The 144,179-nt window shown below is 39.8% G+C and overlaps 1 protein-coding gene and 1 non-coding gene across 3 annotated transcripts; both read right to left on the bottom strand.

The window, feature by feature from the left end:
• Nucleotides 1-36,144: 36,144 nt before the first annotated feature.
• On the bottom strand, nucleotides 36,145-63,390 carry gypc (glycophorin C (Gerbich blood group)). Of its 2 annotated transcripts, XM_055230567.1 has the most exons (5): nucleotides 63,133-63,376; nucleotides 62,864-63,019; nucleotides 59,811-59,902; nucleotides 41,209-41,253; nucleotides 36,892-37,507 (listed from the first exon to the last, which is right to left on the bottom strand). In XM_055230567.1, exons 3-5 carry the CDS (start codon nucleotides 59,875-59,877, stop codon nucleotides 37,311-37,313), a joined length of 309 nt encoding a protein of 102 aa, XP_055086542.1. In that variant the 5' UTR covers nucleotides 59,878-59,902; nucleotides 62,864-63,019; nucleotides 63,133-63,376; the 3' UTR covers nucleotides 36,892-37,310. The 2 variants fall into 2 exon arrangements, with proteins under 2 accessions (XP_033843277.1, XP_055086542.1); XM_033987386.2 differs by lacking the exon at nucleotides 62,864-63,019 and having other exon boundaries at nucleotides 36,145-37,507; nucleotides 63,133-63,390.
• A 17,354-nt stretch (nucleotides 63,391-80,744) lies between these two features.
• On the bottom strand, nucleotides 80,745-80,848 carry LOC117389895 (U6 spliceosomal RNA). The gene has a single exon (XR_004542914.1). It is a non-coding gene; the product is annotated as a U6 spliceosomal RNA (small nuclear RNA).
• Between the last annotated feature and the right edge of the window lie 63,331 nt (nucleotides 80,849-144,179).

The raw sequence follows: 144,179 nt of genomic DNA on the forward strand, positions 1-144,179 counted from the left end.
GTTCAAAAACTAGGAACTTACTTCGGTGATAAAGTGCAACATAAAACACACTGAATAAATACAAATACAGATAAGGGCATGCACAAAGTAAAAAAAAAAAAAAAGTGCTTAAAAAAATAAAATACTTATAGGTAGAAAATATATACAACAGCAGCATCAGAACAACAGTGACTTAGTGACCGGTATTATAAAGTGTCCAGTTTTGTGCAAATATTATAAAGTGTTCATGAGACAAACGGCAGAGGGGAAGAAACTGTTCTTATGATGAGAGGTTCTGGTCCCAATGGACCGTAGCCTCCTGCCAGAGGGAAGTGGCTCAAATAGTCAATGTCCAGGGTGATCTCTCTGCATCTTTTCAGTGGGTGTGGTTTGTAATGTCCTTTTGAATGTCTTTGCATGTTTCATTCATCTTGCATGTGTCTGACACTTCTATGGAGGTTGAGCACATCAACAGTTGCTTCTAACTGTGCTTTTTCCACTTTGATGCTCAGTTCTTTCTCAGCATAAGCTAGCCTGGCTTTGGCAGCTGGAACTTCTGCTTGTGCATGTGCTGCAGCCATACTGACTTGGCTTGCCACTGATGACCTTAAAGATGCTTCGGCTGATGAGCGAAGGATTCTGTTGAGGACTTTGATGAGTGTGCCTTTGGTGAGTGCGAGGAGCGGGACTTTTGACTTTTAATTTCTTCTTTCTCCATGATCTTCTTTCTCCTGATTTCATAAACAGTACAAACTTAATCTGTGCCATTTAACCCTGATAAAATTTCTTCAAGTCTTGAGTGTGCTCCAATCCATACTTTTACTGAAAAAAGAATGGCTAGAGTCAAGTATGATTATACAAAATATAAACCTATCTGCAAATCCTCTTCAGTTCCATAATCAGTGCTCTGCATTTGACCCAAACCCACAGCTGATTGGGGGTAACTCCACCTTCAGACTTTAAAAGATGATTGTCCTACAAGTCTCCACAAGTATGTTCTTCTGACAATGCATCCAAGTTGCAGTATTCACTCCAATGTTTCTTGGGCATCAACAACTGTGCATGGACCCTTTAATGTGTTCCCACTGTGCTCAGCCTGCAGGTAACCCTTTACAATTCTATATCCTGCCTTGGGTAGTCAACTTTTATTGACAAGATAGCATTGTCAAGTTCTCTGTCTAATAAGTTGCAGTAGGTTGCTTGTGTTGACAACCTGAATATGGTTGATTCACTGACTACAAGCAAATGTGCAAATGAGATTTCTTGATGAAGAGCTGCATGAATGTTTCTGTGAATGCTCATAAGGGACTCTAAAATATCAGAAAGCTTGTACCAGACTACCCATCAACTGTATCCTGAAAAAAAAATTAAAAATACAATAAAAATCTTGGTTGGTTACTCTCCATACACAAGATCAATTTAACGAAAATGTTTAGCAGTATAGGAGTTGTGAATTGATGGTTGGATGATGAAGATGAATTGTAGACTAAATGATTCACTAAATGTTTTGTACAGCACACGATACTGCCAGTAGGTAGCACTGTCAAGAACTTATGGGGAAGGCTATGGATTCTGCTTCTAGTTATTCTATCCCTCTATTAAAATAACTGGATAGGGTATTGCTTGAGTTGGATTAGTGGCCATTCAGTGGTACTACAACAAAAAAAGCCCCCCTGCCCAGAACACATTTTTCTCATTGAGCACAATGTAATCACAAACTGGTCTTGTTTGGCTATGGCTTTCCCAAAGGTCGAATTTTGTGGTGATTTTGACCCATTTTCAGATCATAAACTTTTTACCGGCTCAAAATCCGTCTGTTGTCTTAACACTTTTTCATCATTAGCTACAGCTATGCTGTATGTCTGCTCTAGCTAAGCTCAAGCGTTGATTGGTTATAGCGGTCACATGGTACAACATGAAAAAGGATGTGAGTGATGCGAACAAGCGAACTGTCATGAATGAGACGTAGGTTTAGAACATGGTTCAGAAAAACATGAACAATAACCCCCCAAAAAGACTTATAGGAACCATTTAGCAACAAGCCATGATACTAGTCCATGTGTTCTTAGTAAATGCAGTTTGAGTGCAGAAAGTCCAGTGCTAATTTCAGATCTTGAAAACTGTGTGGAAGACATCCACGTTTCAAAATACCACTCCAAGTATATGTTTGATGATGGAATAATGCTGAAAGGCAAAATATTTTGTCCTGTAAATCTCCAGATCACTACTGTGAAGAGGCAGGGTCAGCAGCATGGTCCAAGAGTGAGTTTTAAGGCTACATATGCATGGATATGTATGGAAGCTTCTGTCTGTCCTGTGTTGTTCTGTCCATAATTTGGTACCTCTCCTCAGAACATGTGGAACAGCAACGGAAATGTACATGTACTAACCTCAACAGTGGATGCTAAACTTTTTTAAAAAGTGACTAGAACAAGCTTCAAAACAAATGTGTGAATGAGAAAAAACTTGTATGTGTCCTCTATTTGCAGACACTGGTTCAGCTGTTTTGAATCAGCAAGAGTACAGATTACATATGTTAAGTTTCAAAGGTTTGGGGAAATCTGCACTTTGTCTGATATGTTGTGACTTTGTGGCATTATTGTAGAGACTTGTGGTGCTCTCACACTAGGCCTTTTGAATCGTGCCATACTCAAGTACAATTGCAGAGCATTCTATCATCAGACAGAGCTGTTACATGTTTACATGTCGTGCAGCAGTGCTATCACTTTGGCGGAGAAAATAAGTCCAGGTTCATGAAATATCTATTAAATAATGAGGCAGTTATGTATCCTGCTGTGATACGATCCTCTGTGAGTTTATGGATGTAATAACGGCTCGGGAGAGTGCTGACAGCTGGAGGTGAGAGGCTGCAAAACTTGTGTCTCTGTCCCCAACCCTTATTGAAGATAAGCAAAAATTCACTGTGTGTTATGAAACAGAGTTTATTCACCATTTTCCTTGTCTGAGTAACATCTGACATACCACGCTTTAGTGCTTGGGCACGGTTCGCTTGGGCTAGTGTGACTTCACCCTTAAACTTAACAATAACTTCTTGATTGTTCAGCCTCAGGGAATGCTTGTTTGTGCATAGTCGGTTCACACTTGTACCACAACAATAGAGATCCTCCAATGGCGCAACCACCGTCCCCCAGGAGACAAATTATAAGTGTGAAAGGTAAATGCTCATAGGTAATGTGAACTTTGAAAATAGTTTAATTCAGGTGCAACAGCAACAATAATAATGTACTGCTTTGGTTGGACCAGTGCAAGGGGAAGAATAAAGATATAACCAATTAACTGGAATGAAATTATAAATTAATCAAAGAAAACAAAAACAAAAAACTCCACTGGTTCTCAGCAATCATGCAGGCAGAGTTCCAAACTATTTGCTTTTGTATTTAGTGTTAAGATCCAGCTCGACCCAGCACTGAGCCTGACCTACACCTACAGTCATGGAACTAGGGCTGTGTTTTTTTTCATTCTGTGTGGAATTTTAATGGCAGAACATTGATACGGCTTTTTTTTCTTAGCTCTTCCTGCGTGTGTCTCATCAAAAATGAGCACTAAAATCTGGAAGGTAAACTCAAGATTCCGTTGTGTTGTTTTCAAAGGCCTGTGCTCATTGGCATATGATCCCAAAAAATAATTTTCTTCCCCAATATGAGCTAGCACTGCTCACCATGTGATGTCAGAAATAGAGTGATACTTACTAGAGCAGAGCTATCGCGGGCTCAGAGCAGGGCTAAGATAAATCTTACCAAGCTAACTTTAAGTCGCTTTGAGAATTTAAAAGCTGGGGTTGTTTCTCAAATGCAAAGTATTTTGCCTTGCCTCTGAAGTCAGATCCACCAAAGTCAGTTCCTTCCAATCCACAATCCATGTACTGCCTCAACAGAAACAGAGGCTTATATAACAGATTTCAGAGAGAACAAGCAGCACATCCAAAGGCTCAAAGAAGTTAAGTTTGCATGCATCTTGGGAGGCATATGAGGGTGGACCCCAGAATATATTTTCTAAGGAGGGGGACATAGTTATGGAAATATTATGTATTCCTTATTTTAATAAATTAATCTGTCAGTCATCCGGGTCTGATCCATAGCAAAAGAAAAATATCAAATCTGTCAACTGGACAAAACATTGTACGACTGAAGATGTTTCATTGCTCATCAAGCCACTTCTTCAGTTCTGGTCAGATTACTGGTGGACACTGCCTTATATCTATCTGAAGGGTGGCGCAAGCTACACTGTGCCCTATGCCTGAGTCCTACTTAGCATAGTCATTCAAGCCCTTAAATAGTGACTGCAAACACCAATCCATCCATTTTCTTCTGCTTATCCGGAGCCTAGTTGTGGAGGCAGAGTCTAAGCAGGGACTCCCAGACTTCCCTCACCCCAGACATATCCTTCAGCTCCTCTGGTGGGATCCCAAGGCGTTCCCAGGCCAGCCGAGAGACATAGTCCCTCCAACATGTCCTGGATCTTTCCCGGGGTCTCCTCCCGGTGGGACATGCCCGGAACACCTCCCTTGGGAGGCGTCCATGAGGCATCCTGAGCAGCAGATGTCTGAGTCATCTCAGCTGGCTCCTCGCAACATGTAAGAGCAGCGCCTCTACTCCGAGCTCCTCCCATGTGACTGGGCTCCTCACCCTATATCTAAAGGTGCACCCAGCCACCCTCTGGAGGAAACCCATTTCGACCGCTTGTATCCGTGATCTTGTCCTTTCGGTCATTACCCAGAGCTCATGACCATAGGTGATGGTAGGAACGTAGATTGACTGGTACATTGAGAGCTTCGCCTTTCGACTCAGCTCCTTCTTTACCACAACGGACCGATACAGTGACCGCATCACTGCAGATGCTGCACCAATCCGCCTGTCAATCTCACGCTCCATCTGTCCCTCACTTGTGAACAAGACCCCGAGATACTTGAACTCACCACCCACCTGGAGAGGGCAAACCACCTTTTTCCGGTCGAGCACCATGGCCTCGGATTTGGAGGAGCTGATTCTCATCCCAGCCGCTTCACACTCGCCTCAGTGCCTACTGCAGGTCCTGGCTCGAAGAAGCCACCAGGACAACATCATCTGCAAACAGCAGAGATGAAATCCTGTGGGTCCCAAACCAGACCCCGCTGACTAGATTGCAAGCACATGAGCTAAAAAAACAGAACAACAGAGAATCTGAACCCAGAAGGAAAGGTGTAATCATTCCTTATACAGCTGGTGTCTGTGTCTGAAAAGCTTCAGAGAAATATGACAGTATGAAATTTCAGGCTATTTCAGACCTACAAACACTTTAAGAAAGGAACTGGTTCATCCAAAGGACAAATCCCCAAGCCACGAACAAAGCAATGTGGTTAACTCCATTCAATGTAGTGAAGAGTACAGTGAGCGTTACATTGGAGAAACTAAACAGCCACTCCATAAGACCCCAGGGCGCCGTACATCTCCATCTTAAAACCCCTAACCACTCATTTGAAGATAGTGGGGTACAGATCTTAGCCAAAGAAAAGAAATGGTTTGAGAGGGGAGTTAAAGAAGCGATTTTTGTTAGGAAAGGCAATCCTTCCTTGAACAGGAATGGGGGCCTTAGATATCATCTATTCTACAGTATGTATGACTCCATCCTCAGACACAAACGAAGAAAACAACGGGGCTAGCCAGTATGCTAATAGGTGTGAAATCACTAATTAGGGGCTTGAATGACTAAGTAGGACTCAGGCACAGGGTACGCTTAGGTTAGCACAATCGATCTAGCCTACATACAGAAATTGCAAACAATAGGTGTTTTTAGTTTCAGTGTAGCTAGCACCTCCCTTCAAATAGATATAAGGCAGTGTTCACCAGAAATCTGACCAGAACTGAAGAAGTGACTTGGATGAGCAGGGAAAAGTCTTTACTCCTACAACGTTTTGTCCAGTTGGCAGATGTACCTGCAGAGGACATGACGATTTCAACATGACTTGGGCAGTGAGTGATGACCTGGGTATCTTACCATGCCCAGATCAGACCAAAATGCCTTATTTTTATAAGACAGCATCATATGATGAAAAACATCTTATACATTTTTTCAAGCATTTATGAACGTAAATGTAGACGTTTTTATTGATGCCTCTCAAATGCGCGATATTTTCCTATTCATCTTCAGGGTCTCGCCTTAAAGAGCAGGTATTTTACTTTTATGGAGTATTTACTGCTAAAAATATGATGTTTAGATCACCATGTCACACCTTCTTATTCTTTTTTTCCCCCTTTGTTTACTAGTGCTGCATTTGAGAAACATACAGAAGATATATGGAATCATGCAGCGAAGAAAAACAGATTTCCAAATTCTTTCTAACAGACCAGTGTGTTGTTTACACATACCTTGACATGTTATGTATTGGATACCTTTGGCGCAATTCTTCTAACTGCATTGGTAGGGGAATAGCACCGTCTGCAGTCCGACTGCTCCAGGACAGTATCCCAGGTCCTTGAAAGTTGATAGGCCCCCTCAGCCCTGTTTACTGTGGGCTCAAATTGCTCAAAGTAGACACCCTTTCCTTTGTTGACAGCGCTGCAAGCCCTTGGCCTTCTCTCAATGTGCCTCATTATGAAGTCACCCCGAATGGTATTCACTTCACGGGTGTGCTATGTCAGGATCAAGGCATGCCAAGAGTTTGCAAAAGCAGCTCAAAGCAAAGGGTGGCTATTTAAAAAAAAAAAAAAATCTACAGTAAGTTTTGAATAAAATTTTTGTTTATTACATTCTACATGGATTTATTCATAGCATACATTTTATGCTTTCAGGGAGAATCTACAATGTAAATACTAACAATAAAGAAAAAAAAAAAAGAAAAGAAAGTGTGTCCAAACTTTTGATTGGTAGTGCATGTATTTCTATAATGTCAAAGGCAAAACTTTCCAAACTCCTCTCCTTTGAACTTGTTTGCTAATGTTGCGTAAGGTGTTAGCTTGTTAGTGTTCACACTTGGATCACCTCTCTGGTAACCGCAGTGACCATGTGTCCCCAATGCTGCAGCTGTGAATGTGCTGAATAGTGCCTCTTCATCATGGGACAAATTACAGGTGAGATGTGAGAACTCTTAATGAGAAACTCTGGGACTGGGAGTGCAAGTTTAGTTTTCACTAGTTAACTTCTTTCTTAAAGGAGACATGATCATACAAAATTTGAACTTTTAATCATGTTTTAGTTGTTTGCCCTTTTCATTAAAACATTGAAAGTTGTATTTAGAGTGATTCATGCCTGTTTGAGCAATCTTTATTCTCCTGTATTCAAGATGCCATTCTTTTATTCAGTCGTTTCAGCTCAATATTGCAATTTAAAATGTCCAAAATATAACATAATAATGATAATGAATAGGTGGCACGGATTATAACTATATATCAGACAAATGTACAGTCTTCTTTAACACTAAACATTAGGTACCACTGCGAACAGTCTTATCTTTAGGCCTACATGTCATGAGTAACTAGGGATTGACGTATTGTTGTTACACATTAAATAGAATTTTACTGGAGAAAATACCAAAGCTATGTCGCAAAACCTCATACCAATCACTTATTTTCTTCTTTAAGTTAAAAAGTCTATTATTGAAAGAGCAGTCCTTTTTGAAATGCTCATAAAATATGAGCATTATATTATTTAAAAGGTGAGAAAATGAAGCTTCTGGCTATATTTATGATAACAGTGAGAAGAACCCAGTCAAGGTTTGCAGAATTTTCATGTTCTCCCTGTGTCTGCATGGGTTTCTTCTGGGTACTCTAATTTCTCCATCAATCCAAAACATTTAAATTTATGGTTGAATTAAAATGGCCCTTCAAAAATATAGTTTGTAGTAAATACTTCAAATTCACACAGTTATAGCATACAAACACCATACATTTTCAGAGTTCTGGGTCCAACTATGTTGAACTGGTGCATATAATATTACACATTTTTCATTAGTCTTTTGCATATGCAGGACAGGGACACAAACATTTTAAACTCAGAAGAGAGTTTCAATTTTCCCCTGATAGTTAGCTAGTGGAAAAGGAACCCTCAAGTCCCCTGTTCAAATTTGAAGTTCATCACTGACTTAATCTGAACATCTCTTTGGCCAATGTCTGTTCATAACAAACATGTCTCTTTTGATATAGTGCCTCTGAATTGCCTGGGATTTAGAATACATTTCTGCAATACTTTATGAAGATGTGAATCTCGTCACAGGTGGCTCTTCCCAAGTTAAGATGGGCGTGATTGACAGGTGGACTAGCCAATTGGGGACACACATGGTCTGTCTGTATCAAAACAAGTATGACTGCTTTGGAGAAAAAAAGGAAAACATATCAGAGAGGACTGAAAAACATCACAAATTTCTGCAGAATCAATGAGCAAAGCTCCAAACTCAGTTAATCTGAGTTCTGAGAAATTTGATTTTACTCAAAATGATGAGTGACCAATAATTTTCTTTGTTTTAAATGAGTCACTGAAATAAACAACTGACTGAACAGCCATATTTGAGTCTGGCTCAAGGCACAATGGAGGAAGTGGTGACAGTTGATATCCCTCTGTAACTGCCGACAAAACAGTTATGTTTAACTTTTGACTGACATTTTGATAATTATTTGAATTCTTAATATTGTATGAAATGGGTTGAACTAGAAATATAATCAAAGTTTAAAAGCTAAAATATATATAAAAAATATTGTAATATTTCATTGTAAGATGGTCATTTTTACCAAAGTGAGTCACATGAGTTAGAGTGATATCTATTGCATTACTGATAGAAAGCACATGCATGACAAAGAGTGACATGTCCCCAAAAGCATGGTATTCTGCACATTTTGCCTCTTCATTTGTAATGATATTGCAATTACTGTATTAGACAGGAAAAGTTTTATTGTTTTAGTTTCACAGTATCGAGGAGTTGAAGGAGAAAGTGTTTAATGGCAGAGAAAAATAAAGATTTCTCTTTATTGGCAAAATATTGAAAAATTAGAGTCAGGTTTGTAGAGATGCACGATGTATGTTTTTCAGTGCAAACACCCCCCCCCCCCCCCCAAAAAAAAAGACATTTGTTTTTATTATTGTGTGGATTGATATACACATATAAGTGTATGTAATCCACATTGTGCCATAAGATTCTATCTGACTTCTGGTGAGTTCTGAGGTTATTTCATTCAGCACAATAGAACAGGCCAATGGGCTTTTGTTAAAAAAAAAAAAAAAAACAATCACACGGAACCCCAATTTGTTGTTTCAAAACAACATTATTCTTTTGCTTTTCTCAAATTATATTTTATTTCATCTTTAAAATGTAGTATTGGAAATGGAGATTCGAATGCTTTTGTATGCTGTATTTTTAATGGACTAAAATACAAATTTTACTAAAAAAAACAAAAAAAAAACCCAAACATATATATGACTGATGACTGACTTGAACATTAACATATTTCTTACTTTTTAATGGTGTATCGTATGGCTTCAAACAGCCATATGGCCCATGTCTGCTGCAGTTCCTGAATGTGTGCACACAGAGGCGCTGTTGTGCTTTGAATGAATTTCACAGATTGAATAGACACAAGCACAAGCTTGATGCAAGTGAGTGCATGATAGATGAAATAACAGACACAGACAAGCTCCAATTACTTTAGGTTGGCGATATTAGACCAAATAATATTTAATGTATAGTTTACTAAATATTTCTCAAGAAAAATGTGTAGGCTTATGTGTTTCTTTTTATTTATGTATACTTTAGCTTGCTAGAAAGGTTGTCAAAAATATCAGAAATCAGATATTAATTGACACTAAAATTAGTATCAAAACAAGATATCCTGAATAGCTTTGGAATTATCTTGAGCTGTATCAGAAGAAGTATGAGACCACATAGACTAGTATACACCCATGGACCACTATGGAACCTGCCTGGACGACTGAGGGATTACGTCGATAAAAGCCTGCATGATAATATCAAAGAAAATAATGTTATTTAATGTAGAAAGTGTTTTTACTCTATTGCGTATCAAGTCTATTGTTTAGTATTAAAATTGAGTTAATTTTTGTATTGTGACAATTCTATTTGCTAGTACCCAGGCTTTTTTATAGTGAAATTTCAATCTTAACAAAATGAAATTCCTAAAAGTAAGATAATCAAACATATATTTGTCTTACAAAGAATTTCAAAGTTGCAACATCAAAGAAGAACAGCATTAAATCAAAAAGTATGAATGTAAATGTAAGATAGAGATTGTATCTTTGTGCGCTGACGTTACAATGGGTGTGTAGTCATAATAGTCCATAATATTGTGTCTAGTCTCTGTTTTCGTCTATGTTCATGTTTTCTGTACATGTAGTTTTGAGTAAATTGCATTTTGGTGCTCCCCTGGGGATTAATAAAGCACTTTCTGGAGGTGGAAAGACACCTGCATGATTCCATGTAAATAGTAAGTTCAAACCATAGTTTGGAACATTCTTCATGAAGATAGATAAGTTTTATGCCATACTGTGGAAGATTATAGACAGGAACAACATTTCTATGGACAGGACCCTCCTCCTAGCCAAGTAAGTCAGGATTGCGGAGTTGACTAAAGACACATGTTGACTACATTATACTGTGCAATAAAAAAAACATCCATAATGAAAAAAAAAAAAAAAAAAAAAAAAAAAGCTTTTATTTTAGTCTATTTGGCAAAAAAGTTACATATTATGGCTTTAAGTATTAAATTGAGGAGAAAAAGCATGTTGGCATTTCAATTGGATAAATGGATAACTCATCACATTGCGTTGTGCAAAAAAAATAAAAATAAAAAAAATCAACAAACACAACTCCCCCAATGAGCCAATCTTCTTTTTCTTCATTATTATTATTATTTTTTTTACTAGAAAAGGATTAATTCGTGCATAATATAGTCCCATTATAATTGGTGAGATACAGTAGTGGACAATGACACGGTCCACTAGAGACTGGGGGATAATGAACGTACTTGATGCAGACAGAGCGCATGGCCTGACCTTCCATATCATTATGAGGAGATAATAGGACAGGCAGAGTCATAGGGAGTCTCTGAGGGCCAGCACAAAGTACAACTCCTGCATATTCCAATCCTGTACCTGTTTCATTAGTCAGGCACCACTGTTGTTCTTAGAAGAAATAGTCATGATGAGAGTTATGATGGAAATGTTTCTTCAGCTTTGAATATTGTGACATAATACAAGGTAAAAGTGCATATCACAGGTTAGACTTTCCTGGCAAATCCAGAAGGATATTGCTCAGTATTTTTGAATACAGATGGATATCACTCTGATCCATACACCCTCTGTCACACCTTGAGTCCAACCAAATATCAAACAAAATTACATTTCTCTCACCTCAAACCACCTGCAGAAATCCGCAATGTTTTCAGTCCCTTATGATTTTTTCCCTCCTTTCCTTTTTCCTTGTAAGCAGCCATATTTGTTTTGATACAGACAGACCATGACACACCTGACTGGCTAATCCACCTGTCAATCACACCCATCTGAAAATGGGGATATTCACCGGTGATCAGACTCACATCTTTGCACATTGAAGAAGTGTGTATTCTGGGTCCCAGACAAAGGTTAGACAACTAATTTCTCAAAAACAGCTACATTTAAGATTTTACTAAAAATGTTGCAATTGTTTTTGTTTAGTTTTTTATTATTATTATTATTTGTTTATTTGATTGGGACAGTGCATGTTAATGAACATACATGACAAAAGCACGAATGTAAACATGCCGGATTGTAGCCATATGGCTAATTTCCATCCGTAGTCCCACGGGTCAGGGTCACAGGGATCAAAAATACAACAATAATAAAATTTACATTAAACAATGATCAGGCCTTAAATACAATTTTCAACCATACAATCTTACAATCTTAGTCACTTTGCACAAAACTCCGTCAACATTCACTCAGCCCATCATCCAGACCCACATGCAGCATACAATACTAAAACGGTCCATAAAGGATATATAATAAACAGCCTGGCACCTAGTGTGTGCAAGTTTGGTTTGCCCAGAGCCAGTTTTTCAGTTGAGCCTTAAATGAATTATATGTTGGGCACTCCCTCAGAGTTAAAGGGAGGCTATTCCACAGGTTCCCACCTCGGACAGACAGGACCATCTGACCAAAGGTGGTACGTCTGTGGGGTATGACCATATCTCCTCTGGCGGAGGCTTGTGTGGTTCTTTGTGTGTTTTCTTTACTCTTGATAAATTCTTTTATTGGTGGAGGAACGAGAGAGTGCAGAACTTTATAGATCAAACATGCTGATTTTAGATTGATCATGTTTTGAAAATGCAGTAATTTATAGTTGTACAGAATATGGCAGTGATGTGACAATGGTTTTTTGTCCAGTGTTTTTAAAGCTTTTTTGTAGAGGCTCTCTATGATTTTCAGAGATGTGGGGCATGCGAGTGACCATGTAGTGAGACAGTAATCAATATGTGAGATGATCATGGAGTAAAAATACATTTTAGCTGCTTGCAGTGTTAAGTTATTTCGAATATGGCGGAAATTTTGGAGATTAAATTTGACTACCTGTGCTACTTTTTTTATATGACTTGGATCCAGAACTACTCCAAGGTATTTAAACTCTGAAACAAGGTTGAGCTCCTCTCCATTCAGAAAAACATTTGACCTGGTTGATTCTATGCAACGTTTTGAGAAATATATACAAACTGTTTTTTTTTGTGTTCAGCATAAGACACGAGTCCCTGAGCCAGTCCTGCACTGTCATGATCCCTGTTCTGCTCTGTCACGATTCCTGTTCTGCTCTCCCTGCGCCCTCGTCTCCCCCCTCCCTCACCTGTCTGTCTCCGGAGCTGGGCGGAATCCGGACTCCTCCCGTGCGCACCTGCTCCCCATCAGCGCAATCAACGCCACCTGCCGCGGATAAGAGGGGTCTGGACGAGTCACTCGGGGCGGGAACGTCCGCGTACTCACGTGAATATGCTCTTGGCTTTACACCGCTTTGGATTTCTGTCTGCTCTGGCTTATCGGAACCTTGTCCCTTTTTCCTCCAGGAATCCGCCGGGAACCAGCTCCGGACCTCCCCCGCTCGAACACCTCGACCCTGGTAGGATCCTGTCTCGCTCTGCTCCCCGTACACCTCGGTCCCTCCACGTCCACGGCTTCGCACCCACGCTCCCCAGCTCCCATGGTTTTTTGGACTCTTGCCTTGTTTTATGATCACAAACTATACTACGGACTATTACCTTTGTGCTCACGATTACTGTGAATAAAGACATTGTTAAACCTTACGAGTCTGCAACTTTGGTCCCTACGTCACGCTGGTTACGACATGCACTGAGGATAGCGCAGCTGTGAGGTCTGTGGCAGCTTGTTGTATGTTTTTACCGTGAGTGTAGATGACTGCATCATCCGCATACATTTGCGAGAGGATGTTTGGGCATGCATTAGGTAGGTTATTGATAAAGAGAGAGAACAAGACCGGACCAAGGACAGACCCCTGAGGAACACCAGTGTCAGAGTCTAGCCAGGCTGATTTAACACCATCTACTACCACATACCGTTTCCTGTTGGACAGGTAAGATTTAAACCATAAAAGTGCCTGATCAGAGATGTTAAACTGAGTTAGCCTGGATAACAGTATCTGATGGTTTACACAGTCGAAAGCTTTCTTCAGATCTAAAAAAACAGCTTCGACACAGGGATGCTTATCAAGCAAACTCTTAATGTTTTCTGTTAACACACACAGGGCACTGTCTGTGGAGTGATGTGTTCGAAAACCAAATTGTAGTGGGTGTAATGTGGGCTGGGTATTTTCTAAATGGGCAGTCAGACGTTTCACTACCTATTTTTCTGCTATTTTAGATACAATGGGGAGTATGCTTATGGGTCGGTAGTTGGACATGTGTGTTTTAGTACCTGATTTAAAAATTGGTGTCACTGCGACCACTTTCCAATCTGTTGGGACTATGGAACTTTTAAAAGACAGATTAAGAAGATGAGTGATTGGACGTACAAGAGAGTCTTCGTGTTCTTTTAAAAAAAATTTGTTAAGGCCAAATGCATCCAGGGCTCTTGAAGTTTTCAATTCAGTGATGATTTTTCTTTCTATTTTTTTTTTCTATGGTCATGAGATCTGGGTAATGACCGAAAGGACAAGATCGCGGATACAAGCGGCTGAAATGGGCTTCCTCCGCAGAGTGGCCGGGCGCACCCTTAGGGATAGGGTGAGGAGCTCGGTCACACGGGAGGAGCTCGGAGTAGAGCCGCTGCTCCTACACGTTGAGAGGAACCAGTTGAGGTGGCTCGGGCATCTGCTCAGGATGCCTCCTGGACGCCTCCCTAGGGAGGTGTTCTGGGCATGTCCCACCGGGAGGAGGCCCCGGGGAAGACCCAGGACACGCTGGAGGGACTATGTCTCTCGGCTGGCCTGGGAACACCTTGGGGTCCCACCGGAGGAGCTGGAGGACGTGTCCGGGGTGAGGGAAGTCTGGGAGTCCCTGCTTAGACTGCTGCCCCCGCGACCCGGCTCCGGATAAGCGGAAGAAAATGGATGGATGGATGGATGGATTTTTCCCACTTCATAATCTGAAATTTCAATGATCCTGAAGGTAGACTGATCAGGATGACAGAGATTGTCGGAACAGACAGGTGGAATAAAATGCTGAATAATCTCTTTTACAGAGTTTATAAAAAAACAATTCGGGTTAGTGGCGATGGAAAGAGGATCTTTGATAATTGAGTTACTTATTTGAAGCTCCAAATTCTTGCTATTATTATTTGACTGTTTTCTGAGTAGTTTGTTTAGGTTTTGCCATATTAATTTCCCATTCCCATTGGCATTCTCTATAACCTTAATGAAGAAGTTAGCTTTAGCCCGTCTCAGAGTCTATATTACCTTATTTCTCATGTGTGTGAACTTCTGATGGTCTGTTGTTAAGCCTGTTTTCAGAGATTGTTTTAATAACTGATCCCTGACTGACATCAGATTTTTACATTCTTTATTCAGCCATGGCAAATGGCATATTTTCTTACGTTTAAATCTACCTCTCTTGGAATAGCTTGATATGACATCTTTCACAGTTTGGATGAGTTGTCTGCTGCAGTCTTCAGGATCGTCACTAGACAGGATTATGTCCCAGTCCAGTGCTGACAAGGCTGTGGCCACATTTTGTCGTTGGTTGCAAGGGATAATTTCATATCGAGACCTGTTTTCTGTTGCATTACAAATGTTGTTGTTTACCCTGGATTTATAAAGTTTCCTAGAGAAGAGTATTATATTATACCAGTATATATATATATATATATATATATATATATATATATATATATATATATATATATATATATATATATATATATATATATATATATATATATACCAGTCAGGAAATTATAGGTTTTTGTGATTCTGTCAGGCCTATTACTAAAGATGAGATCAATTCGAGTTTCTGAATGTTTAGTAATCCTTGTGGGTTGCTCTACAAATTGAGAGAAATTAAAATTATCCATAGTGCCTTTCAGTGTCTTCCTATCTTTCTTGCAGTCCCAATTCACATTAAAATCTCCAATAACAATTATTTCTTTAGACTTATTGTGTGTTGTGTGATGCTTGAGTAGTAACTGCAGTTGTTCATAGAAATCTGTTTTGGCTGATGGAGGATGATAGAGGCAAACCAGTGTAAAACTCATCTCTGTAGAGAGGGATATTTTCACTGAAATACTCTCAATTTGAACCTCATTGGGTGCATCAAGTTGTGAGCACTCCTGAGTATTTTTCACATAAAGGAGCACCCCTCCACCTCTTCCTTTATCCCTGTCCCTTCTGAAAACCTTGTAATTTGGGAAAACAACACCTGATTCAGGGGATGATCTTGTTAGCCAGGTTTCTGATAGTCCTAATATATCGATATTTGAATTATTTAAAATAGGGAGCATGCATCCTATATTTATGTGGGCGCAAAGTAGCCCTTTTGGTTTATTTTTTTTGTCCCAAAACAGTTTAGTCTGGTTCAGCGTCTTAAAGATTTTTGTCTCGTGATATATTTTTATCACAGGATTTCTGATCTTTTTAGAACCTTGATAACAGGCTAGTGCAGGCTGTGTTTGTGTTGCGTACCCCATTTGGATCTTAGACGCTGACGTAATCACAGTGACAGCCAATGACCCGTGTCCACCAGTGCACCCTGTTGTTGTTGATGTTTTTAGCTGTTTCCGTGCTAAGCTAGCAGCCACCGCATCAGGTCCGCTAAGGTCCGCTGTTATTGAGGACTGGCAATTCACCCGCTGTGATCACGGCTCCACCACAGCTCGGGGGTGTTCTGGGTATTAAGCGATCAGCGCCCATGGCTATTCCATCCATTTCGCCGACATCGGACTGCTCCGCTACTGCTGCTTCACCATCCACCCGGACAGTCCAGACAGACAACTCGGCCCTACAGCGCACAGTCTGCTGAGCGGCACGACCGAGCGAGCGGAGATTTCCTCGCACACAGCCCCGCTGTTGGATCCTCACCGGCCGGCGACACGGAAGCAAACACCCGGCGTCAGGGAAAGCTGGCTGGAGCCAGCAATAGCAATACTCCAAAGAGTGACGCAGGTCAAACTTTTTACAATCCGTGTTTATTCCATTCAGAGAACAGCCAGAATAATCCATACACGAGGAAGCCAGGTAAGCCTTGAGTTTCACCAGCACCCCTCCTCTTTTTCCGCATCTCCTGTGCCACTTGTTGTGAGGCAACGCACAGACAGGACGTCGTAGGTAGACTGGCATTTTTATTGAGGAAAATTGGCAGAAGAGAATGAAGGAAATAACTATGAACTATATAGATTGTGTTCACTTATTGGCCATAGGAAAGTCTCTTCCTGATCTGTGACTGTCGTAAAGCTGGCTAATCGGACCAAGAGACGCAAGACTCGGGGAAAATTTACAGTGTTTATTTACAAGTTGTGAAATAACAAACAATAACGTGGGTTGAGCTGGTGGGGGAAAGGGCGGGTGGTGTGGCAGAGCCGACAGTGCCGGAGCGGGAAGCAGGATGCGAGCCGGGGTCCGGGAACGTGGGGCAAAGGGACAGAGACAGGTCGACCAGAGCCAGAGAGAGGAGCAGGGTGCAGAGCGGGGTCCAGAGGCGTAGTGTGCAATGAACAAAGCGAGACAGGACTGTACCAAGTCTGGGAAGCCGGGGTGGAGCAGAGCCAGGAGCATGGGAGCTGGGGTGGTCCAGAAGACAGGATCTGGAGAGGAGCATGAAAAATCTGAATGAGCAGGATACAATGAGCAAAATACAAATGCAAAAACAAGCTAGATATTCACATTGACACACGGACGATCTGGCACCGAGTGTTTGGTCCTGGCTCCTCTTATCCACGGCAGGTGGAGATGATTGCGCTGATGAGCTGCAGGTGTGCGCGGGAGGAGCCAGCAACTCAGCCCAGCTCCGGTAGGTGGGGGAGGGAAGGAACAGGGCAGGAGACAACACAAGGACTGGAATAGTGTGGATCATGACAGTGACAGACATTCCGTCTAAAATAAGTGTTGTTGTTTTTTTTTTTGTTTTTTTTATCATCATGGTGTCGAAATGGGTGTTGAGTATTGAGCCAGTTAGAGTTTGAAATTTTAGTATTGTGACAACCCTAAAACATGAGAAAGTGAGCACAGGGTGGTCTAATCATGCGTTGAGGCAGAGTCTGAACAAGCAGTTTTAATTTAAACATTTTGTTCGCAAAAGACTGAAAGATCAAAGAGGAGCCTGAAACTGAACATGAAAGTTTGAACTTCATACATTTGTTAGCTGGACACCTCTTAGCCTCTTCAGCACACAGTCCCATAAAAATCACCAGTGAAAATGCATAAAGAATAAGGTGTTTTTTATTTATTTTTTTGTCTATCATTATTATCTCAAGTTGTTGTTGCTCAGAGGTCAGACTTGCGGAGGTCAGGGTGACCATACAACATTCAGTTCTACCACAGTGGCATAAACTGAGACCTGTGTGATGCAATGTATCGGTGTCCTCATTTTTGGGATCAGGTAGAAGATGAATAAAATGATTAAAGCCGCAAGTGGCATTGAATGGCCTTCGTGGGGTGCACGTCACACTCTGCTGACCACTTGCACTTGCCAGGGATGGTGCATCACTTGTCTCTGTGTTATTGCAGCTTTGGGTTGTACCTGACACTAAACAGACAAAGTCAACACATATTAGAAGCACGGATGCACTAGCATGGAATAACATGGGTGTTTTAAGGCATTGCTATGGCAACACTGTGCCTCCTCCTGGACTTTTTTTTTGATGGGGATGACCTGAAGAGTCACTGTGCCAAATTTCACATTCTTCAGTGATACTAATCTGTTGTTGTACTAATGTAAATTTTAGGACATTTTTTGAAATTTTCCCATAAGAATAACATGCACTTTTGCGCATTGCCATTGCAACAATGTTCAAGGTACGACATGGGTCCCGTGACCCATTTTTTGATCAGGATGAAGAGTCATTGTGTCTAATTTCACATGTGTCAAGATCCCAGTCTGTCCCTGTGTTTCTGTGCTGTCTTCCCCCCTCTCTTCTGTGTAAATGTTGGGAGCTGGGTGGAGACTCTGGCACCACCCACTACACACCTGCTGCTTGGCTCAGTCTGGTTTTCATGATTATGGTCATAGTACTCAGCAGTTTTTTCTCATTTTTTGCCAGATCCCGCTTCTTGGAACTACCCTCCACCTCCGCCTCCGACCCAGCTCTCCACAACCGATACGAACACCTCAGCCTCTGACCCAGCTCTCTGTTACCTGCTCCGTCAACAAACATTCACATTTCCCTGTTTGTAAAAAAACTCAAACTTTTGCCCTGAGTCAGAACGTCAGTTTGATCCCCCCGAGATGTTACGACACCTAATATTTTTCTCATTAATGGGAAATTTTGCGATCACTTCCATTAGGATAACATTTGCATGTTTAGGCATCACCATGGCAACATCGTAAAAAATACAACATGGTTTGCATTGACCTTTATGATTAGGATGAGCAGGTAAAATTTAATAACATTTCGTGAAACTTTGATTTCAGCCTTCCATACAAATGCATTTGTTATTCTGTAGAGGGCGCTATTGCACCAATTTAGTTTCTTTCACAATGAGTAGGTTTAGGCAAGAAAGTGAAAAGAATTGAAGTGATTCAAATTTGAGCCCAGTCAGACTTTGCATGCGCAAACTGGAGTAAAAAAGTGAAAATATGAACAATGATACATAATCAAAATTACTTTTGATGCCCCACTTCAGTAGATGATTCAGCCCTGTCAGTGAAACACTGTCAGGGGTGATAACTAAAATGTAACATCAGCTAACTTGGAATTTTCAATCCAAGATGGCCTACTTACGGTTTGTCAGTTGATGTGGCCATAATAATATTAATAATACTGATAAAATTTAGATTTTTGCAGGTTCAGGCCTAAAAAGAGAAGAGTATGACATGTTTTTCAAAATAAAGTCACTAGTGGTGGAGTTGCCAGTCGCACCAGGGACTCATTTATCAAACCTCTGTACGCAAAGCCAAGGCCAGAGCAGGCAGATGTCAACGTTATGGAAGGAAAAAAAAACAAAAAAACTGAATCATTACACACCTCTATGCAAAAAGATGGCTGAGAGGTAAGGAGAGCAGTGTGAGCAGTGAGCATTTATTCACGAGTGTGTGAAACATAAACATTGGTTTCTGTATGTTGGAGCTATGATCATTAGTGTGACTTGTGCAGTTCATGATGTTTGCTGAGTTGTTTACACATTAAACAAAATCACACAGCAGCAGGGGGCACCATTTGGATGAATATGAAGGGATGTCCAAGAATCACCAACAATGACCTCTCGAAGAAGCCCAAGAGAGGAGACATGAGGTGGATCCAGAAGGACACTCTCCTCTTTTTTCCTTGGATGGACACAAAAAGCAATGTGGGCAGCACTATTCATGAGGCACATAGTGGACATACTGCTGCAGGAGGGTAAAGCAAATGGAAAATGGCTGCTGTGGATATTCCTGATGCTTGCAAGGCATACAATACCAATGTGGGGATTATGCATTAATACAAAGTCATTCCATTGACATTGCTCTTGTAAATAGCTACATCTTGTACAAAACGATGTGCTCAGACCCCAATGTCTCACAAACCTTTTAGAACCTTTTAGAATACAGCAAGTGGTTGAGCAAGCCTCTTCAAAACATGCATGCCCTTGTACAGAGGCAAAACTGGTGTTTTCTGTGCTTCCATGTTAACGATGAAGGTCTTGCAGATTCCAGGCTATAAGGTGAAGAACATGAAAACACCCACTTACTGCTCTAAATGAAATGGTTCCCTTTGTTTGAGAGAAACTGTGGCTCTGGTAAGCCCTTTTGAAACTACAGAATTCTGCCTCTTCTGTTCAGGTTTACATGTTTACAGTTTATGAATGCAGCTGATTGCCCTCTATGTGACTGAATGCCATTTTATTGGAGCGGGGGTCGTCTGGATTATACTGCATTTTATGTTGTACTTTGTTTTGCTAAAGGTATGGCCTTTAGCATCAAAGTTTGTATTGGTTAATTTTTCTTGTGAAACTGCAATTTATATATCTGTCTATAGTAAAAGAAAAATTCTAATCTGTCAATTGGACAAAAAGTCTAGTGGACACTGCCTTATATCTATCTAAAGGGACGATAGACATAAAGCAGTGTCTGACCAGAACTGAAGAAGCCGCCTAGATGAGCAGTGAATCGTCTTCACTCAAAAACTTTTTGTCCAGTTGACAGAATTGAAATTTTCTTTTACTCTGGGTGTATTTGTCTATAGTTTTCCTCATCAGCAATAATTTACATCAATATGAATATTGGAATTGTATTTTTTCAATGAACAATTTCTCACAAAGAGCTATAGCTTTTTTGTAATGTTTTTTTTTTTTTTTTTTGTAATGAACATTGTTTGATCTTGAGCTGGTGAGACTACTCGCGGTTATGTGCATCTGGATTGCATATTGCATTGCTAAAACTACACAAACTTTTTCTGCTGGAATCTATGAACTTTTCTCAGCAAGTTGAGATTTTTGTCAAATGAAAAGCGGTTTAGATTTCAGACATAAAGTACTGCGTTATGAGATTCAACCTTCTTGCAAAGGCAGTAATGTAGGCTACAGGGCAGTGTGTTCACCAGCTGTGTCAGAGTTGAAATTCTGGACATTTTGGGGTAATTTATACATTTCTGCCAGGTTTTTGTGTGTGTGTGTGTGTGTGTGTGTCCACAAGGAGGCCATGAGTCCAAGAGGATGCCTGGTTATCCTACATTATTCTAGCAGACATTCTTGGTACATTTGTGCATATGAAGTTTGAGAATCACTATTTTTTTTTTATTTTATTTATTTATTTATTTATTTATTTATTTGTTTCAGACATTTCTGTCTTGAGTCCACAAAAGCAAATCAAAGTACACAAAGTCTGAAAAAGGAATAGGCAGAAGCCTAAGCTTATGACGCCTACACCTTTTGTACTAAACATAAAGAGCTGCTATGTTCAACAGTACTATGCCACTACAGTTTGAACACTTATAAGGCATCTACACAGGATACAGAAATGGTTGTATAAACTGCTGGAAACATTAGCGTTAAAGGAAATGACTTAAGGGAATCTCTCGAAATCCAGATTTGCACCATGGTTCAAATGATGCCTACAGCTTTCATAAATCAGCATTTCATTAGGATTCATAGGGAAAGGCCTTTAAATATTCATGTGTTCCAGCATCTCTGATTAGATTTTAATTACAAAGCTTTGTCTAAAATAAACGTAGGGTGGTGATGGTATGGTGGGCTTGTATGCGTAGATAATTGAAGTTCATGATTGGAGGTATAGCCTATATTTCGCTGAACTTGTCCTTTAAAGTAGGGATGATACTGAAATCTGGTGTCACGATTATCATGACCAAAATAATTGCAATTAACGATTACATCATAAACTGTCAGAAATTTGAATTATTAATTAAAATTGCTGACAGTTTTTAAAAATTATGGATATGTATAATTATAATTTTAATATCATAAATAGGTTCCATATTTAAACTGTTACAGTGTTGCACCTCATTATAAGTGTAAACAGGGATCTAGAAGAAAACATCATGGATAAGCAGCTTTTTTGTGCACATTCTGGTGATATAATGGAGATGATCTTTCTTGGCGGTAATCAAATTATATAAAAAGTCTCACAAATGATTATTGTTGGCCCTTTTTATCACGATTGTGACAAAGTGTCCCTTTGTCCCATTAACCCACATTCATTTTATTTAATTTCACACATTTGTTTGTCTCATTTTCTATAACTTTTCAGTATTCAACTCAACTACTACCCATAACTAAAAGAGGGCGTGTCCAATGTCGGACATTTTTAAAGACTCAGAGTTAATGTCTTTTTGTATTTTGGTTTCAGCATTTCAGTGTTTATAGTTTTATAGTTATTTTAAACACTTTTTAGTTAAAGGGACTTAAACCCTGATAATTCAGCAGTTAGACTGGAATACTGCTAAGATTTAAATCTAACGGCACCTGTGGAATAAGAAGTACTTACCTGAGGAAAGTCCCTCCTGCAGGGAGTGTATAAAAGGAGTCAAAGTTAGTCCATCGGGGGACTTCACTGTAGTTGTATGCACGTGGTTGAGATGCAGATTTAATTTAAGTTGCTTATTTTCTGTTTAGTTGTATGAACAGTTTGTTGTTTTCTTGAGTTATCTTGCCATCAACCCAGAGTCATCTTTTAAATAAATTCCATCTGGTAAAAGACATTTATTTTTATGCAAGCTTGCATAAAAAAAATGGCCCCAGTGTGGTCCCACTTTGATCACACTGGGGCCAGCTTTCCCATTGTAACTTTGTGGAAGTGGCACTCCATCTGCATGATTCCTTGGAAATGTAAAAGTAAAACTTTTCTAGCTCATGCCCCTTTGATATGTATAGCACTCTGGATTGAATTCTACACATTTATCGCTCTGTAACAGCTCTCACTGAAAGCGAAATATAACAAATATTTGAATCTGACTGGTCAAAGCTTCTCAACAGTGAAATAAGCTGAATAGTCAAACTTTTGTTACATCCAGCTGAGAGAAAAGCACAGACAGCTTTCAAACCTTCTGCATGTTTTTTCACACACAAAATAGTCTTAATATTTTAACTAAAATAGGCTGAAGTTCATCTGTCGGCATCGCCATGTTAGTTTTGATTTGTTTGGACACTTTGCCTTTGGCTTTCACCCAAACCTCAATGCTGCCCTGTCATTCACCAACCAGCAGCCAGGCCCTATCACACTAGCAGACAGTAATGTTAAGAATAGTTTGAATAAGTTTTTAGTTAGAGAATACCTGTATTAAAAAAGTATTCTGTTACATGGTCCAATCACAGTACTCTATTCTGAATACCGTAAACATTTACTTCAAATTTTGTATTCTGAATATGAATTCTTGGCACATGTATTCAGTTACTTCCCGACACTGCCAACAGGAGCATGCCAAGATGGATTCTCATGAGTTTCTGAGCTCACAAATAATGCAAAAATGCATCTTGGTTAAATTAAAAAACATACTTCGGGTATAGATGAGTTTTCTGCCATACCGTGAAATATTATTGCCAAAGGAACAACATTTCCACAGAAACAAGCAGGAGGAGCCCCTTAAGTCAGTTTCTTTTCTTAGGCTAATATCTGTACCTGTCTTCAAAGGAGTGGTTAGTGGCTTTGAGGTGGAGATGTACAGCGGACTGGGGTCCAGATATTAGCCAAAGAAAAGAAATGGTTTGAGAGGGGAGTTAAGGAAGCAATTTTTGTTAGGAAATACAATCCTTTCTTGAACAGGAATGGGGGCCTGAGAGATCATTTATCTCCTATTTATAACTCCATCCTCAGACCCAAAGCAAACAAAGGAAACAAAGAAAGCAATAGAGCTCGCCAGTAGGCTCATTTAGGCTGAATGATTATGCTAAGTAGGTCTTAGGCTCAGTTCACACTTAGTGTAGCTCATTAGACCTAGCCTACATACAGAATCTGTAAACAACTGTAGCTGTTTACAGTTTCAGTGTAGTTAGCTCCTCTCTTCAGATAGATGGCAGTCTGACCAGAACTGAAGAAGCAGCTTGGATGAGCATCAAAATATGATCACTCTTACAACTTTAAGGTCCAGTTGACAGATTAACTTTGATTTTTACTACTGACCTTAAAATTTTAACCCGCTCTACATGATCCTGGCATTTTCATTTCGCCATACGTCTATAAATCAAGATATGAAAATTAGTAACAGCCCGAGCAGGTGCCTTGTATCCACAAGGTCTCTCTCACTATCGTTAGAAACAGGTTGGATTGACAGTGTTGTTAAGTGAAAGGCTGCCAAAAACATTATTATGAAGGCCATCCATCCATCCATCCATTTTCTTCCGCTTATCCGGGGCCGGGTCGCGGGGGCAGCAGTCTAAGCAGGGACTCCCAGACTTCCCTCACCCCGGACACGTCCTCCAGCTCCTCCGGTGGGACCCCAAGGCGTTCCCAGGCCAGCCGAGAGACATAGTCCCTCCAGCGTGTCCTGGGTCTTCCCCGGGGCCTCCTCCCGGTGGGACATGCCCAGAACACCTCCCTAGGGAGGCGTCCAGGAGGCATCCTGAGCAGATGCCCGAGCCACCTCAGCTGGTTCCTCTCAACGTGTAGGAGCAGCGGCTCTACTCCGAGCTCCTCCCGTGTGACCGAGCTCCTCACCCTATCCCTAAGGGTGCGCCCGGCCACTCTGCGGAGGAAGCCCATTTCAGCCGCTTGTATCCGCGATCTTGTCCTTTCGGTCATTACCCAAAGCTCATGACCATAGGTGAGGGTAGGAACGTAGATTGACCGGTAAATCGAGAGCTTCGCCTTCCGGCTCAGCTCCTTCTTTACCACAACGGACCGATACAGCGACCGCATCACTGCAGACGCTGCACCGATCCGCCTGTCAATCTCACGCTCCATCCTTCCCTCACTCGTGAACAAGACCCCGAGATACTTGAACTCCTCCACTTGGGGCAGAGACTCACCACCCACCCGGAGAGAGCAAACCACCTTTTTCCGGTCGAGAACCATGGCCTCGGATTTGGAGGAGCTGATTCTCATCCCAGCCGCTTCACACTCGGCTGCAAACCGCCCCAGTGCCTGCTGCAGGTCCTGGCTCGAAGAAGCCATCAGGACAACATCATCTGCAAACAGCAGAGATGAAATCCTGTGGTTCCCAAACCAGGTCCCCTCCGGCCCCTGGCTGCGCCTAGAAATTCTGTCCATAAATATAATGAACAGAACCGGTGACAAAGGGCAGCCCTGGCGGAGTCCAACATGCACTGGGAACAGGTCTGACTTACTGCCGGCAATGCGAACACAGCTCCTGCTCCGGTCATACAGGGACCGGACAGCCCTTAGCAAAGAGCCCCGGACCCCATACTCCCAGAGCACCCCCCAAAGGACACCACGAGGGACACGGTCGAATGCCTTCTCCAGATCCACAAAACACATGTGGACTGGTTGGGCATACTCCCATGAGCCCTCGAGGACCCGATGGAGAGTATAGAGCTGGTCCAGTGTTCCACGACCAGGACGAAAACCACACTGCTCCTCCTGAATCCGAGGTTCAACTATCGGTCGGATTCTCCTCTCCAGCACCCTGGAATAGACCTTACCGGGAAGGCTGAGGAGTGTGATTCCCATGTAATTGGAACACACCCTCCGGTCCCCCTTCTTATACAGAGGGACCACCACCCCGGTCTGCCATTCCACAGGTACTGTCCCCGACCGCCACGCGATGTTGCAGAGACGTGTCAGCCAAGACAGTCCCACAACATCCAGAGACTTGAGGTACTCAGGACGGATCTCATCCACCCCCGGAGCCTTGCCACCGAGGAGCTTGCCAACCACCTCAGTGACTTCAGCCAGGGTGATGAACGAGTCCGCCTTTGGGTCCCCAGTTTCTGCTTCCTCCTCGGAAGACGTGACAGTGGGATTGAGGAGATCCTCAAAGTATTCCTTCCACCGCCCGACAACATCCCCAGTCGAGGTCAGCAGCTCTCCACCCGCACTGTAAACAGTGTTGGTGAAGCACTGCTTTCCCCTCCTGAGGCGTCGGACGGTTTGCCAGAATCTCTTTGAGGCCGTCTGATAGTCCTCCTCCATGGCCTCCCCGAACTCCTCCCAACCCCGAGTTTTTGCCTCTGTGACTGCCCGAGCCGCGGCACGCTTGGCCTGCCGGTACTCATCAGCTGCCTCAGGAGTCCCACGAGCCAACAAGGCTCGATAGGACTCCTTCTTCAGCTTGACGGCATCCCTTACTTCCGGTGTCCACCACCGGGTTCGGGGATTGCCGCCGCGACAAGCACCACAGACCTTACGACCACAGCTACGAGCAGCCGCATCAACAATAGAGGTGGAGAACATGGCCCACTCGGAGTCCATGTCTCCAACCTCCCCCGGGATCAGGGAGAAGCTCTCCCGGAGGTGGGAGTTGAAGACCCCCCTGACAGAGGGCTCCACCAGACGTTCCCAGCAGACCCTCACAATACGCTTGGGCCTGCCAGGTCTGTCCGGCTTCCTCCTCCGCCAGCGGATCCAACTCACCACCAGGTGGTGATCAGTTGACAGCTCAGCCCCTCTCTTCACCCGAGTGTCCAAGACACGCGGTCGGAGGTCAGATGACACGACAACAAAGTCGATCATCGACCTCCGACCTAGCGTGTCCTGGTGCCATGTGCACCGATGGACACCCTTGTGCTCGAACATGGTGTTTGTTATGGACAAGCTGTGACTAGCACAGAAGTCCAATAACAAAACACCGCTCGGGTTCAGATCGGGGAGGCCGTTCCTCCCAATCACGCCCCTCCAAGTGTCACTGTCGTTACCCACATGGGCGTTGAAGTCCCCCAGGAGAACAACGGAGTCCCCGGTTGGTGCACTGTCTAGTACCCCTCCCAGGGACTCCAAGAAGGCCGGGTACTCTGCACTGCTGTTTGGCCCGTAGGCCGACACAACAGTGAGAGACCTGTCCCCGACCCGAAGGCGCAGGGACGCGACCCTCTCGTTCACCGGAGTGAACCCCAACACGCAGCGGCTGAGCTGTGGGGCAATGAGCAAGCCCACACCAGCTCGCCGCCACTCCCCGCGGGCAACGCCAGAGAAATGGAGAGTCCAACCCCTCTCAAGAAGATGGGTTCCAGAGCCCAAGCTGTGCGTGGAGGTGAGGCCGACTATATCTAGCCGGTAACGCTCAACCTCCCGCACAAGCTCAGGCTCCTTCCCCCCCAGCGAGGTGACATTCCATGTCCCCAGAGCTAGTCTCCATGTCCGGAGATCCGGTCGTCGAGGTCCCCGCCTTCGACTGCTACCCGGATCTCTCCGCACCCGCCCCTCATGGCTCCTCCCGCAGGTGGTGGGTCCACGGGAGGACGGCCCCACGTCGTTTCTTCGGGCTGGGCCCGACCGGGCCCCGTGGGGAAAGGCCCGGCCACCAGGCGCTCGCTGCCGAGCACCCACCCCAGGCCTGGCTCCAGGGTGGGGCCCCGGTAACGCCAGTCCGGGCGACGTAACTGGCCTTGATCTTTTACTTTCCATGATGGGCTTCTGAACCGCTCTTAGTCAGACCCGTCTCCCAGGACCTGTTTGCCATGGGTGACCCTACCAGGGGCATGAAGCCCCCAACAACATAGCTCCCAGGATCATTCGGGTGCTCAAACCCCTCCACCACGTTAAGGTGGCGGTTCGGGGAGGGGTATTATGAAGGCATTATAGATTAATATAGTGGTTCATAATTAACCAAAAGATGAATTATGTGTCATAGATTTTCATACACGCATATATACATAAAAAACATAACACTAACTTTTAACTAAATGCGGTTTAGTGTTTGCGCTTCAACAGTCTCTCTTACAACCATACAGAATGTCTAAGAAGCATAAAGTGGTGGCTGAATAGACAAAAACTGCTGGTGGTAGAGTGTTTAGATGCTAGTGCATTCTAGAGTTCTTTCAGTGCTTGATGTTAACGTCTCTGTGAGTGGTGGAGTTCTGTGCAGACACATGCTCATACATCACAGTGGAAGTGTGTGGAGCCAGGGGGAAGGACGGAGTAATGATCCCTGCTAATGATCTGAGGGATAGCCGGCTGCTTGTGCTATGTAAGCAGCAGGAGGTCCCGGGCCACACGGACATGTGCCTCTGCCATCACTGTAATATTTGTTAAAGTTAAAGCTACGTATTTGCAGATGTAGCAGTAATGTTTTAAAAAAAGACTCTGGTACAATGTCCCACTCTTTGTTCACATTTATTAGTACAATGTTTTGGTCCCTCTGACCTACCTCAGGGGCCAAAAGGTTGTACTAATAAAAGTGAACCAAGACTGAGACAGTGTAAGGGAGTTTTCATTTCAGCTAAGTGCCTCTCCTCCAGCGCACCTGTCGCTCAGTCAGGTGTGCAGAGTCTGTGTATATGCACCTTGGACAAAAAGTTACTATGCATTGAATTTACGCAAACGCAACTTGTGAATGGTTGATCCAAAAAAATCTAAATCAAAAATCAAAACAACTTGGAATAGCTACAGTTTGTCACACAAATGTCTGCATACGAGCTCAATGCCATTGTTTATTGCCTAGTAAATGCAAATTAAATGGTTTGGATTCCCACAATGCACCTGGACTGGAAGGATGTGACTTCAGGTCTGCATCAGTACAGGAGTTTTCATCTGCACAGAGCTTGATGCTGGACTATAAACCAGCCTTTATGGTTGAACAATGAGCTGCTAATAGTACTCTGAAAATGCGTCAGAAAACAAGTGAATCAAAACAAACATGACAGACTACACTGGCAGATGCACTAGCAGAAATACAGACTATTTTGTTCTTGAAAAATGTCCAGAGGGAAACACTTGTCCATCCTTTTCTCTCCTCTGGATCTCCTCTGGATTTTCCATCCTGTTCCACTGCTATGGTGCTTTGACCAATCAGGTTAAATGTCCCAGACACTTTCAATGAGAGCTAACCTGGCTAAAGGTTGCATGACCAGCCATTCCCTTCATTCAGTTAGACAACAGAAGGGTCTCGAATCGGACCATAGATCATGGAATACCTACGTCCTAACTTGGGACAGTCCAACTCTTAAAAATTCTCATAAGGTTCAGAACCAAATATATAATTTCTTTTACCTGAGATAAATAAGAGTTTACTGCTTTGGTATTTGCTTTTTTAGAAATTTGCATTGTTTCTCATTCCCCTGTGTTGTTTTTGCAATTTATTTATTTTTTTTATATGTAAGACACCATGTTAGTTTTGACATGAATGGAGCATGTGTCTCTCTGATTGGTTAATCCACCTGTCAATCATACCCTCTTGTATCATACCCTCTTGTATTGACGGATATTTGAACCAACTATGAGTCACAACAGCAAAACCAGAGTCAAATCCAGGTGAGAGAAAAGCAGACATCTGTCCCATCCACAAAAGTGCGTACCTTCTATAAACTAGTCTGTATATTTGCCAAAATAAGCAAAGTCCTTCTGTGTCGCTATGTTTGTTTTGGGACGTTTGGGCTCTTTGCCTTCCACCTAAAACACAAGCCTGGGACTGGTCTTAACTACTAGTGAACCGAGCAATTGCAACAGCGGGAGCCGGGGCAGACGGATTCTTTTATGGACGTTTGTGGACTCATAAATATTCCAAGAATTCACCTTGCTAACCAGGTGAAGCAAGAACCATCCCAGATTGATGATGTATAGAACTTAATTCAGAGTGCTACACATATCAATCAGGCAGTATCCAGGTTAAGGATGCCTATTATTTATCAATATTTCCACCAAGCAAACTTTGTGTGAACTCCACTTGTGTCAAAATAATGCCAAGCCTTTATTAGCTGCATGACTGAACACATAAAAAAATGACTGCTTTCTGTTTGCCAAAATAAGCAAAGTCCTTCCTAATACCATGACTTGAGAGGTCATGGTATTAGGAAAAATCGCATCACAATGGAAGCTTAACCAAATTACCCAGAAAGCAAGTTGAAATTGATGTGCTGTTTACGTGATGAGGCTTCCATAATGACTAAGGCCTTAAACTTTTAGATGGCTTTTTGTGGAGCGGATATGTGTGGAGGGTAAATGACAGAACGCCGGTCTCTTCTTGCTGATAATTGTGTCTGCAGGGGATTTGTGGGCTGCACATAATTGGGAGCCTCAAACGCACTGATTAGGGGCCGGATCACAGGCCGACTCAGCACTTTCTGTTCATCTGAGCCACCATAACGCTAACGCTAAGCTCGGACCAGACTAAAGGAAGGACAAGGAAATGTGTTAAACAGTGGGGAAATTGTATAGAATAATGCAGAATTTAATGAGGCGTGATAGTACAAAAAAAGATTGGACGTCACTGCAGAATTACCGTATAAAGCCTTTTGGAAATAAAAAGGCCAATATGACCGTTGTTAAGGCATTAAAAAAAATAACTTTGTAGTGAAGGCAATTTCAGCAATGGCATGATCACGATACTTAATTGATGGAGATACAATATTAAAAAGCTACTTAAATTGACTCACTTTAAAATGTTTTTCTTTCATCTTTTTGCCTGGGGTCCAGAATACACACTTGTTCAGTACTTTTCAAAAAGGTGAGTCCGGTCACTGGTGAATTGTGTTTGGTTCTGGCTCGAGGGGTGACAGAGGGAGTAGGGACCAGACTCGTATCCCTCTGTATAAAAAACAAAAAAGCAAAAACAGAGATATTCTCAATTTACCTGGCAACTCATCTTTAGCTATCTCAAAGGTGCATTTCTGATGGATTCATTCTTGTGTGTAACCTTACGTTGTCCTGCATTTGAAGGTTGAGTGCTTCTTTTTGCTTGTATTTCAGATCCCTGCTCATAACCCCACTTACTGCTGCAAAATGTATGTTTCCAGATCATTCATGCAGGGCACAACGTCATGTACATATACAGTATAGGAAAATCTGCTGGTGGTAAAATGCAGGTGGTGGTCCCTCGTTTATCGTGGGGGTTACGTTCTAAAAATAATCCACGAAGTAGTTGGCTTTATTTTCTTTTTAATTATTATATATGTTTTAAGGCCGTAAAACCCCATTCTGTGCTGTACAGGAGACACGGCAGGGAGGAGACCGATTGACAATGGTCTATGGTCCCTTAGCCAATCAGGACGCAGAACACAATGCATGCTCATACGCTGTTAAAAAAGCACGCAAAATTGCACTGAAACAATCCACGAAACAGCAAGACCACAAAAGGTGAACCGCGTTAGAGTAGGGCGTCACCTGCTTGTTTTAATGGCGATCGGTAAAGCCATACTGTGGAAAAAACATCCCAGGCCAAGCAGTAACATTTCCACTGGGAGAAGCAGATTGCCTGACAAATCCAGAATGACATCTCTATGCATTTTTTAATACAGATTGATATCAGTTTGGTCCTGATACCCTCTGTTGTATCTCAAGACCAGCCAATGGTGATCGTGCAGTCAGATTTATTTCAGTGACACGTGTGAAACAAAGCAGCTCATTGGTCACTTATGATTTACAAATAAAATAAAATAATCCCACCTCAGATTAAGAGTTTAGTGCTTCGCTCATAGATTCTGCAAAAATCTACAATGTTTTTCAGGCCTCTGTGATACTTTTTACTTTATTTTTTTCCGATACGGCGGACCACACGTGTTCCCAATTGGTTAATCGACCTGTCAATCACGCCCATTTGAAAACTGGGAGATTGAACAGTGGCTAGACTCACATCTTTGTAAAGTATTGAAGTGTGTATTCTGGTTCCGAGGCAAACAAGCAGATAGCATTGCCTTCAGAAAATAACTTCAGAGTGCCTTTAAGAGACTGGCAGTTTTTAATTAATTTAAATTAATACTGTTGTGTAGGCAAGGCAAGGCAAGTTTATTTGTATAGCACAGTTTGTACACGCCATAATTCAACAACATTCATTTAACATTTTAACAGGTTTATTACTCATGGTTAAACCACATGTAAAACTAGCAGAATGTGAAAATATTTGAGCTGAAAAGAGAATGAAGAAAAATATTTGGGAGCACTTTTTGGGTTAGGAAACAAGTTCAAATCAGACATTTCAAGCAGAGCAAAAAGGAATTCTAATTTGAATTGGTGTAAATCCAACAAAACAGGTTTGACTTTTTGATTTGAAAATATTTTTGCAGATTTTTGAATAAGCAAAATCTTACTTTGTCCAGCCTTTTCAGCGAGACTTTGACATTATGTTCCATTTGTGCTGTGGCTCGGTCACAGGTGAAGAATCCAGCTGTAGATGGACTCTAGAAGCATCCTTTTATTTATTCATACATTTCTACATTTCATCTCCAACTGAAAATGGCGGTTGTTGGACGAGAAATCACTTTTATTTGCTTTTAGTTGAATTTTTACTCCACCGGTGATAAATAAAACATGGAAGCATCAAAATAATACTGGTTGATACATTATTCATTGGGTTCACTTGTTTAGAGTTGATTTTTTTCCCTCTTGCACTTTTAGATTGGATTTAAAAACATATAGTGCTATAGCGAAATAAAGCCGCAGCTTTCCACGTGTGTTTACCTCCAGAAGCCTGAGTGGTAAAGTGAGACAGATTATTGATGACTTTACCATCTATTCTTTATGAAATAGCTACTACAAACTTTGGAACCAACTTCTAACACTTGACATAACACAAACAAAACACAGCTTAAAGACTGAGAGTTGAACTTCAAAAATACTCCAAGAACCTTTAAGCCACAGTTTTTGTTTTTTTTTTGTTTTTTTTTTACTTTTTAGTCAATAAACAGACTAAGATAAAAGCTTTTTTTTGTCATGCAAGTACATACCTAAAGATGGAGTATTACACTTCTATGGGGTATTTAGATCACCATGGCTGTGTCTGAATGTCCATCCTAGTCCCCAACCCCCCATTCACTTCATCGTCCTCTTTAGCAGACTTTATAGTGCACTCTTTCACAGAGTGATTTGGACACGTATCTCACTGCTTTCGAGTCACGTGACTCTGGCGTCTGGGTGAAAAACAGACTGTTATACTCCCATAAAAGTTGATTTTTGTCATAAATAATTATCAAATTGGACTGGCACACATGTATTTATGAACTAATAATAACTGTTTTTAATAAAAGTTTTTGCCAAGCTGGATTTCATGTAAACAGACAACATTTTATTTATTTTTTGTCTGAGATGTGGAAATAATCACAATAAATAACACTAGCAACTTTATTCATCATCAGCAGTCAAAAGTCAATCTGCTTTCATTCTGTCGTGTTGTGTCTAGTTAAAGACCTGTCACTGTCCGTTCCTGTTTTTCCAACTCTTACAATGCATTGTGATCTATATTGACCTTCTAGTGACCACTGATGCCCACTACTTTTCAAGGTGCATTGTGGGAAATTTTGAGTGTAATACTTTTTCACTGCTTGGTCATTTGGACAACACTAAAAAATGGCATGACCCTTAAATAGTGCTCTAAGTTGGATTTTGGTAATGAAACTAGAGCACATCGCATCAGGTTTGTGAAGTTGTGGTACATGGTTTTATATCACGCTTTTTTTGTATTTATGGAAAATTACCCTGTAGAAGCATGGGTGATTTGGGATTGTGGGCTGAGCTTTGGACGGGATCGTACTGCTGACCTTAAGAAGGATTTGAATAGTGCCAGAGAGAGATTGTTAAATTACTACACATGCATGGATGACATCTAAGACATTTTCAGGCATGTTTTTGATGAGAGAACAACATTATAACATGGTAGAAAGCTCCAAAAAGTTGATTTTACATAACACCCCCTTTTTAAACTATACAAGCGGGTTAATCCTCCAATTTGGTAGTCCAGACCAACTCAAAGTCTGGTTGCCCACTATTCCAGACAATTTGTCCCTGTGTCATTGAAGACTGGGTCAGACACAGTTGACACATCTGCCTATCCAAGGATTTGAGAAAGGGGAAATATAAGGACTTTATCTCTTGAAAAAAGCCCTCAAATTGTTGCGTATAACAAGAACCTGATACCCATGTATGACAATTAAATGAACCTTATCTTACCTTAAGGAATTTTGCTTTGTGTTAGTCAAGTAGTTCAGTTCTTAAGGTTGTTGCTGCGATCCCCTCTTCACCCCCACACTCCAGAGGCCTCATTGTAATTAATCCTATGGGTCAAAATGATTTAGAAACAAAAAATGACATTATATAAATTTTAAGTATACAGAGTGTGAACTGAAGATCTAACCTTGAAACTCAAATACCTGGAATAAAATATATATATTGTACTGACCTGTTCTTTAGTCACATGTTACATAATGCCAATAACTGCACTAAACCTTTTAAAACTTGCATTTTAATACAACATAAAAAGCAAATTCAACAAAACACACCCCAGGCTGTTTAGAAATCCAGAGAAGCAAGTGGATAAGAGTGTTTTGCATAATAGCACTTTTCTTATTACAAACCAGTGGACTGAATTGGTGTTTTGAATGTTTACAAGAAGCTAAAAAGGTGTAATTTCACAATAATCCTTGTCAATAGACGCTTAACACTCTTAAAGGTACATACACTACATTTTAATCATGACAAAATCCTCCGAAACCCAATTAATCGCCTGGGTACACAGTTCTGGTCTTCACCTCACCAATTTTGCACCGGCGGCATGTTGGGGATGACAATGTTTTGACACTAATCCTGTTGACTGGGTTTTGTGTCGACACTGTATAAATATGTAAAAGGTACTTGTCTTGTGTGTCAGTTTTCTGACTTTTTTTCTGTGAATTCATTTCTGCAACAGTAGAAAAACATTCTTGAGGTTTTACTGTTTGAGAAGTAATGAAGCTCACAGTAAAAGAGTTGGAGGCGGCAAGGTTAGTGAGTACACAGGTCTGAATGGGAATTAGAGTCAGTTCAGGGTAGAGCTGAGTCTGAATTTGTTTTAGACTCTTCGAATCACTTAAAATCTGTTTTCACTGGCACGATTCACTTGGGCCACTCTGGAGCAGGTCTGTTTAGTGCATCTCTCCAAATGAGTTGTGTTTCACAGCTCCAGGTCTAGGGGCAGGGACCTGCTACGTGAGCAACTGACGTCAGTCAAGCATAACTAATATTTTACTTATATTTACTTCTACCTGAAAGCATACTCTTCTGGCCTATCTCAGTGAATCATAAAACTACTTACAGTTTATCGTCACCTTTTTTGTATTTATTTTATTTCTCTAAACATCTATGCCACGTTTTAGCATCTCTTTATGTAATGCATTGGGGTTTGCTTGTGATACTTGCATTATACCCTGCAAATGTAATATTTCTGATCTTGCGAGTGGTGTTAATCAATAAACAGGAAATAGATCAAGTCAGCGTCTGGCGAGAAATTATTGTTTCATGTTTGTATGTTTTTGCTCTCTTAATGATGATTGTTTGATCTGAGAAATGTCACGAGCGCCGCTACTGATCCTCCAATGAATGGAGGGCTGTCTAGTCCCGCCCCTGTGAGCTGGTTCCAGATCCTAACTGCGCCAGAACCTCTTGGTAATACCTCCAGTGGGCCGCTTGGGCCCCCTTAAACTGGGCCCTTACATACTTAATTTAATCTTTTACATTTTTAACTTTTAGTTAAGAACTACAACATGTAACTATAACATGTATTTATACTTATTATTCTACTGAAACTGGTTTTCATTTCTGGCACAGCTCTGAACTGGTGCTGAGTCAGAACCAGTTCTCAGCACCAGGAGCAACAATTTTTGAGTGAAAAACCATTCAAAATTTGCCACAACCACAACTGGGTCTGAAATGGGCAGCAGCCCTGAACCGGCACCACCTTAGTGGAAAAAGGGGTAACAGAGAGGTTCCACACTATCCACTGATAAAGCCTAAATTTCTTTTTGTGAGTTTATACAAAACAGCATATTTTTAAGCTGTTAACATAAACAACAAAAAAACAAAGTACATGTTTTGTTGGTAGACAAACTTTTTTTTTTTTTTTTTTTTTTAATCAAAAGCAAGAAATTTACATGAAAGGCACCAATAATTCTTATTATATTTATGAAAGTTCTTTGGTTTGCCAGCTGGGTTAAAAATATAGAATTATTGTGAACATGAAAGGCTATAATGTAGCCTAACCTTTTCCTGATGATTGCACACAAAATATAATTTACTCGACATGGCGTCTCAATCAGTAAGCCACCAGAAAACATGCTTTTTACTGATTTTTTAAAAACTTTTTACTTACATAAAACAGTTGCTCAGCATATAGTAATATTCAACACTGTGTAACATCTTTAAAAGTTGTAATATTTCACAGAAGAAAAATACAAAAACAAAAATGTGTACCATATGGGGTGCTTACTGGCAGGAACCTTCTATTTTAAGAGGCACCAAGATCCTGGCTTATCAGGCTATGGAGCTAGTGTACAGTTTCTGCAGTATTGTGGGTTGTTGGCTGAATTTTGTCTGTCTCAGGGGAAACAGGGTCCAGAAAGGCACAATCTGTTGACAAACACTCAGGCAGGAAAAATCTGTCATCCAAAATGAAAGTTCTCCCTAAACCGCAGGATAGAAATGTATGCTACCTACTTCCTAAGTAGTAGGTAGTAAAGTAATAGGTAATTTTATGTGGTTTATATATTCGTATGATACCTTTCCCCTCCATTCATATCTATGTACATTTGGCTCAAAATACAGAAATATATTGAAACAACAATGCAAGCTGTTAACCAGTGGAGTATTTGATTTAAAACTTAAAAACAAATTAAAATCAGGTACAGGCCCTTTATCAAGATAAATGCACTTTATATGATATTTTACATGTCATACAGGATATTCTCAGATTATAACTAATACAGAAGCTACTGACAATCCCACAATTTTGTCCAATCAGGTGTATTGTTACTAAGACTCATGGGAAACTAACTGCTTGGCGCTATTCCAGACACTTGATTCTATGTCACGGTGCGTTTTCAAGAGTGACAAAAAGCAAATAGTAGGTAGAGATTGGAGAGCTATGAGAAAACAATTGCATGACACAATCCCAGACAATTGTTTCTGTCATGGTGCAATATCACAGTGGCAGAAAGGACTGAGTGGGCAGGGCTAAAGGTTCAAACTAAAACATGTTCCTGACTCATGGTTTGAAATCAGTTACAGGCCCTTCAATTTTTTGCATAATAAATAAACAAACATAAAACGCAATAAAACAGTAGATGTCCATTTGTTACATATGAACCAAAAACATGTTGCTCAGAACTATAAAGTACAACAGTGCAAAATTGACAATATTTTGAATTATGTGTCTTTGGACCAATGTAGTTTGTATGTAAAGCTTATATAAAAACCAGTCCAAGCTCATATGAAGTACTCCTTTCTGCTCTGATCCATGGCGTCTTTTAGCACCGGGTCACTCCTCAGTGCTGCGTCGGCTGTCTGCGCGTACTCCGTTCCCTTGGCCTCGTTGGTCACGTAGGAGCCTTTGTGCCGGAACATGTATCGGATCACGACCAGCACCACCACCAGGAGAACAACGACCACGGTGGCGATGACGGCTGCGAGAGAGAGAAAGAGAGAAACAACAGGGCTCAGAACTGCACAGGCACAGATGGACGAGCACTTGGAGAGACAGAGGACTTCAATCATTGAGACACATGATAATGACATCGCTGGGACTGTCAGGAGAGATTTACAGAGGGGGGTATTCTGCAAACACCTGCCACTGAAGGATAGTTATACAGACAGTGGGTACAACATGGTCAAGTCACATCTGATTGTAGGCGTGTGTTTACATGCACATGAAACAGAATATTTAAAAAACAAACCAAAAAAAAAAGTGTCAGTTATTAATGGATTTCAAGAGTAACGGTGGAAGATAAAATGAAGGGTCAGAGTGTTACACATATCAGTCTGACATGAGCCTAATGTAAATATCCATTAAATGAGGGGTTTTTTTTTTTTTTGGTTTTTTTTTACATTGCCTTTTTGGGTGTGTATATGTACTGACTCACAGCAGGTTGACATGTGTAGCCCTCTGAACTGAGTTCAGCACATTTATCAGTATGGAACGGCTCTCGATGACAATGATCAGGAATGAGCGGAATGTCATGACAAACATTTGAATCGGATTATTTGAGCACAGCAGTGGAATAAGCTGAAAAATCAAACTTTTGTTACATCCAGTTGAGAGAAAAACACAGACATCGTCCCTGTCCACAAATGCTCAATGTGCTCCCTCTGCAGATTTTTCACAAACAAAATAGTCAGTATTTTCACCAAAAAATTGGGCAATTTGCCATTGGCTTCCACACAGACCTCAGTGCTGCTCTGCCATTGGTCAATTCGCTGCTGGGCGAATTTGAACCTTACAGCAGCTGCGGGAGTATCTCAAGATGAATTCTCCTAAGTTTGTGAACTCACAAACATCGAGAGAATCCACCATAGTAAGGTTAGTGTATATGGCTCTATGTTCTCACAGCTCTGTTTTCTCACATTTAAAAGATCATTTTGGAAAGTAAATCCATAACCCCTACCCTCACCCAGGCCCTAACCTCAAACCTTTACCCTACAACCAGAGGTGGTGCAACCATTAGGCAAGGCCCCTGAACCCGGAGGGGCCCCCAACCAATTGCACTTCAGAGCCACCTTTGATATTCTCTCAGTATTACATTAAATAAAAGTAGTTTACTTTTAAACATGAAACCACCATCAAAATATTATCTGATTGTTAAATCCATTTTATCTGTCAAAGCATTCCTCCTTTTCACGTTCGAATGGCCTAGACCAAGAGTGCACACTAACTGTTGTTACTGTGATAGTTTCAGGATGCCTGTGTGCTGAGGTAGGCTTGACTGTAATTTTCTAGTTTTATTTTCACCTAAGACACAGCTACTCATCTGTTCACAAAATCAATGTTCTGGTCCACTTTTAGATAAACAGCAGTGAGCAAGCAGTGAATGCATTGAATGCATATTAATTACACACATAAATGACCCGTGGTCCTTGTATGTAGGCGTTTGTGCATATTCATTGTTTGTACCTATATAATAACTGGATCAGGAGGCAGAAAAATGACAAGCTGCAGAATCTTACACACAGAAAAGTACTCCCACTGAAAAAAGTCTAGACTAAAATTATCACTTAAGCCACTTACTACAATTTATTACAGGTTCAGGCTGTGTACTTTCTGATATTTAATCTGCCCTACCCAGACTTTCAGTCCTCACATTGACAGTCACAGACTTGAGCTCATTCATTTGAATCTGTCTCACTCCTCTCTCTCGCTCTCTCTCTTTGTGCATCTTTACTTGCAGCAGCAGTGCCGTGACCAGCGCGGGGCAGAGGTGTACACACTCTCTCCTCAAACTCTGTGTTTAGCACAAGTGAGACTGAAGGGGAAATGGACGGAGCAAATGCCCAAGCACATTTAAAAAGTTTAGCACAAATTCAAAGAGTTTTCGTTCATGTTGATATGCAAATTAGCCATGTGTGTCTGTAACAAGATGTGGTTTGTGCACAGAGGATGAAAACTGCAGGGTGAAAACCTAAGAGGCACTGAGTTTTATTTCATATTGGAGGAGAGTCCTTAAATGTAGCTTAAGTGTTTCTTGTTTTATCTCAAAGCTAGTTCAAAGTCCACGTTCTTTATTAAGTGTAAATTGTCTGCATCAAATTGATGCTTTTGCTATCAGAATTTAGATCTCTGTGACTGCCTTTAAACTAGGCATATATTGACTTTTTCACATAGTTTTAAACATGATCTAAACATATTTGACAAGGCAGGGCTGAGCCCTTTGTTGATAGGGCCGCCATCAGACTACAAAATGAAACTTATGCGTAGAAGAGTAGCTGTTTACTTTGCTCACAACAGCCTCAATGTTAAAATGCCTGCTGAAAAGAGGAGAAAAAACAGCCTGGCCCTGATTTGAACATGGCTGATAATTATTAGGCTTTTAATTTTACCAAAACCAACTGATTTCTGTTAGTAGGCCAGTTACTGCAAGCTGCAATGGATGAAAACAAAAATGTAATTTTACCCACAAAAAATAAAACTACTTTTAGTCCTGGTGATGTAGTACCTAATTATTCAAAGAAGATGCTAGAAATTAAAGTTTCCAGTCCACCCTAATTCAAATAAAAAACATCTGCGTGTCTCAAGAACAGTGGGAAAAAAGCAAGCAATACATATTTTTTTATGAAAAAAAAAGTATATTATAGAGAGGTCCGCTTGGTGGAGTTAAGTCACGTGAGGGTCATCCTGGTGGAGGTCTACATGTTGAGTCCTGTGGGTGGGGGCCTGCAGCCAGATTAACTACTGTTTACAAATGTATTGTCATAATGCCGATTGGTGAAGGGTACTGTAGTGTAGTTAGACAGTCAATGTACTTGCATGATAAATACCAAGCTGAATAAGCCGAATGCACAAGTCTCCACAATTTTTATCATCACAAACAAATCATATCTAAATTGAGCACCTTACTAGAAGATTATAATATCAACAACTCACAATAAGGCTCTCTAGGTTTCCAGGTCTGTGTCACTGCTGTAATGCCTTTTCTCACTCTCTCTGCTCTGACTCCTTTTTTGTTTGTTTCTATCTTCCTTTTTGAGGCAAAGATGGAGCAAACCTACTCCACAGGATTACTTAAACACATGTGAATGAAGCTAAATACAATTCCAAGTATGGTTTGATGAGAGAATGGTGTTATAAGATGGTTAAAAGCTCAAAAAGTCAATGTTGCATACATGTGACTTGCATATTTAGTTCAGTTGGTATAAAACGATCACATTGTCACTCATTTGTCTGTTTAAATTGCTGCCTCATAAAACCATCCATACTAGTCCATCCTACGCCATTATCCCTCACAACATGGTACTTTATTTAATCTTTATGTGGATATAAAATCATCTAGAGCCAGAAGCTTTTAGCGAGCAGCTTCTGTAATGTTTACTGCTCAGTGAAGCGCTCAGTCTTCACACGAGATAAAATGCAGACATAACTGACATGTAGACAGCCCGGTGTTGATGAATACAGTTGTTATTGCTATAGGAGATGCTTTGAAGGCCAAATAAAAGAACGTTCCTAGCAGCAGGTGGAAGTGAGCTAAAAGCTTCTGTTCTGGGACATTTGGCAGATGCAGATGCTTGCCTCCTGCCCCTCGGCTCTGTTTCATCGAGGAGAAATGAGGTGCGGAGAAGCAGGGAGGGAGATATCTGGTGACGAAGAGGAGAGATTGAAGAGGAAACGTGAACTCACCTCCCACGACGGCCTCCATCCATCCATCATCCATGTTGTATCCCGCTGTGGAGAAACAAACGGAGCATTAGACGCGCGGGAATGGGATTTTATCAATGATGTATGTGTTTCTATAGGTGAAATGGCTGGAGGATGTGGACATTTTAATATAGTCCATTGAAAAAAAATGTTGATTTAATGCTAGACAAGACTATATTTACTATACTTAAAATGTATAGTTGTGAACTGGCTCCTGCCTCCATAAGTTCCAATAGGTATGATTGACACATGGCTTAACCAACTTGAGAAAAACGTAATTTGTTGGTGTCAAAACAAACATGGCGGCTTATGTTGTGAGAAAAAAAACCCAAAAAAACCCCACAGAGGATTGACAAACAACAGACTTTGAACCGAGAGATGAAGCATTGCACTGTCAGAGGAGTCTTCCGCATTTTAGAGACGTACAATACAAATAAGCAGCTGTGACTGTATCGTCCAAAGTGTTGACAGTGCTGTTTTCTGATTAGCTGTGCGTCTGGTCCCAGACCCTTCTGCATTGAGGCTCACCAGGCAATCAAAACTACTGACATTATCATAGAGGGTGCATCAAGTCTAATCATTAATAAGTTTTATTATTATTAAAGATTATGGCTAAGGAACATTATGTAACCAAGTAACCATTGAAATAAGGTATTGTCAACTGGCATTTTTCACTCATCAATAGGAGGGTGGCCGAATAGATTTGCAGCACTGTAAGACAATGCATGATTAACCAGGCTCTATAACCAGTGATCCTATACCATGATTATTCATTTTCTTCTATTGCTTTTGCACAGTAACATTTACAAAAAATATCAACATTTACTAGGGATGGAACAATCACCACAAGAATGTGCAGATGAGACAAAAAAAAAAGTCTTGTGATAAGCATTGGATGTCTTGAAAGGCGCTATATAAATCCAATTATTAATTAATTAAAATAATGTTTGAATAAGTATCCTCATCCCCATCCTCATCCCTGATTTTGGGATATGTTCTTCCAAAAGAACCTTTTCTGTCAAGAAAAGACTTGGAATGCCATAAATTACAGTCATTATTGGTTGACAACTGTTGCTGTGAAATGTGTTCACTTTGACCTGTTTCAGCTGCTGGCTGTGAGCTATTCCCTAGTACCATCCTGATAAGATTAAAGGTACCAAAGTAATGCCATGAAATCTTCGTAAGAAGGACTTAAAGCCCTCACCTCCAGAAAGTTCCATACTATCAGTTGAACTGCAACTCCATTATATTGCATAATTCTGCCTAGAAGAGCGAGGCAACCAGTGTATTGACACCATGTGTAAACATGTTACATCTGCTGCATGTTGTCCATATGAAAAGTGCATGACTTCATCACATTGAGTCAGCTCGACCCCTCCTCTCATCTGTTCACTTGTAAATGTTTAATCAGAGTTTGTTGCGGCCTGCTGTGCTCTGCCACATCTCTGACACCGACACTCTCCGTACACAAAGTAATTAAAGAGTCCTGAATTATTGCTCAGGAAATAACCGCTGGCTCCTGTCAATGAAGATCCAAGCCCTACTCCTCTTCAAATGTTTTCTGGGGGCAGAAATTTCACCCTTTTCCGACTGTATCTCATCACAGATGTCTATCTACCAAGGTGCACACATTCGATAAACTATACATCAAATCTCACACGTCTCAGGCTTAGATTCTATGTTAGTTGGAACGTAGCATGTCAAAACAGACCCTCCTATTGTCTTTTCACTAAATGTTTGATCAGCTGCCTGCTGTGCACTGCCAGAACTGTGACACCAACACATTTTGTGGACAAAATTATTAAAGCAGACCTATTATGCAAAATTGACTTTTCAGAGCTTTTAACCATTTACTCATCTAAAGTTTTATTTGGAGTGATTTGTGCATGTTTGAGGAATATTTAATTGCTGATTTTCAAGATGCCATATTGTTGATCAATCCCTATTTTCACCACCACAGGCATATGCCTACTGCTCTTGACTTACTTCATTCTCCAATTGTATTTTCTTAATAAAATTGGTACGCAGTGTCATTTTGGTACCAAAGAAAACTCCCCTACTCACTACCGTGATCTGCAGCTATCCATCAGAGATGCGACTCTTTGATCTGATTACGTTTGTGCTGACATCAGCTCCCATTGGGCACTGCCTTTTTCTAACTCGGAAGTCAGCGGACAAATTTGCAAATTATAATATAATGATCCACAGGTGTAATTGTTCTTTTTTTTTTTTTTTTTTTATTTGATCAATATTTATGCAGGGAGAACCCAATGAGAATATTCAGACTCTCTTTTTCATAAGCGCCATGTTACATTACAGTACAATAAAAAAAAAAAATAACAACTGCATAGGTCCATTTAAAACATTAAAAACAGGAGCAGGTGTGATATAAATGTTTATCACCAGATTATTAAAGTTTTGCATGACCATTCACACAGACAGTGGCTTCCTCTTTTCTGCATCACTCGAGGAAAAACAAAAACTAAAACACAACTCTGCCCACACCAGCTCTATTCCATTTTTTGGGATGCAAAATAACCATTTCATTTCTATTTCAGTTATAGCTGTATGGCATAGATTATAGCTATATAGCAGATACAAGAACAAACAAACATGTAATTAAGTAACATTTGTGTTTGCCCATGTAGATATATTGAAAAAGCAGCTCTTGATGTTGCTCAGAGAAAGTGTTAGCATGCTAATTGGTGTTAGCATCACTGTGACGCAAAATCTCAGTTTTGGACTCTGAAAATTGTGAGAAGCACTTAGCGGTATAAACACATCGCAATGAATAATTTGCATGTCTCAAATTATTGATCACTTTCCTAACGCATTCCTAGAGTCTAAATTATTCACCGCAAGAAGTTTATAAGCGCTTCACAAATTTCACAGCAATGACGGTAATGGTAACAACATCTAGCATACTAACCACACACTTCCTGGTTCTCAAACGACAAAACACACACACAGGTCTCATTTTGACCCTAAGCGCTGCTTTTATGTAGTTGGGCAAAACCAATTCTGCTCAACTACCTACTACTACAACAAAAATCAGACACAGCCACATAAAAGACCCGATACCCAATTTTTTTCCATGTTTTTGAGCAAAATGTGTTGTGCCCCAGTATAGATATATTGTATAAGCAGCTATTGAGGTCAAAATGAGTTTGCTGTGTACTGTCTGTATCTAATTCTAAAGCGTTTTATTGTCTTATAATCAGGAAGTGCACTGTTAGCAGCCCGTTGTTATCATGAGCATTATCGAGACAGCAAAACTCCACTCTGGCCTCTGAAAGTTGTAAAAAGCACTTATAAACTCATCGTGGTGAATAATTATAATGCATAGCGTGCGTGAGGAATACTTTAAACCACTGCAAATCATTACAAATGAACTTGCTGTTTTTCTTGCTTTTAAACAGTAAAAATTAGGTACCGAGCTTTTAAGGAAGTCCAACCAGACATTGGCCAAAGGTTTGCACACCCCACTCAGAAAAGTTAATAGCACCATTCACAAAGTTTGAACACATCACACCACCCCTCCCCTCCCTAATTCACTTGTAAATGTTTGATTAGAGTTTGCTGTGGCCTGCTGTGCTCTGCCAGATCCGCGTCACCAACACGTTCCCTACACAAAGTCATTAAAGTCTGTTGAATTATTGCTCAGGAAACACCCGTCGCCTCCGCCCAACTTGCTTCTGAAGGACGATCCGCGCTCTGGCTTGTGTATTTTGTATCCCACGGTGCCACTGCTTCGTTATGAATGCGCTGCCTGACGCGCGCAATTAGCAGCTGGGATCATTAATGGCTAATCACCTGAAACGCTGAGGAGTGCCCACTCGTTAAATCGTCATTGCGAAGCACTGTTTACAATGAGGACGCTGCAATTAAAGGCGAATTGCAGGACTTTATCATCTGGGACACGCCGCGGAGGGATTTAAACTTGGGAAAATAAACGCTTTTGTATTCAGAGGAAAGGACAAAAGCGCTTAACAGGCCAGTCCAGGACTCACGGTTTTCAAAATGAGCTCCCCTGCGGGGTTTTAATAGGTGTATCAAACTGAGTTCTCTAACTTTTTGTAAAGGTGAAGAGATTAAAAAAGTGATGCATCAGTTGTGAAACAATACTCAAATATGGTCAGAAATATCTCTTAAAGGTCTTATAATTCATGGTATTTCATTTTTAACTTACGGTAATTTTATGATCATTATTTATGTTTTATTTGTTTGTATCGTGATTTTAATGTCTTTCTAATTGCACTATAAAACAAAACTTGCTTTGTCTTGCCTAATCACTACAAGTTAACGTAGGCCTACAGTTTAGTTGATTTCGTAACAGATAAGAGTAGCCTAATTTATTTATTTATTTACCCATAAATACATAAAAGGTTAGGGTTACAATAAGGACAGTACACAGCTTACATTGGCCTTCAAAATCTTCAAAGCCAAAAAGCTGCTCTGTACCAGAATAAATGATTTTCCTTGGGCAGGTTGAGACAGAAGACATCAAATACTCGACTTACACAAAAGCACCTCTTAATTATACACTATATCAATCAACATTTCAGCTCAGCAATTAAAAATGACTAAAAACACAGCATTAATCCTATATTAATGCTGTGAGGGATATCAGTCTTGTCCCCACGCCCTCCGTCACTTCTCAGACCAAAACCAAACAATCAGATTCCTTTTTAGTGATGCTCAATTGTCACCTGTCATTTGAAACTAAATCGCATTTCCCTCACCTCAAATAGTTTAGTTCTTCGTTCATTGATTCTACAGAAATTCGGGATGATTTTCAGCCTGTTGTGATTTTTTTTTTTTTCCTTTTGTTTGTTCCTCCTTAGACGCCATATTTATTTTGATACAGCCAGACCATGAGTGTCCGATTGGCTAGTCCACCTGTCAAACATGCCCATCTGAACAAAGATGTGAGTCCGATTTACTGTTGACCAGACTCACATATTTATAAAGTATTGAAGAATTGTGAGCTATGGATCCCAGGTAATCAATCCTGACCTTGAACAGAAAAGTTACATAGTGCTCCTTTAAAGAGTTTACCGAAAACATTTCTATAATGCCATGAACAGGCTAATTCCTTCAGCAACAGTGAGTTTTGTTTTGAGATTTTCTCATTATATGCCCTACTGTTATTTAAACCTAGTTTTACATAGTGGCAATGTGTTAAAAGGTGTGATTTAAAGGTGCCCTATGTAACTTTTCTGGTGGAGGCATGTCTCATTTGAGATAATATTGCTTTGTGTTCCACTGTATGCTAATAAACTTATTCATCTCCATGGAGACAGGTGAAACCACTAAGCCAGCTTGGCAAATACCATACTGTAGAACATGCCAGAAAAAAAAAAAAAAAAAAAATCTCCATGATGATGAGTAAATTGCAAATTGCAGTTTGTCGCTTCCTATACAGACGAACTCTGGTGATTGGATCCACACAGTCATACATAGCAAGAATATGGTCTTCCTCCTCTGCTTGAGCAGATTTTGGAAAAGATTTAAATGGCTGGGTTGAAAGTGGCAGCCCAGCACTAGATAAACTTGGCTTTTCTAAACTGCAAAGAGGAAACAGCATGGGGTGGAGATAAAGCCAGTCTGAAGCCAGGGCCTTTGGAGGGAACTCAAATATTCCCTCATAGAATTCCACTAGGACTTTTAAATTCACTCTCCATCATCTACTGCTGGAATTGGGTTGGTGATGCAAGTTCTGGTGCTTTGCTATAAACAGAAAAAACTGCATAAGATGTTCCCAAACAATGAAGTATCCACATTGTCTAGCAGCATATATCATCTGTTTGTTGACATTGAAAGTTCGGTATGCATAAATACAATGTTTAGCCATGCACAAAATGCCTCTGAGTGATGGATGGAATAATCAAAACGTGTACTTTAAAGTAATACGTAAAGAGTATAGAGTATAGATTCATATAATTACTCAAGAGTATTTAGAGACATCTGAGTAACAGTTTGAATATGAAATGTATCTATATATTTTGAAATTTCCAAAGAATAGATACAAAAATTACAAAAACAATCAACACCAAATATACCACTATGATCAGAATGAGTGTAGTGAAGGTAAATGAACTTTAAAAACACAGATGAGCATTTTGGATTATGATTAGATAATGCCAAGTGCTTAGGGCAAGTCTTTTTACTCTTTTTCTTAAGCAAACAAGATTTAACTGGATCAGACTATATATATTCCTTTAAAAATATATGTAGAAATGCCAGCATTTTCCTGATAACAACATGTAGGCTATACATATCAGTCTGGTTTTCTCCGATCCTCCAGAACTCCAGCTCTCCCTTGGTCCCTCGTGAGCCTCTGTCACAGAGTCTGCTTGGGCTGATAACATAAGTTCCATTTAATGCAGCCTCTTCATGTATGTGTTTACCATCTGCCAAAGGGTGACACTCTTTTCCACTGGGCGCCCTCAGACCCTCGCCTCATTCTTCTCCCCGTATTCACCAGGGCTCCAAGAAAGATTAGCAGCACTTCTGGGAATGTGATGAAAGTTGTAAAGAAGTGACCTTGGGGGAGTGAGATAGTGGGCCAGCCAGGGACACTTGAGGGTGTAGGGGATGTTGGTTAGCACTGGACTGCCAGCTGATAATGCCAGATTCAGATGGGAAATGTTATTCTGCCAATGTTAATTACCGCAAAGCAGAGGATGCTTAACTAATAGAACCAGTAGTACTGTACTGGCATAGGCAGAATGTTCAAATGCATAGGGCACCACCAATGTCCATTGCTTTGCACTACATTAGCACAATATATTATATTAAATCAAATGTGATTAAGAGCAATGGGTAAATACTTTTCTTAATGGCGGTTACAAATGTATATTTAACTAGCCCTACTTATTACTAAGTAGGGCTAGTTACTACTAATTAATAAATAAAGAAGAATGCAAGATGTCCAATTAATTATACAGTGGTTTATCGTGGGGGTTACATTCTAAAAATAACCCACAATAGGTGAAATCTGCGAAGTAGTCAGCTTTATTTTTTACAATTATAATATATGTTTTAAGGCTGTAAAACCCCTCACCACACACTTTATACACTTTTCTAAGACAGGCATTCATATTTTCTCACATTTCTCTCTTCTTTAAACACAGTGCAGTATTATAGAATGAAACCAAAGATCAAGACCTGTTTTCAGGCCCAAACATTTGTTTGAGATTTGTTTAAAAAGTTTTCCTGTACTGTAAATAAAAATTATAGCTTTAAGAAATACTGTAACAAATAAAATTTTAATGATCAACCTATGAGATTGGACAAAGTGTCTCACATGTATTTCACAATTCCTCTGACAGTGCCTTTTCGTTCTGGCTCCGCTGTAGTGTTGATCAAACATGTAAATTTGTCAAGCTGAACACATTCTATACTGTACAAGAGACACGGCATGGAGGAGATTGATTGACAATGGTCTATAGTCCCTTAGCCAATCAGGACGCAGAACACAATGCATGTTTATACACTGTAAAAAAGCATGCAAAACTGTACAAAAAGAATCCACAAAACAGCGAGAATGCGAAAGGTGAACGGTGATATAGTGAGGGACAACTGTAATACACAAATTAGTGGTTCTACATGATGTATTATTTCTCTAACTTTAAACATCGTACACTTTCAGCAAACTAAGAATCATAACAGCTTGGTCACAGCTGATAAAATATATATATATATATATATTGTTAAATCCAGATGAGCACAAACATCTTTCCTTCCATAAATGCACAAAGCGCTGCACATTTTTTCACAAAAAAGTCTGTATTTCTGCTAAAACAGGCTGAAGTATGTCTGTCAGCATCGTCATGTTTGTTTTGGTTTGTTTGGATGCTTCGCCTTTGGCTTAAGCCCAAACCCCAATGCTGCCCTGTGATTGGCCCAATCTCCGACCATTGGTGGCCAGGGCCCAATCGCACCAGTGGAGACAGCTATTGCAAGACAATTTATCTTGATGCACAAGGTTACAGGGCCCTCACAAAGAAAAAGTCCCTGAGCAGCAATGTCTCCAGCCTTTTTCTTTAGTTAGATAATGTTTTCTGAGGGAACACAACTGTTAAATAGTCTAAAAACAATAGATTCTAGTTATAAGGAGGCACTTCTAAAGGAGCGCAATGCCTCCTAAAATCAGCTTATAATTATTCTCAATGAAACAAAACACAACTTGAGAGAACAATTTGATTAAATAGGTATAAGCTCAAAAACAATAGTATACGATTCCTTAAAAGATCCTTTGAGTAGGCCACGGTTCATTGTTTCTAGGTGATTCCCACTGATGCCATCCCACCCTCTCAAAGTAGCCTCTCAAAGTAGCCTCTCCACGTGCCGTTGCACCATCAGGCAATTAAAGCAGAAAATAGTTAGTCCAAAGCCACTCTCTCAAACCTCGTGGGGAATGCTCTTTTTAACTTTGCATCTGTCTCGTGTGAATTCACTAATATTTCCTGGTAACGGATGAGGACGGCGGGCGCGCAGAGGTCAGGGGAGGATGTAGAGCTGTTGTCAGTGCGGTGTCATTGCCACGCTTGGTTGGCCCTGTGCTGCTGTAAAGATCCATATCTGAGTAGGTATAAATGTATACGGGGCCCAGGAGGAGGGGAGAAGTTATGATCTGCTCAGTGTACTCCACATATACATTTATCCACACTGAAATATTACAGACAAGACTTTCAAAGTCCCGCATTAAGCAAATGTTGTAATGTTGTTGAATCTTCATCTGAACATATCTGGAGTTGTGTTTTGTTTCATTATATCTGTGAATGTTGTTTGAAACCAAGTTTGTCAGCTTAACAGTGACTTAATTGGCATGCAGACAAACATGTCATTGTACTTAGATTTCTGGACTGGTAAGATTATTTAAATGACATGCAAACCACTAATTCTGATGTAAATACACAGTGGCACCATTACGAGAAAGAAACAAGATGGTTTTGCGATAAATATAGTATTTTAACTCAAAAACCCCCCCAACAGATACTCAGATTTTGAGTGTGCATGTAATTGCAAACAGTGTAAATGATCCAATATCCAATTAGTAAAAGAAACGTTCAAATCTGCCAACTGCTCATCCAAGCAGCTACTTCATTTCTGGTTAGATTTCTGGTGGACACTGTTTTATATGGAGATGTATAACAGACTGGGGCCCTGAGCTGCTCTCACGTTGATGTTGGTACATTCTCTTAAGGAGGGGCTGTTTAGTTTCACCAATGTAATGCCAAACAGCAGTCTCCACTTCACTGGATGGCGTAGACCACATTGCTTTGTTTGTGGCTCAGGGATTTTGTCTTTTGATTGATCCAGTTTCTCTTAAATTGTCTGTAGGTTTGAAATACAGTGGAATTTCATGCTATCTGAAAATTCTCTGAACCTTTTCAAATAACCAATTGTTCATTTACAAGTCTTTTATCTGTAAAACCCCGACCTACATCAGCTCACTACTAAACATCCACAGCTCCAGCCACACGCTCTGCTCCAACAGCTATGTTAACCTGGTCATTCCTAAAACCCGCACAGCTTTAGGAAAGACCGCTCCTCATTTCAATTCTCTGCAGCAAGTGACTGGAACTACCTACAGCAGACTAAAACGTAATTTGTTTTTACCTCTGTCGACTTTTAAAAACTCAATCCAGACTATTTTACAGCATCAGTGCATGTGCTTTTAACACTTTTATACCTTTAATCTACAAATGTGTCACTGTCTCATGTTATGATTCACCGTTTCACATTAAAACTGAAGTGGAAGTGTTTGCGAGTGCATTCAGCTTGAGCTGTATTATACTTCCTCTTGGCCAGGTCATCGTCGCAAATGAGAAGGTGTTCACAATTGATTTAGCAAAACTTTGAATAAATAAATAAAATAAATTCTCTGTCCAGTTCTATTTGTTATTTGTGCAACTCTTGACTAAATGGTACACCACAATCAAATACATGGGTGGTGTCAGCTTGCTGTTATATGTGACATTTTAATGATTTTTTCACAGTTCAACAGATATAATATTTGGTTTTAAATTGTCAAGTTCATCTTTCATCATTCTGGACATTGACAGCTATAGGCACATTGGACACTGAATCAAATAGAACAACAATTCTTGGCATAGCTCTTTGCATTAGTTGTAGTTGCTTGTAACAATTAGCTGATCTGCTTATATAAGACAGTTCCTTTAGCAAAGATCAGCAATTGGCACTTTCCTTTCTACACATGACTTGGCGTTTTGTCAGCTTCTCCGCTGTACAGTTTGACTTCACTCGCCTGAATCTTCACATCTCATATTGTTTACGAACAGCCTAAAAGTCAATAAAGCCTTTGATTAAAACGTGGCGCCATTTCTATATATATGAATAACTATCGGGTGCGAGATCGATTGGGGAGCGCGACACAGAGGCAGCAGAGAGTGGAGGTGAGTCGGTGAAATTGGATGTGACCTGCCAGCCGCCCGGCCACACTCGCCTTTAATGAACCGAGAATATTACTCTGGAGACAGACAGAAAAACAATCATATTGGAAAAATAAACTTGGGGAGTGTCCCAGGGCGGATTTTACAGCTGGTATCAGCGCCAGGCTCGCAAACACAGAGTACGGATCGTATCAAGTTTTTCTTTTTTTATGGTGGACAGGCCAAGGTCAAGTTGAAGGGTCTAACTGGACATACACATGGCTGATGGAAAACTCTTCATCTATCGCAAAAAATACTGCACATTTGAGATTCAAGATAGGGTTGAAAAGGTCCACTCAAAAGCAAAGTAGGCTACAGTAGTCTGTTAGCTCTGTGTCTGGGAGTCATTTGAACTTGAATTGGAGATATATTTTGCTGCACACAGGCTTTTGAAGTACTACTGGAAAAAGGATTTATTTTTAAACTTGAAATAATGTACATGTGCAGGCGAAAGGGCACAACTCAAAAGTAGAAAAAAAGTCAATATTGAGGGCCATTTAGTGAAAGCCCGGAGAATGTACTTTATAAACACAGAGGAGCACTTCCTAGAAAAAAGGGCTCAGTAACCAGCTATTAAGTCCTTAGTGTTTTGTGTTTTTTACCTTCTTCATTTGAACACTCAAAGAGACATTGCATTATATTGATTCACTCTACATCTGGTCATAAGCTACTGACAATAGGCCCATCCAACTGAACCATGTAGCTATAAAATGTTAATAAATGACTTTCAGGGTTGTTTTTTTTTTTTTTTTTTTTTTTTTTTTTACATTTTTTGAAAGATTTTGAATCTGTGACCTGGAGGAGTTGGTCTCTGCAGCCAATGGCATCGCTTGCATCATGCACAGACCACCATATTCATACATAAGCAAAGTGGGTGAGGTGTCTTGCCCAAAGCACATGGGCAGTATGTACTGGTTGAGGTGAGAATAGTTGCAGATTTTTGGATTATTGGACAAGAATTGAAGCACTTAAAATTGCTTTCAGTACAAAACTTCTGTATGAGAACATGGATTGACAATTTAACTTGTTTTTTTCAAATCCATATTCGCTATTCCTTATTTATACATAACATACTCAATGTTGGAATAAATCAACTACAGTATATGGATTTTGTTCATACTAAAATATAAAAAAATTAATACTCCACAGCTGCTGAGTCACTGCAGAGAGAAGCACTGAACCACACCAGTGCTTATAGTTGCATTTCACACATTCAAACAGCGGCTGTGTTGCCTTCAGGACACTGGGAAAAACAAAGACTTGCGCAAACACCAGGAACAGAAAGAGGTGCCAGCCAAGGCCACCGGCAGGAAAAGATGAAGACCAAACAAAATCATCTCCAAGTGAACGGAGAATATTAAAGTTGCCCTTGAGTAGTGCTTCAGAAATGGCTATGGCTAAAAGAAAAAAAGAAAAAAAAGTTGACTTATTATTATTTTGTGCCAATTTTTTCTGTTAAATTATTTTATGTTGATTAAAAGCATATAACTTAGACCTGAAGGTACTATATATTCATAAAATATACAAAGATAAAAATATGGTGCACCCTACAACTTTTCACATTCCACAGAGATGTTAATACTTTGTCTATCTATTTCCACAGAGACAAGCATGTGACCACCAGACATCAAGTTACAGTTTAGATCTGTGGAGAGATGACCCTGCTGTTTTTAGCGCTTTTACAGTTCAGTGGTTTATGGTCTAGCTCTATAGTGTCTAGCTGCACAGTTTTATTTGTTTTTAAGAATTATGGATGTCACAGTACAAGACAGGAACATGAGGTATTTAGGCTTTAGGTTCTGTGTGGTAAAGTCACCGTAGTTGTACAGGTTAGCTAAGGCTAGCACTATAGTAATGAAAATTCATTTGAGAGATATGGTCCCATTCACATCTGAGCTCTCCTCCTGCTTACTGTTGGTCATGTTCGACTTATTGTGTACGCAGTAAGACGATGGCTCACTCTGCGACCAGGATTTCCAAATATCACATTCTTGATATTGTGGCTCATCTTTGGTTGTACAATGGGTCTAAGTTTAATCTGTCTCTGTCTCACTATAAGACCAAGAATCCACAATTTCAAACTATGATACAATATTTTCCTCATAATCAGTAATCTATCATTGCAGCCGGACAAAATTGTGTAGTGGACACTCGGTTTTAGGTTCAGTACCAGTGGAAACCCTCTCAGACACAGGGAGAATGTGCAAAGTCTATAGGGAGCTCAGGAATCAAACCAGATTTGTATTAAAATCGGCTAAATAACTGTGCCACTGACTCTCCGAGGCAAGGACAATTTTTGGTGATTTCAGGCTGAACTTTTGCCTAGAGGGTCAATGCGGAAATGTTCTGACTCACACTTATGAAACTCTAATATGGTCGGAAATCAGTCTCAGTTAGATGTGGACGGGCATTTCTAAAATATGAAATCTCAGAGAGCCTGAGGCAGAATACATTTTGTTTACTTTTTACTTGATATCGCACTAGAGTTTAACTAAACAGAGTCAATATTTATAATTCTTTAAAATGATTACTAATCCTTATACTAACCCTAACACTATAAATATTAAATTAAAGATTTTTGTGTAATGCTTCAGTCGTCCAGGTACGATCCATAGCAACAGAAAAATTCAAATCTGTCAACTGGACAAAAAGTTGTTGGAGTGAACAAGTTGTTGTGGCTGCTCATCTAAGCCGCTTCTTCAGTTCTGGTCAGATTACTGGTGGACACTGCCTTAGCCAGTAATATGAGAGGCATGAGAGCACCCATTAGGGGCCTGAATGATTATACTGTATGACTCAGACACAGTTCACACTTAGTTTTTCATTCCTACAACCTTTTGTCCAGTTGAGAAATTATCTTTTTTTTTTTACTATTAAATTTAAGAGTTAAATTCTCCAAATTGTCGCCTAAAAGAGTTGCGCTGGCTCTGGTGCCACCCCTAGGCTCATTGTAGTAAAAAAAAAAATTGGACAAAGCACTGGATATGGCAGAAAAATCGAAATGAATAGTGTTGTAATTGTTGTTTTGGACATAATGCAAAATTCGAGTATTTAGTAGTAGTGTTTAGTAGTAATATAAACTTTGGTTTTTGATGGCTAGGAAGTCCAGGATCAGTTGCTTAGTGAGCTGTTCAGCACATGGTCACACAGTTTCAGCAGGTGAGTTTGGCAGAATGATGTTAAAGGCCGATCTACATTCACTTGTGCAATACATTTTCTTCAACCACGACATTGACAAGCAGATTTCTGATGAACTGCCAAAACATTGTCTAAAACTGAGATGTTTAGATGTTCATTTTTGTCAATATTGCCTAACCCCAATACTTCCCGCTTCAAGACACATGTGCCAACTAGTGAATTCAACTTTCTCCAATCCAAGATAACCTTATTAGAATGGAAAACCTGCCTATAACTCATCTCTGCAGTGACTGGATGACATGCGCTTTCTTTTATTTAGTGTGAGAATGACTGAATTCTGACTTCACTCAACAGCTGCAGACAGTCCCTAATGATGCGCTGTCTGTCCCTGTCTGCTTGGTGAACTGGTGTGAGACAGGACAGGTCAACACGGAGGAGACAGGAGCGGTTACCACAGCGACAGTCACCATTCAGACCGACAGTAAAGAAAAGGGAGACATGCTAAGTGACATATTTGTGAGTTTGTATAGAATTTATTGGATTTTTTTCTCTGTAGCCTGGTCTGGTGGCATCATCTGCTTCTCTCTGTGGAGCTAGATATGTTTAATGCCATACTGTGGAAGATTGTAGGCAAAACATCTCCACTAGAAAAGCTACAATTTATATGGAGATCACATGTTAAACGCCCTGTATAGAGATTAGGACAGTGACATCACACCTTACAGAATTTAATATAAATGTTAAAACTATGGAGATTTTAAGTTTTTTTTTTAGAGTTTTACATGTATTTACTAAGAGTGATCTTACATCTAGGAGAGATTTACACTACTACTGAACCACAAACAACAGATTTCCATGGTAACAACCGTTTTTTGACATTTCTTCCCGAACATAAACATTGCTAAAAACCTAAACATAGTGCACCTTAAAGTTTCACCATGTGGTTTTCTGGAAGTGGCACCTATGGAGTTGGGTAAGTTATATGCCAGAAGTTGGAATATTATATTCAAAGAAACAACTAAACAATATACAAACAAATACAACAGGTCCAGGACAGCAACAAAAGAAATGGCCTGATGTATACCTCACAACAAAGCTGGCTGTAACTCTAAATGAACAATATCAGTAAATGAAAAAAAAAAAAAAAAGTTGCACAGTGGGCCTTTTAATCTGTAAAAATGCAAACTGATTGAGAAAAATGTGTGCCATCAGAAATAAACATCACTCAACTTACAAGGAATATTTTAAGAAATCAGTATTTTTTTTATTTTTATTAAAATCATGTGTAAAACAGTGAAGTGCCCCTAAACCCATCTCCTCCCCCTCCTCCTCTAACTCCTCTTCCTCTGAGTCTACAGCCTGCAGCACCGAGCTCCACTCATCTTTATCCAAGTCCAAACCTCCAGACTGCCATTCGCTTCGCACACATTTTCACAGCAAACACCCACAAACCATGCTGCGATTACATTTGGAGCTGAGCGGCCGCGGTGAGGAATACTAATAAATATGGAACCGAAAATATACCTTTGAAAATATATACAACTAAATGACTTTATGCCGTGTGTGGGGAAGTGGTTCAGGGAGTTGAGAATTTGCCACCGACAGACGAGTGGCTGACTGAAATGTTGGAGATGCTGGGCGGCCTAGGGGTTGAGTAACAGTGAACACGCGAGATAACATGTCTCAGTGTCTCTTCAGATTCAAAAATGTATTGTTATTGTCAAAAGTAACAAAGGCAGCACATCCGACAAGTGTTTCTCCAAGTACCACCTAAGATAGTGTTTGGTTTTCAGATCTAAACCTACAAGGGCTGAATTAGGGCAGTCAAAAATAAAAGTAAATCATAGATAAGTGACAATGCAGGCACCTCTTGCAGACAGGCCTTAGGGAATGTGCAATCATAAGTGCACGTGGGTCAAGAGAATGTGCAATCATAAGTGCACATATGTTATGGGGATGTGCACTCAAAACTGCACATAGGTTACAGGAATGTGCAATCATAACTGCACATAGGTTACGGGAATGTGCAATCATAGCTGCACATAGGTTAAGAGAATGTGCAATTGTAACTGTACATAGGTTACAGGAATGTGCAATCATAGCTGCACATAGGGTAAGAGAATGTGCAATTGTAACTGCACATAGGTTAAAGGAATGTGCAATCGTCACTGCATATAGGTTACGGGAATGTGCAATCATAACTGCACATAGGTTAAAGGGAGTGTGCAATCATAACAGCACATAGGCCAAGAGAATGTGCAATAAAAACTGCACATAGGTTAAGGAAATGTGCAATCATAACTGCACATAGCTCAAGAGAATGTGCAGTCAAAACTGCACATGGCTTAAGGGAATGTGCAATCAAAGCTGCACATAAGTCAAGAGAGTGTGGAATCATAACTGCACCTAGGTTAAAGGAATGTGCAATCGTAACTGCAAATGGGTTAAGGGAATACAATCAAATTTGCACATCATTTATCATCTTACTTACTTACTTAAGTGGTAACACAATGTTTTTGATTTGAGATTGCTGTACACTGAAATAGAAGTGTACCTTTGCCTTGTTGACTTTGCCAAGTTCAAATTAAACCGTATTGCTCTGAAATATTTCCTGTCCTTCTGTGGCCTGACCCTGTCCATATGTTCTATATCGCTCCCATATTTAAAACTCTCTCTAAAATCCATCTGTCGGGGCTATGCTCTGAACTGTCAATGCCACTTATTCTACATTCGCCTGTATATCTGAAGCCATTTTCGTAATAATTTCTAAAACTCACTTCGTCTCTCTCAGAAACATCTGTCTTCAAAAACTCCACTTTGTCTCCCAAAAATCACCCAGAGCTAAGGTGGTGGTGGGGGTGCATTGTGCGATGTTGTGCGGAGACGCAGATCGGGCTGACAGAGACCACCTGGAGCGACAGGTGAAAGGATGGCAGCTCTTTTCAGCTCCAATCCACTTCCAGGTGACTCAAACAGCAGCAGGAAGGAGCCCAGAGCAGATGTGCTTTCAATGTGAAGATTCTGGTTCTTTTAGGACTTTTAAATGGCCTACGTTATGCAAAAATGACTAGTCTGAACTTTAAAGGTGCACTATGTAATATTAGTGGTGGAGGGTATAACAGATGTTATTGCTATGCCTGGAATATTTAATTTAACCTATTTATCTTATATTTATTAGATCTGAGGCGTTTTTAATGCTCAAACCTCAACCTTGAAAAAAAACAAACATGCATTCTCAGTGTGACCTGTACATCCTTATTTGTCACTTGGCTTGGGGGTATCTCCATGGAAATAGAAAAGAAGTTAAATTATGTATCAAAACAAATATGACTCATCAATTGTTTAAAAATAATACTCCTAAAAACTTCTAAGATTTAAAAAAAGGATTTGAATTGTGAATATGTCACTGTATCACTATGTTGATTAACCAAAAACGTTGATCAATGGCGGCTTCAGAATTAGAGAATATGCAATTAAATTTGAAATCTTTGAAGGGGGTTATTTCTAAAGTCTATAAATTCCTCGCTAAACAAGAAGAGTCATTTCTCACTTCTCTAAGACGTATAGGGCAAAAAGTCTTGAGTTTTGAATTTAAAGATGAGCAGTGGATTAAATAGTATCTTTTATTTTTTTTAATGTCAAGGAATAGAATATTAGAACAAAATTGTAAACTTCTGCATAGCATGTACCTGACCCCACTCAGGATGAGTAAAATGTATTCTAACATGTCTCCCAAATGCAGCAGATGTAAATCTCATATATGATCCTATTTTCACATGTTTTGGGAATATAGTCAATTAAGAGAGTTCTGGAGTTTAATACATGACTGTACTGTCAAAATCACCAAAAGGTCCCTTAAGATATCTCCTATAAGAAGCCTTTTTGGCATTGAACGAGATATAGAAATTAAACCGTATTACCGAAACAACTGTATCATATCATACTTATCTAAAAAATGCATTTTACTTAATTTGAATAAAGTCAATCCTCCAACATTTGGTATGTTTAAACAACTACTACAAGATATTTCTCATTTAGACCATCAAACCTGTGCATTAAAACATATTATGTTTTTTTTTAAATTATTATTATGTTTATTTACAAAAAAAAAGTTATGCTTTTAGTCTGACTTTTCCCATTGTCACCTCAGCAACAAACAGATAAATACATAAAAATAGTGGGTAAAACTACCCTTTCATATTTAAAACTACCCTTTCATATTTAAGTAAAACACATTTTTACACAGTTACTGACAGTTAACTTCACTTTGAGGCGAACACTGTCCATTTTTTGACACCATAACATACAAAAACAATGTCTCTAAATGATGTGATAATAACTGAGAGAGGGACACCATTATGGAGCCTGGAGGAGCCTCTAATGAGCATGCTCAGTGAGCTGTGGAGAATTCACTGCAGTCAGGTTCAAATGAGCAGAGCACCCTTTCAGAGGAGTGTAGTGCATCAAAAAGCTCAAGTTTGTAAAAATAAAAGTAGTAAAATATCACAAAGGGTCTGCCACCTGCTTGTCTCCATGGAGATGCTATTGCTATACTGGAATATTCCCCAGTATGGCATTAAGTGCATCTATTTACAATTATTTTATTACAAGTTTTTGTATTGTTCATAAATAACATTAATTCTTACTGTGAGTAGACTCGTCTTTCCACAGATCTGACCTGTAACTTGGCCCGATTGCCTCACCTACTTGTCTCCATGGGGATAAATACATTTAATGCCATGCTGTATAACATTATAAATAAAGCAAGGACATCTCCATGAGACGTGCACCTAAAAAGCTGCTCCATTTAACTATAACTTGGAAGAAGTCGACAAAAAGCTTAGTTCAATCTCACATACATAAGCAATTGGTAAAAGGAAGCGCTCGTGTGTGATTTTACAGTCCTCATGTTTAAACTGTGGTTACATTATATTTTAAAATGCTCTGTGCGCTTTGAACTGCAGCCTTTGCTTTAGTTGGTGGTACCTGTTGGTAGTGAGACTGTGGCTGCTTCTGTCTGCAGAGAGGGTGTTGTCATCACTCCTTTGTCCATCACAGGCCAAAGTGCTTTGTCTGATCTAAAAGCAAAACAAGAGCAAGCATTCACTCTACCATGTCAACAGCTCAATACTATGTTAGGGACATTTTATGAGGACCTGAGACTTCTAGTGGGAGATGCATAGAAACATGCCTATTAGTGTAACTGTTGTTTTGGAGATAGGCAAAATAAGCTATTTTCAATATACCAAAACCATCAAAGGGTCCAGATGACAACTTTTAAAACTTTTTCAATCCTTTTACTCTAAACCACTCCTGGATGAATGAGAGATTACAATGACTGATTTTCAGTAATAAAAACAACTCTCAAAAGGGGTGTGTCAGTTCATAATGTGGTCAAACATGACTTGAGTAATTATAATGTTGACGATATGTGGCAGCTGTTGGAGAAAGTGGAGGAAACCCACCCAGACGCATGCTGCACATACCACAGTGACCAGGGCTTGCAGGCTGTAAGGGCGGACAGGCTAACTAGGTCATGAGACAATAGTGCACTGCTAAGAATAGAGTTACATTCTAAACCCATCATTCACTTTTAAAGGAGGCATATGAAGATTTTTTGTTTAGCTTGAAATGATAATAAACGTACTGTACATCATTAGTACATACTGTGTTTTTGTAAACACTGACATTGGTCTTAAACAGTTTAATAGAAACAGATCTGAGAAATGGCAGCAGATTTGATGAGTCTGACTTTTTTTTTTAAATAATTGCGAGTAATAAGGTACATTGGGCGAGGATGGGGGTGGGTGAAAACAGGATTTTTCTTAGCATTCATGCCTTAAATGGAGGACAATACAGGGTTACTTAAACAATCAATCGAAATACAACTTTTGACCCTGATGATGAGGGAACACCTAGTATAACATGGTTCGATTTTTCAAGTAGGTATCGGGAAGTGCACTGTTAGCATTCTAGCTGTTGCTCTATCATTACTGTGTCGGCAAAACTCTGCTCTAGTCTCTGAAAGTTGTGAAAAACTCTTATAAACTCAATGAGGTGAAAATTAGGATGCTCTGAATGTGCAAGTGAAGAATAACTTTGGACCACGGCAAACTGTTTAAAATGAGCTCGTTCTGTTTTTCACATTTTGAAGAAAGTAAAATTCAGTTTAAATTAATACACGTTTCTAACAAATCTGGTGTACTGCTGCCATGTTTTTGTCTAATGATTTGACACACTCCATGCATGTACAGCAGTGTGCATGGGGTAATTAGTACAGTGTGTTTTAGCATATATTGTTTAGCTACATAAGTTAATCAAAGAGTTGATTGAATTGGTAATAACATGATAATGTGTTCACATGGCTACAACTGAAGCAGTGTAATTGGAGGGTCTTGTCAAGTCCAATTAAAGCGAGGGTATTATGCAAAATCGAGTTTTTTTTTTTAGCTTTCTACCATGTTATAATGCTGCATCCTCATCAAAACATGCCTGAAGAGGTTTTACATGTCATCCATGCATGAATAGGGCCCCTCTCGGGCTCTATTCGAACCCTCTTTACAGTTAGCTGTGAGATTCTGTGCAATACTCAGCCCACAAGCCAATGTCACCCATGATCTCACACAACCATTATTCATAAATGTATAAAAACATGATACAAAACTGTACACAACAACTTGACAAACCTGATGCGATGCACACTAGTTTCACTAGTGGGATGCACGCTGATGTTGATGTTGTGATAGCGCTATGAAGGGGGAGGGACTTTGCATGGACAGCAAAGGAAGGAGGGACTCAGAGTGTCAAAAACAAAAGTGAAACTTATACAACATGTTAATATGTTGTTTTCAGCGAATACAGCATTTTCAAAGCAATAAAAGGTAACATGGTGATCTAAATATGTTATGTGTTAGCGGTTAATACCCCATAGAAGTAAAAACCTCTTTAAGTAATGATCATTGGATTACACAGTGAACATGAATCTATAGGCATACACAAATTTATCAACAGTGCAGTCTATTAATGAGAATATGTATCCTGCAGCTTGTGGTTGGCAAACGATGGTACCGGTACATATGGTTGTGATGCATGTAAAACACACATAGATAAAATACTACTTTTTGGTTAAAGTTACCCAAATTGCATGGTTAACCACTAGTGATATGCACACACCATATAGACTCATGTTGCCAGCAAATTTATGACTAACTGTGGGCTGTTACAAGTTTACAAACTACCTTCCTTTCAGGATTCTGTCATCACAACACACAGAATTTTCAATTAACCTAAAGTTAAAGGTGCACTATGTAACTTTGGGACCGCCACATGCTTGTTGTCACTAAAATGATTCTTTGTCTGGAATAAAAAAGTTCCATAGTGCACTTTTATAAAGAAGTATTACACTTCAATGGAGTATTAATTGTTATTGTTGTTAGCATGTGGCATGTGTAGATAACAATAAAAGGTATTTAGATGGCCTTTTTTATTTTGAAAATACTGTATAACGTGTAATTAGTTTCATTTGACGCTCTGAGCTCCTCCTCCACTTGCTCCCTGCGCTAAGCTACTCCTCCTTCACAACACAATCAGTGTGCATCCCGCTAATGAAACTACTGCACATCGTATCAGGTTTGTGAAGTTGTAGTAACATGCTTTTGAATATTTATAAAAAAAATTACAGTGTGGGAGCATGGGTAATGTAGGCTTATGGGCTGAGCCTTAGACAGATTCACACAGCTAACCACAAAGAGGGTTCGAATAAGGCCCGGGAGAGATTCCAAGATCACCCAATCATGCATGGATGACTTCTTCCTCTTCAGGCATGTTTTTGATGAGGAAACATTATAGCATAGTACAACACTCCAAAAACTCGATTTTGCATAATACCCCCTCTTTAAGTTACCCCAGACCTTATCAGGCTAGTCATTTAGAATCAACATATTTGGTCTTAGTAACCAAGATATTGCACTACACTACACCACTTCTTACAAGCATATTAAAATAACTTATCTTTTCTGTTTTTGTCAGTAAAACTTTACCAATATTTGCCCAAACTTCCACTCCTTGCACTAAGTTGCCGTGACAACCCCACTCTCCGGCCTCTCTCTACTTGTGCTGAACACGTCGTTTCTCTCCGCGTGCACGTCCTCTCCGCCGGGAGGGGAACATTTTCCTCCCACAATGCCTCGCTGCCTCTTCGGTTTATAAAAAGACTTGTCTCACAATTTTTAAAGTGACAAGCGTGTTCCTAATTACAACATTCTGCATGCAACGTCCAAAAGTATAAAAAACTGCAAGCTTCACTCACCCTTCTCCCGGTCTCCAAAACTATCACGTGAAAATAGATCTCCGTACGCTTCTCGATGCAGTCATCATGTGAATGCAGTTAGAACGTGTAGGGTTTTTTTTTTTTTTGGCAGTTGGCTATAGGCCCCTGTGTTATTGCGGAGCCGGTTGGACCCCTCCTTTTCCTCGCCCGTGGTGGAAATAGCCCTCAGCTGTTGTGGGGTAGGTGGAGGAGGAGGGAGAAAGGGGATTCGGAGCGTCCCACATGAGCTGAGAGTCGTATCTATCAGTGATCCACAGCTGTCCAGACTATGATAGGCCCACAGAAAACAGGAAGCGGGCCGGCCCTCTGCGATGACAGGAATGAGAGCTGCAGGGAGAGAGGAGGAAATTGAATTAAGCAAAGCAGGGACAATTTTTTTTTTTTTTTTTTACATTATTCAAGCTTTTAAGAATTTGAAACTAAAATGAAGTTGGAGGCTACTCAGACTTTACTCAGGATAATCATTTTGGCTATCTCACTATTAAAAAACCCTTCTAAAGCGGAGCTACAAAAACGCCTAGAGGCCATTTTGTGTCCTCTATTTTAGATGGCCAAAAATCATTCATAATCTTTCCATTGTAAAGTAACCGTATATAAGATTTTGATCTTAAATTTAGTAAACATGACCTAATTGCATCCCCAGATAGGTTATAGAGTAAAGATCTTCAAATCAAAAATAACTTTACTTAAATAATTGTAATGCTGATTTATTCTTAATTACAGAAAACATTGGACATGATGGCCAAGTTGTTATTACAATTTGAGGTTTTTGCTTGATTATCCAATCAGAAAGCAGAATGAGCCTCACATTAGTCTCCCATTGGGGTTGCCACTTTCATTGCTGAAATACAGTTGGTTTGAACCTAAAATAACTCTCTCTAATCTGAATGCTCACTACCTATACCCCAGCACCTGTAGGGTACACAGTTTCTTTAAAGGGCCTGTACCTGATTTTTGCCCCATTTATGTTGTATAAACGGTTCTTGAGGTTAGAATAAGTCTGATGTGTACTGAATATTCCAATGAAGTATGGATTAGCATTCTAGATAGTGTTTGCTTTACTGTCACATTAAAACTCCTCTCTGAGGGTTGTGAGAAGTGCTTATAAATTTATTGCGGTGAATAATTATGGACAACTATTTAAATCGTTTAAAATTAGTTTTGTTTTTCATGTTTTTAAGATCTAAGAGAGCAGAGAAACCAACTGTAAACCAACTGTCCCAACAGTTCAGGATGTTCTGTGTGGTGCAGGGCTGGTCCTAGCCTTTAGGGGGCCCTAAGCTGAGTTTGCCCTCGGGGGCCCTGGCCACTTCAGTCATATTTGACAACATCATCACAACCACTTATAAAAAGACTGCAAATTCTAGAGGTTCACAATAGCAATAACCACAAGTATAACAGTATAAAAAGATGTAAGGAAGGGGAGTCTCACAAAAAAATGTAAAATTCTGGACTTTTTTTTTTGGTATCTGGTGCATTTTAATGTTCCAGTTGACTAAAGTGGGCCTACATTTATCAATTACCTATGTCATAAAATGCAGAATTGGATAGAGTAGCCAAACAATGTTCTTAAGCAAGAGTACACATACTTCAAAATCATATCACTCAAGAAGTACAAAGCAGTGATCCAAGTTAAGAGATACATAAGAGAAACGGCCTGGACATAACATCAGATTTATAATGAAACTGAACATTAAAAAAGAGAGGATTTTAGGATCACATTATTTTTATGTTTATTGTCAGGCTTTGGATGCTGTGATTTCACGTAAATGTGCATATGAATGAGTAGAGATGCACAGATACCGATACCAGTATCGGGTGCCAGTACACGTACTCGTCAATGGGCTGCCGATACCAAGAGCCGATACCAGTGTAGCTGTGCTGCCTCTTGTTTCATGCTCACAGCTCATCTCTCAGCTGAGCAGTGAGCTCTGAGCAGAGCACTGCACACATGATAATTGACAAACAATATAGTGACTGAATAGAGCGTGTTCAGAGCTTTTAAAAGAGGTATAGCATGTCCATATAGGACAAAGTGTGGCCCTGGAAAAAGTAACACAACAGTCACTGTTATGCTAACAGTGGCTCTTTAGCAGTTAGCATGTTAGCAGTTAGCTCAGAGCGCAGTCTGCAAAGAGAAAGTGGTAAATATTAAAGCCAGGTGCATATCTAAATAAATTACCACAAAAGGACAAGCCACAATCACAAACAGCCAGTGTAATAATCAAACTCACTTGCTGTCCTCTGTCCCTCTGAGGTGTGTCCTGTCTGTCCTCTGTCCCTCTGAGGTGTGTTTTGTCTGCACAATTATACACATCCAGCTTCACTGTTTTATCCTGCAGTTCCACTGATGTAAAATGGTGACGTATTTCGAGTTCTCTGAAAAGTTCCTCTTTTCCCAAAACGATCTCCCTCTGGGGCTTTTCATACATTGTCCCATACTTTAGATAAACTGAACTTTAGTAACGTTTAGTCTTTTAGTTTGTAAAACACCCATTCAAATGTCCCTCTGCTGCCTCAGTCCGCCTGAGGGGAGGGGTCCTTCACACCAGTGTAAACACGTAGCTGTCCACACCACTGCCTGACTCAAAAAATGTAGACAGCACATATCTAGTTACTGGAAATAAAACACATGTAATCGTTCAAGAGGGATATTTAGAGTAGTATAAACACCCGAGCTGTTTAGTTTTCAGAAAAAATCCTTCCAAACATTATTTTCAAAATGAACGTATGGGCTCTTGGGGGCCCTCTAGTGGCCTCAGGGCCCTAAGCAGCTGCTTAGTCTGCTTATTGGCAGGGCTGGCCCTGGTGCAGTGTAGTCAATGGATACACCACATATCTTTGAAGCTGAGGGTTGCTGGTTCAAATCCACACTGGTACTTTGAAATGATCACTGTGCACATTCTGTGTCTAGTCATGTTTTTTGTTTTTAGTTTTGTGGATTCTTTTAACTGAAAATTGCCAAACCCTCTTTAGTTCTAATTCACACTTTCAGATAGCATACTTTTAACTTTGCACATTTACTAGACATCTCATAAAGGCCAACTCCTAACGTTAGCACTCTCTAAATCTTGCCTTGGGGTTCTCCTGTCCTGCTAAAGACGATACATTTTTACTTTGCGCTTATAATTCAAGTCTCATTGAATTGTGATAATTACGCGGCCAGCGTTGGATCTGGCCTTTCGCGGAGCCGAGTGGAGCGTCTGTTCGGTCGATATGGCTCTTTGCTTGGGGCCACTTTTTTCGCACCAGTGGTAAATATGGTTAAGTTCAGCGCTCCTGTGAATATTCTCTCAAAATGAAAAATGGAAAGTAAAAATAAGAATTTCGAAAACACAAACATAGCATTTTGAAAGAGCCTCCTGTTTGTTTGATTCATTTGATGGCATTATATTGGTGCACTTGGCCTTTATGGGTAGTCCGTCAGAGGTAGAACTCTCTCCGCTGACTGCTGTCCACTCCACGCTGATGGAGTTGGAGAAAAGGTCACAGACTTTTAACTAGAGGCACACAGCGATGATAAGAGCAAGAATTTCTCTAGGCCAGGCTTTTGTGATTCTTTTTAACCTTAAAGTCCAGATTTTATGTTTTTATCCAACTTACTTCTGGACACTTTAATAGTGGAATTTCACATTTTAAAACTATTCAACTTTTCAGACTTTAAGGCACTATACCTGATTTAAAAACATGAAAAACAGAACTAGTTCATTTTAAACTGTTTTCAGTTATTCCTCACTTAACTTATGCATTTCGAGCATTGTAATTGTATTCACCATGATGAGCTTAGATGTGTGTTTCAAAACTTTCAGAGATCAAAAGTTCAGCTTTGCTATGACAGTAAGGTTAACAACAACTAGCAAGCTATTCATCACTTCCTGATTATCAGACAATAAAATACTTTGCAATTAGATGCAGACAGTAAACAGCTGAATTATTTTGAGCTACATAGACTATATATCTGTACTGGGTCAAGACACATTTGGCTCATATAGGCTAGTTCCATAACAATCAAACTGCACATATTCATTAAAATAAAATAAAACAAAACAAAACAACAAAATAATATAAAAAATATGCCAGTATGGGCAGTGTTCATGATGTCGTCCTTTAGTTTCAGAGTGCGACTGAACAAGACATGAAGTAATGTCTGTACATCTGTCTCCTGCTTCATTTCAAAAATACATAATAAATCAATAATGTCCCACAATGCCTTTTTGGATATGTGAAATCATTGTATGTCTGTAAATTGTATGTCTGTAAACACTTAAAAGAAAGAAATATGGGTTTTTTGGGGGTTTTTTTGGAGCTTTTAACCCTGTTATAACATTGTCACCTCATCAAAAACATACCTTGCTTCATTCCCACTTGTTTCAGTAATCCTCTGTAAAAAAAAAACAAACAAAACAAACAAAAAAACAAAAAAACAAAACGTCCTTTGCCTCTGTTGCCTCTGAAGGGCCACCAAATACACAATTTGAATTCTCCCAGAAATGTTGCATCACAGGTAAAAGCCCTGTGCAGTTTTTAAGTCCACAAATCAACGCTAAACTCATTCAAAGTATTTTACCGTCAAACTGCGTTCATTACAAATTGCTTACATTAGCATGTCGGGGCATGTTGCTTATTAGTTAGTTTACTTTCCCCCTCATGGTAATTCCCTCTGCGACCAGTAGATGGGGCACAACATCAGATCCCAATATGGAGAGCACTGATGCTGGAAAATAAAATGGGGCTCTACAAATAGCCATTATTTTAACTTCTAAGACATGAAATGCCAATGCAAAAGTACTCAAGAGCATGTTTAAAAGCCAATGGCAATACAAATGCATAAAATATGTCCTTTAATAGCCCAGACATATCTTTACACTTTGCGTCTATCAGGTCTAAGTGTTGACTGATCTCACCCGGCTATATTTAATGTCTTCTCTGCTTTAGCATTGAGATGTCATGTCCCGTCTCTTCAGCTGACACACATCCACACTCTTAATGACATCCATTTCTAAATGCGCTTTAGCTATCCTCTAGCATTAGTGCCGTAACAACCCAGCCTGTTTCCGATTTTCTTTTTTTTTTTTAAGACTTCATCACATTTAGGTCAAAGCGTTAAATTCGATGAAATGACTCTATTTAAATATTGGCAGGGCGCTCCTTTCCGTATTTCACTGCTAATGTGACAGCGGCGCGAGCACAGCCTGATTAAATACTCGCGTTTACGGCCGACTATCTTAAGTGTGGAGGACCGGGGGCATAAAGCAGAGCCGTAAAAGGCTGACAGGGCCGGGGGAGGAAAGCGCTGCCTCCTGCTGGTGATCTACGGCCTTGCGGCATCTCTACATCTCCACTTCGGAAACACTATCAGCCGTTATGAATTCGTCTGGGCTTGAAGGTGACCACATCCATGCGGAATACAAGCCCAAGAAGTGGCACTTTGCAGTCTATATTTTTTCATTTCAAAACATTTCAGGCAAAGGAACAGTCTATAAATGATTAAAGGGGTTGTACCATCCTAATTATTCACTATGATGACCTTATAAGCACTATTAACTTACCTGGCCAAAACTTTAAAAAGATGAGTGGGTCTGGAACCATGTCCCGTCTCCACAGCTTGAGTTGACAGGCAGATTAACCAGTGATGGTCCATTCATGTCAAAATATACATGGCGGCAGATTTTTGCAGAATCTTCAGAGGTCCCATGCAAAAGCAGGGCAGGCCTGTCCTGGAGCCCAAGCAGCAATCTATTGTATTGTATTCTGTGTGTGCGCCTTAATGATATTCACCATCAATAACTCTAGCAGTAGTACATCGAGACAAAAGTGTAATAGTAAAGCGCATTGCGCATTAAATGTGGGTACATTATAGAAGTCACAGCTGCCCTGGCGTAGGCTGATAGAAGGCTGCCAATCGACCCCTCCAACCACCACTAATCACTCACACACATAGCACATTCATAGTAGGCAAGGTGGTTGTAGTGTCTTGCTGAAGCACACAATGACAGTATTCTGTGGTATGGGTGTGGATCAAACTGCCAACTTGTGGGTCATTTGCAAATTGTCCATGTGCATTAATCAAAGTCCCCATGTTCACCATGACGAGACAACAGCAGCAGCCCTGCATACGAGTCGCTCCGACTGAGCGGCAATCAACAAAGGAGGGTGATCCACAAACCTGCTGAGCCACGGATAGTGTGGCTTTTCTGTCCCGCAGCGTCCAGTGAGTCTATTACCTCGTTGTTTGATAGGGTCAAGGGTAAACATGACCACAAATGCGGAAGCACATCCATGATTAAACATGATCTCATGACCTCTTCACCTGTATTCGGCTTTGGCTTTGGCTGCGCAGTAGGCCTACCTGATTCCTACCTGGTTCTCTGCCTGTGAGGCCCCAGGAAGCACAGGTTTTCTTATTTTGTATTTTCCATTTATAAACAATTAAAAAATACTTACAGTTACAGTCTATGGTTGTCTCAAATGTCTAAATGTAGTCTAAATTATGTTTCATTTTAGGTCTATTGATTTTGAGGTCAAAATAGAAGCTTGATTATTATTTGTAGCAGGAAACAGTGTATGTGCTGTAAAAACAAGACTGAATCAGCTTTAGCAGCATGAATGTTGCAGTAACCAAAGCGTGTACTGTGAATTTGTGTGGAAACGCGCAAATGGCAGCAAATTTTCAATTGTCTATCATGGGGCATTTGACATGAATTGAAATGTGAATGCGGCATAATGGGTGATCTAACGTCTATACACTGATTACCCTTTGTATTTTCATTGTTTTGGTTTAGGTCTGTGAGTGGAGTTGTAAATAAGTGAATATAAATTGGGTGACAATTCACACCTAAGGGTAGTTCAATGGACTTTTAACAGATGCACCTTAAATTATTATTTTTTGTGATGAAACCAACTGGATGATGGAGGGATGACACAGACATCTTTCAGAAAAATAGTTACAAGACATTTTTGAAACCTACATGTATGACCTGAAGTGCAAATTTTTGAATAATCACAAGTAAGTAAGGGGTAGATGTTTTCTGACCGCCCAAGCCTCAAATGTGGGACAATATAAGTTTACTCAAACATGCACAACTCAACCAAAATAAACTCCTGAGTCGGCTTATGATGAGGCAGCACTATTATGATATGGTTAAAAGATCATTTTACATATGCCCTTTGCTATTTGTATTTACTTGCTTATCTAACTGTCTCACATCTTTCAGAAGTTATGATTCAGTGAAGTGGGCAGCCTGCGAGCACTACTATAATGAGCTGTGGTGTAATTAAAGTGAACGACTGCAGTGACAGGAGAACATCTGGCTACACAGTCCAGAGAAGACAGGCCAGAGAGGAAGGGGACAGAGAGGAGGGGAGACAAGGGGGACAAGGAGGGGCCACGGTAGAGCTATGCAATTAATCAAATTTTAATCAAGATAAAGATACAGTTGTTTCTAATTACCAATTGATATGATTGGGTCTTTTGAATTGAGAGGTTTACAGTCCATCCTCTGTGGTTTGGAGCAGATTTTTAGTGAAATAATGTGTTATAGTTTGTAACTTTCTGGAAGTGGAACAACTGCCTGACTTCATGGAAATATAAAGTTAAAACCATGCTTCAGAACATTCTCGATGCAGATATATATGTTTTATGTCATGCTGTGTGAAAGATTCTAGTTTAATTTATTTTGCTTGAGAGAAATAGTCTTTATATTATAACACAGATAAATGATCAAAACATAGACTGAAACCTATTCCTAACCTATACATTTGTAAAAGCATTTTGTGAGACAGTAACTAAAACGGAAGGTACTAACACGGTCATTTTGAATGTGATTTTTACAATAGAAAAGCTTTGAATGAATCTGGCATCAATTTATGGAAAACTGTTCTACCTGTGACGCAACAATCCAGGGAAGATTCAAACTGTGTGTTCTTTGACGTTTAGTGGCAAAGGACTTTTTATAGAGGATTACGAAACTAACGTTAATAATGCTAGATACACTAAAGACCTTTTATCTTTTATTTTTTTATTTTTTTATGAGAAAATAAATTATAATTTGATTAAAAGCTCAAAATAGTAAATTATGCATAATATATGTCCCTTAAAAAGCATGAAAGAGCAATGTAGCTACAAGTATTTTTAAGCTGTAGGAAAGCGTAACGTCTCTTTAACTACAGATGACTATCAGTCTTCCAACAGCTCAAGGTTGCCTCCATTCAACAAAGCACTTTTCGGTTTTAGCCTGTCGGGTTTGACTTTCCGTCCTTCGGCTCTGATCGGCTCTGTTCCCAGGTTACACGCTCCCACTTCAAATACTCATTTTCTTTAGTGTCTGATTTTCCAAAACAAAAACCTCTCTCTGCGCTTTCATCTGCCTGTGTTCTGAGTCTGAACTGCTGCAAGGTCTTGCTCCATTTTGTTTATCCTGACACAAACTCAAAAGCTCATGTAAGAATAAAAACACAATTATTTCCTCATATATTATTCCATTTCAGTGTTTTTGTTGTTCCATGACTGAAAATAAAAACGAGACGGTAAAGCACTTCTCCTCTGCAGGCAGCCTCAGGGTAATTTTCCTCTTGTGCGGATCCGGATTTGAGTGTCTTTTGAAATGCCGTGTTTGAAGTTTAGATGAAAAATCAACTTTTGGGAGACAAAACAGGTCAAAGAGATCTTTTATGCACAGATGCAAAAGTAAAAATAATAACTTTTGCATCTAGTCATTTATTTAACAACAGTGTTTGAAAAGCTCACTTCAAAACACATTTGAAGTTGGGAAATAGCTTTCAGGTACAGTTCAGCAGGGTTTCTACACAAACTATCAGCAAATACCGGTAATGCTTTTTAATTAATTGATAGACAAAAAAAAAAAAAAAAAAAAAAAGGCCTGTTCCTGATTGATTCCATGTAACTGAGGAAAATGTACTCTTATCCCAGTACAGATATAGTGCATAAGCATCTCTTGATGTAAAGTAAGTCAGCTGTGTACTGTCTGCATATAATTACTGTGCAACAATCAGGATGTGAGCGTTAGCATGCTAGTTGTTATTAGCTTTGCAGCAAAACTTCACTCCCATCCTTGAAAGCTGTGAAAAGTGCTCATAAACTCATAAACATGCTGGGGACTTTGTCTATGTCAATAGTTGGATTGTTCAATGACAGATTGTTCATCAGTTACCATGGTGACACGATGCACACTAGCACAATAAGATTATAGTGCAGGAGCCAGACCCCTCCTCCGTGATTATCTTGCTACCTTTTTCTTACGATTACTTTTAATTTGTGTATTTTAGATGTCTTAAATAACACATTTTCAGGAGCCTGTGATCATGGTCTTGTTAAGATGTTTGATTTAAAACAAAACTCAGATTAAGTCTAATTTGAGTAATAGGGCTTCTGACAAAAGTACCTCTAGTACCTCCCATGTCTCCACCCAACTCCACTCCAGCTCAGCTTTAAACTATAGGGATTGTACAATGTTAAAATGTCACATGAACCCAAACGATTACATTACACATTGGGTTTAGCTCTGTACTCATCCTACAAGTATTTCTTACTACTTTCTCAAATACTACTACTCGCACGCTTCGACCTTTTTTGCTTTTATCCTTGAAATTGACTGCAAAGCCACTCTCCTCTACATGAGTGTTGAGGAAAATCAATGTGAAACAGGAAGCCCCATCAGATCTATTCATCCATCCGGACCGGGGCCACCGTCTCCATGGCAACCAGAGAACAATATCCCTCCTTTGTCAATTAGCGCGAGGACATGAGGGTTCGGCTGCAGGCTAAATGACTTCTAGTGGATCAGGTGACACAACCAGCCCCTATATAACATAACAAAGTACTGTGTCCATTAGGGTTCCGCCGACTAACTGGATTCATTATGTCAAATCAATTATTGAAATAACAAACAGCTAATTAACAAAGTGATTTTAAAGGATTTGTTTACAATGTAAGAGCATGCATAGTTTCAAAATGGAGTCTGGAATCGATTGTTATCTGTCAGTGTGCTGGTGTTTTGATCAGGTTTATCGCTACTATCCACATGAAACAAACATGAAACATTAAAGTGGGACTAACACCAGCAGACCAGAAGATTTTGACATGCTCCAAGGTCCCGGATAAAAACAAGACAGGGCTGGGCTTTTGTAGCTGGTTCCAGACTCTTAAACAGTTTTCCTCTGTGTATTAGAACAGGCCAGTCTTTATATTTTTTACATTTTTGTTGAAAACTCATTTGGTTGCACAGGCTTTTAACACAAGCTGAGCGGGACTCTTGTATTGTATTGTATTGTATTATAAGATTGAACTTTATATTGCTTTTATGCAGCACTTTGGACTGCTGTAGTTGCTTTTAAATGTGCTTTATAAATAAATCTGACTTAACATGACTAAACTCCTCCCACAGCCACATTTCAAATAGAGCTGCTAAACTGGGCAGTACCTGGAGGACTAAATAAGAGAGTCAGAGAGGAGGAGGGGTGCGGTCTGGACGATAAGGAACAGTGTAATTAGTCTCACAGGTATCCACACCCCTGCAGCCAGGTGTTTGCAATCAGATACATCTTGCAGAAACCAGAGCAGTCTTTTGTGAAGTCATCAACTACTGGAAATTGCAGAGGCTACTGAAGGCAGCACAAACTTAGATTTAGGCGTTTTTGACCAGAAAGCTGAACATTTACCTAGTTTGTACGAGTCTGTGCAAACTTAAAACAACATATACACAGTTTAGTAGCAGAAAAAAAAAAAAAAGGTATTTAGTGTTTAGTTTCACTTTAAGATCAATATGTTTTATGTGACAACCTTTCGGCTAATGTTTTTCCATCCACAAATAGATACTTTTAATAAAATCTGAACAAGAAAAATTACACTTTGACATACGCAAGATTCACAATATTTAAAGTTAACATCTGTAAGTTTATTATTATTATTATTTTTTAACAGTAGACAGTAGATGTGAAACCTGTTCAGGCTCACCTGTGCTCTCTGGGCTTCTTCTGTCAGCCAAAAGCCACCACACTGTCACACAACTGTAATGTAGATACCATCTAGTTGTATGTGAGAATAGATCAGTTTTGGGTCAGCCAATCCAATAACAAATGGATTGCAAATAAATAAATAAATAAAATTGAAAAATGTTCTAAGTAAGTTTAAGACTACATAGACTATAGTATATGGCCATGGACCTCTATGGAACCTACCTGGACGAGTGAGGGATTACACAGATATAAGGCCACATGGAAATATAAATGAAAGTACTAGCATTTACTAGCATGTGAAAAATCATTCTATTGACTAAAGAAAGAGTGCTTTTTATTATCATCATGGTACCAAAATCGGTACTGAATATCCAGTTTGAAATTTTAGTATTATCTTGCGGATTTTTTTTTCAAGAGTTAAATATTTTGAATGCAGTAACATTTTGCCTTAAAACTTAACTTTACAAAGAGTAAACTGCAAGCCTCTAATTACTTTTTTTTATATGGCACTTATCTGTTTTTGCAAGATAAGACAACCTGCTCATGCTTAGAGATTTCATCCATAAAGTGCCATAATGTGCAGAAGAATCTCATTGACACAAACATGTATTACATAAGAGGACCATTGGGGGGAGCTGTGGCTCTAATGACACCCCGAGCCATTTCTCTTCAACAATAGACATCTAACACACCTGGAATCCTTCTTTTTCTGCCCCCTCAATAATTCAGGCAGGCTTTAGCTCCTCCTCATTTTACTACCCGAGTGTTAGCCCCGCCCACTCTCCGATCAGCTGTCATGCACACAATTCTCTACCTTCTCGTTTAGGCAGATTTTTAGTTGTCTTTGTCCTCACTAATGTGAGAGAGAGAGAGAAGAGAGAGAGAGAGAGAGAGAATGAATAAAACATTTTCTATCTGGGGCTGAACACTTAACATGGGGAGCACGATAATTATTATGAAGTAGGTATCATAATCTGTGAATGGCAATTTATGACGAAGAACATATTAAAATAAACCAAAAAACAACAACAACAACAGAAAACAAAACGTGCTAGGTGTAGAGCTGTATGTAGAGGTACATATGTTATGTGTGTTCTTGATGCGTGATCTTAAAGGTACTGTACCTGTCTTGAGGTTTGTAAAAAACAGAACCAGCTTATTTCTCTAAAATTACTCCCCACTTTACTAATGCATTTCTAGCATTGTCATTACTCACAGCAAGGCACTTATAAGCACTTTCCATAATGTTCAGAGGCCAGAGCAGAGTTTTTATATATATATATATATATATATATATATATATATATATATATATATATATATATATATATATATATATATATATATATATATATATAGAGAGAGAGAGAGAGAGAGAGAGAGAGAGAGAGAGAGATACACACACAGAGAGAGATACACACAGAGATACACACAGACACATATATAATATAATGTGACAAACAAAGTTAGCACAACTACATGAAAAAAACAAAAAAACATTTTTTTCTTTTCTTTTTCTTGGTACAAATTGTACAGACACCACGGCTGGCAGCAGTTGGGATTCCAAAGCATTTTAAAAAAGACAAATTAGAAACACGAACTAATCTGAGTAAGTCTTTCAACAAATCTGCATTTTAACAGGACAATTCTGTCAATGAACTTCTTGTAAACCTGTCCCCACCTCAGTACAGAGTCCGCCACCTGCTTGTCTCCATGGAGATGATATATGTGGCCTGAAATGGCATTAAACATATTTACCTTGCATTTATTCAAATTTGGTGTGTTTTTAATGCTATAACATGCAAAAACATGCATTCTTACTGTAATGAGTATACTCTCCACAAATCAGACCTATAACTTCACATAGCTTGTTTCCATGTAGATAGAAAGTTTAATGCCATACTGTGGAATATTCCAGGCAAAGCAATAACTTCTCCATAGAGACAAGCATGTTTTATTGTTTTATTAGGATCCCCATCTGCTAGGAAGCTAGTCTCCTTGGGGTCGTCTAAAAAATAACCATTGCAAAATCTAAAATTGTGTTACATTTACAATTTCAAAAATAAGATTTAAAGTATGTACAGTAGTAAGGGTGATGTTTGCATTAATAACCAAATAAAAGGAAAATGAGTCTTACTTTATGAGTTTATGTTTAACTTCAATTGTGGCAAACACAGTTACACAGTGCATATATTCAAATGTTTTTGTTTATTGCTAAAAAATGTCCTGATATACATGGCTTCTTCTGGGGGTCACCTCTCCACTGATCGGGCCTGTAACTTAGCCTGATATAGCATCACCTGCTATCTCCTATTTAATGTAAAAATTGCAAAACATTAGAGGGAAAGCAGTAACTTCTCAATGGAGACAAGCAGATGGTGAAACATCCACTTGAAATATATGATATAGTACAATTTATACACTTTTTAGGGCACTTCCGTTAACAGATGTAGCACCCTCCTCACTTGCCCTCTCCTTGCTTCCTCGTCTCCTTGAAGCAGGTCACTTGGGCACGCTTTGGCACAGCTCTCCGACAGCTCCGGACTCTACTCCCTTTCCCTGCAGTTGTTCACTCCATTGTCGAGTGATCAGAAAACAGAGGCAGTACCTCCAGGAGAGCACGATCGTTAACCTGACCTCACGGGCCCCTGGACAAGATTGACAAGCCTCACTGTCCTCTGCCCAGACAAGCTTCAGTCGATTGAACTGTTCTGATGCTTTGAAGCTGACAGTTCTCTCAAGACAAGGTTCAAGATAAACATGTCTGCTAATAAGATCCTTGATATTTTATATTATGAGTTAATGGACTCCTACCATGCTGTAATATTGTTCACTCATCCAAAACATACCTGGGGTTTCATTAACTAGCCCTGAAACTAGCTCACAGTTTGATTAAATCTCTGTATTATTAACTAACATCTAAGCACTAGAAAAATGAAGCTAAAAGTGACTTATTTCAGGCACTTGTGTTGAAAGCTGCTGCTGTTGTCTTCTGCTGTGCACGCACTAGACTTCACCAATGTCCGATTCCTCCATGGTTTATCATGGGGTTTATTCAGCGATTTTTGAATCTAAAACAACTTTCCGACCTCTGTTGTTCTGGCGCGGCCTCTGTAACACAGGACAACAACCCAAGTTAATGAAATGTTCGGAACCGCGCTTGATGCGGTCTGCTCGGTGACCAGTAGGGTGTACTAAAGGACACCATGACTTCAACCATGCTTCAAACAGACAGAAGTGAAGAAGTGAAGGGAAAACGAGATTATTTGGATATATTTCTAACAATTTAATACATTTGAAACACAATGATTTTAGATTTTATTTGACAGTTGTTGTGGAATTTCTAATGGTCAAAAAGTCTTAAAGATATAAAAATGAACAGAGAAGTTGTCTTGAATCAAAGGTCTGGTTTATTGAATCAACTGTGCACAATTGCTTCCCTTGATTGCCATGACTGCATGCAACTGATCTAAGCTCAGATCTCCTCCCGCCTTGTCTCTGAACTTTGGAGCAATTAGAGTTTATATAGATCACAAAATTAATGGGAAAAGTCACTTGACACACTGTATCAATTTTGAACATTCACACGACTTATAAATAAGACCCCAGAGGTTTCCTGCAGAGTTTGAAGTCCATAAATCTTGAGACTGAAAAGTACATTCATTTTCTTTCCACTAATAAATTGCTATTGATTTGACTTAAACATATTAAGGGAAAACACAACAAAAAAGAGAAAATACAATACATAAGGTGTAGAATTTAATAACACTTTTCAAACTACCTCTATCGGCACTCCTACCTAGGGACACTCTGACAGGCGATTTCTTCCTCCCTGACCGTCACAAATCAACCAAAAACATATATGCACTGGTATCTTGCATAGGTTTGTGGGTGGACGCTCTAACCACTGACCCACTGCTGCCCAGACAGAAAGAAAGAAAATTCTAGTACTATTTTCATGACCTCCATACAGCACACTACATAGTTTACCCATCCCTGACCATTTACCTCCATCATTATCTGTTTCTGCTCGGCTAATTCTCTTTACGCTGCTCCGTGCATCATCTCAGCCATCTCACGCCACTCAAGGTCACCACCACCCGCAGCCAATCAGCATCCGGCGTGCCTGTGCTATATACATGCATTGAATTGGTGTGACTGGAAACGCCGGAGGTCAGTAAACACCTCACCAACACTGGAGACATGTGCTAGTGCTGCATGGTTTCCTATAGATCGTGTCAGCAGCCGCGCTAGCAAAATATAAGCTATGAATTTATACAAGAAATCCTTGACAGATGTGGGAACACGTCGCCCGGCTCGGGTTATCTACAGAGATGAAAAAAAAAATCAATGGAAGTTACAGAAGTAGCTGCAAGTTGTGGATTAAGAGAGAGGAAGACATTCATAGATTGCTCAAAAGAGTGTAGTCAAATTTATTATTATTATTTACTGTTATTTATCATAATTGTGAGTAGAGAGTACAGTTAGAATTAAAGTAGTTTTCATTTGGACAACAACTGTAATAGTCATTGTAGTTCTATAATGCATTAAAGCTACCATCTGGAACTGGATGGGCCGACCTGTCTCTGCTGTCTGACAGTGTACCAGCAGTAAGACTAGAGAGCACAGGTGAGCCAGAACAAAGATCAGGTGAGGGGGGTGAGGTGAGAGATGAGGGGGGTGTGGGGAGGGGGGAGGGGGGAGGGGGGACATCTGCCATCTACTGATAAACAAACAAAAACTTAAAGATGGTGGCTATAAGCACTCTTGGGACAGTAGAGATTAATATATATTTCTAATGTGAATAAAATGTTATCTATTTACATTGAGCCCACATCGTTATGAAAAGCAGTTTTGTGTAATTGCTGGACTAGAATAGACAAGTGAGTGAAACTGAGATCAGATAAAAAAAAATTCATGTAAAATTTGTCTTGTCTCAGTTGAGGTATAAAGGTCAAAATGAGACCACTGTGCTGTGTGCTTCTAATCATAAAGTGCTAGCAAAGTACCAGAAAGTAAGCGACAATTAGCTATGCTATGCTAACAGCGCAAGTACCACTCTAAACTGAAATAAAAGTATTTACTGTTCATCATATAAACATATTTCTGATACAATAAGGTGGGTGAACAGACCATTCTGAGTGGAGAGTAAATAACACAATATTATTATAACAAACACATCTCCAGGTATGTTTTCAATTACGTGCAAATAAATTCAGGAGTACAATAGTATTGAAAAATAAATCCAAATACAAAATCAAGTGTATTGCATTCTCTGCAGTTCCAACCGTCTCCCCGATCCATTTATACCTTTACTAATGGCTTCAATTAGAGACACATTAAAGATGCATACATTTACATAAAGCCACCATAACATGCTTTTAAACCACTCTTAATGAGGACTTAAACTGTATTTATGCCCAGGCTTCACCCGCTCCACCCAAGAGACAGCCTTATCCGTGTTCCCCTGCCCCGCGCACGTTGCCATATTTCAAACGCGTATGAATCCACAGCTGCGAGCCATGTTCACAAATGCACAGATAGGTAATAAATCAGCGCAGGGTGTGGGAGCCTCCGCCGCGGCACTTTAAATCAATTACTGCACGCTGTTTGCTCTTCCCAGCATGCCTTGCAGTCGCCGGCTCTGACCTTGTCGAAAACACCGCGAGCCAGGACATGCTGCAGATAATAGCTGACATGTACGCAAGCAAAAGTTACATGTATAGCCTCCAATGACGACGGAGGGAGGGGTGGTGCGAGTGTGGTTTGCCTTATTAGAGAGGGTGTTATGCAAAATCAACTTTTAGGAGCTTTTAAAGTGCTGCTCTGTTTTTCTTTACAATGTTAATAAGAATAATTTATAAAACTAAAAATAGGACAAGAAAAAGCTCAAATGTAGATGTAACGTAGTAGGCCTATTGCAATCGTTGAACCACTGGGGTAGAATAGCCTCTGTATGAAGGGCAATTCATATTTTTAGCATTAGTCTTACAGTTTTAATAGCGTTTTTCTTTTACCCTCCGGACAAAACGAGACAAAAGAACACCTCCAACTCCACTGAGAGACACTATATGCTACTTTGACCCTTAGAGCTGCAAACTGTCCCAACAGACTTACAGCTTTTTTCCCTATAGCTCAGCGTTGTCATGGAAACATACCTTCATAAAAGATGGTGCCCTTCTGCCACTGTCACTCCATTGTAACTGGTTGTGAAAGCTGAAAAAATGACAGAAACAAAGAGCTGGAGAATAGCTGAATCATAGGCATCAATAATCCCTTTTCACGATACCATCTTGCTAAGATAAACCTACATTGGGAGACCGTGCAGCGATGCCTGGCCAAACCAAACTCAAATATAGATGGATATCAGTCTGGTAACCCACGTTCCTTTACGCTGACCATGAGCATGCATCTCCCTGTTTGGCTAATCCGCCGGTGACCAGACTCACATTTTCAGAAAGTACTGAAGAAGTGTATATTCTGGATCCCAGGTAACAAACATTGTACCTTAAATATTACGCATACAATGTAAATACTATATTACTGGGCTAGCCGTACTGGATTGAGAACATAAAGTACATATAAATAATCAGTTTCCTAAATTGTGCATTCTCCCCAAAAATTGAGCATCTCTTTTCCAAATGTTTGTGTCATCCTTGCACTGGGGCCATGCTAATATTTGAATGTTTCCACTTAGAATTTGAGTTGGCAAATAGCAAACTGTACTAGCCCAAAGGAATGTTTTTCTGTTGCAAGACATGGGACACAAGCATAGGTCCAAAATAAATATTGCATTTACAAAAAAAGGGACATATTAAATTGTAAGATGTTTTTAAAATGACTTTACTTTTCTTTAAGACTGGGCTCATGCCTGCAGCAGTAACTATGCTAATGTACAGTAATCAATATCCGCAATGAAGTAAAAAAATTAAGTAATGCTCGTAAATTCTCATTTGGTGAAGTTTTTAGTAATAATTTCTGGTGACGCTGTCTTGGCTGTAGATGTAGATGGCAGGTGTGAAACCCGTCCCCCAACCAAAGCTGGCACATTACAATGGCAATGCCTTATTTAACCTTATCTCGCCCCGCCCACTTTTGCCATAAATGCGACTAAACTGCACTTTCATTGCGGTGGCTCATTTCAATGGAGAATTTGGGAAATGTTTTGACACCTAAATTTGATATAAAGCAGGTTGATTTGTGTAAAATGTTCAATAATGCGGCGTTTTTCTGGGAGGCTTTAAAATGGTCCTGTAGTCCGTGTAGAACTTATTTGCTGTCAAGACCGGCAACCCCATGCAAAACAATACAACCCGAATGGCAATGTCGACACCCATGGCAACTTCCACATAAGTTGAATAGCATCTAGTGGTGATATGTGGTCATCCAATCTTATTACAGACACTCACTTTAACACATCAGGTATAAAAAATGTGAAAAAATCAACATTTTTTCCAATACCATAGTTCTACGTTTAAGCGGTGACCAGCCCTAGGAGTAAATTCACATGTGACTTTTTTCTTGCACTTTATAAAACTTGGTCAAATTGTTCAATATCACAATCTCCAGCACCCCAGAGACTTCAGCTCTAATGACATTTCAGACAGATCTATTTTGGACTCTGTGGAGATCTTAAATGTGTTTCAAAGTTCATGAATGGCAACCAGCGGGACTGCAAGACATGACGCTGACCAGAGTTTGGTGTTAGATCTCACCGAGGGCTTCACACCACGGCGGGCTGATGCAATGGGACAGAAGTGTGAGTCAGTGCCGTGTCGTAGCATGGTGGCGGTGTGTAACCATTGATCCCTTGTATCCCATGAGGCCGAGCAGCACAACATTTCAGAGGGAGGTAATCGATCGCACACCAGTGGTCAGAAGACCGCATGGGGAAAAAGAGAAGAAAAACAGCAGCATGTTTGGGTTTAGTTATTTACCCAGAAAACCAATGAGGAAGAGTTACAGAGCAGTGTTTGTTAATGAGGGTGTAGATATGCCGATAATGAAGAAAAATCACCAAATGTTGCAAAACTCATTTTTTATGGAGTTTTTGTACTACAGAACAAAGAAGTTGCACAAGGAGGAGCTAGTGGGGAAAAGGAAACAAAAAGGTACTGGTTAGAAGTAGAAACAATTTGCGTATGTAGGGCTAATTTGTCCATGAAAAAAGTGTTTGCTAGTTCCAAGTCCAGAATGATATCTCTGTAATTTCATACCACATTTGTTTTTTTTCAGTGACACATGTGAAATGAAAATCACATTACTCTTACTTTGTTCATTAATTCTGCAGAAATCCACTTTTTCTTCAGTCCTCTGTGATATCTTTTTTCCTTTCTTATATTTGTTTGGATACAGATGGACATGCCTTTCCCTGATTGGCTAATCCACCTGTCAATCACGTCCATCTGAACTCTGGGACCAGACTCACATCTTCAAGAAGTATTGAAAAAATGTGTAGTTTGGATCCCAAGCAAATTAAAAGTGGGGATAAAACATGACAAAACAATATCGTTCTACAATAGAATCACAGTATTAGTCAAATTCCCTTTCGTGTTACATCTACTTCCTTGTTTCTGATTGTGTTCTCCCAGGTCCTCCCTCAACTCTAACTAAAACCCAGCTGCTTAAGGATCTTGACTTGCATCTGTTGACATAATGTGCGTGTACTGTGCAAGCCTTCCAACAGCGTGCGACCCTCAAGAGCATTGAACATTGCCCCGGTCAGGTAAACAATGAGCTTGAAAATCAATTAAAAAACCACATTGATTATATCTTCAATGTCACATGTGAGTTTGTAGTGTTTAGCTCTCGGTGCACGCATGGCTGGCCTGGATGGAAGCACATGGAAGCTGTAATTGTGAAATTTGTTCAACCTTAAAATAAAATGTGCTGGTACTTCTGACAATAAAAAAAACAACTCCTAATGTTGTCTATACAAAATACAAATAAAACATCAATTTCAGTCCACTAGGAGGTATGACGGCACAATATACTGTATCTCTGTGAAATCAAAAGCACAAATTCAATTGTGCATTTGCAAAGGTTACAGAGATTTAGGTAATGTAGGCAGGTTAATGCTGGAGCATTATCCTGGAACATTTTAATCGCAATTTCACTACTTGTCAGAAAAATACAATAAATAAAATTTTCCCTTAAATCTATAAGGAATACTGTATTGCATCCTGCACCCTCTTAATCCATTCATGTGAATGCATCCCCTCCCACCTCCTTCTTCTTGACATCTCGCCTAGGCACATCAAAACTCTTCCTCCCTAACTTCACTGCAGAACCATCAACCTCCCCAGGTTGTAGAATAAATTGTAGTAGCCTGAGAGCTGGAATAAGACGCATGAGGCTGGAGTTCTTACACAGGAGAAGTTTATATAGATGGACATGGACCCTCAAGACATTGTGAAAGTATTGTCCATTTGGAGGCTGCTGCAGCCCAGTCTGACTATAGTTTTGTTTTAGGGAGTATTACCTCTGAGGATATAGGCCAAGATAACAAGGACTGAGCTGGCAGTGGATGCTCTCTATTTTATTTTAATAGATTATTTTTTCAGACCAAGGTTTAGATTGTTTTATAGCTGACAGTTTTGATTGCCCACTAGTGGTCTGTTACTGTAATGTGTCCCACAGATTTAAACTGGTTTTGGTGCGGCCGTCCTGCCTCCACCGGTAAGAAGACAGTGCTAAAACCTACATAGTTACATGTAGTTATATGCATTTGAGAGACACATGTTACACAAATTAGCTTTGGTTTGATCCTCCCAAGTTAGGACAGTTAATTGTCATGGTCTTTCTCTATGTTCTGACTCCAGACCATTCTGCAAAAGAATGTAGGAGTGACTGGTCCTGCAACACCCCAACACCTGCAACAATGCAAAATGATCCCTCAACAAGTCTGTCTTTCTTGTTCTTCACTGAATTACTAACAGCTCACTTTCCAGGATATAATTGCAAAAGTTTTTTTTTTTTTTATTCAATGAACTCTCCCTTTTTTGTCTCAATCTCTCCTGATTGAAATCCCTTTGTGAATATGGTAAACACCTTGATGAACTAAACTAATCTCTACTCCACTGCTCCCAGACTTCTGCTGATTGTCTCTCTGGCTCACAACACTTCAACGAGACTCTTAACACTCAGTATAGAGGTGAAAACGTGACCCCGGCAGCAAGCACACGCAGACGGGATAGATTCCTGCCGAGACTTTGTGCCTCAGAGCAGTGTGCGCGGAGCTACTCTCCTGCTGCCAAATGCCATGAAATTGGCTGGGCTTGTTTGGGCTTTGTTTACAGCAGCCGCCTCGCCTCTCGCTCGCCTGCCAACGTCCCGATAACACGCTCCGATATTAGGCAACAAATTAATACGCGCCGACATAATAAACACAAGTCAATACTCTTTGTCTTACATTGGCGCCCGTGGCTTTCCTGCACAATCGGGGTGGAAAGCTAGCGCTAACAAAACAGCCATTATTGTGGTCTGCGATTTTGTTATGAAATCAATAATCTCTTCATTTACATTTAAATGAACACCTATATATTGGGCTGAGCCGATTCATATTTACATTTAGTTGATTTGCACACTTTTCGTTACGATCATAAAAGCGCCTTGTTGGAACTGTAATTTTCCTGTTGTGGGTGATTGTTGATACTGGCAGTGGAGATAATATTGAGCTAATAAACAAATCAACAAGCCCCTTTGAAAAGAATGGAGGGCTTTGTGTTCCGTCTCCTCAGAACTGCCAGACTTCATCGATATAAGTAGAAAATGAAGTGTTTAGTGGTGTTTAGGAGTGGTTCTCCCTGAATATTAGATTCTATGATTTTTCTTAAGTAACTCCGGCAAAATAATAGAAGTGTGTCTGCTTTCAAGATAAGATTAAAAAGAGGTATTATTGTTAAAAGCATAAATCATCAAAAGCAGCGGCTGTAATTTCTATTGCATTTCAGTATCTTTCCTTCAGCAAAATAGATCTCATAGAGCACTGATGGCTTTGAATATAATCACTTAAAAAGAAAGACTTTTAATAAGAAATATTCTGTGATTGACATGTGTCACATGAGAAATAACTGTGTCCCCGTCCTACAGACAATAATTTTTTAATTTTATGGGAACCCACAGATCTGGCAACACTGCTTCCTGGAAAATGTGGAACTCTTAAAGAGGGGAGGATTATACTTCTATGGGGTATTAATTGTGAACATGTCACATATTTAGATCACTATGTTACCGTACCTTGATGTTTTGAAAATGCTATATTTGCCAAAAATATTGTTCTAAAATGTTTAACTGTGAACCGTTATACCACTCCCCCTTCAGCATGCATTCTCTAAACGAAACTACTGCACATCGTATCAGGTTTGTGAAGTTATAGTGTATTGGTTTGTATCATACTTTTGTATATTTATGAAAAATCCCTGTGCAAGAGCATGGGTGACGTAGGCTTGAAGGTCGAGTCTTATACAGGCTCATACAGATCAGTGTGTGGATGCAAAACAACTTTCTCTAGCTAATCTCAGACAAGATTGGAGTCATTATCTTTGGGCCACAGAAACATAGAGAAAGTGTCAGCAGTCACCTTCAGTCTCTCTCTAAAACCTTCAAATCAGGCTAGAAATCTGGGGGTAATAATGGACTCAGACTTGAATTTTAACAGCCACATCAAATCAGTAACATCTGCAGCTCTTACCACCTAAAAAACATTGCAAAAATCAAAGGTATACTGTCAAAGCCAGACTTAGAGAGACTTATCCAAGCATTTGTCTCCAGTAGGTTAGACTACTGTAACGGCCTGCTCACTGGCCTCTCCAAACAAGCATTAAGACAGCTGCAGTACATCCAGAACACTGCTGCTCAGGTCCTGACTAAAACCAGGAAGTACTTCACACATGCGTCCTGCACTCAGGTATCTGCACTCAGGTCTCTGCACTCAGGTCTCTGCACTGGCTCCTGTAGCTCAAAGAATAGACTTTAAAGCAGCTCTGCCTGTGTATAAGTCTCTCCTTGGCCTAACACCAAAGTACATCTCCGACATATTAGTGCCATATGAACCATCTCACACACTGAGGACTTCAGGGTCCGGCCTCCTGCTGGTGCCCAGAGTCAGGACTAAACATGGGGAATCAACGTTTCAGTTTTATGCAGCTAAAACTTGGAACAGTTTTCCTGAAGATGTGAGACAGGCCTCTACTCGACAAAGTTTAAATCCAGGCTCAAAACAGTTCTGTTTAGCTGCATATGACTGAAAAGGTTTTTATTCTACACTCTTCTGTTTAAATGTTAGTTTTATGATGATTATTTGTGATTATGTTTTGATTTGTGTGATTTTAATGTCCTTCTTATTCTGTAAAGCACTTTGAATTACTTTGTCTACAAATTGCGCTATACAAATAAACCTGCCTTGCCTAGCCTACTGCTAACCATAAGGAGAGTTTAAATAGGGCCTGGGAGGGATTGCTAGATTACTCAAACATGCACAGATGATATATAGAACCACTTCAGGCATGTTTATGATGAGGGAACACTATAACATGGTAGAAAGCTACAAAAAGTTGATTTAGCATAATAATACCACATCTTTAAGAATGAGACATGTTGTTTATGTGGAGTACTGACACACGCATTAATTAAACAGAAAAGTATGTTTTTGACAATTACATAATTTAAAGTTCAAATGTCTATAGCATAATATAGGTCCCTTAAGGTTTGATATACCTATTGTCTTAAATGAAAATGAAAATGAGTCTTCTATATTGGATTACTGAGTTGGAGGATACAGTTACTGCCATAGTTCAGGTCGATGGGATTGTAACCCAAACCTGATCTAGGTAAAAAGGAATTAAGTTGTTGTTTTTTTAAGCTACGTTTCACATTTCATTTAAAATCGAATGTGTATCTGCATATAGATATTTTTATAATGTTAAATGTGGTCTTATTACATGTTTTCATTCATCTGTTTGCCCTTTGTGTGCACTGAGTCGGCGTGTACTGAATGAGTTTTATGGGAGAGCCTGAAGTTTTGACATCACTTTACATTACATCCGCAACGTACGTACTTGGGGCACAGGCAGGAGTGGACTCAAATCAACTGATTGAGCTTCCTACACATCTATCAGACATCTGACCTATCGGGATTCAGCCTCTCCCACTTCGCCCCAGACACTCCACTGGTGGCATTTTACTACTATAATGAATGGGTAACAACAACAGTGCAAGTTATGGCTACTTCACCTTCAAGTCAAAGTGCGTTGAGGAATTGTTTTTTAGGGGATTCTGTGTGTTCTGCTGACCCTTTTGTGAAGCAGTTACTTGAAGAAAAAAGGAGACGATTTGCATTAAACTGGAATGAGTGTGGAGTATCCTATGCTCTGTTATTTTGATTCACACTGGCTTGAGGCTAATGGCTAGTTACTTTTGCCTAAACCTCTGGACCCCACGGACCTAATTTGACAGGGACTTGGACCAGTTTCATTTCTTTGAATTGGACTTAATTCTACACTTTTGATACAAAACCAACATGACAGCAGCGGATAGAGGATACACTCTGCTAGGTAAGAAGGTAATATGCCTGTTTCGTTTGTGTTGGGAATATTTGAGGATGGAGCCTGATGGTAAAATTGTGCAAAATGAGCTTGTGGTTGAGAGGTGGGGTGCTCCGGTGTCTGGGTGGAACTGCTGTGTGCATTGTTGGAGCGGCGCTGATGCCATGTGTTCTTGTTGTGACCATAACCTCCTCTTATTGTAGTTATATATCATGAGTTTAAGATTATTGTACTGACGCTGTTTGGTATATTTTTTTTCCTGGGATCTGCTGTAGCCACTCCTCCAATTTGAGGGTCACTGCCCTGAGTGCTCAGATCATGGGCACCACTGATGCTGTCACCTTCCAGGCTTTCTCCAGTTCTTCTTTGACCCCCTGTTTATCCACCTCCACGATGCCCAGTTGGTCCATCTCCATTCTTTCAGTCTGTATCTGAAGTCTCACAGGATCTTGGCTTGATGATTCTTCACTATCTTAAGAGGTGTGTCCCATTTTGATATTGGGTTTTCCAGACCGTACTCTGCACAGATGTTTCTGTACACTATGCCCGCCACTTGGTTATGCCGCTCCATGTATGCTTTCCCTGCAGCATCTTCCACCCTGCAGTTATGTGCTGGATTGCCTCAGGGGCCTCTTTGCACAGCCCACACCTTGGGTCTTGTCTGGTGAGGTAGATTTGGGCCTCTATTGCTCTGGTGCTCAAGGCCTGTTCCAGGATCAGTGCCTCTGTCCTTCAGACCAGCTCTCTCAAGCCATTGGTACGATTTCTTGACAACCATTTCAGTTTGTCATATATGTATGTGCATATGGGTGTGTGTGTGTAATATGTATATATACACACAATTGGCTATACATAGGTATAGGTGCACTCCTCAAAAATTATACCACCAGCCGCCACTAAACCCAAAAACAGGTCAAAATATCCAAGAATTTAAACCAATAAACTTTTCATTGTGAGATGAAAATGCTAACGACTTTGTCACAATTTCTCTCTGAAATTGATAAAAGCTTGCATCTGTATCGACAAACGATACAGCGTGATTAATGTGAGCTACCGTAGCAATATTCCTATTAGCAAGTTATGTTTCAGCTATTGTATGACTTCTTATTGACAAAAGCGCCTTTTGTAAATACGTAATATGGACTTGCACTAAAATACTATAATTCACTTGTGACGTTTCATCGATACCATTATCTTTACATACTGCTAACCCATGACTCCTGGGCCATGACGTGTCGTTTCAGTGCATCTTAATCAATGCGAACGCACAAGAGGACGCGAGACACAAGGCTTTACTTCTGCTGTTAATGGATTTCTAAACAATGGCCCGTATTTATCATTTTTATGGAGCTAGATTTAATTAATTCATTAAAGCTGTGTGTGTCTCTGCTAATTCCTCCGCAGAGGAAGATGTCTGCATTACTTGTTATTGAGCCAACTGCGCTGATTGTAATGGAGTTGTGAGCGGTGCTGTGATGTGGAGCGCTGGGCTGACGCTATTGGAAACTAATCCGTTCACCTTGGAGGAAGCAGTGGACACGCAACTCAATGCATCGGTCTCCTTAATGAAGCCCAGGGTCTTGTTCAATTTGTTCTTTTAAAACAAGAGTTGTGCACAGATTTTTGTATTATCTGCAAGTTTATATGGATTCTTTGACTTGTGTGTTTTCTCGATTAGGTCTTTGGGTAGGTTAATAGGTGTAGGTCTGCAAGATTAATCGCTATCGAGTCAATGGTCGCATTTAGCAAATCACAGATACTGCAATTCCTCTGCAAGCAACAAATTATCCTCTCTTACACTAAAAAACCTGCTCACCCTGTAGTTTAGACCTCTGCAAACATGTTCCTAAATGGATGGAATTCTTGGATTGGTTAAAATTTCCATCTTCTCTCAAAAGGTAATTGCGCTGAACAATTTTAAAATGTAAACTTTGAACAGAACCCTGCGATCAAACCACAAATCGTAATTGCAATGCTTCACAATTCAATATATTTCCACAATCGTTCAGCTCTATATAGGTGTATGCTAAAGATAAACAATGCAGGTTTTTTGTTGAAGGGCCTGCCATCTACTGTTGCCATAGCGATATTATTGATTTGCCTTGAATTTTCCACATTATAGCATAAATAAGCAGCAGTACCAACAGGCCAAGTAACAGGTCAGATCTTTGGAGAGGCGACACCACTCGTAGAAAGAATGCTGTATTTTTTAAAGTAATGAAATAAATGCAAGATAGTTTAATGCCATACTGTGGATTATACCAGTCAAAGTAACATCTCCATGGAGACAAGCAGGGGGTAACACTTATCAACCCCAGATCACAGATTGAGGTCAGCCATAATATTACTAATTATGGGTGAGTCAATATGTTGGAAAGAAATATGTTGATATTGATACTTTGCAGCTTATATAATCAACATAGGAAGTGTGATGTAACTGTAGGCACTGTTCTGTCTCACGCTGTTACACTTTAATTTAGGCTTTATTTTAACACAATAGTGACCACAATGAAGCGACTTTGTTGAAACTACAACAGACAAGCTAATTTTGTACAAGTCCCTCTCAAATAACATTACAGTCCAATGCCAACTAGCATTAGCCAACAGGTTTTCAGTTAGTCACTCACCTTTTAATTAAAAATCAAACACCTAAACAGGGCCATGAACACTCATATTGATCAAAGGCTCTTGGAAATCCATTTTGTATTTTTTCTTGTGCTTTCAGACAAACTTTGTGCCTGGTTTGCTAATGTGTGTATCGTATCACCATGGTAACCGCTGAACATTCTGCCATAGACCACCCTACTGTGATGTCACTGCAGTACTATCAATGTAAAATGCAGAAATGGTAAACTGTTCAACAAAGAAAAAAATGAACTTGATCCCTTGGTGTTAGGTGATAAAAAAAAAATTCAAGTGACACACTCAGCTCTTGAAAAGACCAGCACCCACAATCAATCAAATGGTATAGTTCTTTCTAAAGCCATAACATGCATCACACATTCAATAACACAGGACCACACTCACCCGCTGCAACATTATTTCACCCTGCTGCCCTCGGGACAACAATACAAGACTCTCAGATGCAATAGAGCACGCTTCAAAAACAGCCTCATTCCCACAGCTCACACATGGATTTTATAGCTTTTTTTTTTTTTTTTAGCATTTTGAATGGTCCTGAGCAACTTCTGATCCATAAAAGAAGGGAAAACAATAAAAACAACAACCAAATGTGACAACCAGACACAGTGACAATGGATCATTTTTGCTAAACTTGCTGTTTTTTTTGTTTTTTTTTCTTCTAAAGATTATAAAGACTTGGCATTATTTTAAAAGGTGATGTGCTGCTGAAAGATTTCTACAAAAAAAAAAAAAAAAAAAAAGTGCTGAGACTCAAAAAGGATGAAAAACACTGGACTAAACTGCAAAATTACTATGTGTCTACTTAACTTTTTTTTACTATGTGTCTACCTAATTTTTTTTTTACTATTGTCCTTTTGTCACTCCCGTCCTTACCTCCTCTCAACTCCACTGTCAGCGTGTTTTGGGTTTGTGCGGCGCGTGAAGGATTAGCCTCTCTGTTCAGTGGCGGTGTGGAGGCTTGCTGACATTTTTGTTCGACTCTTTCAAAGGCCTGGCCATCAATATCTGCATGCAGCCTAAATGCCACAGAGCCGGTGTCAGCGCTAACAAAACAGCGCTCTCGCCTGACACACGGTGCTAACGCTAGCACAGGGGGGGCTTTAGATGTCTACTCGGTGACTTATTACCTTATTTAACCGTCTTATCTTGTCTCTTGCATCCTTATTTTAGACCAAAAAGTTGACAGTGCTGCCATTTGATATATGTCCTGTGAACTCGAGTGATTTCTACAAGAGGTAAGAGGAGTAAACTTCAGAAAAGTTCTGATTTCACACTTTGAAAAATAAGTTCCAAAGCAAGTTTTCAGATGAATGCAAACATATTATTAATGATGTGGGTTAGCTAAGTCTGATAAATGTGTTTCTTCTATTGGAAAAAAGGCCCCCACCTGGACAAATGCAGGGTTACACCAACATCTTTATTCCATTATGATAGATATACATTTTTATTTATTTATTTTTTCTTTTTGAACTTGCTCAGCATAAACAATCACATTCACAACAATATGGCAAGTGCACATGCCTGATCTGGTTAATTTGTCAGTAAACTATGAAACTATAAAATGAGTACTTGATGTTATAGTTTTACCAGCTGAGTTTAAAGATGTCCAGACTCAGGCTTAAAACTACTTCAGCTGGAAGTTGTTTCTGGAACAGTGCTTAGATTTTAAATTTTTTTTAAATACTTGGTCATGTTGGGTCTTAAGGTCCAATACTTGGATACTAGGATACTTTACTAGGATAAACAGGGTTGGAGCTGGTTTTGCCTGGCAAATCCAGAATGATATCTCTGTGTTTTTTATACACACTGATGTCAGTCTTCTCCCCAGGCCCTCTATTGCACCTCAAGCCTGGCCAAACGTGACTGAGCAATCAGATTGGCTTTTTGCAGTGAAACATGTGAAATGAAGGAGCTCCTTGGTCATTATTTACAAATAAAATTAAATTTATCTCACCTCAGATTGACAGAGTTTAGTGCTTTGCTCATTGATTAAGCAGAAATCTGCATTGTTTTTCTGCCCCCTGTGATATTTTTTTCGCAGTACAGATGGATCATGCATGTCTCTGATTGGCTAATCCACCTGTCAATCATGCCCATCTGAAAAGAGAATATTCTAGACCCCAGACAAGGCCTGGTTAGTACTTGCATGAGAAGGCTTGGATTACCAGGCTGCACAATGGGGCAGCAGTGGCTCTAACCCAGGCAACAGAAAGCCAATGGGCAGATGATAATGATGATGATAATAATAATAATAATAATAATAATAATAATAATAATAATAATAATAATAATAATAATAATAATAATAATAATAATAATAATAATAATAATAATAATAATAATAATCTATTCGTTGTATATAGCACTTTTCCAGATGAATATTGAATAATGCAGACGGATTATTCATTCACTTTTGGCAGTGTTAAGGTACTATTGTAGCCACTGCTGCCCTGGAGTAGACTGCCAGAGGCTAGGCTGCCAATCTGTGCCATTGGCCCCTTTGAACACCACCAACACTCACACACTCACCAATTTAATACCAGGCAATGTGGGTGAAGTGTCACTGAGACACTTATATTCCCAGCAGTCTCTCATCCAAATACTAACCAGGCCCAACCCGGTTTAGTTTCTGAGATCTGACAAGATCAGGCTTTGACAAAGAGGTTTGGGCACAGTGATGGTGCCTTGGCTTATGTGTAAAGTAGGTCACTTATAAAACAATTTTAAATCAGTAAGTACCGAGTACTGTACCCTGCGGGACACCAGAGCCCACCTAAATTGTTTCTGAGGTAACTTCACCAAGGGCTATAAAAGAATGAATGAGACTAGTGCTGCCATAAAGTGACAGCTTCCCTAATAGCCCCTGGTACTGAACGAGGTCAAAAGCCAGAGAGATATCACAGACTGCAAGGTTGTGGCAGCCAACAAGCAGCGGAGTGGTTAGTTCTCTGGCCGGAATTTGATTCCTGTACCTGACAGGAACTTTCTGGTGGAGTTTGCATGTTCTCTCTGTGTCTGCATACGTTTCCTTTGGGTGCTCTGGTTTGCCCTAACATAAAAAAACAGTAAGTTTCCCCCAAAGGCCAAGACTTTGCTGAACATGTAATCCCAAATCTCTGAGGGACTGTCCTGGTTACTTTGAGAATATAAAAATCATCTTGCAGAGGAACAAGAGGCAAAAAACAATATATCTGAAAAACTCCTGCAAATGTTTTCCAAGGAAACAGCTGTATCCAACAATGGAGTTTATGTTAAGTGTATGGTTTACACTGTTCAGCACACAAATGTTAAAACAGATATTCTGTATGAACATTTATTTTATTTTCTAATTCAATTTAACCAGCAGAAATTAAATGTGAAAAAGAGAACTAGTTCAATTTAAATGGTTTGGCAATGGTCTAAAGTTATTCCTTTCTTAATTTATGCATTTTGAGCTTTCAAATTATTCACCATGATGAGTTTATTAGCACTTTTCACAACTGTCAGGGACTAGTGATTATCACAATAAAATGTTTTCCAGTTAGATGTAGAGAACAGACTTATTTTGACCTCAAGAGTTGCCTATACTATTTATTTGTACTGGAGTAAGACAATTAATGCATTTTTAAAACAACTTCTTTAACACTTATTCCTCTTTGTATCGGATATTTGCTTTCAGTAATGACATCATGTACTGAAACGTGTGTTTTTTACAAAAACGATCTAGTATATATTTTCCTCTGGCCTGTTCTGTACCTTTATCTCCCCAGACCTGCGTCATTAACCAGGCTTCAGCCAGTCCTGAAATCCAGAGTTTTCTACAGACTGCTGCTGCATTGTTAGCTGCTCGCTGATGACTCACCCCAGCTGCAGAGTTACTTTTTAGCTGTTTGAGTTTAAGTTGCACTATGTAACTTCACTGGTGGAGGGTCCATTAGCTGCTTGTTCCAAAGGAGATGTAATTGCTTTTCCTGAAATGTTCCACAGTATGACATTACGTCTTAAAAAGCAGAAAAACACAACTTAATTTTACTATTAAGAACGGTCTACATTTATTTCTAATGCATCTCTTGCAGTCTAATTAGTAATTATTAACTGCACAGCAAAGTTTACTGTCACAGTAAATCTAACAACAACTAGCATGCCATCAGCACACTTCCTGTTTTGTGAAGAATAAAAATAGATTAGATGCAGATTCTCATTTTGACCTGAGAAGAGCTGTTTTGAGAATATATCTGTACAAGTACAAGAAAAAAGAGGCAATAACATCCCTGTAAAGACAAGGTGCTGTACCCTAGATAGATTGTATAGTGGACCTTTAAAGTTCATATATTGTGTTTTGTTTGGAAGTTTTAAATCAGCTTGTTACTGCTTTGCCACAGCATGGCACTAAGATTATCTATCTCCATGGAGACAAGGGGATGACTTTTTTCAAGGATGTTTTTTTTTTTTAAAAGATTAAAAACATTTAATGCCATATATGAAACATACCAGAGAAGAAATAGCATACCCATGAAGACACAGTGAGCTGGGTTATCAGTTATCACCTGAAACTGACAATTTAGTTGATATTTCTTGACCCCATGTTTACTGAATGAACAAAATCCTAAGATGTGTAAATATTAAATTTTTTTTTGCAAAACTAAACAAACCAAATAACTTTTATTAGTGATCAAAGTTACAATGTGTACATTGTCAAATCAGAGACCCAAGCTTTATAGCCATACAGCAACAGTACAATAATGGCACTGTCCTAAAAAGCCTGCATATCTGTCCAGTCTATTTCAAAGCTCCATTCTTCCTCATTCATTGTCGGTGTCCTCTTTCCTCTCCTCTGCAGTCTCTCGGAGCAGAGCCACTCCGTTTGAGAGGTCCGCAGATCTCATTTCATGGTGCGTTCACTGCCATCCCTCAGTCATGCTCCTGATCTAATATCTCCACAGCCGCTCAGTCGGAGAAGCCGCGTGACTTCTATTACTGCACTAAAACGTACATGCTGCTGATGTAATTGTTGCAGGATCAAACAGTACGGCACATTTTATTCTGTTAGGGAATAAATGCAAGGCCGGATATGCTGTTCGGGCTCCTGAAGGCTTCTCTCCATAGGTGAGAAATACTGTAAAACGGTCGCTTTTTATGCTAGCAGTTAGCTTTTCTGGAAGCTCATAACTCTGATCACAAAGGAGGTCAAAAGTGCAAAAGGGAGTTGCTAGACCGGTGGTTCTCAAACTGTAGTAAAAGTCCCTTCAGGTGGTACATGGATTCTTCTGCAGTTATAATTTTTGCTTAAAAGGTCCTGTGCAAGATTTTTTCCCCCCATGAATTTGAGCAAAATTTATCTTGCCCCAGTACAGATATATTGTATAAGCAGCTCTAGAGTTCACATTAAGTCAGCTGTGTACTTTCTCTATTTAATTACAAAGCTTTTACTGTCCGATAATCATGAAGTGCACGGTTAGCATGCTAGTTGTTAGCCTTACTGTGACGGCATAACTCCACTCTGGCCTCTGAATGTTGTAGAAAGCTTATAAACTCATCACTGTGGATAATTAGGATGTTTGGAATGCATAAGGTAAGTGTGATCACTTTGGACCGCTGCAAAACCATTAAAAATTATGTACAGTATTGAGTTCCTAATTAAAACACATGGCTGCAGGTTCCTTATACTTCCCGTCCCTCCTCACTCTCCCCTTTAGTCCTCAAGGCACTAGTTTTGCTGTCTCGATAATGTTAACAACAACTAGCATGCTGACAGCACCCTCAGACTTACCTCCTGACTCGCTGAACAGTATAACACCCTTTATAAGTAGGTGCAGTCTTTTAAGTAAGAACAGCAGTGTGGGTGGGGATGCAGGACAATGCTGGATGACTCAAAATACATATGCGATATAAACAATAGAGTTCATTTACAGAATTTAAATTACTTATTAAACTTCTTCTAACTACTTGATGAAGCCTTTGCTGGTAACAATTGAGTTTTATGTGAACAAAAATGAGGGCTGGATTAATTAGGGTACTTTAACCAGATTACTACGCTGAGGTGTCCTAAAGCACTTTTAATAGCCTGAATAATACATAATATAGGATCATTAACTATAGAAATAGCACGGGACTCAGATCCTTGTGTAATTGTCTGCATGAATTGAGTTCTACCCATTAAAACTCCTTTTGTCATTGGTGCCCATTTAGAGTATATTGGTTTATTGTCTCCACAATGACACAATTAAATAATGAGTGGTGCTGTGACAGGTGTCGATATGCAAATCTTTTGTGTCTGGGTTTCACGCTTTGAGACAAAACCCTTTTCTTTGTGATTATTTTCAGACCAGACTGCATCACAAAGCCCTCCACACATTTTACCATCTCTCAGCAGGTCTATAGAAAAACTGTGCTTCTTCTACAGTGAACTTATTAACCTGAGCCAGTGGAGGTCATGAAGGAGGCATAGCTTAAAGCTGCTCTTCGGAGGTCAATATCCCATTTTCCCGCGTCCTTCCTTTTCATAAGCAGCCACTCCGAGCGCCTCCAGAAATAAAAGCTTTACTGGGAATAATCAATATCCATCGATTGAGCAGATATTCACTCCGTTCGTGCAATTAAAGCTTAGTAAAAAACATTGTAGGAGGAGGTGAGAAGTTGAACTTCTTGGGGAACTGGTAGAAAGTGAACTGAGTGGATTGTCTGTTTGTGGTGAATTTCAGTGGAGCCATCGATTCACTGTCTGCAGGATTTTGTGAGACTTGCAACTTAAAAGTGCATTATGTAACCTTTCCAGTTGAAAGTACAGCGCTTGCTTGTCTCCATGGAGATACTGAAGCCTTGAGACTTGAATGTTTCCATGGAAATGCTTCTTGGCTGTAATCTTTCACTGTATAGCATAAAACCTAAATATAAACATGGAGAATGTTCCAAGTAGTTTTAACTCTTTGTTTCCATGGAATCATGCATGTCGTGCTACCTCCAGAAAGTTACATATTATTCCTTTAATGAAACTTATGAACTTTTTTGTTCCATTCAATCATGCACAATACAGAGTTGTGAGGTTGTCTTATGCTCAACATAAACTATAGGGAAACTTTTTGGAGCAGTGAGCTGTCACAGTGCAGCGCCCAGAGATCCATCTCCAGATCTTAAGCTAGTCTTGGTCAGGACGACCTTAGCTGGAGGATTTTACCTTTTGTGCACGTTTTATGTTGTTTTAACAGCTTTTCTCCGAGCTTTAGCCAGGAGAGGACATTATCTAGGTTAGTATACTATAAATTCTCACTTGCCACAAAAAAATATGCATGTAGCATTTCCAAATGTAAGATTACACAACGTACCTTGTACATTCAGTACAACATAACACCATGTAATAATCCTAACTTTAAGCCATACACATATAATTACATGCTGATACATGTAAGCAAACATAGTAAAACATGTTTGCCCCTTTCTCAAAATCCACTCATACAATCAAATACAAATATGGCTGCTAACTTTATCATTTCCATGCCAGAACTTTTAAAATTTCACTTTACATCCAATCACTCTGTATGACTTTCAATCTCTTCACTAGTACCTTCTGCTATCAAACCCAACTTTTACTCCTCCAAACTTTCATGCCCTTATTTCACTGTTACAAATGTGTTTTTAGCTCTGAATGTCTCTCATATATCCTGGCGCAGTCTTAAATCAAAGATATTGTCCGGTATGTCTACAACCCAAGCCCGTGCAATTTCACATCTTTAGAAAACCTGCACAATACATGGCTGGAACTGATATTCAAACAAGCCTTAGTGCCATTACCTTGATAACGCGAATGTGATGAATGCATCTGGTGTGAAATCCCCCTCTGCTCCGAACATTTCATTCCAGTTACGGCGTGTTATGTCCGCCGTAAAATTGGGCACGATCACATTTTTTGATGAGAGGGGCAGATAGATTGCCGGGGCTCGCTGGCAGACGTTAATCAGTTATTTGGAATGAGGGCTTATGCCGGGCCGTGAACTATGCGGCATCATTTAGCACGGATCGATTTGGTGTTTTGTAAGCTGACCTCAATTTGGAGAAGAAATGCATTTATGATTACAGAGTTTTATCTTTAATGCGAAGCTTGGTTTGGATGTGAGTGATGTTACGAGTGCAATGAGTCAACTGACGGCTTTGCGTATTTGAGAAGAAAATACAGGGCATTTCGGGGTAACATCTGAAAAAGTGCTGCTAGCTTGAGAACTATGATCAATTAAAGATGGCGCCAAGTTATTTTTGCTCTGATGCTAATAGTGTGCTTAATAATGCTCTTTGGAGACTTCTCATAAAGTGGTCATACTGTGACCACATGGGGATAACTGAAACTATGACTATTTATTCATTTGTACTCATTAAATTCCTTAAAGTGGCTGTGCCTGATTTTTTTTTTTTTTGAGCAAAACTTGTCCCAGTACAGATATATTGTAAAAGCAGGTTGAAATAAGATCGCTGTGTGCTGTCTACATTCAGTTGTTGCTGGAAAATCATGCAAACATCACACTGACCTCTGAAAGTTGTGAAAAAGTGCTTATAAGCTCATCATGGTGAGTAATTAGGATTCTCAGAATAAAGTGAAGAATAACATTAGTTTGTAAAAATGAACTACCGTAAATTTCGGATTATAAGCCGCTACTTTTTTTCCACGCTTTGAACCCTGCGGCTTTTACAGCAGTGCGGCTTATATATGGAATTTTACTGGATAACGACCCCTGAGGGGCGCTCTCTAGCTGTAAACGTAAAAGTGAGACAGACGTGGGGAAAGATTCTGCTCTGAAGAATTCACTAGTTTTGATTTTGAACGATCATTTTGCGCATCATGAAATGGATATGATGCAGTTTTTAAGATAAAGAAACAGAAAGGAAACAGAGCAGGGGTCGGCCTTTAACACGCAAAGAGCCATTTGGACCCACTTTCCACATAAAATAAAACACTGGGAGCCGCAAATACTTTTTGACATCTAAAATGAAGATAACACTGTATAATAACAATAATGTAACGGAATAATGTAGGTTTTACTTTCACGGACAAGCCTTCTACACGTGGCAGATAAATATGGCAAAAACAACTTAAGTGCATTAAAAAAATACAACTCACCAAACCGCTGCATCATGCATCGCGCTGATTATGTGATTATGTCTACTCTACTCCGCAGTTTCTTTAAAAAAACAACAACAAAAAAACTCGTAGCGTATCGTTTAATCCCAGGTGCTTATTCTCCATGTGCCAAAGCAGTTTTGAAGGTTTCATTGCCTTATTTGCTTTTCCCGTATGTTACGTAGAGCGGACTCTGTGCGTGAGAGTCACCTGTAGCGACAAACCCAGATTTTAAGTAGGCATTGTCTGTTAAATTTATCTTTCTTTTTCTTGGAGGTCGTAGTCTCTTCTTCTGGCTCCTCAGTTGTCCTTTTCCCCTTTGTTAAAAAGATCTCCAAAGACTTTTGTTTTGGCTCATTTTCACTCGCTTGTGGCTCTACTTTAATGCGTCGTGTCTGATGTGTTAAACGTGATACGTCACCGCGGAGACAAGAGCAGATAATATACTTGCTACTACATCAAATAGATTTCTGTGGCGATTTCCAGCAGGATTTTCATGATACATCTACGGACGAGCTTATTAGTGTGTCATTAGGGACGGGCCAAAGTTGCTCCTGACCCCTGTGCGCACAACGTCTGAAAATCAGGGCTCTTTACGCAGGACTGAGCTGTGTCTGTGTTAGTTCCCAAGCCACGCAGAGCCGCAGTATGAGGCGGAAAGAGGCGCATGCGGCTCCGGAGCCGCGAGTTGCCGACCCCTGAAATAGAGCCACTGCACGTGAGCTCGACATCAATGAATCCAACTTGGTCAATGTAAAAAGACGACAAAAGTTTTCAGAGGAAATAAAAGCAGATTTTCCGTGTTGGTGCAGCTTTATTTTCTAAACCTGCAGATGTGTTCATCCCGTGTTGTTGTCGTGTTGGTGCCAATTTTCAGGCACAGTTTAAAAAAAAGCGTGTCGGTGCACCGTCTTTCTGTGTAAATATCTCATGTTACAATATGAAAACCTGCGGCTTTTATTCAGGTGCGGCTTATATATGTACAAAATTGATTTTCTCTTCAAATTTAGCTGGTGCGGCTTATATCAAGGTGCGCTCTGTAGTCCGAAATTTACGGTAGCTGTTTTTCACATTTTGAATATGGTAAATATCTGGTACTGCGCTGTTGTGGAAATAAGACTGTTTTTGCAGGTTCTGATGAATGTCTTGCAAGAAATAGGTCTGACAGCATCTCCCCCTAATGTTAGACCCCGAAAGATGGAAATCATCAGGTTTATATAGTTAGAGATGACCAGAGGACATACATTTCGTGACACTTGTACTGAGCTGTGGTCAGACGAGCTCTTGGTGTTCATGAGTTGGATCACCTCAGGATGTAACATGTGGAGTTAAAACAATACATGGTGTGACACATTTGAAAGGTGAGAGATCTCAAAGCCAACTGTTTGGTTTGATTGCATCTATCAGCACATACATTATCAATAGTAATATATGTGCTGATATCTCGACAAGATTAGCAACGAATAGTGACAAGTGGTGATAAGACATACAAGACATACCAAGACATAACATGGTTTGTGAACGTAGCAGCTATTTACAATTGTATGTGACAAGTCTGTGTTATGTGTGTGTGTGTGTGTGTGTGGGGGTGTGTGTGTGTGGGTGTGGGTGTGTGTGTGTGTGTGTGGGGGGGGGTTGTGTACTTGTGTGTGTGACATTTCCATGATTTTGGAGGGGGGTAAGGTGAAGATGGGAGAGGAGAGAGAGTATTACTATTCGTGAGAGGAGGAAAAGTATAGAAAATATAGATGGGATAAACGAAAATAAATAATCACTATGTATGTTTTGCATTAAATCAATAAATAAAAAAAAATAAAATAAAAAAAGATTAGCAGATTAGCAATCAAAAGGGGACAAAAGGATTCATATGAAAAGTTTTTCCAACACTGTCTTTGACTACCAAACCAAATAAGTTCACAAAACCAAATGATTTCTAAAAGGTAAAATAATCTCACAAAATTTGAACAGACTCACACTTCTAAACTCATTGCAGGGAATAATTGGGATGTTCGGAATGCATAAGGCAAGAAAAATTTTGCGCCACTACAGGTTTTGAAATTAAATAGCTCTTTTTTTTTTTTGCATTTTTGAGACACCTTTTAAAGTTGATTTTGCATAATATATCTATCTCAATTAATAGTTCAATAGTTGGGATTAATTTGGAAGGTTCAAAATAAAATGTGCCTGTTTTGTATTGATTCATCATTCTTTTACCAACCATTCCATGACCTCATTCAAAAAGTTCCCACCGCAGAACGCTCTCATCTCCCGAGGTCACCGTTCCGCTTCTGACTTTGATTTGCCTTTAAAACAAATATTACCTACAAATCCCACGTTCCCTTTGAATTCTGTATAATTCTCTGAGCTGCAGTTAGAGGCAAAAATGAATAAAGAATGAACAGAGGAAAAAAAATCTCTACGTTTTCCTTTGGGATTTGACTTCCAAAGCCTCCTCAGCAGCACATAGAGGTGGAGGATAAGCACTTTGATAGTTCTCTTGAAAAATGAACAAAGTTAGCGAATTTCGGGCTCTGTGTGCTGCGATGTCGCTTTGTCGTTAAAAGGATTATTTGAGGTCATTAAAAAATCATTGTGCTCTCATGTTCACAGACATCCGCCGTTCTAAAGCCCTTTTCTAGGTTCTGACAAAAGTGAAACATTTCTAATTAAGCGGTGGGCTCCACTCCGCCTCCGGACTCTTAATCAAGCATGTAATTGCATTTAATTGGATAAATGGTGGCAGTCCAATTGGGTGAGTCCTACCAGCTGTGCTCATTTCCTCGCGGTGGTGAAAAGGAAAGCTCGGAAACGGAGAATTTGAACAGAATGCATTCAATAAATCCATTTGAAAAGCTCCGCAACCAACCATTCGGTACTGTCAGCTATTCATTTGACCTTTATAGACGAAAGACAAACTACACCAACCAGGCTTTTCCTCAAAATGGGAAACTTGGAAGAAGCTAGAGCAAAATCGTGGAGAAATAAGTGCTAATTTTGGGAAGAACAGAGGGAAGAATGGTTCACTAAGGTCAAATTTTAGACTCTTTCCACAATTTCTTTATGAAACGTGTTTGAAGTGGGTTATGCAATCTGACGAACTTGAGGGTTTAAATTTGACAGCAGATCTCACTCTGAACAGCAAAGGAGCATAGAACCACAGGCTTTTATTTGTGACATTTCTTTACTTACTGAAAACTTAAATACAAAATTAAAAGAGCTATTGTACTCGAGGTTTGCGTAGGATCCAGAATGCTTACTTCTTCAATACTTCACCGGTGCAAATCCCTGAGTTCAGATGGGTGTCGACTGACGGGCAGATGAGCCAGTCAGGGACAAGCATGGTTCATCTATATTGAAACAAATATGGCTGCTTAAAAAAGAAAGGAGGAAAAAAATCACAGGACATAGAAAAACTTAATCTAATGTGAAAAAATGCGATTTTGTTCAAAATGATAGGTGATCAATGAGCGCCTTCATTTCACATGCATCACTGAAATAAACAAATCTGATTGGTTCATGTTTGGTTCTGGCTCAAAATCCAACGAAATGAGTGGTGAAAAGACCGATACCCCTCTGTATAAAAACAATATCATTCTGGACATTGGGAGTACTCCACAAATAGATGCACTAGCTGGTTAAATCTGCTCATGTAATTACCACAATAAAGACCAGGCAGATGGGGATACAAATTTAACAAGCTCTATCTTTGCCACAAGCTAACTGAGCAAATCACATCTTTTCAAAAGTTCAGCTGCCTTCAGTGTTGTTTGAAAGGCCTTGTACCCGATTATTTTCCCATATCTTGCGCCAGTACAGATGTATTCTATTAGCAGCTCAAGGTCAAAATATGTTTGCTGCGTACTGTTACTCTCCATTAGCATGCTAGTTGTTGTTGTTAACTTTAAAACTCTACTTTGGTGTCTGTAATTTGTGAGAACTGCTTATAAACTCATCACAGTAGATAATTAGGATGCTCAGGATGCATAAGGTAAGTGAGGAATAACTTTGGACCAATGCAAATAGTTAAAAAAATTAACTAGTTCTGTTTTTTCGTGTTTTTTGGATAGTAAAACTCAGGTAAGAACACCTTAAACTTTCATGTCCATAACTTCAGTTGACAGTAACTTTAAGGTCTTGAACTTTACTGCAAGATCTGGGAATAACCAAATGGACTTTTCTAAATGCGATCTCCGCTGTTTCCGCCTTTATAAGCCATTTATTGACATGCCTTTAGAAGAAAACGGCAGTCGGTAAAACTGGCCCACGGATTTGGTCCAGTATGCCGATCGCACTCTCACGCTCATCACTAATTCATACCCGGACTAAAAGTAACAGTTTACCCTTAAAATGTTGTGCGACGTGATCGGATTTTCCAGAGCAGAGGTGTCTATTTCAGAGATGCAGCCATTTATTATTGATGTGGAAAGCGAACATAAATGACTTTCTTGGCGATTCCGCGCAGAGCCGGAGCATCCGCGCTGTTTATGTGATAAAAGCGTAAATAATAGATCACGCGGGGGGTGTTTGCAGAGTGGTAGATGCAGCAGGAAATAGGCGTGTTGCAGCGGAATGAAGTAGAGGCACTTAGCTGGTCTCTGGGGAGAGTTTTACCGGCGGAAGATCTTAGACTGTAGAACATGGTTGAGACACGGGCCTAATATGAACATCACTCACCCGCGGAGAACACATACCCGCGCACTGGCAGTCAATCGCAGCTGTCAGGAGGTCTGTGCAGAAAACAAACATGTTATTTGGGATCTTCACTCTACATCTGTTTATGCGTCTGTTATTGCTTTGTGTACAGAGGAGCCGGGGTAAACACTTGGAAATGTGTGTTTGGATTTTGGGTTTGTGCAGCAATAAAGGTGAAGTACTGTGTATTCTTAATCTAAAGAATATTGAAGTTTCGCCCTCAGTCAACATGAACAAGTGCCATGTACAGCACAGTAGGAATGTGACGATAAAGTCTTAGTGTCTCACGGTACAATAACTATTACAATATTTTGGAGAGGCTTGTTGATGTCATAATCTCATAAAGAATAAAGAATTAAGATGTAAAGGTGTTTACATTGAGAAATAATTAACTGTTAGTCTGCACTGAAATTGAGCAAAGAATCGTGGTCTTTGAAGTTACCTCTGTTTATTTAGCTGTTGCTGCAATAAAATAATGCATTAAAGCAGTTCAGTATATTGTGAGAGGCCATGGCATTAAGAATTTTATACAACATGTACAAATATCAATACACTAACACAATATTTAGTTTTTTGTTACATTCCTAAAACAGTGAACAGGAGGCAGCTTGCATTATCTAACATGGTAACTAGTAGTTTACCTTTCGACTCACCTCCTTCTTCACCACAACAGTCTGACACAGCGACTGCCTCTCTGTAGACGCTGCACCGATGCACCTGTCACATCCCAATGGCTAGACGCCATTTCTGTTGAATGGGAGGCACCCACCTTCAACCACTGCCTAGTTCTTTCTGCATCGGACCCTCTAGGAATCCCTTTACAGGAGGGTGGACCCACGTCATCCATTCAGGCTAAGCCTGGCTAGGCCCCATGGGCGAAGGCCTGGCCACCCAACCGCAGGTCTGGCTCCGGCCTGGGGCGTTAATAATATGAATGGAAATCAATACCTTTTATCAAATGCCATTGTGGGTTTGAATTGCATGACAGAGATATTCATTGGTTCACGAGTCAAAACACCACAAACTCAATTTGTCTCTTGCTATTTCTCCCTTCTGCTCAATCAATGGCTGTTTTTCTTTGGCGGGTGCTTTTGGGTTGATCCAGCTGTAGTTTCATTGCCACTTCTTTTAGTATTTTATCTGTATGCCTGTGAGCTGCAGCGGTCAGCCCTGTGTGGCTCTATTACCCCGCATGGGCTGTCCGGAGGCTGATCGATGTGGAGTGTATTACTATGGAGTACAGGGGCTGGGGGAGCACTGAGCAGGGAGAGAGTGGCAAGTCTTTCCACACATTCTCATACATATTGTACTGTTGTTTTCAGTGCAGTTTACAGGCATAAGTAGGGCATGCAGATGCAGGGGGCCCTGCAACCACCGAACCACTGGGGGGTTACACTACTGTATATGCGTAATACTTTTTTGTACTAGTTTATCCTCTTGACAAATTCACTGTATTTATTGCTTTTGTAACCTAAGAAATGTACTTTTATTTCTCTTTGTGAGATTTACCAAATCCTTCTTTATTCCTAGTGTTCTATGGTTATTTCATGGCTCAGGGTAGCGTCTCCCTCAGTTGCACCATGCTATCTGAGGTAATCATTTGGTATTTAGGCACTGAAAAATATAAAAATGTATAGAGGCTGATGAACTATGTGCACGGGGGGGCCTACATGTGACATTGATTTGTATTTACTTTTATTTGTGCAGGACAGCCAGTAAAAGTGTATCCAGTGGTCACCAGTGTCTCATGGTCCTTCCTTCAGTCAGCTCTGCACTCAAAGAACACACTGCAGATAAAACTAAGGGTTAATGGATGTTCACCGAGACATTAGACTTTTAATAGATATTTAATAGACCCGTACCGTTACATTTTTCATTAACAAATCACAGCTTTTTAGTGAAATCTGAACTGTCAAAAGCCCAAAGTTAATCCTCACTTTCTTAATGTATTAGCATTCTACTTATTCAACACAAATGAGTCTATCAGAGCACAAAACAGAGCACAAATTTGCGTTCAGAACTAAGTTAAAAACATCTAGCATGCTAACAGTAACTTCCTCATTCCTGGACAATAAAACTCTTTATTATAAGTTGCACTCAGTACACAGCTGACTTATTTCAACCCCAAAGCTGCTTTTACAACATGGCAGTGCTGGGGCAAGACAAATTTTCATCAACTGCAGCCACTTATTATATTATATTTCTTTTTTTTTTAATTTATTGTATTAAATCTCCATTTTATAAATCACACCACTTCTCATTTTTACAGCAACTGATGTAAGTACTGTGTAAGTAAAGTTACAATTGTAAAAAAAAAAAAAAAAAAAAATCTATTTAAGGATGTGTAAGCATTTATTCAAGGTTTTAAATTCAGAACTTTCTGACTCTACTGACAGAGAATTCTGTATCATGCACCCATATTTTTGGACATTCTGGGAGTCATTTTTCTGCCAACACTTGTACTGGTGCCTCTTCTCAACATTGAGAAGAAATGACCATAAACCAGGACATGGAGCATTTACACTCTCTCACACTGCCTGGATATTGTCAGACGTGAAGTGCTGAATTCTTTCAATAGTAATGAATACGATTAGTGAAATGCATTACATTTTTGAAATATAAATGCTAAAAATTGGAAAAGGTTTCTTAGATTAAGACATTTCAGCTTTCACCCAGAAATCTTGGAATATTATAACTAGTGTGCCCAACTAACCAACAACTAACAGCACACTTTGTGATTCTCAGGTGATATATATTTTTTTTTAATATGATACAGGTTGCACACAGCAGTCTTATTTCTATAATATATGTCTTTACTGGCTGGAGAAATGCAACATCCAAACATCCACAATGTCATACAAAATACAGAACTCAATATATTCAGCTGACCAACAGATACATAACCCACAGAGCAGAAAAGGGCATTCATTTTCATTCACATTTTATCTATCCCTAGTGCCCTTTTGCCCATATTCACATCTATATCATGCACAAATAATTACACAATTCTTTCATGGCCTAAAATCAGTGCACAGTAGTTAGCTCCTCGTTTCAGACAGATATAAGGCAGGAACCACCAGTAATCTGACCAGAACTGAAGAAGCGGTTTGGATGAGCAGCGAAACGTCTTCACTCCAGCAACTTTTTGTCCAGTTGACAGATTTAAAATGTTCATATTTTTCATATCTGGACAACTGAGGGATTACACAGACTACAGTTCCTATTGCACTCTCCCACATAGCTTAAAAATGCAGTTAAATTTGCACTCCTCCCTGGTCGGCCTTAGTAAAATTGTACATCTACTGTTGCATTTCCGGAAACGACCTAAAAGGGCTGCTTATTCTCTATCTGTATATCTGAAGCAAACTACATGGAAAAAAAAAAAAAAAAATCAACATCTAAATGGAGCTGTGAGTCTGCTTCAAAAAATAAGCTGTATTGCTATGACAACATGTTGACAGTAATGGAATAGGATGAGTGTATATCCTTGATTTTTATTTTATTCAATTTCAAAGTTCCGCCGCACTCCGATGCTTCTCTATTATGTATGAACAGACAGCTGAATCAATGCATGTGTGTACTCCTATACAACAAAACGTAAAGGCTTATTACTGCCAAATGAGTCCACCAAGGACCCACCTTCATTTTTAATATTTTTCATCTCTTTTACATGACTTTGCCTTAGGTGTAGCCTGAAGCCTTTTGGTTTTGCAGTCAAGCCTTAAAGAGCAGGAAAAAAACTGGTTTACATAGCCCTGGTGACTTGATCCATTTGAATTTCTTACATTTTTTGCCAGTACGCAGTTACATTTACGTTTACTCAGTTATTTTCCAGCAGTATACTTTTACTTTTACTTGAGTTATATTTTTAAGTAACAGTACTCCTACTTGAGTAAACGTTTTGGTGATTCCTTCCACTGTGAGTAAGTTCTACAAATGATGAGAACTTCATGTTGACAATATGAAATGATCTACACATTTTTGTTTCTTGCAGTGCTCCTTCAGATATAATATGGTGTGAGAGTGGCTCAGTTGGTAGAGTGTTTGTCCACTGATACGAAGGCTGGCCTGGGAATGCCTTGGGGTCCCATCGGAGGAGCTGGAGGACATGTCCGGGGTAAGGGAAGTTTGGGAGTCCCTGCTTAGACTGCTGACCCCGCGACCCAGCCCCGGATAAGCGGAAGAAAATGGATGGATGGACATAAACGTCATTGTTTGAACGGTCAGATCCACTAACCTACAGTTTAATGGTGCAATTCCAGCTCCCCCAGATGAATGCTGTGTTCTTGGACAAAACACTTAAAGCACCTCGCCCCCTCAGTGTCTGTGTACACCAGGGGTCTCAAACTCAAATTAGCTGGGGGCCGCAGGAGGTACTCTACAAAAAAAGCTTTGTTAAAATTTTCTCAAACGTCATGGCTGTTTTCAACATACATGAGGAATTCTTGTGGATTTTATGGATATACATCGTTATTTGTTAAATCTTTTGTGATGGTGTTAGTTCCTCCTACTGTGTGCCTCTCCCCTTTTCTCGCTCTCTCTTCCTCTCTCTCGGCCCCTCCAGTGTGTCCCACAGCTGGTGTTGATTGACAGCCCTGCTCTACCTGCGATTGGAGGGACAATCAAGGCTTGGCCAATCGTCTCCCTCCACCTGTGGCTGCTCCAGTTTAAAGGGACCCGCCTCCTGCTACTCCTGGCTGCCAGATTCTGGTTATGAATCAGCATGCCATTTCATGGACTTTGCACTCTATTCTTAGAGCCTCCTTTTTTTGCCTTTATGGTTTTTTTTGGATTGTAATTCTAAGTTGTTAACTGCCCTTCATTTTCCTTACATAAAAGCTACTTATTTTATTATACTATCTTGTGTTGCCTTCCTTTTTTCCCTAGGAAACAGTTTGTAACAGATGGGAGTACACAGTGCAAGTGACAGGTGTGTTTGGGGTCTGCCGATTTGGCGGAACCTTCTACACACAACATTGTAATGTTGTAACATTAAACTTTCATATTGTCCTGCGGGCCACAAAATATCATCTCGCGGGCCGCAATTGATCCCCAGGCTGCGTGTTTGAGACTCCTGGTGTGTCATTGGGTGAGTGGTTCCTTAATATAAAGTGCCTTGAAGGTGGAAAAGCGCTATAGAAAAATGTGACCACTTACCTCACCTATATCTTTGTCTTATTTTGTGTATTATTGCATGTTTTGTCCTTTAAATTACCATTACTTCAAAATATAAATCAGATGTTATGTCTGAACAGTTCCTCTTTAAGTTACTCTTGAGTAATTTCTTAGACCACTACTGTGTACTTCTACTTGAGTAATACTATTGTGAAGTTACTCTTACTTGAGTGAAAATTTTGTCTTCTCTACCCACCTCTGTTCTTTGAGTCATTGAGGTAAATTATTTCGTTCATTGCACAATCAACACATTTTGACGTATTAGACCAATTAGAATATTAGGAGAATATGAACTCGCCATTCATCATCTTATCAGCGAGCACATTAGAAAAATAACAGTGAGCAATTAAAAAGTCGCAGATACAGACGTCCTTGAAATGTCTCTATCTGCCTATTCACCGCACATCAGAGATAGTAAAAAAAGCAAAATAAATGTGCCCTTGTCGCGCGATGGGTTAATTATTAAAAATGAATGGCTTCATCGGAGAACTCATAAAAAAAAAAAAAAAAAAAAATAGCACTTGCGACACGATTTCTGCGCTATCTAATTAATATGCATAATTTATAGAAGGAAATGAAAACACGCTTGACCCTCTCTGTAAAGCCTTTCCTCACCGGACCACCTACGCACGTTGTTCCGTTTTCATTATGTCACTTTGATTTGACCGTTTGAGTTGCCGTGGTTACACACCGCAAAAATTAATATTGTGTCATTTAGTTTAAAATGAATGGAATTAAGAATATGTTTGAAGTTTGGTTTGTTTTGACAGTTGAGTTGTTTCAAGGTATTTTGAACTTTGAAAATAGTAAAATAAGGTCAGCCTACTTCTGTGTTTTGGCACAGTTGTGTCATTATGGCTGAAAGACCCAACTTCTCCCTTATAAATGATTAAATCCAGATTTTGTTTTTGTTAGAGAAAGTGTATTGTAAAAAAAACAACCAAAAAAACATGCAAAACAAGAACTACAAGAAAATGGTTTTATCTATAGCAAATTGGCAAAAAAAGAAACAAAACAGTATCTTTTAGTAAAATGTTTACATCCTAGTTTTTTTTTCTTTTTTTTATTGCTGTCCAGTGGTCTTAAAGGTGCACTATGTAATTTTGAGGTTTCATCACTTACTTGTCTCCTTGGAGATCTTACTGCTTTGCCTTTCAGTTAAGTTAATCTGTAATTGAATAAGTACAATAAAGAGAAGTGCGTTCAGGTTTCACAACAAGAAGCTTCTGGGTCAGATTCCCAGGTCATTCTGTGAGTTTGCGGGTTTGTCCTTGTGTCTCTGTCATCAATCCAAAATATGCACATTAGGTCCTGCAGTGAAGGTTTACCTGACCAAGCCCAGCAACAGAATCATGGAGATGGGTCCCTGGGTGGCCAAATGTAGAGGACAAATTTCTTTATGGGGACAAAGTGCGTTAATGCCGTGCTGTGCAACATTCCAGGCAAAGCAATAACATCTTCAAGGACAGTTGTAGAGTTGTATACTGCACTTTTACATTGATTTGAAAGAGTCACTGAATCCCCTACTAGACTTCACACAAACGAGCCAACCAGCTAACCTCACATTGTTTGTAAAAGCATCCACTCAAAGTCAATTTGAACTCCTCTTTGTTTTTGCAGAGCGGCAGCTCTGGTTCAGACCAAGTTTAGTTATATTGGACTGGTGGTGTCAGGAGTCTTTGAAGTGGGTTAAAAGGGAAGAGTTTTTGTCCAAGTTTGAGAGTGAAAGGAGAAGTAGAAAGGTAGGCCTGGTCATTGTTCATGCTGCCGGTAAAGTAAGTGAGAGACGTGGATCAAAGCGGCGCAGTGGCCTGTAGCCACTGCCCGCCTGAATACTGATGTTGTGTTTGTTTTTGCTCTGAACAGGAAATGGAGCTCCGGGAAAGGATTTACCAAAGAACGCACAAGTACAGGGCTTTGGTCTTTTCTGTGTCGAGGTTTAAGGGTGTATATGTATGTATATGTGTGTGTGTATATATATATATATATATATATATATATATATATATATATATATATATATATATATACATTTTCTGTTTTTACAGTTAAAGTGGCTGTACCCAATTTTAGTCCATGTAGCTCAATCTATTCTGCCACAGTACAGAGGTATTGTATAAGCAGCTCTTGAGATAGAAATGAGACCACTGTAATGTGGTTGCACATAATTATATACATTTTTAGCCTCTGAAAACCAGAAAGTGCGCTGCTGTTAGCAGACTAATGTTCATTAACATTACAACTAGGAAGATTATATTATCCCTGTATGCATGTTGCAATCCCAGCAGTGTAAGCCAGCCACAAGGCCACAATGGGAAATTTATGACAAAACAAAATTCAACCAAAAACTTTTCCATTAGGGTGCTTTTATCCAAAATAACATGAAATACTCCTGCCCTGTTATGAGGCTGGTGCTTAAAAATGAAAATAAAGTAGTCAAAGACATGCTCTAGCTAACATCCTGAATGTAAAAAAACTTGCAGCTACTTGTGTTTTCTACAACACTTTTTCACCATGTGAACCAAGTATGTTGTAATAGTCACTGTTATTTCTACTTTAGTAATAATAACAAAGCAGGAATTATGTCACATGTATAATGAAAACATATTGACATTCTTAAGACATAAAATGCATTTAACTGAGTGTTAAACTATTGCTGCTGTTGTATATATTTTCTTCCTTTAAGTGTTTCACTTGATTTTTTTTAAGCATATATTTTTAACTTTGTGCATGCCCTTATTTGTATTTGTATTTATTCAGTGTGTTTATGTTGCACTTTTTCACCGAAGCAAGTTCCTAGTTTGTGAACTGTGTTCACAGACTATGGCAATAAAAGTCTTCTGATTCTGATTCTGATCTGATAACATATGTAGATCATTATTTTACATTGTGTTTAGTGGCAATCCCGATATAGACCTAAAACTGATTAACAACAAAAACAGGTTCACTGATTTCCTGTTCAAAACTGTCAAACCCTTTAAGCAAGCAAGCCCTTTTTAGTGGCATTTCAATGTAACAAGCAGTGGATTTTTGACAAATATAGTTTTGTTGTCTTGTTAACTCTACCCATATGATCCAGAGTGTGAATTTTTTGAATAATCGGAACTAAATACAGAGCAGTGGGCGGAGTTAGGGGATAAGTGAAAACCAAGCACTTAACCCTCCAATGTGGGACAATACAGGATTACTCAAACATGCATGAATCAAAATACAACATTGAATAAGCTAATGATGATGAGGAAAGGGGGTTACAACATCATTAAAAGGCGCTGTACCAGAGTTTCAGAGCTAACAACAACTAGCATGCTAACGTGGACTTCCAAAACATTGCAGAATTGAAGGTCGAACTCGTTCTACCTGAACACTTCTGACAAAACAACTTTGAACTCCAAACTTTTCCATTAGTGTCCAAAAATATCTCAAAACACTACTAAAACATCCATCTTTGGGTTAGTGCCTAAAATTGAATATAAAGTACTTCAGAAACATGCTCCGGCGTCATGAATGTGTAAAAACCCTGCAGTTGCACAGCTTGTCTAGCTCTCTTGGTTGTACGGGCCGCTCCAGTTAGCTCCCCCTGAGCCCCAGCAGATGTTTATTCATGTCGGGGTGGTTGGTATTCAGGTGGGTGCCGGTTGAGTTTTCCTGTAGGAGCCTGGCTGACCTCCAGACAGATGTGGGCAGTGTTAGTTAGCGACTGCGGGTTTGCACGCACCACTCTGAACTGACTCGCTGCGGAGGAGACCAGAATGTGATGGGAATGTCATTCAATTCATTCAACCAATAGAGCACTGCATTAGCCGAGTTGTAATGAAGCTACAGCACTAATGAACCAGGCTGTATGTACGTCCTGTTTTTCTTTGCTGCAACAATGTGAAGATATGAAGAACCCTGGTGAAAACAATAATGAAAATGTAGGTATACTGAAATAATTTTGGATATAACTTAAAAAGAGCTTAAAAAAGGCAAAATTTACAGCAATAACAACATAAGCATCCCTGAGTCTGATTGCTCCAACTTCTGACTCGTTACTTCCAGGTCACGGGCCACAAAATAAATGTTTACAATAAAATAATTCACACTAGTGGTCTAAATGAATACATATTGTTATTGACAGTGGGCCATAACCATTAATAATAACAGTGCAAGTGCTATACGATAAAATACAGTGTGTAATGCTCATTTCTAGTGTAAGTGTCAAAGAGGACAAAGAAACTGAAGCATAAAGTCAGAAGGGTTTAATGAGTTCCACACAGATAAAGTGAACAAAGAAGTAACAGATTCTCTGGAAAGAATAGAAGAGAGTCCTGAGATGTGCATGTGACATCGAGAAACTTTAGGCAAAGTCGAACAAGGTGAGTGTTTTATGACCCTTTATGACCCATTCCTTATTCAGAGGGAGATAAGAAGATGTGGCCTTGGTATATTGTCCACACGTCCTTGTTATCTCCCACGCTGGTCTCCATAGCGTCCTGGTGATCCCCCACGCATTCCATACCCACTGATGGGCACATGTTATTTACCTTAGCGTTAGTAAATCAAGATAGCAGTTTGGTATCGTGCTGCACTGCTAGAAAATACCTTATAAGTGTTAAAATAATGTGTTGGCAACACTGGCTGCTCCCCACAAATCAACTATTTTAAGTGTTGTACTGTTAGTGTGAGACGAAACTTGAAAACTTGAAGAAACCAAAATTGAAATCCTAACTTTTCTGCCATTTTTCAAATATGTGACCAGTTTTATGTCTTCGTGCTGGTGGAGGCAGGACGACAGCGCCATCTGCAGTCTGACTTTTTCAGGACAGTATTCCATTTGAGCGAGAGTAACACCTCAACTCTGGTAGGAAGACAGCGCCAAAACTTGTTTAAATCAACTGACCGGACACGTCACAGCAACATCACGTGAAGGAAGAAAACCAACTAAAAAGAATATATTAAAATAAATTAACAAAAGACCAACTGAACCTCATTGGACAATTCTATTCTCAGGGTGCCTTTCACATACAAGTAAAGGAAAAATTCAATTCTTTCACACGCATAAAACACAAGAGGAATTTCCACAAGCTTCCATCATGTCCACAGATTCTTCTCTCAAACTTTGTAAGAACCTTGAAGACGCCCATTGTCCTCTAGAGTTAATGCGGTCTTAAAAGCGGTCAGCAGTTTGACCGGTGCTGTGTTGACTCTGGGAAATGACTCCCATAAATACTCAACTAAAACCAAACACTAAATATTCATGTTTGGCAGATTAAAAGGTCAAGCTCCGGACTTTATAGTTAATAATTTCAGTTGACCAATAATGGGGATGACAGAAGATTGGCTGATGTTATAAATTATATGAATTGTGTTAACTGTGTTGTTTTTTTTTACTGTCATTATGCCCATTTAAAAAGGTTTGCAGTGGTCCAAAGTTAGTCCTTGCTTACCTTATGTATTCTGTGCATCCTAATTATACACCATGATGAGTTTATAAGCACTTTTCACACCGTTCAGAGGCCAGAGCTGAGTTTGCTGTAACGGTAATGCTAACGACAACTACAAACGAGAACAAGAAAACAAGAAAAAACTTTATAATTGGATGCAGACAGCACGCAGTGGATATATTTTGACCTCAAGAGTTGCTTTTACAATATATCTGTCATGTGATATCAAGACAAACTAGGCTCAAAACATGGGAAAAACAGAAGCTTGTCACAATACTAAAATTTCAAACTTCAATAAACAATACCGTATCAATTAGTATCTGATTTCTGATACTTTTGAAAACCCTACTCCTTTCTTCTTTAACCAATAGGTAATCATAATAATTTTAAATCTTACTGTGATTATGAATAATTTAAAATCTAACTGTGATTATGAAAAAGAAACATCACTAGAAATACCGATGAAAAAAAAAATTAATTAGGCGACTGCAATGCTAACAGAGCCATGCGTGTGTGATGGTTTATTAACTTAAAAACTTAAAGACATTTTTCTGATCTGTGCCGTTTGCCTGAGATCCACAAAATACACTTACAAAGATGTGAATCTGGTCACGGGAGAAGCTTCTCGTCTTCAAATGGGCGTGATTGACAGGTGGAGTAGCCAATCGGGGACACACATGGTCCGTCTACATAGAAAATAATAAAGGAAAAATATATATAACAGGGCTGAAAAATATGGTGGATTTCTGCAGAATCAATGTTAAACTGTTAATCTGATAGGAGAGAAATTTGAGGTGACCATTGAGCTCCTTCGTTTCACGTGTGTGAATCTGATTGCGCGATTTTGTCCATTTGTCCAGGCTTTAGACACAACAGAGGACGTAGGGACGAGACTGATATCAATCTGTTTAAACAACACAGAGATATGGATTTGCCAGACAATTGTGACATAACAAGTCAGAGTGAGCATTTCTGAGTACTCAAAGAAGACAACCACATAAAACGGATTAATAAATGATGCAAAATATTATTCCATGTAAGTTTGTAATGGCGAGACAGCTGTATGACGTGGGTTAAATGCTCCAAGAAGACAATTTTGCAAGTGTGTCCTTTAAAAGCGATGCACTATGCAGAATCCACTTTTACTGTCTTATAACCAAAACACAAACCACGCTTTCATTTTAGTTTATTTTTTGGCCAAGTCGTTGCATACCGGGACTTTAAATAACAGGATTAAAGCTTAATATGTCTTCTTTAATGACTTGTTTACAGACGTAGTGTAGTGCGTTAAGCATTTGTCAGGAAACTAATGCAAAATTGGGTCAAATCCCAAGGTCATTTTGGCATAAACATTTTTCATTACTTGTTTGTTTGGCAATCCCCGGTAAGGATTTCTTATAATAACTATGATGTTTTGTATGTGTGTGTGTGTTACCAGTAACTAAAATGTAATCAAAAAGTATGGCCTGACAATGTGAACTGCCCAAGGACTTCTAAAAACACATTTATAACGCAGAAATGAAAGATTGATCTGGATGGAGTAGAAACATAATCCCAATATAATCCGACTGTATTGGTAGTAAAAGTTTCGTCATTGGACAGAGGAGGAGAAAGAGAAGAAGAATGGAGATCTTATTGAGTTACGGTGACACTGAGAAGGACAGATGGTGAAAAGGCAGAGGCAGAGAGCAGGTTCAGGGCTCTCTTATAGATGGACTTGCTCATGATGCAATACCAGCTGCTTTTCACTGGGAGCTGACCGCAAAGAAATATCCAATGTATTGGATAATTTATCAGAGAGCAGGCTCCAGAGCATGAAGGCAGGGGAATCAACAATTCACAAGCACAAATGTCTGCAGAGATGCACTGGGCGCTATTGAGTAGTGTCACAATACAAAAATTTCATACTGTAAACTTGTTCAAATGAATATCTAGTCTCGATAGTAGTTTCAGTATCGGATTACTGATGTTTGATACTGATGTTTGTTCACAACCCTCTCACTCTGCTCCAGAGTGTGAGTGGAGCAACTCTGAGACCTCTTTTAAGCATTCTTGGACTGGCCGTTTTCTGCGGCCCAGAATGGGACTGTTGTGTTCCCACTGGCCCAAGTGCACTGCTCTTGGAGCGAATGCTCTTTTATGTTGACGTAACTAGTGACAGTGTGAAAACGACCTTACTTACTTACAAGTCTCATGAGTATCTCCTTGACTCCGTGGTGACAGTAGGAAATCTAAGTTCATGTCCATCACCATGATGAATGAAACAGATGTGACTGTAACTGTTCCCAGTGTAAATTCTGCTCCTGCTGGTGCAGAATGCAGTCAGCCAGCCTCTGCTTGTGTGAAGCCTCATACATGGGGTTGTCATGATGCAGCAAAGGATCCAATTTCTTCTACATCCTCACACAACTGGTCGCTCGTTACAAAAAGTTGAGAGACAGTATTAAACTAACTCTGGAGTCTGCACCTAATACTGAGTTACACCTTACGCATAGAATAAACATCGTCTCAAGTGACAACAAAATCACCTCCCTTCATCTTAGATTCTGTATTAAAACAAATTCATTTATATATTTCACTTTTCTCGTAGACATGAAACAAATTATCAGTGGTCGTGTAACTTGGTTGACATCAATATTTCTAACAAACCTAATTCCCAGGCATCAAATCAATCCCGGTCAATCTCAAATAGTCCTAGTATCCCTGAAGAGTTAGGTCTATTTGACAAGCAAAACTTCAAGACAGTAAGGGATTGGGAACTATACACATTAATGTACGTATTGTCACATGTAAATTAGATTACATTAAAGTCTGGGCAAATCAAACAGATCCAGATGCATTTATGTTTTTTGAAACCTGGCTATCAAATAAAAAAAAGTAATAAGGAAACCATTGTTGAAATATATAAAGTTTTTCATTGTGACAGGCAATTTATACAAGGTGGTGTTGCCATTTTTGTTAAAGATCACATGTCTATCAACCTTCTATTCTTCTAAATATTTTGAATCTGCTTTTAAACTCCAGCACCTAAAATGGCCTTATGATTTTTAAACTAGAAAATTGTGAGATCCTAATAATTAATGATGTAAATATTAATTGGCAGGAGAAAGTCCGAAACTTTGAAAAACCTATGCAGCGGTCTGAGTCCCACATAACTAATTTCTATTCCCGACTACACCTAACCCTAGAAATTTAAATACAGACAAATCAAACCTACATTGATTGCTATTTGTTCTTGAATGTAGAATTACCAAGCCCATTTTTATATTTGTTGCCATTATATGTCCTGAATATTACCTGGGATCCAGAAAACACACCTCTTCAATACTTTACGAATATGGATTTCCCCGTTTTCAGATGGGCCGATCAGCGACGATCCGTAGCATCATCCGTTCGTATCAAAACAATTACGGCTCCTTATGAAGAAAAAGTAAAGGAAAAAACATCACAAGGGACTGAAAAACATCATAGACTTTGGCGGAATTAATGAGAGAAGCACTAAACTCTGCTAATCTGAGGTGAGGGAGATTTGATTTTATTTGTAAATGACAGGTGACCAATGAGCTCCTTCATCTCACAGGAAAAATACACAACAGAGGACCAAACATAAATCTGCATAAAAAATACAAAGATATCATTCTGAATTTGCCGGGGAATCCTGAATATATATAATGATTATCCAGGTCTTTAGACAGCTTAGCCTTGTTTATGCAGTATGTGTATGCCAAACAAATAAATTATCTGAGGCTTTGTGTTGGTTTATACGACAAAATGCAAAGTCTTTGAAGTTGGTTGCAGTGGTGGAAGGTAACAAAGTATAAGTGATAAAGTACTGGACTTCAGTAGACTTTTTAGGTATCTGTATTTTACTTAAGTACATTTTACAGTGGATACTTTTTACTTACTTTTACTTCACTACATTTGAGAGCAGGTATCTGTACTTTCTATTCTGCTACATTTTTGAACAGGACTGAAAAGTAAAAAGTACTTTTCACATGATTTGAGGGATTATTTTTATCATGTTTGTCGTAACATCCAGGCTTAAGTTTTTGAGCAAAAAAAAATAATATACAAAAAAATCCCCCGCAAAATTCATGAGAAAAATTAATAAATAGATTCGTATTGCAAATTACTTAGATAACAGAATTGAGTACTTCATCTACCACTGTTGCTTAGCTAGAGAAGGAAATTTGCCACTTGAAAAATCAGAATTATATAAAAAAAAAAATTCTTTCTCCTGATTTTTGTTTTTGTCATATTGATTGATTGCAATTTCTGATTTGAATATTAATTTTAAATAAATCTGGTTGATGAACATGCACGAGACAGACTTTTTAATTAAACTTCAGCTTCAACCGATTTCTAAATTTTCTTTTTTCTACAATTAAACGACCCAATGTACCCACTTTTTCTCCATGTATTCATCTTATTTATTTAGACCTCAAGATCTGCTGTTACAACTGCATCTAATTATACAGTTTTATAATGTGTGAGAATCACGTAGCACGCCTTCAAAGTTGTAGTTAAAGTAGTTGTTGTTAGCATTACTTTGGTGGCAAATTCTGAGCCTCTGACAGTTGAAAAAACGCTTATAAACTCATCACGTTGAATAATTTGGATGTTCAGAATGCATGAGGTAAGTGACGGATAACTGCTGCAAACTGCTTAAAATGAACTAGTTCTATTTTCCATGTTTTAAGAAGACTAAAAATCAGGTACTCTGCTCCCAACAACATGCTTCTACTGGACTGACTTGTAGACCCATAGTTTATCATTGACGGTGGTGATCCTCCTGTGACATTTAAGGTGCACTTTGGAACTTTGGCCATGTTACAAGTCAGATCTGAGGAGAGGCAAACCTATACATAGAAAGACTGCATGCTTTTCGGAGTATTTTTTTTGAAGAGTAAAAAGTTGATAAGTTTAATGCCATACTGTGGAACATTCCAGGCAAAGCTATAACATTTCCAGGAATTACAAGAGGTAGCACACCCTAAAGGAATTAGATTTAAAATTTCATAAACTTGACCCATCTGTGTCTCCAAATACAAGGTAAACACAACTTTAACTGGTAACAGTTGTAATGCTGATTTTTTCTGAATTACAAAAAACGTTGGACATGGGGGTACTGCTGGATTTCAGATGATATCGCAGCACAACACGTATGCACAGATTTGAGTGGCTAATTCTTGTTACTTGCCTTTAGTTCCATTATAGCTTTACTTTTGCTCACAGCGGAACAAGCACTATGTGTAGAAGGTCACCGCACATTGGGAAGTTCTCGTTCTCCACAGTAACTAGACCACACACTATGCCGACAGCCTCCTTTACATCCGCAGAGCGACCGGGAGAGGAGGGGTGGGCGAACAGGAGGAGGGAGGAGTCACATTTTTTTCTCTCGCTCCTTGGATCAGAATGAATGGAAAATTTCAGAGTCATAAATCAAACTATTGTCCGTGCGCTTTGGCTTTCTCTTGTTTAGTCAGATCACAAAAAACGTTACACTTTGAGTCCATTTTCACTGATGTCGTTGCTCCGATAATTTGACCATCTCAGCGTCAGTTCAAACTTCAGGCCTGAATTAGCTTTGTTTAGACCCATGCTTAATTATTTCATGGAACAATTTGAGGTTTAAGCTGGAGATGGAGCTAGTTTCAGATCAGGATTTCAGGCTGGATTTGTTGAGCAACTTTGATGGAATACACCCATTATGTCTAAGTTGTTTATGTTGTTGTTCTGGAGGTTCTGAGGTTTCACATGAGCCATGGCCTGTCCATATACTGAGAATGCGTCCTCTATCTGCAGATTAAGACTCTGGCAACACAGGTTCAGATGTGATTGTAGTACCTTTTACACAAACTGAACACAGGTACATGCAGTTGCTTTAAAAAACAAATTGATGCACAGATGTTTCATTTTAGCTTCTCGCTTGTTGTTTCGTACAGGACCTGCCAAATGGGGACGTTTGAAGCCATCTCCGGTATGATACCTGCTCATTTATCCAACAACAATGCCATTTCCTCTGTTTTCGGGTCTTGTAAAAACACCAGTCGCTTTTGATGTGCTGACTTTGGAAGACAAACACACACTTTAATCTGCGCTTGTCAGGACCCAGTCACTTTGAGTTCTCGCCGAATCAACAAACGCATCCGAACGAAAAAACAACACAACACTGTCTTCCTTCCCTTCTGTTTTGGATTTTGTTTCCTTTTAAATGCGCCTCTTTCTTTATTTGCTTTGAGAAGTGTCGGTACGAAGCGGCAGCCAATCCATTTCTCACTGTCATGTTCAATCGTATCCCAGTGCTGTGTTGTGTCGCCCGCAGCTCCGCGCCCAACCATTGTGTATTGTGTTGTGTATTCGCAAATCATGGCAGACGTTTAAAAGTGGGAAAAACATCAGAAAAGACAAAAAAAAAAAGCCTTGATCTTAGTTATTTCAAAGTGACGGAGCTGCTAATTAAATGGGAAGTTGTGAATTGGTGAAACCCCAGTGTTGTGGTGTTATGGATATGGGGAGGGTCTGTGAAAGCAATTAGTTTGAGAATGTGTTGGATATTTAGTGTAGAAAATCAGGAACTGGGCCAAAAATCTGTAACACGCGTGAAGGAGCGCATCTAATTCGAATAGACTTCCAAATTCATTTGTTTTCCCTGAATACTCAAGGTATTAATCTGGTAGAAACGCCTTGCCCACTCCAGTCAAACTATGTGCTTTTTTGTAATTGGAAGGGAGTCTGTTGTTTTAAAATGCTGTCACATTTCATGAGACTGGGTAGCCACAATAGAAAATATACAAATGAAAAACCTAAAACAAAAGAATGTTCCCCTTCAGAGCTTCAGCCCTATCGAGTATGAAGAGTGAATTCATAATGCATTGTGCTTTGGGTGTCTTAAAATGGTAAATTGTCACATTTTTATACAGCGCTTTTCCACCTTCAAGGCCACCCCCATTCACTCATTCATACACAACTGTACGCAGACACTGGTGGCGAGGGGGTTAAGTGTCTTGCCTAAGAACACAACAACAGCGTTCATCTGTAGGAGTTGGAATCGCACCGTCAACCTGTGGGTCAGTGGATTTGACCGCTCAACCAAAAATGTTTATGTTGAGAGTGGGATTCGAACCGGCGACCTCTGGATCAGTGGACAAGCTACTATATAAATCCAGTGCACTCTGCATCGCAAGTCAGAATCACCTGGATAAAAGTCTCATAAAAACCTTCTTGCGTGAGTGCAGTAGGATGTTCACCTTCCTCGTGAATTGCCCAGTGCTGACCTCAAACGCCCCCTCCCTCTCTAGTCTCTCTCGCGCCTTCCCCCACCTCTTGCTCTCAACCCCTCTCTTTCTCTCCTTCCCCTTACCTCCTTCCTCCTTCCCTCACCTCTCCCTCCATCTGTCTTTCTTTCCTTCCCCATCTCTCTCCTTCCCTTCCCTTCAGTCTTTCTCTTCCCTCTCTCCCTCCCTTCTTCCTTCTCTGTCCATCCCTCTTTCTCTCCCTGCTTCCCCTATATCACCTCTTCCTCTCTCCCTCCCTTCTCTTTTTCTCCCTGTCTCTCCCTCCACCCTCCCTCCTTCCTTCCCTCATCTCTCCCTCCCTTCCCTTCCGTTTTCTCTCCCCTGTCTGCCTCCCTCGTTCCCTCACCTCTCCCTCTCTCTCCATCTGTCTTTCTTTCCTTCCCCATCTCTCTCCTTCCTTCCCTCATCTCTCCTTCCCTTCAGTCTTTCTCTTCCCTCTCTGTCCATCCCTCTTTCTCTCCCTGCTTCCCTTATATGTCCCTCCCTTCTCTCTCTTTCTTCTCCCTCTCTCTGTCCCTCCCTCCTTCCTTCCCTCATCTCTCCCTCTTTCTCCATCCCTCTTTATCTCCCTCCTTCACTCATCTGTCCCTAACTTTTCTCTTTCTCCCCCCTTCCCCCTCTCTCTCTCCTTCCTTCCCTCACCTCTTCCTTCCTCCAATCCCTTCCTTTTTCCTCCTCCTCTCTCCCATACCACTCCCTCCATCTCATCCCTCTTTCCCTCCCCACCTCTCTATCTCTTTCCTTCCCTCATCTCTCCCTCCCTTCCCTGCAGTCTTTCTCTTCTCTTTCCCTCCCTCCCTTCTCTTTTTCTGCCTCTCTCTCTCCCTCCCTTCCTTCCTTCTGTCTATCCCTCCTTCTCTTATATGTCCCTCCCTTCTCTCTTTTTCTCTCACCTGTTCCTCTCTCCCTCCCTTTGCTTTTTCTCCATCTCTCTCCCTCCCTTCCTTCCCTCCCTCACCTCTCCTTCTTTCTCCATCCGTCTTTGTCTCCCTCCTTCCCTTATCTGACCCTCCCTTTTCTCTTTCTACCCCTCCCTCTTTGTCTCCTTCCTTCCTTTACCTCTTCCTTCCTCCCCTCCCTTCCTTTTTCCTCCTCCTCCTCCTCTCTCCTTTCCTCTGTCCCTCCCTGCTCATTTCTCTGGACTCTGATTGGTGTAGACACTTGGCCCTCGTCAGCGGGACAGTGCTGGCTCACACTCCGGCTCTTGGACCTGTCATTGACCTCCACTTTATCTTCCTCAAACTCCTGTCGCACAAATCCAATAGACTTTTCCTCCCCTGTCCATTTACACTGTATTAGCTGGATGTACATTCATTTTTAACAAGTGAATAATGCATGGACAAAGTAGACCGAAATGTATACGGCTGGTCTGCTTTTGGAAACAGGTTAGATGTATTTTGTCAATCTGTAACAAAACAATTAGTTGTAAATCACAGACTGTATAAAGAAGTGGACTAAGTGAGTGTGACGTCACCTATAGCGTCCAGCTCCAGTCAAGTGAAGCTAATCGAGGCTAGCGGTTATAGGGGTGAATTTGGAGCCGAGGCCCATATTTGGGATGCCCTGATTGGTCACTCCACCTGTCAATCACGCCCATCTGAACTCTGAGAGATAAAGGTGCTGTCTTGAAAACATGAAAAACAAAACTAGTTCATTTTAAACACTTTGCAATCGTCCAAAGTCATTCCTCACTTACCTTGTGCATTCTGAGCATCCTAATTATTCACAGTGATGAGTTTATAAGCTAAGCACTGTCACAACTTTCAAACACCAGAGCTGAGTTTAGCCGTCATGGTAATACTAACATAACTAGCATGCTAACATACACTTCAACAATAAAATGCTTTATAATTAGATGCAGACAGCACAAATTAGACTTAATTTGACATCAAGAGATGCTTATACAACATATTTGTACTGGGGCAAATACTTGGGAAAATTGGGTGCAGGGTCTATACTTTCAAGCCTCAAAGTCTCATCTGCTTGTCTCCATGGAGGAAAGTTCTACAGTATGGCATTAAACACATCCATCTCGTAGTTACCCTCTTACATGTGTTTTTATTGCACAGAAATACCTCAAAAACATGCATTCTTACTGTCAGCAAGCTCGCCTCTCCACAGATCTGATCCGCTACTCGGCCTGATGGTGTCACCTGCTTGTCTCTGTGGAGATAGATACATTTTTTTAAGTCATACCGTGGAACATTTCCCTCAAAGTAATGACATCTTAATGGAGACAAGCGGATGTTGGACCCTCCACCAGAAAAGTTACATAGTGTACCTTTAAGCTCTTGTTTTTCTCTGTATAGTGTTTAATAATCCACAAAAAAAAAAAAAAAAAAGTAAAGCTCAGGGAAAGAGTGAAACGAGAATACATCCTGCCAACTCACTTGCGGTCGAACTGCTGACAGAGGATCCTGTGGGATATTTAGCCAATTTGCACATTGTCAAGTTAAATCATATTCTTTACTACACATGGTTTTCGCCGTGATTGACAGGTGGATTAGCCAATCACATGCATGGTTTGTCCATATCAAAACAAATATGGCTGTTTTACGAGAAGGGAAAAAGGGAAAAGAATAGCAGAGGTGAGAGTAGTTTGTTCAAAATGATGGGTAACCAGTCAGCTCCTTCATTACACATGCATCACAGAAGTAAACAAACCTGATTGGACGACTCTGTCTGAGTTTGGCCTAAGGGAGAAAGAGATGATGATAAAACGCAAAAATCTTCTGTAGAGAATAAACAGAGAGAGCCAGTCTGTATCCCAGGCAGTGGCGCTGGAATCTTTCAGCTGTTTAGTGGATGGATTGGTCGATGGTGTTTGAATCGGCCAAAATTGATATTAATTGACTAAACTGACTATTTAGATTATAAGGATTTACAACAGCAGAAAGGAAAGGTTAGGGAGTGAGTGAGTTAGCTGAAGATTTGGTATTTTTTAGTAGTATATTTATACCATGGTCTGTATATGTGGATGTCGCTAACCTGCTAGCCGCCATGTTCAAAATAGGAAGTGAGCATGGGTGCGCTTCCGGCTCCTTCAGCTCTGGCTCCAATTCACTTTACACTGAAAAACTGTTGCCCCTCTCTCTGTAACTGCTGCTGTCAGACTCATCATATTGGTCATAAAATTTTCGTATCAACTTGCTCTATATGATCTTAGTATTTTTATTTTGCTATTTTGTCCATAAATCAAGATATGAACATTAATAACAGACAAATCAGGTGCCTTCTTACTTCTTTTAGCTCCCTGCTAAACCAGTTGTGCAGGTGGGAAGGGGCTTTACCTTCATTAAACTACGATATCCGCGGTCGGAATTCCAAATATAGAACTCGACTCCACATTTGTCTCTATAACTGCTAGTGTCAATGAGCTTCATTTGACTGGAGCCGAATGCTATGGGTGACGTCACACTCCTTTAGTCCACTTCTTTATACATATACACTGCCTGGACAAAAAAAAAAGTCGCCACCTAGATTTAACTAAAAAAAATCAATACGAACCTCCTATTGGATAATTACTGCATGGGCGATTAAGGTCAGAATGAAAGAATGAGGTCAGCTGACACCTGAATATACTGAATGACCAGGTTATTCCATCAACAGATTTTTTCTTCCCTGATGGCACGGCATGTTCCAAGATGACAATGCCAGGATTCATCGGGCTCAAATTGTGAAAGAGTGGTTCAGGAGCATGAGACATCATTTTCACACATGGATTGGCCACTACAGAGTCCAGACCTTAACTCCATTGAGAATCTTTGTATTTAAAACCTAAAAGTATCCACAAACGTTTGACCTTCTCTCAATCAGCGTCATGTTAAAGTCCCTGAAATTGTTTTCACTTCACAGACGTGCTGCGTCATGGTCAAGAAATGCCAAGAGTAACAGCAGTGATCAAAGCAAAGGGTGTCTGTTTTTGAAATATAAAATCGAAAACAGGTTATTTTGAGTTTATTTTTATTGACGACATTCCACATGTGTCATTCATAGTTGTGATGCCTTCAGTGAGAATCTACAGTGTAAATAATCTTGGAAATAGAGAAGAAACATCAATGAAAAAGCGAGCCTAACCTTAACATTTCATTTCATTCACATTCCATGCACCACCCTACACGACTGACACACTCACAACCCCATATCTTCATTTTTATAGTTATTATTCTTATTTAATTTCCATTTTGTAAAATAAATGATTAACCCAATGTCGTCTCACATCTTGCTGTGCACCTGAGCCAGGCATAACAGTGTGTAAAAAGTCATGATTCACACGTTGAATCTGTCTTTATATAAAAGTACACAGTTTTATAGTATATTTTTAACCTTTTACATTTTGCATAAATAGTTATTTTTGCATGAACTCCCCCTGCAGAAGACTACAAGGTGTAATCTTGTGAGTACAGTTTGGGTCAGATACATAGAGATACGTCATAGTTTTAAGAGCTTTTTTTTAGTCGACTAATCAATCGGCAGCACATGTCTTGACTACAGCCCTCTGAGACAGGCATAATTCCCCAAATTAAACTTCAAATTACACAAATCTCCGCTGATGGTGCAACGTTTTGTATTTTAAAAGGCCTTAAAAGCAGGGGAACCCCATCTTCCTTCATTAAAATCCCTCCTATTCAAACAGAGGAGGCCGCTGGCTACTGGGTTAAAAACAGAGGCTGGTGGTGTCGCTGTGGGGTACGGCTCTCTCCCTGAGGGCTCCCAGCCTTAAGCCGATTACTCTGCTAATTAACCTTTCAACAAGCCCAAAACAGAGCTGCAGGCTTCTCCACACACTTCTCCACACACTCCCATGCTCTGAGCCGAGGAGGTCAGGGCTTTTAAAGAACATTCTTTATCCAGCGCCCCCATAACACAAACCAGGGCGAGTTCCGCTGTCAGAAAAGAATGTCAGTGTTACTTACACTGACATGCATTCAGTATAATAATGCACAAGTCTATGTATTATTCATTCACTTCTCAATCACACTAAATGGTCCAAAGCTCTTTCAGTTGCCGTAGCTGCCCTGTAGTAAACTGAAAGAAGCAAAACTGTCAATCTGTGGTGATGACATCTCTGACAACAACCAAACACACAATCACAGGCATGGTGAGTGTGTTTCCTACAACACCACTCAAGCTCAACTGGATAGAGTCGAGTATGATATAATAAGTTTCAGAGGTGGTCATCTGGACAAAGACTGCTACTTGAAAGCCATTTTCAATCTAGAGGTACAGGACTGACAGGACATGACTTTAGTCAACAACAGCCCTAGTACAGTCCAGTCACAGGCTATGCTTCCATTGTAGGGAGTATTATACCTCTGATGTCGTAAGCCACAGACTGAAATTGGTAGAGCAGAAATAAAATTTCTCCAACATCAACCAGGGAGACGACATGTTAGGGCATTCTCAAGATGTACGGCAGTTTGACCCAATTTATAATTGTTTGCGATCTGATGAGGATGATTCCAAATCTAAATATTTTATTTTTATACATCAATTCAAAATCAATTCAATGTATTTTTCACAATGGCCAATGTTACATAAGGTATACACATATGCAGCATATACATTTGCACATTTAAACACTCAAACTCCATACTGACTACATACATGAGTGTATATTGTGCACATACATTTCTATGTACATATGTTTGCCTGTATATAAGTGCTCATGTGAAAAACATGGACACCCCAAGAAGCTATGTAAGCTTATGAAATGGGCTCCATCATGTCCATATCTATTTTCTTTCATTGCAGTCTTGATTTCAGTTTGTTAACCTGGGAAGTTCACCTTATCTTATGAAGTACTGCGCTGAAAGAAACAACAATAATAAGCACAACAGATTATTTGCTATTGTTGGCGCAGCCGTAAACAAAGGCGATATGTTCCAAGGTTACACACTTTTATTTGTTTTCCCCATTGAAGGAAACTCGCAAGTAGCAGCAATTTTGCTCAGCCGGCTGATCTATGGCTGCAGCCGCAGAGGAGGCGAGCCATTTAACCGTGATTAAGCTGGGGTGGGTGCCGCTGCTTCCAAACTAAAAAAGCATTAAGAAAAAATGTGGGTGTCAACCACTTTGAACTGCAATGGGGATTTAAACCAGAGCATCAGGAGAGACGGAATATTTGTTGCTGAGTTGTGTAATTAGAAAACAAAAGCATACATTTATTTTCTTCAATGGATTTATGGTTCTGTTGGCGGCATCCCAAGCAACTGAGGGCCTCGAGTGCTTTGCTGTACTAAGTAAGGAGGCAGGTATGGACAAGGATAAATGCTGCTAATTTGCGGTTATTTTGAAAGCTCCTATATGACACAAAATTGATGTTTAAGTAACCCTTTATTATTAGTCTGTCTACACCTCCAGAGCTCAAAATGCTTTGTTCCCACCTTGTGATGTCAAGTAGTGCTAAGTTTTACCTTTGCTCAGTAGAGATTAGCAAAATTATTCTAGTGAAGGTGCATGGAGTTTAAAAACACAGTGAAACACTTCCTGTATTGTATTGTGTCTAGTGTTTTCTGATTGAGAACTCAGCCTAAATATGCAGAGTTTGTGTGTTAAATATGTGTGAATTAAAATTAATAGAATTCCAGGTACATTTGTAATGAGGAAACACCATTATAACAGCATAGCATAATATAAGCCCTCTAAAGCTTTGTATTAGTGCGTTAAAAGGTTGGTTATTGGTTCTTCTTTCAGTCTAGGGGGTTCAGACTGATGAAAAATGGGACAGTCGCGATAACAATCTGAAAAAAAACAAAAGACATTTAATGATAGAAAATCCTCAAAATTATGTATATTATAGTAAACTGAATCCCAACAGTTTAAAGGTGCACTATATAACTTTTCTGGTGGAGGATGCGGCTCTTGTTCCTCTCCATAAAGATGCTGCTTTGCCAAGAAAAAGCAGGTCACGTATTGCATTGTATTGTATTGTATTGTATTGTACTGTATTTACTGTATTTTATTTTTATTAATTTTTATTTATTAATTTTATTATTTTTTGTATTATTTATTTAATTTTATTTTTTATTTAATTGTATTATTTATTTATTTTGCATTAAAAAACAACTGTATTGACTAAATAAAAGATAGTTCAGTTTAACACTATATGATAAACTGGCACAGCTTCCATAACAATCCAATCCAACATCCAAATTATTATTATTTTTTTTTAATGGTTAAGCTATCAGCAAGTTAACACAAAACCATCTTACAGGAAACTGAAATCCTCCAACAACTTACATAAACTGTATGTGGTCTCCCTTCACAACTGGGATTCCAATGCCTTAACCTGCAGAGAAGGATAAAAGTTTGCACTAGCACAGAGTAATGATTGGATGCACATGCTGGGTTTAGGTGGTGAGGATTCAGATCAGAGAGTCTTTTTAAGATTAAACCAACTAAATTTCTGCATTGAAACTGGCAACAAAGATGAGAACCTAATGTAAGACTCATTGTACTTTCTTAACACCAAATTATAACATAAAAATGTGGGTCCATTTTTAAGAATAATCAGCATTGCCATTGTTATCAGTAAAAGTTATATTTGATTTGAACATATCCGAGGATGCATATCACTGACAAAGTGATTATGGAATATGTAAGCTCTGAAAGGGTGTGCAATAGCTTCTCTCCACCTCGATATTTGATGACCTATGTTGTTCGAAACCTCGTATTACGCAAGGTGGTGCAGTGGTTAAGCATTTACCCTTAAACCAGATAGTGGGCTACCCCGTACATGTAGTGTCCTTGAAGCTAGTGTCACAGAATAGGCAAAATAGCAGCCCTTCAAATCATCCAAAACAAATAGTGAGCACTTGTCTGTTTTGCCCTGATTTTGGCCTTGTTTGTTCAGCTTTGGTCCACTGTCAGAAACTGGCACCGGTTTAACCCACCCTCCCTGAGCACTAAAGGCCTATGCTAGCTTACTGTGGCTCTACACATCTCTGACTCACTAGTGGACTGAATAAACCACCATCTGCCTCAAGATCGTTTAGATTTGAAACAGTCTATTATTCTGATTTCTTTTTCAGTCCCTGCAAAAAGTATTTGATCTGTTCCCAGTAAACTTTACAAGAGTTAAAGTGGAATTAAACACTAAATCAACAGTTTTTGGCTACTAAATGTAGTGTATGCAGTGTTTTTCTCTATTGTTCCTAGTCCTTTTTGCACCTTTTTGTTCAAAAACACTTAAAAAATGAGTATGTGCTGCCTCCAGTGGCCACTGCAATTTCAAGTACTTCGTGACATCATGAGTGATTTCCCTGATTACAGTCAGGTTGTACTGATTGCAAACACCTGGCTACAAGAGTTTGGAGTGTGCATATCTGTTAGACCAATCACTGTTCTCTATCCCTTCAGACCCTGCCCCTCATTTCCTCATTTGCCCTCAATGTTTTCTTTAGTCTACAGGTACTACCCAGTTAAGCTGCTCTGTTTGAAATGTGGTGGTGGGTTTATGTGTTTATGTATTGTGAATGCTCATATAGGGATGCAGCGATACCACCTTTTGCAAAATGAGTACTTAATTTTGAGTACTCGCCGATATTGAGTGAAAATACTGTTTCCAGACATTACCTTTACTGGTGTTTGAATATAGTAGTAAATCTAATTAATGTCATAGCATTTGTTTAGTATAAAGAATTGATAAATGTAAGCCCACTGGAACACATTAAAATGCACCAGAAACCAAGAAAAAAATGTCCAGAATTTAAAAATATCTTTGGCAGACTAGAGGAGAGGGCCCCCGAGGGCAAATTCACCTTAGGGCCCCCTAAAGGCTAGCACCGGCCCTGGTTATACTAGTTCTAAACAATGACTAACCAAAAAGAGGACAAAATGCAGACTAAAATGAAAGTATTCCAAGAGCAAAATTAGAATCCTGCTTCTCTCTTATGGCTTTGTCTATAATGTTCTGCAGTGACGTAGGGCTGAACGGCTTTGGGAAAAGTTCTGAGTTGTGTTGCAGTTACATTTCAATGCCATTTGTGTTTTAATAGCAGGATTTAAACATGTCCAGGAGTGTTAACATTTAAGAGAACTGCTAATACAAGAATACAGTCTTTCAGTCATTTGTTATTTGCAGAGGAAATTATGTTAAATAATTGCTTTGCAATTAGCTAATTGCGACCATTAAAATTTAATTTGAATTACTGATTTTGATTTTGAAATAAAATATGACATTAAACTCGCTCTATTATAACTCTAGAGTCAACCACAACACCTGGCCAAGTTACAGGTCAGATCTGTGGAGAAATGTTTGTCTTTCATGGTATTGTCTTAAACAGTCGCAATTGAATACATGCAAGCAAGAACATACTTTGGAACAATCCATCTAAGGCAAAAGCATCTCCATGGCACCAGACTGTGCCAAATCCCCTACCCAGAAAGTTACACAGTGTACCTTTAAGTCTACAAATACTAACCGACTTTTATACTAGCTTCTTTAGAGCCAGTTTTCATCAATGGTATTAGGTAGTAAAGCCAACCGCACCCCCTTGGAGATGTATTTGTGGATGGATAAAATATTCCCACAAGCTGTGGGTTTTCCATGAACGCAATAAAACCCATTCAGCTTTTATTTTGGCAGGATCAGCCTAATCCTCATATCCACAGTGTGTTCTGGCCCAGCTCCCATCCTCCTCTTATTATATACGGCAGAGCAAACAGTGTACAGGTTCCACTGGGACAGTTCTGGATAGGCCAGGATTTGCGGTAGCCATGACGACGTGTAACATTTTCACATATGAGATATTTTTTTGTGCCAGGAGAGTTTTACAGATGCTACAGTAAAAAAGCAAGCAAAGACAAAGACTGCAGAGGTGAGTCAGCAGTTTGCAGATGGAAGTAGCAGAAGGGTAAAACGGTCGTAGATATTCAATACAAAACAAGGTAGAATACATTTTTCACATAGTCAGCAAATTTGTTTGGACCCCAGTAAAATTGCATTTATTTGTTGTTTTTTCAAGAGATGTTGGCAAAAGAGACCAATATATAGGGTAGGCTGTGTTTAAAGAAGACATAGTGTGCTTTTGTCTGCTAAAGCCTATACTTACAATCTATAACATTCATGGACCATTATATTATATTTTGGACATTAGTCATATTCATCTAAAATGAAAAACTGCGGTGCCCAATGGGGACATTGCCATAAACATCATTAGTAGTGATGGGAAATTTTAGCTCCTTTTATGGGAACCAAATCTTAAAATTTCTGATCCCCAATTTGTGTAGTATAGGGTATATGGATTGTAATATTTCACCTGTATTTAAATAATCATTAATGCTACAAGAAGACCCTTCCTTGGACCTTGGTCAGGAGTACCTACCAAGGATTTAACCTCAAATATATCTTCTGTTAACAGGACAAACCTACAGGCACAGGGAGAACATGCAATTTTGGCCTTTCAGTTTGGCAAGGTCATACATTGGTTGCCTCTCCTGTTACATTTTACATTTAACACATGTCAGTGCAGTGCAGTCGCCTTTAACTATTAACGTCAACACCTACTGTATGTACATTTATGTCATAGAGAACGTACATATTTGGTCTTTGGTCATATTTAACATTTTTGATTATCGTGTTTTTAGGCAAGACACTTCACCCATCTTGACTACGTATGAATGTGGTGAGTGCTTGAGTGAGAGCTGTTAGCGATGCTATTTCTTTGTCTAGAATGTTCTACTTTAAAAGGGTTTTCCTCTCCGCAGATCTGATTTGTAACTTCGAATGGTGGCGTTAATTGCTTTCCTCCATAGAGATACGTAGATACATTTAATGCCAAACTGTGTAGTATTCAAGGAACAGCAACAACATATCCATGGAGACAAGCTGGTGGTATGCCCTCCATCTTAAAGTTACATAATGTGACTTTAACAAATGAATCTATTTTACTTCTTTTAGCTGCTAACACATAACATATATAGGTTAGCATGTGACCTTTTATTGTTTTGAAAATGCTAAACAAACAAGGCCAAAACAATGTACTAACATGTTTTATTCGCTCTGAGTCTCCTCTCTCTGTTCCCTCTGAGCTAAGTCACTCCCCCTTCAGAGCGCTATTACAACACAATCAGCGTGCATCCTGCTAATGAAACTACTGCACACCACATCAGGTTTGTCAAGTTGTTGTGTACAGTTTTGTATCTTGTTTTTGTAAATTTATAGAGAAGGTTTGTGGGCTGAGCATTGGATAGAATCTCACAGCTAACCGTAAGAAGGTTCGAATACAGCCCGAGAGAAAGATAAATTACTCAAACATGTACGGATGACATCTAAAACCTCTTCAGGCATGGTTTTGTTGATGGAACAACATAGAAAAAAAAAAGCATAATACCTTTTCATTTACGCCAAACAGTAAACTTGCATAAACATTGTAGCAGCCTCCATCGCTAAATATATTTTCATTTTCCTGTCTGCTTTTCCCAGATTCACAAACTTCCACCTCCTCTCCACAGCCCGTACCCTGTAGCCCCTTATTGTTATTCCGTGGTATTTGACGTTGGGGTTTTTCAGAGACACTTCACTTGGCTCCATTTATTCTCAGCGCGTTGGCCTTTAACAAGTTCAACCAGTGCCTCTGACCTGTGCTCCTGTTGATTTATAGTAGTCTACAGAAAACACAGCCATCTCACTGTATATTTCACCGCACACTTCACGTCGCCATCAAGCTGATTCACCGCCATGGCGACACAACACTAAAATATTTTATCCCCTGTCGCAAAATTTCATAAAACGCGACAGATGGTGCAATATGAACTGGGATAAATGTGTCAGGGCGTAATGAATTTGGCGCGGTGCTTAATTCCAATGATAATATTATTGGAGATTAGAAATGTTGGTTATTGGTGTGATAATGGCGTCTTTCAAAGCAGATATGGTTGTGTGTTGCCATAACTCTTGCCGATAATTACATGAGAGTAGGTTTGATTTTCCAATATGGCCGTCGTAAAGGTTGTTTGATTTGGAGCGAAACAAATTGCTCATGGTGGAAAGAGTAGTGAAAGTGTGTATTTAAAGGTGCTATGCCTGATATGAAAAACTGAACTAGTTCGTTTAAATTGTTGTACAGATAATCATGAATTTATAAGCACTTTTCACAGATGAGTTTCAGATCCACTGACCCACAGGTCGGCAGTGCGATTCCAGCTCCCACAGATGAATGCTGCCGCTGTGTCCTTGAGGAAGACACTTAACCCACCTTACCTCCAGTGTCTGTGTACACTGGTGTATGAATGTGTGTGTGAATAGGTGAGTAGTTCCTTGACGTAAGCGCTGTGAGTGCCTTGAAGGTGGAAAAACACTGCATAAAAATATGACCATTTACTATGTACCATTAATGAACACTTCCTGATTATTGGACAATAAAATGCTTTCAAATGATATGCAGGACACAGCTGACTTATTTTGACCTCAAGGGCTGCTCAAGTACAGTAGTAGTACAGTAGTTACAGAAGATATATTAAAGCAACATTATTTACCTCTTAAAAAATACATAAATAAATGTTTTGCTGCTGACTTAGCCCAGGGAAGGTCCTCCTGCTTGTCTCCTTGGGAATGCTGTGTTTTTTAGCTATAGTCTTGTGTGTCTTGTGTGAAGAATGTTCCGAACTATGATTTTAACTGAAAATGTAAAGTTAAAAAAAGTACTTAAAAATAAATGAACCCAATTACAGTAACATAAGTACTTTTTGTCCCTGCAAATTACTACTACATCTGCTCTACTTTTTCAAAACTGCAATACCACATCAGTTTGGCTCTCTTGACCAGCAGTCTACTTCTGACAGACCCTGAGGCACTAGAGGAATGGGTCATTGCAGTGAACAAAATATCCCTGAAGGGAGTTATCCACATGGAAAATAAAAGTCAATTTCTCTGTTCGAGCGCAAAACCCTTTCTGTATATTAAGGTCTTATGGGTATAGTCATTATCACTTCCTCCCTACAGCCATAAGGTTCTGGGGTGGATTCTCAGACCATATGCAGCGATTCTACAGTTATGTAGTTTTCTTGTGGATGCTAGTGTTTTTTTTGTTTTTGTTTTTTTAACCTAGCCAGACATTTGAGTTTTCCACTATCCTATGTGGACAGACGAATAATGAAAAATGACTGAAAGATGTGTGAATGAAGCAAAACACACCTCCAGGTATGTTTTTGATGAGATAACAGCATTCTAACATGTCTTAAAGCTCACAATAGTTAAATTTGCGTTAATAGGATCTTTAATATCTATAATTGCTGGGCCTTACCACATACAATATAATCATACAGTTCCATATCTTTTCAGTCAGTACAAATGAATAAGGTGAAAGGTCGTGGCATTATTCATTATTCTTCTAGCCAGAAAAGTAAAGGTCTACCTGATTTTTACAAACTGTGAAAGAGAAAGTTATTCCTCTCTTTCCTAACACATCACTAGGATCCTAATCATTCACTGTGATGCCTTTATAAACATTTTTCCTGATTTTCAGAAACTGTCCAGGTACCACTCACAACAACAAGCATGCTAATCGTGCACTTCCTGATTCCTGCACAATTAATGCTTTGTAATTAGATGCAGACACACTCCAAGAGATAATTTTATCTTTACAGCGGCAAAACACATTTCGCACAATGATATGGAAAATCATGTACAGCCACTTTAATACGGTACATTTGCAAACCCAATCTCCAACAAACAATAAGATTGAACATTTGTGGGTTTGCTCTTTGGAGACTTCTGGACACTTGAACACATTCAGCTACCACCAGTAAAAGTATGAGAAACCAATAACCTTGTGTGTTATGTTGGGATATCACAGAGCCCAAAGTGGTCAATAAAGATTGTTTATGAGTGCTGGACAGACATGTCCGTTTTCTTGAAATGACTTGCCTCGGTTCAATATTGGGAACTTGTTTTTACTATGGGTTAGCCAAGGTTTATGGGACACCAAACAGTGATATAAAACCTCACTTATTGCAGTCCAAGACAAGGAGGGGAAGAGAAGACCACACCTTAGCAAGCTGTAGATAATCAATCAAAATGAAAATAAAAATAGCCGTTTGTAGGACACAGGCTGCCTCACAGCAAGAAGATTCCGGGTCGCCTGACCCATTCTGTGTGTGGAGTTTGCATATTTCTCCCCATGTCTTGGTGGGTTTTCTCTGGGCACCCTGCTTTCTTTCAACCCAAAACATGCACCATAGGTATAATCCTCTAGTTAAGGTAGTTTTGAGCAAGACCAGCTCTTTTGGAGATAGGCCTCTGGTCTCCTGACCTGCAGAGACTAAGTGAAGTGCCATCTGAAAGTCTCCTAGAAGATGTGAATGCAGCATTGAGCGTGATCCCTACCTCAACCATCACAAAAACCAATGAGCTGACGTACACTTCAGCCGCAGTGATCCTAGAGATGCTTGGCTATAAGAGCAACTATTGGAGCCATGAGAAACAATACTCACCATGGAAACCGTTAGAGGCTAAAATCAAGGCAGTATGGAGAGAAATGAGCCAACTGTCAGAAGCCCAGAGAGGTACGATGAAAAAACAAGTACCCAAGAGGTACAGCCAGATGCCCATACCTGAAGTACTAGGAACTGCCTAACAAAGGCCCCAAGCCTTGGCCAGCCGCCTAAAGAGGTACACACAAGATAATGAATCCAGACAAATAAACAATCTGTTCGCAACACAACCGGTGAAAGTGTACGCTCAATGGCAGGGTAATAATACCAGAGCAGACTCACCAAGGCTGGAAATCAAACAGTACTGGAAAGGCATATGGGACAAGGAGGCATCACATAACAGCGATGCACAGTGGCAGGTGGCTCTGAGAGAAGGCCACAGCAACCTCCCTGAACAGAATCCCGTCACCATCACAATGGATGACATCCAAGAAAGAGTCTCAGGTATGAAAAACTGGACCGGACCTGGCCCTGACATGATCCATGCCTACTGGCTAAAGAAGCTTACTTCTCTCCATGAGCGCCAGACAGCACAAACAAACCAGCTGCTAATGGATGAGACTCATCCTGAATGAATAACCAAAGGGCGTACAATCCTGATCCAGAAGGATCCCTCAAAGGGTACAGTGCCATCCAACTATTGGCCAGTAACCTGTCTCTCAACAACATGGAAGCTCATGTCTGGCATCATCACGGCTAAGTTAAGTGGTCACATGGATCAATACATGAGCACAGCGCAGAAGAGCATCAGCAAAGATACCAGGGGAGCCAAACACCAGCTCTTGGTAGACTGAACAGTTGCCCGAGACTGCAGAACTCGTAAGACCGGCCTGTGCATTGCCTGGATTGATTACAAGAAAGCCTACGACTTAATTCCACACACATGGGACACTGAATGCCTGGAGCTGTACAACATCAACAGGACTCTAAGCCTTCATTGCAAATTTAATGAGGTTGTGGAAAACCACCTTTGAGGCCAATGGCAAGCCACTTGCACAAGTGACCAACAAATGTGGCATATACGAAGGAGACACATTGTCCCCACTGCTGTTCTGCATAGGTCTGAACCCCCTCAGCCAAATCATCAACAACACTGGCTATAGATATTGACTCAGGAACGGGGCCAGCATCAGTCACCTCCTCCACATGGATGACATCAAAGTGTACGCTAAGAATGAGCGAGACATCTACTCACTGATCCACACTACCAGGATCTACAGCACAGACAATGTGATTCGGGCTTGAGAAGTGTAGCCGGATGGTGACAAAGAGAGAAGGTAGAGGGAAGGATGATGTTTGCAAAAGATAGAGGAATTTGTATGCTTTCAAAATGGCTGCTTCATTAAGAGCTCATTGCCCACACCCTGAGACTTATGTAAATTATTTTAACAACTTTTGATCCCAGATATGTCCTGATGATGCTGCCTCACTTTGGAGTCTGTCAGATGAAAACCCTAAAACTATAAGTGCTAGATTTAGGACATCTGTATAGTTAGATTCAAAATGGCCGACTTCACATCAGTGTTAGGGTGTGGTCCCTTTTTTGCTCAGGGTGTGTGTATCAAATTTCATTAGTCTATGACGAACAAAAAAAAACTGTACAGGAGGCGCTGGAGAGCTATTTTTAAAGATAGAAGTTTAAGTTGTATACCATTATGTCCAGGTCATTAAAATACACAAACACCACATTCGGCAGTTTGAATCTGAAAGCGTTTGACCGCGGCCAACATTTTATTTAAAAGTTAATTGATAATCTTTTATTGTGCATGGGTTTTGTGTCTTTTGGCCAAGTTTGAAAAGTTTTTGATGAAAAGGAGATGGAGGGGATCAATCAATCAATCAATCAATCAAATCAACCAAACTTGATTTCTACAGCACCTTCCAACAACCGAAGCTGACCAAAGTGCTGTACAACATTAAAAACACGATTAAAAACAAAAAGAACATCATACAAATAGGTTAACAGAGCACATTATAGCATTAAAATAAAAGTGTCATAGGGCCACTAAGTGTTAAAAGCCGTTCTAAATAAATAAGTTTTAAGTTTGGCTTTAAACAGAGGCAGGTCAGAGATGGAGCGCAACTCAATGGGCAAAGAGTTCCAGAGTTTTGGACCGGCCACTGCAAAAGAACGATCACCCCACTTTTTGCCCCGGGACCGGTGGGACCTCCAGCAGATGTTGCCCAGCAGATCGTAGAGCTCTGCTGGGTTGGTGAGGGGTCAAAATGTCACACAGATAAGAAGGTGCAAGACCACTGACTGCATTAAAAACAAACATCACAATTTTAAAATGAATTCTGAACTGGACAGGGAGCCAGTTCAAGGAGGAGATGTTAAAAGATTATGATGATGTCCCAGATTTGATCCAATGTGGATTGTAGGGTTTAGGGTGGGGCCATAATATCATTTTTACATGTCCTGATGTGACTTATTTTTGATGCTAAGATTAATTTGTCTACAATGACATTTTTCTGGGCCGGGCTCCCATAGGTGCACTGTAATCGACTCACTCAAAATTTGAGCTCACTGAACTCTAATCTTTGATACCAGTTTATTGTGTACACATTATTGTATACTGTTTGTTTTTGTGATTTTCCTCAGAGTTGTACAAATACAATAGGGCTCTCGCATGGGTGTGAGGCGGACAAGTTGCTGACTCGCCCTCCTCGCACATTTGTGGTCGGGCCCTAAAAAATTTTTAAACTATCCAGCCCAACCCCTGTTCCCCTCTGTCTGTCCCTCCACAACCCAAAGTCTGCTTCATTTGTCCAACCTCAGCACTGATCTTAGCTGGACCGTAAAATACATTCTTTTCATCCAATCTCTAAAAGACTCCTTCATTTTACCATGACATGTTGCTGATCTCATGAAACTGTCTGAAATATCTTGCATTGACCTAAAGTCAAGTTAAGACCATACAGTTTTTGAACGATTGTCAAAATGACGTTTACAGTTCACTCCTATGAGAATTTGGAAACTGAGGTTAGCTTGCTATGATGACACAGTGCAGTGGCAAATAAGTTGGCACACCTTCGTCTGGGCAAGTAAGTCCTCAGTTCGAATCCTAGACTAAATACAGACTTGTTTTTGTGTCCCTGTGTCTGGCAGACATGTTGAGAAGGATGGGTCAAATCCAGAGAACCTAATGAGATAATCGTTAAAGAGGGGGTATTTCACTTCTATGGGGTATTTATTACTAATACATAACATATTTAGATCACCATACCTTTTATTTGTTTTGAAAATGCTACACTACAATTCAAAAGTTTGGACACACCTCCTCATTCAATGTTTTTTTTTTTTTCTTTGATTGCCACTTTCTACAGATACATACAGAGGACAGCAAATATATGGAGCAAGATATATGGAATTATGTTGTAAAGTAAGTTAAATAACTCTTTTATTCCATATTTAATATTGAAATTCCTTTGAGTTCAAACCCTCTCTCAGGGCTTCATGATTTTACCTTCAGGTGTGCCTTGTAAGGGTCAAGAAATTGCAAATAAAAGCAGTGAGTAAAGCAAAGGGTGGCTTTAAAAATAACTGTGAATAATTCATTAGTTTTGATGACTTCTATAAAGTAAATAATGGAAGTAAAGGAGAAAATACATTAAAAGACTTAAAAGACGTCCAGACTTGTAGATACTGAAACATAAGACCAAATATTGTTGCATTTGTGACACAAAAAGGCTTTAAAATGGATTGAAAGAAAAGCAAATGCAAAAATGTAAGTGATGTAAATGAAATGACATTTAAATTAGTTTTATTTTATTTTCCATCTTTATAGATATGTTTATATATTTTTTGGCACTGCTAACTTGTTTGTCTCAGAGTAACGTACTGAAGCACCAATTTTCATCAGCCACCTTCACCATCTTTGACAGATAATTCCATCACACTAAATCCGCCATTATTTTAACCTTTGAACTTATCTGTCTTTGCTTGTTTAGTACTTATCTTAGCCTTCATGTCCGTTATAATGACACTTTATTGACGACAAGGTTGCGTTCCTTTGTCTCGCTCAGTTTGACCTTTACCCATAATTCCCCTCTGCGAGCCGAGCGTCGCTGTCCTGTGCTGGTTCGTGTTATCAGAGCTCTGATGCTCAGTAGATATGGGGCCGTATCTTGCCGCCGGAGCAGCAGCGTTAACGAGGGGGCGTGTCCAGATTGGGCTGCCACTACCTACATTATGTTAAGGCTGGCTATAGTTGGTGATGGGATCTGAACCAATCTGTGACTATTGTGGCATAAAATCACTGCCAGCATGGGTGATGTCTGCAATCTTTGCCTCATTACTAGGCAGCAAAGAGAGATATGAGTGCTTTATAGCGGAGAAGATGATGGTCCTCAGCTGTAAAAAAAAAAAAAAAAAGAAGAAGGAAAAAAAGAAAGAAAGTTATATATGGTACAATAAAACAGGCCTGAAGCCTCACAAATGGAAGTACGCACCAGTTTCACATTCTCATCTCACGGGTGTCCACTGCATTTGCTCCCAAACAGGTGGATGTCTCATGGATTATAGAATACTTTTACTGTCATATAAAGTTTTGTTTCTGATTTTACAGCTTTGATCAAACCATCAACACATAGAGAGGGTGATTGCATGAGCTGCATTTGCTCCGCACAAGTAGGCCTGCCACAATAAATACTACATTGTTGTTGTTTTTTTATCATTCAATATATGAAAGCTGGAACAGTACTTTTTTTTTGGGGGGGGGTCAATATTTATCATGGGTACTTTTTATTTGTGTTACTGGAACAAATTTTGTTATTTTTGAGGCTATATGATAAGATCTAATTCATAAAAGGTTGAATGAATAATGTCTATGACTCATTACAGATGCAACCTAACTACTAAAAGGAAAGGCTTCATTCTGACATTCCAAAATATTGTAGATTTAGAATAGTATTTGCGGTTTAAGACTATTCTTGGGTTATTGTGTCAAAGGCATAAACTAAACTCGAGATAGGTCTATGCACAAGTGACTGATATGACAGGTCAGCGTTGAGAAGACAAAGACATTTCCTTTGTAACTGTGTATTAAGTACACATACTATTGGATTTGTGGGGCTGTTCTGGCCACACGACACTCAAGGAATCAGCACCTTTGAGATAGGAGGTTACGCAGCTATGGTTTGTGCTTATAGAAAGAGGCCCCGCCATGCGTTCACTTCAGTAAACACTAACCCATTGATAACCAGTTTTTATTTAGTTATGCAAAATGTCTGTGGCTTATAATGAAAAGCACAGATCCCCGTTGTTGCTTTTGTAATGCATGTGTCAGTTTTCTTTAGACCTGTTTGTTTGTTTGTCGATCCTCTTCCTCTTTTGCTTTGTCCAATCCTTCTGAAAGACATCTTTGTAACATATTGTTGAACAACACGGGCTTAAGGGCATCGAAACATGACACAAAGCTGTGATTCAGAAGCTCACAGCGGGTGGCGATAAAGAGGACACGGCCAACAACAGCTAGCATGCTACCATTGAAGCAGTATTACTTCTTGGTTTCCTGGTTTGTGGAAGATAAAAAACAATTTAGAATTAGATGCATTTTGACCTTATGAGCTGCTATTGATGATAAAAAAGGTTCAGTTCCTTTAAAGACAAATCAAAGTTATAGCTAACCTTTAAAAAACTTCAAATTGTTGTGTAATTCTGTATGGTTTGCTTTGTCCAATACTTTTCAAAGACGCCATTGTAACATATTGTTGCAGCCAGCATTACTTGTTGGCTCATGGAGGATAAAAACACTTACACTGTCCCTTACATTAAAATCCTTCCAATAATAGTTAACCTTCCTAAAAAATACTGCAATGAAATTCTGTATTATATAAGAGTTTTATTTGTTTGCTTGTTGAGCTCCCTTTTGCCCACACCCCGACACCCCTGGTTTTCTCTGCCCATTCCTTCTGAAAGACATCATTGCAACATATTGTCGACTGGTATGGGCGTAACAGCTAGCATGCCAGCATTGCAGCCACCATTACTCCCTGTTTCATGGAGGATAAAAGCGCTTTAACCCTATTTCGGCGGATGCTATCGCCGCTGATAGATTCGCGGTTGTGAACTTTCCATTACCGTAACTCTGCAACCAATTGTGCTTCATGTAAATTCAAATGGCATCTCAAAGCAGAAGCATGGGGTTCTTTAAATATGTTACTTAGTTTACCAAAGATTATAAACTCATAAGCTGCAGAACTTTCATTCCAAAAAAATAACAGCACCAAACACAAAGCTGTGATTCAGAAGCTCACAGCAGGGGGCGATAAAGAGGACACGACCTGCCCGCCTCTACTCCCTTGTCCTTCGCCCCCAGCACAGCCTCTGAGGTGCAGCCAAAAGCCAGGCCGATCCGCTGAGCCTCTGCATTGATCTGCTCCAGAGCCGAAAATACATTCTGTGTGTGCTACCTCAAAGTCAGCCCTGCTTTTGCTGCCAGCTCCAGCCCAGGATGGACAGCCACTAGAGCCCACAGGAAAGGAGCAATGTCACCTGTTTTTAAGAGAGATACGCTGGGTGATAAGCTAGTCTGACTTTTCTGAGTTCAAAGACGGGGTATTTCTAGCACATAACATATTGCGATGAACATGTTACCTTTTTATTGTTTTGAAACTACTGCACATCACATCAGGGTTGTGACGTTGCATTGTATTCCTTTCTACTGTTTTATATGTTCATGAAAAATTACAGAGCGGGAGCATGAGTGACGTAGGCTTTGGGCTTAAATAAGGCCCTTTTCAAATATGTTTCGAATGATATATATTCTCAGTGGTGCTAAGCCACTATTGCCGCCACAGCTGCCCTTGTGCGAACTAACAGAAGCAAGGCAGCCTATTTGCGCCATCAGCCTCTCCAGCTAACACTCACACACAGATACACACACCACTACACATAAATGAAACAACAGCTTACAAACATTTCAACAATATTCTCAAAAATTCATTTTCTTGCTACTGTCACACGCTTTCTTGTAGCTGTGTCGGAACAGGTCAGGTGTGGTCACAAATTTGGCTTTGTGGAGTAAATAAACTATGCAGTATAAAAGCGTCTTAAGGATTTTCAAAAAGTGCTTCAGAAATCAAATGGGATTAATATTACTATTATTAAAAAGTGTTCATGTAAAATTTTACCTTCAAAGGTCTATTTCGTGAACACTACACCATTTACATTCTAAAGTGTCACTCCTCATTCTTCACTTGCCACACTACACAACTCTTTAAACCAGGAGTCTCAAACTCGCAGCCTGGGGGCCAATTGCGGCCCGCAAGATGATATTTTGTGGCCCGCAGGACAATATGAAAGTTTAATGTTAGTGTGGCATTATCATGTTGCTTGTAAAAGGTTCCGCCAAATCGGTAAACCCCAAACACACGTGTCACTCGCGCTGTGTACTCCCATCACAAAAGATTCAACAAATAACAATGTATATCCATAAAATCCACAATAATTGACATATCTCATGCATGTTGAAAACAGCGATGGCATTTCAGAAGATTTTAACAAAGCTTTTTGTGGAATACCTGATGCAGCCCGACCTCACCCAGACTCTGCCTCCTATGGCCCCCAGATAATTTGAGTTTGAGACCCCTGCTTTAAACAGTACTTTTTGGAGCATACAGTATTGACCTCACAAGGTCAGGCATGTTCCTTCCAGCGGTCCCTGCCTCCCTCTGTCAGGACTCTCTATAGGCAGGTGTGGAGGTCAAATGAGTCCAAAGTGCATTATCTACATGTAAGTATTAAGCGTTTCTA

This window comes from Periophthalmus magnuspinnatus, chromosome 21 (assembly GCF_009829125.3).
Source record: "Periophthalmus magnuspinnatus isolate fPerMag1 chromosome 21, fPerMag1.2.pri, whole genome shotgun sequence".
Taxonomy (NCBI): Eukaryota; Metazoa; Chordata; class Actinopteri; order Gobiiformes; family Gobiidae; genus Periophthalmus; species Periophthalmus magnuspinnatus.

Coding starts and splice junctions, on each gene's coding strand:
- gypc (XM_033987386.2), bottom strand. CDS start 59,877: ATGGACAAAGGAGTGATGACAACACCCTCTCTGCAGACAGAAGCAGCC. Junction 41,254..59,810: donor CACAGTCTCACTACCAACAG/GTACCACCAACT, acceptor GTTTCTCCACAG/CGGGATACAACATGGATGAT. Junction 37,508..41,208: donor GATGGAGGCCGTCGTGGGAG/GTGAGTTCACGT, acceptor TCTCTCTCGCAG/CCGTCATCGCCACCGTGGTC.